The 133,863-nt window shown below is 42.2% G+C and overlaps 1 protein-coding gene and 1 long non-coding RNA gene across 5 annotated transcripts; one reads left to right on the top strand and one right to left on the bottom strand.

The window, feature by feature from the left end:
- Positions 1 to 14,802: 14,802 nt before the first annotated feature.
- On the bottom strand, positions 14,803 to 119,425 carry LIN28B (lin-28 homolog B). 4 transcript variants are annotated; one of them, XM_055811010.1, is made up of 5 exons: positions 118,954 to 119,425; positions 108,520 to 108,568; positions 101,198 to 101,382; positions 60,050 to 60,234; positions 14,803 to 19,933 (listed from the first exon to the last, which is right to left on the bottom strand). In XM_055811010.1, the coding sequence occupies exons 2-5, from the start codon at positions 108,551 to 108,553 to the stop codon at positions 19,564 to 19,566; spliced, it is 774 nt and encodes a 257-aa protein (XP_055666985.1). In that variant the 5' UTR covers positions 108,554 to 108,568; positions 118,954 to 119,425; the 3' UTR covers positions 14,803 to 19,563. The 4 variants fall into 4 exon arrangements, with proteins under 4 accessions (XP_055666985.1, XP_055666986.1, XP_005244101.1 ...); XM_055811011.1 differs by having other exon boundaries at positions 101,198 to 101,379; XM_005244044.3 differs by lacking the exons at positions 108,520 to 108,568; positions 118,954 to 119,425 and adding an exon at positions 102,322 to 102,691.
- On the top strand, positions 104,900 to 109,165 carry LOC129784915 (uncharacterized). Its single transcript, XR_008748165.1, has 3 exons — positions 104,900 to 105,002; positions 105,034 to 106,092; positions 108,421 to 109,165. It is a non-coding gene; the product is annotated as an uncharacterized LOC129784915 (long non-coding RNA).
- Positions 119,426 to 133,863: the final 14,438 nt, after the last annotated feature.

Here is a 133,863-nt window from a genome sequence, read left to right as displayed (position 1 = left end):
GCAGCAAGACAGAAACCCTTCATACTGCTCAGAGGTAAGACTTTAAAAACATCTTTCTAAACGTAAGTTAAATGTTCAACTCACAGCATTGTTGTTCTGTTGCCATTTTCCCATCACAACTGCACCACGATTTCCCTCCCCTGGAGGGCACACAACCATTAGCCTATGCCAAAGCACAGCCAGGACCAAGCTGTGAGTTGGGCTGGAGGAAACTGGGTTTTTATCTCAACACGGGGATTGCACTGGGACCAGCAGCAGTGGGGAAACCCAGGTGGAGGTGGCTGATTCATTTGACTGGGTGTGTGGGGAGAAGCTGACACAGCAGGAGCAAATCAGCACATGGGTGTGGTAGAGGTGATCTCTGTCTTCTCAGAGCTGAGCTAGATCCCTCTGTGCTTGGGACGACCCCCTGAAGATGCACTTGTGGGGTGTGCTCGGACTGCTGCGGCGGCATTGTGTGTCTGTGGTGGCTGTCACCTGCGGGCTGGGGAGCGGTAAGTGATCCTGAGCACAGGGCAAACAGCCTGCATAGTCCCTGCAGCTTATACCTCTGCAGGGGTCTGTTCTCCTGAGAAATCAGGCCAGATATAGTCCTGTGTTCCAGCTGGTATTTCATCTTTGCAAGTGTAAGGAGGAATTGCAATGATACGGTTTTGTCTAAAATCAAAAGATGCTTTGTGGTGAGGATGTGAAATCTGAGTTGCTCTTCTGCAAGCCCTATAGAGGAATGAAGCTCACACAAGCATTGTGGGGCTTGTCTGGCTACCTGCCTCTTTCCTGCTCCCTTCCCTCTTTCCTTCTTTGAACCAAATCTGGCAGTAGGGACAGTTACTGAAGGAAACTTTATGATGCTCTTTTGTAGACTTTTATATACTCACCACTAAACTGTATAATTAGCAACAGCAAAAAAATCTTGCATTGAAAGAAGTTATCGTTATCTTTGGAGCATCAACTGCCCTAACAGATTACTGCTTCTTTTGACTTAGAGTGTATTGAAGAGAAAATGTTTTTTACATGCACAGGGTGTGTAGTAAAATGCATTACAGAATGTGAAAGTTTAAAAACATATCCTTACTTAAATGTCAAAGGCAAAGTATCATTACTTAAACAGAAAAAAGTGGAGTTTGTTAAAAAGTTGGAGGGGTCCCCCCAGAAAGCCTCTCCTGGTATGTCAGACATCCTTTAATTGCATAAACCTAGTACTATGAACCCCTTTTTTTGAGTAGGGCAGGAGAAGTCAAAGACCAGGAAAAAGCATTTTTAGTGCGTGACTCCTGAAGAACTCGGGACTCTTCTCTAAACTCTGCAGTGAATGTCTGTTCCCTCTGCTACCTTGTCCTAGAAATGGGGGGTGGGGGATAAGGTGTCTGAGCCTTTGCAGGTGAAAAGGCAACAGACAAATGAAGACCCCTAAATAACCTTTTAAATCTGTAACAAGATGAGTGGGGTTTATTTTTACGTTATGTTTTAGTGGGCTGAGAACCCTGGTTTTCTTCACAAAACAGATGGCAGTTTGGGTTCAGCATGTTTTAGTTTCTGTCCTAAATGGCACATGAATAGCTAGGTGGTATGTATCCATGGGATATTACCATGGAATTTTTCTGTTAATTCATTTAAATCACTGGTTTGGAGCTAATTACAGTTTGTCTACAAGTTGCTTATATTACGTTCAGCTCAAACCAGTTTATTTTTACATTGGCTGTCTTGTCAGATGGAGACTGCTAAATTTTAAATCTTATATCCACTCATCATAAGCATCTCGGAAGACTGATTGCTTTCTGAATGTTACCTTACCAGTAGAAGCCGTAAAGAGGACTGAACTGGTAACTCTCCTCTGCTGCAGGTGTCTTGTCAGGGTCAGGGCAGGTGGAGCTGGGAGGGCAGTGTTATGGCCAAGCCTGTTCCTAAACTGCTTCTGGACTGTACTCAGCCAGCACAAGTGTTTCGTCCAGTGCAGCCTGACAGCGTGACCACAGCTACGCTCTGATTGACTGTCAGATGCTGTAACAAACAAGGTACGTGCTGTTTTGCTCAGCAGAGGAGAAATGTAAAAATTGCTGTGTTGGAAGACAAGAATGCAAACAGCAGCCTCTACTGGGGAGAAACCTCCCGTGTTTTAGGTAAATACCATTGATAGTGGGGAGGCCAAAACAACTCAGTTAATTGGAAAGATACTGATTTGGCAAAGAATGTGGAGGTGTACGCAACCTTCAGGCTTGGTGATGAGCCAGAGATGAGCTTAGAGTATGTCTTATGGTGTCCAAAGTAAGTGATGGAGGCAACATCTCTATAGTCTGGGGGGAATAAGTATAGTTATGATCATAAACTTTTTGGGGAAACTACTAAAATGAATAGATTTGTTTTGATAATTGGTAGATTTGTAAGCTGCCCCTGCACAACTTCATCAGGTAGCTGTTCTTATTAAAGCAGCACATAGCTACAACAGTGTACCACAGGCAACAGTGCAACTTCAATCTTACATCTCTCGTCCCAATCCCTGTCTTTCTCTTAGAGACGCTTTCTCCACCTCTCTGAGTTAGATGCAGTAGGTTCTACTGAAGAAAGACAAGGGAAAAATCAATTGTGCAGAGTAACTTAATCATGTCATGGAAAGAATGATTGCTAAGCTGTTTGTGTCTTGAAGCAGTTGATCTGAGTTCTGCTCTTGTCCAGCATCATATTTATCATGCTATACAATGCATTTAGAAGTACTAAAAAGTGCTGACTGCTGGAAGTAATGGAAATTCCCAACAGAGGCAATCTGAATAGAGGAGATGATATATGCAAACAGTATGGGAAATATTTTAATGGCTTCTGGAGTGGGGAAAAGATATTTTTTTTTCTTTTCCAGAGGGAAATGTTTCTGGAGAACTTCCACTGTCATCTGGTCCTTTCCAGCACTAAACTAAAGTTCAGCTTGGAAAATCAAACTCTTATGTGCTTTCTTACACTCTTTGTTTTCCTTACCAGCTCTGCTGACTGAATACTATGTATGTTAACTTTAATGCATTACTATCCAAGCCCAGCTCTGGCTTGTACTGTGAAGAGAAAAAGATAACATCTACTGAGCTGTTATTAAAGGAATTTTTGGCATTTGCAGTATGGCTCTTACAGAGTGAGTGTTGCCATCATGGCCAGGTAAATGGGATGTTTCTCATCAAAGCCTGCCTTGTTACGATTTTGGTACGTTGTGCAGCACAGCAGGGGAGCAGCAGATTATTTTTGGCAGCTAATTCTGTGGCAGTCCTAAGGTATTCAGGATCCCAGCTAGTTACTCTGCCTCTTCCCCAGCAGCCCCTATCCCTTCAGAATGGGGCAGGGAGAGGAAAGATGAAGCTGCTTTTTCTGGGCTTGTCTGTCCCAACCTGGGAAATCTCCGCCTCGTGAAGTCAGATAGGTGGGTATTCAGTATTTGCCTGCTGCTCACCTGTTTGAAACTACTGCAAAAGGAAACTGCGCTCAGTGGGGTTTTTTCCCCCTCTCCTTTGGACTTGGAGAACAACTGTATGTTCGTCCCTTTGAGCCAGCCTTTCCTGTAAAAGGAAACTGCTAAAATAGAGATAACATCTGCTTCTTTCAGCCTACCCTCATAGCTGGCTTTTTTTGCATTTATTGCTTGTACCGGAAGCTGTCACCTTATGGTGTAGTACCTTCAGCTAGAAAAGTTGCTCCAGCTGGGTCCTTGACACATGCCAGAACAGAGTGAATTCCCTCGGATATTTGCTTATGTGGTATTTCAATGTGTAACTTCTCAAAAAACCAGACTTCTTTCAGTAACAGTTATATGTTGTTGATACACGTTTGGTAGCTGGCCCATTGCAGTTTTCCTTTTTTTTTTTTTTTTTTTTTTTTTCTTCTGGGGCTACCAAATAATCTGCAGATATGCTGTGTCCTCTGGAAAGGTACTGCACACAGCTTGGCACTATTGAAATCATCCCTGCTAAATGTGTGTGTTCTTCCACTAACCCTATTGTCTAAAGTGCCTGCAGTCATCCCTTTTAGCATCATGCTGTCTGAGGACACTTTCCATCCCCCCCATTACTGCCGAGAGTGCCAAACAGAGCTGGACCCGTGGCTGGGGCTTTAGATTCCCTTTCAGAGGAGGAAGGTCACCAGTGTAACTACTGCAGGTGAGACTCAGTCCTATCAGGGCATTTTCACTGCTGAATGCAAACCCTGAGCTTCAGCTGAAGTGGAGAAGATTATCTAGGCATGGTTCAAGAAAGGAGCTATCTATGATAGTCTTGCAATATCAGTAATTATATGAAAACACGAGGGAAAACCAGCAATTTTCCTCTTTCATCTATTGCTGATTTCCAGCAAAGATAGGGCTGAGAGCACTGCAGAAAGAAGAGAAAAATAATAGTTGGCATGTAGGTAAACTGCGGGAGAAAAAAATTAGACCTTGTCCTGCAGGGCCATGAGCTACAACCCTGCAGTGCCCCAGCAAGCGCAGGGCTGAGAGCAGTGGCCGGGCACTTGCTCTGGCACCAGAGTACCGCAGTGTCAGCAGGGACAGCTGGCATCCTGCAAGGTGGATCAGATGAGTATCCAGAGGCACACCTCTGGAATAAGCACCTTTGCACAGGGCAGCAAACAGCTTTTATATAGAATAAATTCAACAGAGCCTCACAAAATCCTGAGTGAGGTAAGTGTGTGCCAGGGGCTGGATAGTGTGACATTTTCCTCTTGCTTTGAGCTTAAACTATGAATAAAAAATATCTCCCTCAAGCAGATGGCCTCATGTTAGGACTTCAGCCTGTTCCTGTCTGAGCAAGAATCATGTCACTGCTTTCTTTGCCTATTTAATTTTCTATTTTTTTTTAACGGGAAAAAAAACAGGACATGAATACACCCGGGCATTTCTGGTGCTTCAGTCATGTATGGTTCAAAGTAGTGCTTTAGTCATGTGGCCTTGCCCGTGATGTCCAGTAACATCACCTGGAGTTTTCTTTGTTTCAGCGAATTCTGGCTCAAGCCTTACAGCTAAAGGGCAATACATTATACTCGGAAACCCACATTGCTATCTTCTTTTGGTTAAGCAGAGACACACACCCCCCACTCCCCACACCCCCCGTATCTATCTGTGTGTATGCGAGGCAGTTTTTCTGATGATCTGTGTGAGATAACTTCAAGTGGGACCTTCTAATTCCATTACCTGTGAAACGACACCTGTGAGCACAGCAAAGCTGTGTGGTGCCTGTCCTGCAGGCAGTGGTCCCAGGGATGCTCAGCAGCTTTCAGTACTACTCTGAACACCCTGCACCTCTGCAGACAGGTCCTGGGTTTCCAAAACTAAAATCAGCAGGTGTGAAAACTGGTGCTTGGAAATAGCAAGGGTGGTGGCAGTAGAAGCAAGGACACCAAGGGAAAATTAGTTGCTACCAGCAGTTGGACTAGCTCTGTGAAGCCTAGGCTTACGGCTGCCACTTGAGCGCCCTCACTGCTGGCAGAGGGAAAGCAGAGGGAAAGCAGAGCATGTCCTGCCCGCATTGTGGTGTCCCGGGGGACAGCCATTGCCTTGAGGAAGGGACAAGATGGGTATTCAAAGAGCAAAGGTGGCTTAACAGTTTGATAAGTCTGTTCTGCTCTTGGTTTGCAGAAGCACTCCAGGTGACACTGGCCCACCAACTTGTTACCTGGAGGTGGTGATGAGCAGCCCTGATGCTGGCACTTCTCTCTGCCACAGCCCCCATCCCAGGCACCGGGAGAACCTCGCATTTCCCATAGTTTCTCATGTCACTTGAACAGCTGGGTTAACAGCTCTCAAGCTTTTGATTCCTGTGTCACTACTGTTATCTGTAGATCATTTGGTAGTGTGGTTGTGAGCGTGTCCAAACTTGTTGGCTACTGGCAAAATTTTGTTATACTTTCTGTGGCTAGTCTGGTTTTCATGGTTCTTCACAGTGGGTATCCAAACCTGGCGGCGGTGACTCAATGCAGGAATAATAAAACACGTTCTTGTTGGCTGTCTGGGTGTAATCTAGGGATTTGGCTTCTGGTGCAGTTACTACTACATATAAATTCAAGACCAAGTATTTTTATAATTGTTAAAGTTACTTGTTTCAGGAAATCCTTTCTGTGTAAAAGACTTTAAGAAAACCACCGTGTATCGTGAGATGTTAAAGGAACTGTTAGACATGGGTACACACATGTCAAACACTAGCTCTAATATGAAATGTATAGGTAGGATCTTTTCCCAGACCTTAGAGGAAAAGTAAAATTGCCCCATGACCATTAATAACAACAGCAGCAAAATTATGCATTGAATTAAAAGTAGTTAAACACACAGAGGAGGCAGATGAGTAGATCTGAAAATTTGCAAGGCAAGTACCTTGCTAATTACCTGGAGGAATAAGGCAGTGCCCTGTGGGGTACATTGGTACGTTCACTGTCTTCCCGAGGCTCTGAACAAACCAAGCAATGTCCAGAGAGTGAAGCGCAGGAGCAGTGATTTCCAAGCCCCTGGTCTCCTTGCCGTGTCACTGCTGGTGCAGTTCACCAAGCCTGCTTTCTCAGAAGGGATAGGCACTTTCTGGAAGCTGCACTTAAGACATTTCAATCCTTTTCAGGGAAGCAGAGGCTTGTCCTCCATGCTGACCTGTGACCTGGCTGCTGGGGCCTTGCTGGGAGCCAGTGAATAGCAGACAGGGATGAGATGGAGTAATTAAGATGGGTGAATGGGGAAAATAAAGATGGACCTCTTTCTTCCTTTTATCTCAAACAGAGAAGCTAATTTAGGGAACCTTTCTGACAAAAGCTCACAGTGACCCAAATCCTTCCCCCTTTGACTCAGTCGGGACAAAACCAGGCTCAGAAGCCCCTGGAAGAGGTTAGACGGACACTTGAGAGGCACCGGGTGACGAGCGTGGCTGGGTCCCGGCAGTGCCGGCACGGGCCTGGGAAGCTCTGGTGCGGGCTCTGGGTGATGCCAGGAGCCCTGTGGCCCTCGGGACCTGCCAGCGTCTCTCTGCAGCTGAGGGAAACTAATTGAAAGAGACTCTTGACCTTCTTTATTCTCCCAGCAGCCCTTTCTTCTTGTATGCTGTCGCTTTGCTTTCCGTCTTACGCTTTGTGGATGATTTTATTTTGAGTGAGTATAGCATATGCCTGTGTGACTCACAGGGGTGACAAGGTTTCTCTGGTAACTGCTTGTGGCTCTTAGCTGCAAGCTAATAAATACTTGGTGTTACTTAGGGACTCGAGATCTGTGTTGATCAGTGTAGTTTTTTCCATTACCTTCCCTGTTCCTGATGTGTGTCTCTGTCTACCTGTAGCTCCTTGTACCTGTGTATCCATGTAGAAAGAGGCAGGTAGGCTTTTTCCTCTGGAAAATTTCACCTGGAAATCAGTTCTAATCCCTGCTCTGTGGAAAGCACTGTCATGCGGCTGATTTGAGGAACTTCTGTGTTTGTAGAGAAAAATACGTGTCTAAGGCTCAGAAAGAGATCACCCTATTGTTATTTCCAGCCCCAAAAATTTAGCTCTTGCCAAAGTGCTCAGAAAATGTTCATCTTGCAGACAAATTGGGAAGAACCCTAGGCCCAGCTTTGCTACTTTGTCAAGCTGAACAGCAGGAAATGATGAGTGGACAAAATATGGAAAGTTTTATGTCATTACCTGTAGAGATGCTGCTGTCTGGTCTACCAGCTGCAGGTGGGAGCTGAAATTTCAGCTCCTTCCTTGCTGCTTTTTGGGATCTGTAGGAGGGTCTGTGGATCAGTGGAGGTTTCTAGGAATGGGTTTTTACCTTCCTGTTTGCAATGTTGTGGCCTTTATCCAGCTAGAATAGTGGTGAGCTCTGATGCAGAGCGCAGCATCCAGAGGAGGTGTGTTCTGGAGAGGTGGCTGTAGTACTGGCTCAAGGTGAAATATTCTTGGCCTCTCTTGACTGTGGGCAGTGTGGTGGGTTGATCCTGGCTGGATGCCACATGCCCACCAAAGCTGCTCTATCACTCCCCTTCTCAGCTGGTCAAGGGAGAGAAAATAAAACAAAAGGCTCATGGGTCAAGATAAGGACGGGGAGAGATCACTCACTGATGACTCTCATGGGCAACACAGACTTGACTTGGAGAAATAAGTTTATTAGCAATCAAATCAGAGTAGGATAATGAGAAATAAACCCAAATCTTAAAAAAGGAGCTTGCCCCCCACCCCTCCCTTCCTCCTGGGCTTAACATAATTCCTGATTTCTCTACCTCCTCCCCACAAGTGGTGCAGGGGAAGGGGGGCTGTGGTTAGTTCATCACATGTTTCTGCTGCTCCTTCCTCCTCACAGTCTGTCCCTGCTCAGTGTGGGGTCCCTCCCACAGGAGACAGTTCTCCATGAGCTTCTCCAACATGTGTCCTTCCCATGGGCTGCAGTTCTTCATGAACCACTCCAGCGTGGGTCCCTTCCACAGGGCACAGTCCTTCAGGCACACACTGCTCCAGCGTGGGTCCCTTGCGGAGTCACAGCTCCTGCCTGCAAACCTGCTCCAGCCTGGGCTCCTCTCTCCCCACAGCTCCTGCCAGAAGCCTGCTCCAGCACAGGCTTCCTGCAGGGTCACAGCCTCCTTGGGGCATCCACCTGCTCTGGGGTCCTCCACAGGCTGCAGATGGGTATCTGCTCCAGCGTTACCCTCCAGGGGCTGCAGGGGAATCCCTACTCCAGTGCCTGGAGCTCCTCCTCTCCCTCCTTCTTCACTGACCTCTGTGCCTGCAGAGTTGTTTCTCTCACACAGTTGCACTCCTCTCTCTGGCTGCAGTTGCTCTTGCACAGTTTTTTTTTCCCCCATCTTAAATACACCGTCCCAGAGGCGCTACCACTGTCACTGCTGGGCTCGGCCTTGGCCAGTGGCAGGTCCATCTTGGAGCCAACTGGCATTGGCTCTGTCAGACATGGGGGAAGCTTCTAGCAGCTTCTCACAGAAGCCACCCCAGTAGCTCCCCCGCTACCAAAATGTTGCCATGCAAACCCAATACAGGCAAGGATGAGTTATATAAATCATTATCACACACATGATCGCTCATTTGGAAGCCACACACACTGGAGAAACTTTTGAAACAAAACCAGATGGTGCACAGAACCTACTTGCTGCTTTGATGCTAAAAGCTTGTGGGTTTTAAGCTGCTCGTCAGCTGCCTTATAGCCCTAAACAGGAATCTGACACAGCTGCTCTTACCAAAGCTGCATCTTACAGATACTCGTGTCTTTGGTGCTCTTACCAAAGCTGCATCTTACAGATACTCGTGTCTTTGGTGCTCTTACCACAGCCTGGATGAAGTCAGAGATGCTGATGGCTCCACTGGGCGGGGAGGGAGGGAGGCTTTCATGGGTTTAATGTTCTCATGACCATAGCAGAGCTTCACGGAGAAGAAAACACAGTCTGTTCTTTGTGCCAAGGTGGGTTAGTCTGGTCTGAGTTCAGTTACAGGTACTTTTCTCTCCTTGTAGGTAGTAATTGCACAGCTTTTCAGGGGAAAGTCTTGGCAATGTTGTTCCCTGGGTTGGGAGCCACCCTAGTTAATGGTCTGCAAACACAGCACAGAGGGGACACGCAGCAATGCATGTTCTCACGGTACAAGTGCAACGTGAAAGGTGCAAAATGAAACCTAGCCAAGGGAAGAGTTCAATGGAACAGCTATAGCACGTGCTGCATGGCAGCCATGATGCGAAAAGCACTCGAGCACCCAAGGGAACAGTTAAACAGAATATAGGGAAGTGGAGGAAGAAACTGCATGTGGGCAAATGTGTGGTACCTAAATGTCTGCTGACAGGAGTGGTCCTCTTCGAGCTGAGCTGAGCTGGGCTGGGCTGCTAAAAGAAACAGCAGGATGTGTTCTGCTTCGTGTATGCTGTTGCCTGGCATGGGGTTGCCTGAACCACAGACCTGGCCCCAGTGAGGAAAAACATTTTTAGCCCTAAGTGCCTGTGTCTTGTCAGCACTGAGAACAGCGAGGTGACTTGTTCAGTAATAACAGTGAGATTCAACCGGTAATGATGTAAAACTTCTGATGTAGTTTGTAGCTTGCTTTAACATCTGTATGCAATTTTCTTAATTGTGTGTCAAATTCTTCTTCAAATTTGTTACTCACTTCAGGATTTCTTTTCTGTTTCATCCAACAATGCAATGCTAAGAACTGCTAGCAAAAAAAAAAAAAAAAAAAGGGCAACAGCTAAGCTGGTGGAAAGGAGAATAGCAGCCTTCCCCTTCCCACGTGTATTAGCCAAAACACTTGTGTCACTTGGGAAGCTCTGTCTGCCCACAGCAAAGTTCCCATAGTCTAACTGTCCTGTCCAGGGATTTCAGGAGACCAGGTGAAATGCTGCAGGGTGATGGTCTAAATACTCCTCCTAACACATGCTCTCTGTAGCGTATGAGTGTGTATATCGTCACTTCCAAATACGCTGATATGGTTAATGGCCCTGTCTGGTGTTGGCTGAGAATGACTAAGAGCCCAACTAAAATGACTTCAGGGGAACAAGGCTCTAGCTTTTAGTATAGGGGTCGGTTCAGGGCCATCACTTCTTCCCGAGTCATTGGGAAAAGCAGCCCCAAACCCTTCTCTGGAAATGGAGCATTACTGCAATGGGTGGAAAGGGAGCTGAGCCTATTGCTGCTCCTTGAAACCCCCTCATAGGCTCCAGGAGCCGCCACTAATCCTATTTTTTCCCAGTTTCTTAGTTTGGAAAGGGCTAGAAAACTTTAGCTTCTTTTTTTCTTTTTTTTTTTTTTTTAAATCACCTGGTGCTGGAACCGTATGTCTTCTCCTGCAGTTCTTTTGCTTTTGCTAACACAGAAACATATCCTAGGGCTCAGGGAACACTGGGGTGGTACTGGCGCCTGCCCCCTTTACCCTCCCATGCTGCAGCTGCCAAGCAGAGGGTCTCCTCTCTGCGCAGCTTTGTGCGAGACAGCTGCTTTTCAGAAACTTTCAGGCTTGAAACTCCACAGAAGTTACGGTTCAGCAGGCTTGACTGTGACTTTTTGTCACAGCTGTCAGTGTAGGTCAAAGAGAGATGAAAGAAACAGGGGCTGGATGGAAAGGAGCTTGCTGTGCTTGGAGCCCCCGCCCTTGTGCCGCCTTGGGGGAGAAAGAGCATTTCTGCTTTCTTTCATAGGCAGCTTCCAAATTACTTCCAAATTTAACTTAAAGTTACTCCAGTAACTTTCAGCCAGTATTTCCCAAAACATCTAGTTAGTCTGATTGCCTCAAATATTTTGGATGCTCCGACTTGAGTTTGGTGTTTCATTTTATTTGGTTTGGTTTGGTTTTGGTGTGTGTGTGTGGGGTTAGCTAATTGCTTTAAAGAACTGGGGGCATGATAATTCAGCACATTTCTAAAAGGGAAAGAAGACAAAAGAACTAGTTTTCTAGAATATTGAAGACCAGAGTGTGGCAGTGCAACCACCTGCCATGTAAATCTGTGTTAATAACCCAGAATGACTGAGAAACTTGACTTGTGTGTAGTACTGTCAGTTATAGATTGACTCAGCAATGGCCAAGATGGATCCATCAATTCTTTTTCAGCTACAAACCATCTCTAGATGTTTACTCTTGAGGAAGTCAAAGGAAAGAAACTGCAGTCCAACTGGATCTGCCCCATGCCTTAGTGTGGGGGTGTGTGTGTGGTGTTCTGCCAGTTAATTATCATCTCCACTGCTGGAAATGAACACGTACTTCTGGTCCAGGCCCAGTGTTCAACTTCCACCAGTGGCCCTGTAAATGCCATATCACCATGACTAGTAGGACTGTGTTGTTTGGCTAGTGTCTGTTTTGGGTAATGCAGCCCTTGAGCCATAGTCTGCCTGACTAAAGGCAAGAGGCTGGTTTAAGAGCCAGAGCTGGATACACTATTCCAGCGTCAAAGTTGAAGGACTCTGGAGGAGGAGAGTAGCAGGTTTCTCAAAAGGATGATAAAGGAGGAGGCAACTTGTCTATAATTAATAACAACAACAAAAAAGGCTTTTGCATTTTCTTACTGGTGCACAAAGGGACTTTTTACTCTAGTGGACAAAGAGCTGGAAGCCGGGGCCAGAGGAAGTGGAAATGAGGCACTACTTGTTAGCAGCAGGTGATTAAAGCAAGCTGTCACAGAGCGGAGCATCTCTTTTTTCTCAAGAGCATTCAGGCCTGATCTGAAGCCCAAGTGGAAAATATGCTTTAAAGTAGCCAAGCAAACCAGGCTCCAGTTAAAGCTGAGTGCTAAAATTCAATACAACAGTAACTGCCCTCAATGCAACAGCCTGTGTCATGCAGCAGGTCAAACTAGATAAACGACTGATACTTTCTGGCCTTGAATTTTGGATTATTTGTAAAATTATTTGGTTGTGAGCATCTAAAGCTAGATGGATACCTAAGCTCAGTACTCATTACTCTCTCTGCCTAGTCCACCTCCTGGCTGGTAACGTGGGAGTAATGATGGCAGTTCATCTGCACTGGTTTAGGAACTGTTTGGCTGATCCAACCCTGAATATCTAGGCTGTGCTGTACTGCAAGTAGCGCCCAGGGCCAAATATTGAATGGCCAGGAAACAAAGATCGACCAGCTGCATGTTAACTGAGCATCAGCAGCCTGAAAAACGTGCCTGGGGCCCGATGGTAACTCCTCTGCAATCATGCAGTGGACAGCACTTGCAAAAAAAATAGATGGGTGCAGAATCACCCGCTCTTGAGAGGACTGGTTGTCCCGGAGGTCAACAGCATTGCAGGCACCAGATGCCGCTGGGCACAGCAGAGTGCTTTGCTGAAAAAGGTCTTTAAATTAATTAATCAGGCCATCACCTAAATGATACTAATAAACAGGAAGAGGACATCCACAGAACGAACTCCGTCCTCTCCACCACAGTTTCTTCCTGTGCAGTTAGCACAGGAAAGGAGGTTAAGTATGAACTTTCAAGTTCATGAAATCATTTGCATCTGGGATATTTTTATTCACAGGGAAAAGATGACTGGTGTGGAGGGAAGGAGACAGGTATGGAGCCTTTTATGAATTAAGAATAATTTTGCAATTACAGGCTTGTGTAAACAGCTCCTGGTCCCAACAGACTACAGGAAAAATACGATTCTTTCAAAAAAGGCTAAATTTGTTTTGGCAATTAGGGTTACAGAAAGGCTGTAAATAGCTTGGAAGAATGCGTCCCAAGCACTACAGAACAGGGGAGCAAATGAACATGCTGCTTTTATTATAATTTCAAAGGGCTGCTGTGATTTTGATGTTACTCTGTTGACTAATTCGGAAGCTTCAACCCAGTAATTTCTTCTCCTTGGCATGAACGTCACATGGCAGTTACCTCACGCCTGCGAGGTTAGGCAGGGGGGACTCGGCTTGCTGCAGTGGATTTAGCTGCTCCTGCTCCTTGTGATCGGCCCACCCGGTGCGCAGCTTCCTGCCTTTAACACGGAGGTAATTCATAACTGCCTGGGGGAGCTGCTGAAAGGATAAGGACCACTGACTTCCAGAAGCGATGGAAGGGAGGCATGCATGTCTCAGACTAGTTGGGAAGAATTAGGTGTTGCTGCTCTTCCAGGCACTTTCAACCACTATTAAGCACTGCTGGAGGGGAGGTTTCTCCATTTTACTTGTTTCAAGTGGTTCTTAGGTCTATGCATGTCCAGAGCTGCTCACAGCTCCCTGAGGCGGCTTGTGCCTGCCTGTGTCATCTTGTGGGGTGGTGCAGAATGCAGATGGTGGCATGCCCAAGGTGTCCCCTGCCATTCTCCAAAACACCGGGGTCAAGCCGACCAGGAACATGTGTAACAACCTGGTACGAACTGTGTTCTTCAAAGAATATACTCGTAAGAGGTTTTAAAAGAAAGCCTTGCTCCTTGCCGCTGACCCAAGTGGGACATGTGGGAGATCTTAGCCGAGGGGATTTGGTCACCTCCTCCCCTCTCCAGGAAAGTGATGACACCATTTGGCGGTGCGTTGCGAGTGGGGTGGGGACAGGACTGGATGTGATGGGATGTGTCTGGGACACATGTTCATAGCTCACTTTTTTTTTTTTTTTTTAAGGCCATGAATTGGGGCAGGGGGAAGTAAATTAAGTTTTCTGTGACTAGAAGAGTAGATGATAAGAGGAGCAGATGATGGAGTAAGTAGATGGTAATCCTTCACACAGCTGTTTGTACAAATAGAAAAAAACTTTTCTGCCTTGTATTCAGTAGATATTGTCAAATATTGCTATTAATCACCTATATGTAGAGCCCTGTATTGAAACAGAGGCACTGGAGCTAGCATATACAGCCCTCAAATATTTTAATACAGAATGATGAGCTAATGCTACCCAATTCACTAATACACTTAATGTAATTTAGGAATGGAATTTCCAGGTAATGGTAGCTGACAGCACTTTCATTTCTAAAAAAACCCCAACTCTTCAAACGATTTTAAATAAGCCTGTAATTGATACATACAAGATTACAGATTATGGAAGAAGTAATAAAGATGGGATGAGACTTCAATACTCAAAGCTTTTTATCCCAGAGAATAACCCAAATGCTCGGTAACTTTAATAACCAGTGTATTCTCAGAGAGAGCAAGTACCAAAAGCTATAATCTTGTAGTTTAATTTCGATAGCCGAGTAGGGCCTGGGTTGCAATTTCTGCATCATTGCTAGTACGATCCAAGTATGCATTAATAATTTATTTCTCCCTCCCCCCAACAACAGTTTATATACCTAAAATTATCTTTTCTGAATAAAATATCCTAAACCTAAGTGAATATATGTACATATATTCATACATACAGAGAAGTCTGCCCAGTGACTGCATAGTGCTTTTTTATCATGCAATAAAGAAAATCTCAAAGGCTCGCTGTAAATGCCAACGTTATATGTTTTATTTTTAATCAAGTAATTCTTTTAAACCTCACAATATCCATGACTGACAGGAAAAAAAGACATTAGGCATGAAATGAGAATATAAAATACATGATATGTAGAAAGGCAATCAGTGCTTTAGTCCCTCAAGACAGTAAACAGGTGAAATGACCTTCAAAACTTCAATTCACTGTCTTTTTCTTAAAACATAAAATTCAAGTGATTTTTCTTTTATTTCACCTTGTAAACAACATACAAGTCAAAATGGACAATGAGGTAATCTAGACTACAGAAGATAATTTAAAAACACTAGATAAGACACAGTATTAAAGACATATAGAAATCAGTGTTCACTTTGGTCTCTAGTATGGTTATTGTTATTATTACCACAAGCAACGCACACTAGTCTAAGCCAGTCTGGTCAGCCAGTTGTTGCTTAACTTAGTAGTAATCCAAGAGGTAGTCAAAACCATTATCCTTTGTAAAGATGGTTGCTCTTACACTTGATTCAATGACAATGGTAGCAAATACCTTGGTAGTTTTCAACATTCTCACAAAAACACTGCCAAAGCTGCTAATATACAGCTCCGGTTCGTATAAAGAAAGAAACGTGTTCATAGATCAACCTCTTGTTATCAGTCAACAGTTGTAACAGGGGTAACACAACCAACGGATCTTAAAGAAGAGGCTGTTGATATACTAAGCAAAGTAAGGTTGATGCATTTAACAAGGCTCTGCTTGTTTCTAAAACAATACTCAAATCTCGTTAAGACTTCTAGAAAATTAAAATCAGTGCATCTGCACATGTACATATCTTCCCAATTATTTTTATATCTAGCACAGGGGAATACATATATATTTTTTTATGATAAACATTTCTTACAGATAAATTAATTAAATTAAATTTAAGACTCGATGAGATTTCCCATGTTCTTTTATAATTCTTCTTACAAAGAATGTTACAAGATCTATAAACACTTTTTATGGGGCTCTATTCACACAACTAAGTATGACGAAGCAGGAACTCCAGGATAGCACTGGCGTAAAGTAAAACTGGGCTGAAGAAGGTGGCCTGCAAAGGGGAAAGGCAGGATCCGAATGTGGTGTTTAGCACTCCCTGAAAGGTGGCTACAAGCAAAATATTGCAAACGGTATTACAACACCAAATTTACCATCAACTGCAGCCAAAAGTTATTTGGCTCTTCCTCCAAAGAGGAGGAAGACAAGTCTTCCTCATAGCCTAGTTTTTGTAGCATGTACATAAATATCATGACCTCTCCTTGGGGGAGAGTGAAAAATACCTCACCATATCCCTTATGATTAAATGAAATTGAGTATCTGGGGGTGGGGGAATGGGAGAGAGAGATTCTTGCTCTAGGTTCGACATTACCTCTGCTATTGTTAGGAGACAAATACATCTCTCTCAGCAGATAACTGAACTACCTGTACTCAAACAAGTTTTATTGTGAAGCATTCTGGCAAGGACAGGCTATTAATAGGGGAAATCTAGGCTGAGCCAATGCTGCAGAATATTAATTTTGCCCTTAGGCATGAAGGAAGAGACCCAAACTCAGTCTGTGCCTCCTCCTTTAAAGGGTTCTTTTGCTTATCTGGAGCAGCCTGTTGAAGGAGTAGAACTAATTTATTTCTACTGCAGCCCAGTGCAAAGTAGTTACCTGCCGCAGCTTGCACTGCTATGTATTTAGCTTTGGCATGTACGTTTTTGTCTCTTCTGGAGATGTATTTATTTTTGTGAACAGTGCCCGTAATCCTTCAGACAGAAAAAGAAAAACTTTCAAAGAAATGTTTGGAAAAGTCTTCTAATTTCAAATGGATGCTTCATCTTAAACAAGTATTTGCCATAATGTATGCAGTGGTGAACTATCAGTTACATATCTAGTACAGATAAAAAGTATGTACCATAGATCAACAGCCACCTTTAAGGCTAGAGCAGCACAAAGGTGTGTTTATGCAGTAAATATGAGGTAGCCTTTTGCTGTAAACAGAATAATAATTTTATTGTCACCTATGTAAACAAAGTGGGCTTGATGCTTTTGTGTTTTTATTCTTCCCCTCCACCCCCCGTCCCCCATCCCTCCCCTCCTAGAAAAGCTAAGCACCAGTAACTCCGACTGCAAGGCAGTGGGAGCTGTGGTTGCCCAGCATCTCTGAAAACTCAGACCCTGTGAATGTAAAGACACAAATGCTCACATAAGCAACCAGTATAGAATACCACTTTATCATTTCACAGGAACTTATAATACAAAATGCTGCGATCTGATTATCAGAAATTTAGGTCTATGTCAACTCAGAGGTAGTTACTAATATCAGTACATAATACTTATATAGAGATAAAAAGGTCTAAGACTATTTGGTTTGTTCTGAGTAAGCAGGTCTGTAGACTATTCTGTAAAGAAAAAACAACATTACATGGTATATTCCCTGAGCAAAGTTCTTTGTCCTGAGTATGTTATGTAATAGTGATAACATTCTAATATATAAAAATAAAACCTTAAGCTTTCAACAATAAGATAGGGTTTGGTATGTGCTCTTAGCAGTTCAGTCTGATTTTGGTGCGCACAGTGATTTCAAACAGCACCAATAAAAATCTGCATGTTGAAAATATTTCCTGATCTCAGCTCTGAACTTCTTACATATAAACAGGGAATGACCAGTTTTCAAATCCACAATGGCCTATTTCTATAAGGAACTTTGGTTTAAATTTTCAAAGTGACCTAAGTTTTGCATCTTTGCTGTTTAACCTGGTTTTTACACCGGCTAGAAGGTTAAGCAATGCCACTTTGATTTGTCTACATAATTTAAATAAGTTTATTATCCTTACGTAAGGCAAGGAAGTTCTTCTCTATAGATATATCACATTCAATATCGTCAAAGGTAAGCTTTGCATTAGCATACTGAGAACTTCAGTATAAACCATCGAGAATCTCGCAAACACTGGCAAGGAATTCACACAAAATAATTTTCTTGAAATTGTGCCCTTCACAGAGGCGTTTGATTAGTAACTGTTTACTGAAGCAGCAGCAGCAACAGTAAAAGTCTCATCTGGCAGGACAAGTGGGAAGGGGAAGGCCACGTAATGAGCCAGCTGCATACCTGTTGTAACTACCAGCTGCAAAAGAGTTACCACGGGTAGGACTTTGGCTCGCTGTAGCCTTTCATGCAGGCTGTTTCTTTAGTTTGATTATCCGAGCTTAAACCTACCCGACACTTTCAGGCTTTAATAGCCTGTGTTTATTGCCAATGTTAAGGATTATACAGGTTTCTCTAATTAACTTACATCCACAATGGGATTTGTCAAAGTACGTTATCTTACGTATGACTTGGTGATTCAGAAGTTACAAATGGAAAGCGACTTGAAGTTTTGATAGGCTCCAACTCCATTAACCCCGAGCAAGGGCTGCAGCCCAGGGAGTCTCACTCTGAGGCCACCAATCTTTCTGCTCTTTAATGCAGAAGTGTGTGGTCCCAGCGCATTCTGGACCAAGGCTGGTCAGCAACAGTCTCCAGTTCACAAGGAGCAGATGATGCCCAGGGCTTCTGGCAGATTTGCAGGTACCCTCACTTGGGTTTGCCTGCAGCAGACACCTGTCCTTCTTGACTGTACACATGCTGTATCATCAGCAAGGGAGGCTGGCTGAGCACCCCAAGTACCCATCTACCTTTATTCTTAAGAAATTATTTATCCCAGGATCTCATTAGCTTTGCATTTAATTTTCTTTAAAACCACAACAGACAACAACAGCAAAAATCCCTAGGGAGTTCTCTCCATGGTATTTCAACTGAAAACAAGGGGGAAGTCCCTTCAAATTGAGCGGCACTACTTGGGACTGAGAGAAGTTGCTGCTGCTGCTGCTACTACTGCCACCATGGTCCCCTAAATGTTCCCAGAATACAAAGGGTTAAACAGGATGGTATCCTGATACACTCAAAAAGGTCTGTTTGGTAACAACTTATACATTCTCCCCTACACAACAGTCATCTAAATTACAGTTACAACCATATTAATTTAACAAAATGTTTTGAGAAACCAACACAGAAACTACACATTCATTGTCTTTTCTGGAGCTTTAACACTCCTCACCAACAAAGGATGGTGGCAATGAGAGCCATGTTGAGTCATGACACTGCCCTGCACGGGCACGGGGAGGGGAAGGGTTTTGATGCTTTGCAGAGATGAGAATGAAAGAAATTCAAATTGATGGTATTGGGGATGTCTTAGTAAATTTAGTACCATATGGCAGCTTTAAAATATGACAGTATCCTTTGGTTCACAAGAGAAGTAACAGTCTTGATCTCAGTTCTGTGTGTGGTTTATCAGGTTTGGTTTGTTTCTGAGTGAGATTTCTTGGATTTTCTTGTTTGTTTTTTGAACACGTTTAGAAACAGGTTCTAGGAACGAGTCAGGAATGTTTGTGGATACTGTGCCTATTGCTTCACAGTAATGTCTTGTGGGAGCTGGAGAGTGGTCTGATGGAAAAAATATTTTTTTTATAGATATGTACACATACACACACGCACGTGCACACTCATACACACACATACAGAAGTTAAAACGTAATGCACCCTGCTCAAATGTATTTTGCTTGGAGTGATTTGTCTATTAAAGAAAAAAATTCACAGTTCCTCAACAGTAGTTAAAATTCCAGGTCAGCTACTGATAATGAAATTATTTCCCCTGTACTTGCATGAGGTAGACATCCCAAGAGGATAAAGAAAATGGAAAGTTATGACAAATGCTTTAAGTTTTTTTCCTTTTCTGAACAGAAGGCCCCTTTCTGCTTGGTTCTTCGGGTGACGCAGACAACTTACTCGATGAAGCTTCCTGCGGCGACCTGCCTGAGCGGTCCGAGATCTCTGACCGGCCCTCCTGAGAGTACGATGGAGATGGGTAGCCGTGCATTCCTCCCCCTTCTCTCTGGAAGGCAGAAGTGGAAGGCTGCGGTTCAGCTTCATGTCTTCCCTGAGAACTAGTGGGCTGCTGCGAGACAGTTTTATGGGGGCAGTTAGCCACCATGTGCATGATGCTCTGACAGTAATGGCACTTCTTTGGCTGCGGAGGTAGACTACATTCTTTAGCATGGTGGTCAAGGCCGCCACAGTTGTAGCATCTAAAAACAAAGAGAGACTGCGAGTTATAAAACACAAACGGTTATAAAACAGTCAGACGGTAAGACTTGCTACATCAGGTAAAGCTCAGCGTCCGTGTGCACGGGGTCTGGGGGTGAAACAAGTCAGTGCTTCCGCACCGACATCCCCCTGCCGCGGGCCGAGGGACAGTTCGGGTTTGCTTTTGAAGCCACTCGGAAGATGCTGCTTTGTCGCACCGGTGCCAAAAAACGCCCCGTACTTGGGACCGGGCACCTCCTCCCGGCGTCCCTGCCCGGCTCCCCTCACAGGGCCGCCGGCGGGCGCGGCCAGGCCTCCGGCGCAGAGCCCGTGCGGGCGGCCCCGCTAGGGGGCACCATGGTGCCGGGCATCCGCCGCCGCCCGGTACCGCCGCACCGCGCGGGGCCAGCACTCGTGTCTCTGCGCCTGACGGGGCGACCGCGGGGCGAGGAGAGGGGGCGCGGCGGGCAGCGGCGCCGGCCCCTCGCCCTGAGGCGGCTTCGCTCCGCCTGCACCCGTCGCCGGGCCGGGGCGGGGGGAATAGAGAAACGTGCCGAGAGCAGACACCCGGCCTCGGACAGAGCCGTGTCCGAACGGCCGCGCGGCTGCCCGCCCGGGGGACCCTGCGGGGGAGGGGGCGCAGGGGGCACGGGTCTGCGCCCAGCTTCCGCGGTGCTTGTGGTGCAGAGGGTTTGTAATGGCATTCACGGTTTCGATTCAAAATAAACAAAGCCCCGGCAGGCGCCATAAAGCGGGGTTCGTTTGTTTTCTCTTGGAATCGCCGCGCCGCGAGCCGGGGTGCCATCTCCCCTGGGCCACGCTGGCACAGAGTGCCGCCTCCCCCGCGCCACGTCTGCTCCCCAGTCCTCAAAAACGGCTAAAATCCACAAATACCCTTCCATTAAGCTTGTTAGCCAGGGCAGTCCCGAAGAAATGTCCAGCAAATCCTTACTGAATCCTCTCACCTGGTAACACGTGCCGGGAATGCCAGTCCTTGCATTACGTTATTCTAACATGATACGAAGAAATAATTCTCCACCTTTGGCATGGTGATCCTATGCCCATCGTGTTCACCACTGACCTTTCTATTTTGGCTATTTTTCAACGGGTTCTGTTTGTTTCTTTTATAAAAACTTGCACTGAATGCATAGACATTTAATTTATTATAATCTAATGCTCCACTGGAAAGAACTAAACTAATAATTTGTTTTCTTTCCCTTAACCATCAACTAATTCAAAAAACAATTGCACAAATACTTAGGCTTGGTGGAGTCAACTCAAGGATTAAAAAAGACTAACTATAACTAACTAGATGTACAAAACAGTGCAACATGTTCTGGTTTGAGCCCACATCAAAATATTTTAATTTTTCACATTCGTGGAAAGTAACAAGGCACTGTTCCAACTAGTATTTAGTGGTCATTATAAGTCTATACAAAACCAGTAAGTTTAGTTCATGCAAAACTGTATGTATAGCTGGAGTCTCACCTACAGAATTTACCTTCCAAAGAAATATTGTTGATCAAACTCGCATGGTTTTTAAAAAGACTGCAAAATGGCCGTTAACATTTGCAAATCCATTCCAAGAAACAATCCCTCAGCACCTCCTCCTTCATATCTCTTCTTCACTATTAGCAAGATATTAACCATATCTTTATTGTAAGAGACAACTGAAAGAAAAGCTTAAGTTGCTGATGGCATGCTGTCATGCCCTACGAGACTGACCTATAATTTAGAGAAGTGATGAACAGAACTTCATTATCCTTTCAGAAAACATTGTAATTAAATTGTCGCATCTTCCCTAAAGATTAACAAGAAACAAAACCCCAAACCCATTATACTGAACTCTGCACTTCTATGACAACTGCAATAACATATTTTAGGTGAACTGGTTCTATTTTTATGTCACCACTGCACTGAAGTTTTATGCGATTTTTCAATGGAATCTGAAGACTATGCTTACCCTAGTCTGTCTGCATATACTACGGAATAACCCATAAGAGGCACAGAATATAATGCTTCCCTTGAATCAAGAAGAAAACAACACATACAAGCCCCACTGTCATTTAGTACTGATTTCCCTAGCTTAGGTAGGGAAAGGACATACTAAATATGTTGTAAAATAGAAATATCCTGATATAAGACCAAAACACCAAGCTTTTTTTCCGTCATCATAAAAAAAATATTTGCAAGTTATTAAACGACATCCATCTGACTATTTTTTTCCAAATTACTGCAGATATTTTCAAAATAATGACCCCCACTTAACAGCAGCATCCAGTTTTCTTAACTGAAATTCAGCTGTGTTTCCCTGACAAGTTTTCTAAACACCTTCTGGATAAAACAGTAAGTAAAATATGCAGTTAGGGGAAAAAAAAAAAAAAGATCAGCAAGAACAAAAATGCTTCAGTGTTTTACTTTCTACCCCTCCAATAAATACATCCAAGAATTCACAAATGTGGTATTTAGGTTGTATTAAAGTATGATGTTGATTATTATCCTCTCATCGGTTTCTAGCAGTGTACTTGTTCCTGGGCTAAGTATAGTATAATAGAATATAACATGGGAGTGTGCAGACATTCTGGAAATCGTGCATTTTATCGTAATATAGAGTGCAGAATTTTATAGCTGTGAATGCATTTGCACTTGCTTCTTTCCCTTAATATCACATGTATTTAGAATGGTTAGAAAAGAAAAAGTTTGAAAATAGGTTTAAGGGCCTCGGTAGCAGGGTAGGCGGTAGCCATGGACAAATCAATTTAATCAGTCACTATGGTATGCACTGTGTTAGCCAATTCAGTGAAACATTTAACTTCACCAATTGACCAAGAACCTGCTGCCAGGGCCCCTGCTTCCAGTCGAGAGGTGTCCCTCACCTTTTGCATATATATTTATCAATACATCCTATTTGCAAAATATTGTAATTCCCTGCACTTACTCAAATCACTGCTAAAATGTCACCACGAAAGAAAACTCCATCAATGCATTTCTGATTAAACTATGATTTGGCTTTTCAGGAATGCTTTCTGTTACCAACTCAAGCATCTGGCTAAAGTGTCGCATTAGAATACATATGTGCCAGGCAGGGTGTGCCTGGACTTAAACAGGAGGGTGGTATTTATTCAGTTCTTTTAACTATTTATTCATTCCTTGTCAATCACTCTTAGCAGGAGAACAGATCACACCCCGCTCTGAAATGCCTTCCCTCTCAAGGGATTTACACCAAAAAGGAAATGGACAGCCACCTCAGAGCTCACAAATGATACCACATGGCATCATCCACATGCATTAAGATATGGTATTAACCCTTTTGTCCAAAACGCTTCAACTCTTTTCTCCTCTCTTCTGTACATACTTATGTTACAACATAACGATATGATATGCACACACAAACTTCTACATCCACATCCCTATGTACATATATAGAACAAGATGCAAGCCAGCTCATGCTAAGAAACTTAGCAAATTCTCATTCAAGTATGTTCTCAGGAACTCTAGATTAGTACAACCATAACAAGTATTTCTTCACTTCAGAAACACCATGGAAATAACTTATGTTAGCTTAAACAGAACATAAAAGTTTGAATATAAATTACATCATGAGATGAATAAACCACAAAAAGCCCTTAAAGTGCAATTATAGTATAAGTAACCCTTACAAAAAAGCACCAGCAAGAAGGATTTGTTAAAACAGGACTGTCTTTCTTACAGTAGGCTCCCATGATTCACTAGGTAGCTTTAGGCTCAAAAAATAATGCAACACAGTAAATAAAGAGGTGGCAATTATCCTAACAGGGAATCCTTTCTTCACTACAGCACTGACAGGATGGTGAATCACTGTGATTTTCTGATATAAAAAGGATGAACATTGTAATAAAGGAACAACCTTGAGGAACTTGTCTAGCATTGTATTTCAATATTCTCAAGAATTGTGATTACACCGAACTATACATATTAAAGGAAACACACGAACAAGGAGAAAGTGTATAGGTTCCAACACAAACTATATTGTATGAGTTGTAATAAGCTGATGACTGAAATTCATAAGTGCTCAATTTCACAACCAAATGCGAATGCAAAATAAAATGCTCTCTAGTTTTCAGCTTTTTTCCTTGTCCCAGCAGTCAACTCCTACTTAGGAAGCATGCCCTAGCCCTATCCCTTTTAAAACAACAATGCCCCAGCTCAGCAGAGAGAAGCTGTAAGGAGGGCAAGCACAACTGCTTGCTTCTTCATGCTGCTTCATAATATGATTTAGATGATAATCCAATATATAGGACAAGTACAGAATCGTTTGTGTAGCTCCACACTAATCTGTTGAGAGAAAAAGCATTAAAATTACCCCAATGACTGACTTTTCCTTGGTGGTGGTGGTGTTTTTAATATCTAGTAGTGATAGCAGAAGGAAGAAAGAGAGTATAGTCAGAGGAAGACTAAAATAAATCGCTGGGATATTCCCTACACCAACTCATCTTTTGTTTTTCCTTTTTGAATGCTGTAAGACAACAAAAACCTGCATCTTGGCTAACAGTGTTCCATCTAGCAACCTTAATGCTTTGAAAAATGGCAAAACTCTAACAGTATGAGCATGTTAAGATGTTTTTAGGACACAGTGAATGCCAACCAATCAGTTAAAGCCCAAAGGAAACATTTAAAATTGCACCTAAATGTGCTGTCTGTTTTAGTAATTACTTTCACAACACATCTAAAGAAAGGCCAGTTCTTTCAGACAGAACATGCAGCAGATCCCTTGAACTATCCTATTTTCCTGTAAAGGAAGGTTAAACTATCTATGATCTAACAGAAATATGGATCTTAGACAAAACTGAGATGTTTTACTCTTCAAGGGTTTCAGTGAACTGTCTTGAAAATCAGGCCATGGGGCAATGCAAGAGGACACTTCTTGCTGGTGGATGTAAACGCTCAAAATCTCAGGGAAGCATGTGCTTGCTCAGGCACCACCTGGGATGAGTGAGAAACACTTCCAACACCTCTGCAGGACTAAGACGTGGACTGTCAGGCATCTGGTAATTTCAAACTGTCTTTGAGATAAATATATTTTTAATGGATTACTTAAATAATCCAGTAGCAAAATCCTGGATATCAAATCTGTCACAGCTGCTCTCCAAAGACTGACTGGATGAGAGGTGATTGCTGCTGAACGGGCACCTCTTGCATGTTACTGTATTATATACTCTACATCTGTGTGTATGTATATATAAAAATACATATATGTACTATATATTTACTTAATACAGGTATAATACAAAATAATACAAAAATCGTTCTTGCTCAGAAGCCTAGACTTAAAAGTGAAAAACCACTTTGAGTATTTTTTGAAACAGGGCATTAGCCTTATGCCTTAAAACAGCACTTCATCCTTTCAGAGCAAGAAATGTTGGAACTAAATATGGGGGGGCTGTCACTCCAACTTAAAACCAGGCAAAATGGAATCCCTGGAAAATCCTTGGAAAATAAAAAAGTTTGGCTGGCTGCCAGGGCAACAAGCTGCAAGAGCAGGAGGAGCAGGGGAGGAGCCGGAGGTGGTGGGGACCCCGGGGAGCCCCACGCACAATGAGCAGCAGCCAGCACCTACTAGCAGCCCCATGCTGGTCACCAGCTCCTCTGGCATTTCACTCCTTCCTCCACTGCTTTTACTGGGGGATTCCCTTACAGGCACTGTTTTGGGACATTTCTCCCTCCCCCCAGAACCTTTTAAGCAGCATTAAATCCCAGGAGAAATAAAGCCAGCCTGTGTTTTTTAAAAAAACACAGCCTTGTCACAGTGCATGGCTGCACTGCCAAGCCGTGCCCTGCAGCTGCCCTGCTCCCCGCACCCAGTGAGGAATTAAGACAGAGAAATGTGGCTCAGCTTTTTGTTTTTAAAGGATGAAAACTGCGAGCGAGTCAAGGAGACATACACAAGGGGCACTGAACGTACACACTCTGCCATTGCCCTCTGAAATAGCTGGAATGTTTCTGCTCGCATGCACATTGCTGGGTTTCATGCCATTTTGTTTATCAACCTTTAATTCTTAAGCTGTAGCTGAATGCAGGAGAGAATACAGGTAAACTTTGAAAACACTCTAATAAGATATTAGTATTCAAAATACCAAATACTGAAATAATACTGAGAAAGATACTTTAAGATTAAGAGAAATTATCTTGTTAATCTTGTTAAACTAAAGCATTCCGTTGCTGAATGGAGCATTTAGCATCTTCATCAGAACATTTATGGTGCGTCCAGCAAGCTGGGTCACACTAAGGCAGAGAACTTTATTAGCACCCTCATTTAGCAATCCATGAAAAAAAAAAATCAGTTTAATTTTAAAAGTGTAATTATTTTTAGCAAAGTATGTTGGAAAATAGTGTGTTATCAATTTGGAAAGTGGCACATCAGGGCCACATTTAGATTTGTACTTATCCTGTGAGTATTTGCTACCCTGAACCCCTCATTTACACAAAATGCTGTGCAGAAGTGACATGCTGGGAAAGTTAATTGCAGGCTGTTGTTCTTCAGTAAAATTCAGTTTGAAAATTTCCTGTGCTTTACTAGCTTTTTAAGATTAACAGAAATATCATTTTCTAAAATAAAAATAACCTTCTAAAGAAATAAAGATGAAATAAAATAAAAATGCTTATCTATCTGTTTTTCCTACAAATCCAACAACACATAATAACATACCAGAGATCGGAGACTTTCAATTTCGTGAGAAAAACAAGGTTCCTCCATTTTTTTAAGCTTGCCTTCTTTCATCTTAGAGATAGCCCCAGCACACTGACACAAACCCACTGTCTGCAAGGCTTCCAATAACACAGGGTCGAATATTGATGATGTTTACTTTTGTTACAAATAAATAAATAAAAATGCTCCACCATAAACTCATCAGATCAACTAGTTTTCTGTGGTTAGTTCTAAATCAATCTGTTTTCCCCGGTGTATCACAGAAGTAATATCAATAGGTTACGGTCTTTTGTTGCTTGGGTTTCCCCTCCCCCTCCCCCCCCAAAACAAAGAAGCTGACAAACAACGTGGGCATTTGCCTGATAAATCATGCCTGTCGAGATACAATTTAGCTCAAGTGTGTGAGGAAATACATTTGTTTAAAACCTACTAATACGATTTTACTGGAAGGTGGATTTTTTTTTTGTAGAACCAAGAACAACAATGAAACAGAAAGGTGGTTTAAAATGCACAAAACAGCTTTTTCTCCACAAAAATGGAAAGGCCTACATGGGCAGCAGCTCTTAAAAAATAACCTCAACAATGTCGTTTCCATTTTTTCTTCCTTTGCATGAAATCTTATCTCTGCTACCCACTCAGCCCTCTTTACAGACACGTAGGAAAATTATTTTTCACATAATCACATAAAAATCCTTATGAAATGCATCCTCACGGAGGAATGCTTTGGATATACTTTCATTTGTTACAACAAAAGGGTTTTTCTTTATATTGAGAGTTAAGAACTCCTGAAATAACAATTTACAAAGCGAGGTCTTTTTTCTAAATAACATGAAAGATGGTTTTGCTCCAGTAGTATCAATATACCATGCAAAGAATGTATATATTTTAATGGCTTTAACCTTCCAGATAAAGCAGATACAAGATCAGTGATGGTTTAAGTAAGTTATGCTTTAAACAATCGTATATCACGCATTTCAAACATGAAATGTTATACCATGATTTCAAATAAGTCTACCGCTGTTAATCTTTCTGCATTATGAAACCACACACACAAATACTCTCAATCACAAATTTCCCTTGTAAGCCTTAACTTCTGTGGGAACAATAAAAGAAAATGGATTTTAAATTAAAATAGTTCTGTATGCAGCTGTTTTAAAAACAAAAGTATTTTCCATAGTTCATGTTGGCGGACAGGCTGCCATACAGGTTTGTTCAGGGTATCACTGCAGCGTGTACCCACATTTGCAGCCTGTTGCTGAAGTTAGCTGGCATGCAGCGCTGGGCAGGCAGGGGGGTGGCCATAACTAAGCAGACCTTGGGTGCCTGTGTTTGAAAGCACTCCTTGGTGCCCCTGTTTACAGCAGCATAGTTCAGTAACACCAGAAGTCTTCACAGAGGCGGCTTGAGCCTCCTGGCCATGTGGCTAGGGATCCACGCTGCATAAAACCAGCTCAACTCTTTCTGGGTCAGTGAGGTGCCGTTCATGAGCTAAGAGGCATGCCTGACCTTATCGGCTTCACAGCAGAGCCGGTACCAGGGTTTCTACATGCACTGATCAGCTAATTCATAGATGAGATAAAAGGGTAGCAGGTAACTGGGAATCAGTTGTTAAAAACTGCCATTTCTGGTTTGTTCCTTATTTTATCACTAACCTTAGCAATAAATATAAGTAGCATCAACTCCTCCTAACAGCAGGAAACTGCAAACAGCTTCCTGGCAGTAGGCTGGAGCACTGAAGCAAAAAGTGGTAGAGGAAGAAGAGGAGGAAGAAGGCTGCTCTGGAAGTTCATAACCTATTCTTCTTCCCCAAATACCAATTTAGAGTTATATGACTTTCGGTATCCCTTACTTCTGAAACTTTGTGCATTTATGCCTAGCAAGAGGAGCACGGGCTTAGATCCTAGTCTTGACGTGGATTCTCCTGTTACATTCACTGAATTGGATGACTTACATGAATGATGACTTACATAGGCTTCACAAGTGGTTTAAGGATTTCAGGATTTGAGCAGCAACTCACATCTTCATTGCATTCTTCAGAAGTAAAGACAGTTGCTGTCTGACACATTCACTATGAGAAGGCCATGCCAGCTCTATCTCTATATAGGGGTTCCTTCCAGAGCTCTTGGAATCGATAAAGTCCTGTCACATGAAATACAGGCAAGGCTTCCTTTCCCAACTGTGTAACAAAAGGACACTGAACATGGTGGTTGGTTTTCCTTGAAAGAGCACCTATAAGTTCACATGCTCAATACCCACAAGAACAATTAAGCCATCAAGATGCTCTTTAGACACATTTTACGGGTAAGGGAAATCTGTATCACACTGATGCACTGACTGAGAAAGCAAGCAGTCAGTTCCTAATTCACATTTCCAAACTCAAGATGTCTAAAATAAACTAGCTCCATATATTGACATTACTAAATGGCTGTGTTCAGCATTTTCTATGATACGTTTTTAAAAGGCTTTCAACATCCTAAAGGAAAAAAGAATATTTTGAAACTTTTCACATAAAAATGCAGAAGCAATAGGAAAGCATGAAAAGAGGATTCAGGTTCAACAGGATAAAGCCTCATGTTCAAGCTTTTAATTCACACTTGAGGCAGGTATTTCTGTTGCCCCACACTGCCCGATCCATGAGAATCAAAAGAGAAATAATGCCATTTTTTACTATTCTGTCCTTTCTCACCACCAGGTTTATCTTTGTTGTGAATTCTCTCTATAACTATATACATAAAAAGAAAAAACACATCTGCACACATAAACCCAACAGTGTTAATTCAACATTTTGTGTTTCCTTTTTCTTAGTTTGGCCTCAGGATGGCAAATTTCACACACAGGTTTGAGTTTAATACTTCTTTCTCTGAATTCTGCTAATTCTGTGTACAATTCAAAATAATGAAACACAACTGAAATAATTTTACTACATGTGGTAAACTAGATCACTTTATCTCCCTTGGCTGTGATTACTTCGATTAATTGATACCACTCCAGTAAAATGATAACAATGAGGTGAAGAAAACTTTTTTAAAACATTGCATCTGCCTAGAAAAAGAGCATCTTAATGGTCTTAACTCTGCTGTCAGTGACATGGGTGTAAATCCAGAGCAATTCTGATGACTTCACTGAGCTTATTCTCTATTAACTTTAGTAGTGTGAAAGAGACAAGAATTTCCCACTGTGTATGAATACTGAAAAGTCACACTGCAGCAGCCAAGGCTGGTTGCAGAGGTCAGGCTGATACAAGCTGGGAGGCAGCGCAGCAATGCAGGCCGAAGCCCCTCAGTTCCACCTGTAAATCTGTGTTTGCTGGTTGATGTAACACTTGAAAGCATAATGCAGCATAAATCACAAAGTTGAAAAAAGAAAACCAAAGAACTATGGCCAAGGTAGAGGAGTGATATGTTTGATTCTTCTGCCCGTTTATGCTCAACCTTTCAAGTTAAGAAAGAATGAATGAACAGTTTCAAAAGTAAGGATGTTTATAGGCCAAGAATCAATTTTCCTGGCAAGACGGATGAACTTTCCATCAGGAGATTTAGATAAAACAGGAACCCTAGACTTAAAATGTTTGAAAGCAAAGAACAATTCAGATAAGGGCACCCCAGTCATGATCAGTGCAAGGGGACGCAGATTACACGTTGGACACTGAACGCACAGGCCAAAGAAAAATGCAATGGATACGCTCACTGGGCACAGCACAACCAGCTATCTGTAGTTTTGATCAGAAATTCATACCCAGCCACAACTTGGGTTCAATTATGGAAGCCCTGAATTTACAATGCTGAAAGCAGTCACAAACCAGAAGAGTGATTAATGTCCTCACCCTGTCTGTGCCTGAACAATTCATCTATACTCTAAACCAAACAACCTTCCGGTTATACAGTAGCATTCACTGTGCTAGGGCAGGAAAACTACATTAAGACTGGAAGTGCATGAAGGCAGAAAAGGCAATGCATTTTTAATGCAAGCCCTGAGGTTGCTAGTGATGAATCAAACCTCTGGTTGGGGAGGAAGAAGACATGTCTCTGCAGCCACTTATGCAAAGTCTGCACAGACCAGCAAGGTACTGAATTTCTGCATGGGGGATGGTTACGAGTTCTCCTGTTTTGGAGGGCAAATCCCAACTTCTGGGAAAATAAAGGATTACTCAGTTATGCTGGTAGCCTGTCTGTTTTCCCCCACTCCCAGGCTCTGGGAACAGGTTAGAAGACATGGGAAGGTGACTGGGACATACTGCAGTGGCTATGAATGGAACATGTAACGTGTCAAATCCACAGGAATCCATAGGATTTCATTAGCTCTGACCAAAACCCCGTTTCTTCCTGTTTTAGTAATTAATTGGCCGTACTGATACGAGGTTAGAGAGACAACTCTTAATATTCATTGAACAGTTAAGTTATTCCAGTGATAGATCTTCTGCAGGAAACACTGAGAGTATCCTTCTCCTACAAGACTTTACAATATTGCAGCTGAACCAGCTGGGGCAGTGGATTTGAACTCCCAGCTAGATACAGAATTGGATCTATTTATTTTTTCTGTTCTGGATAAATGCCCATTGCTGGGGAGAGGGAGCAGGCAGAGCAAGGGAGCCTGGCTGCTTGGTACCAGGCTGGAGCAGGGCCCCTACCACCCAGTCAGTGTCCTCCATCTGTGTGAACCCTTCCTCACTGCTACTCCTGACGGGTGGCACACATGTCACAACCCTCAGCTGGTGCAGTAACAAATTGTATTGGGCCTCAGCGTTAGGTATCTGTACTACTGCACCACTGTGAAAACCACACAATCATTCTTAAGAGCTGCCCTGTGCTTTGTAGCTGAACTCTCCTCTCTTCACTGCCCAGAGCCTCCACCACTGCCCGCTCCCTCCAGGCACAGTCTCCACCCCACACCTTGTGGTGTTGCTTCCACCATGTCCTGGTTTTGGCTGGGATAGAGTTAGGTTTTTTCTTCTCAGTAGCTGGTACAATGCTGTGTTTTGGATTTAGTATGAGAATAATGTTGATAACACACTGATGTTTTCAGTTTGTTGCTAAGTGATGTTTATACCAAGCCAAGGACTTTTCAGTTTCTCAGGCCCTGCCAGCAAGAGGGCTGGAGGGGCACGGGAAGCTGGGAGGGGACACAGCCAGGACAGCTGACCTGAACTAACCAAAGGGATATTCCACACCATAGAATGTCATGCTGAGTATGTGAAGTGGGGCGAGCTGGCTGGGGCCTGCCGATCACTACTTGGGGACTGGCTGGGCATCAGTCAGCAGGTGGTGAGAAATCGTATTGTGCATCACTTCTTTCTTTCCTTTGGATTTTATTCCTCTCCCCTTCTCTCTCTCCTTTTTCTTCTTCTTATTATTATAATATTCCAGTTATTAAATTGTTCTTATCTCAGCCCTCGAGTTTTACCTTTTCCCCCAATTCTCCTCCCCATCCCGTGGTGTGTGTGTGGGGGGGGGGGGGGGCAGGCAGGAGGAGTGAGTGCGTGATGCTTAGTTGCTGGCTGGGGTTAAACCATGACACAGCACTAGGTCACCTCCTGCAGCTGGTGGTGTCAGCTCCACAGACAGTGAGACGAGAAACCCTTGTCTCTTACCTACAATCTATGAATCCTTCTTCAAAAAGGTGAACAACCACCATCTGGAGGTCACAGCAACCTCCTGACCGAGGGAAGACTTGCATCCAAACATGTCTTTCACAGAGTGAGGTATGTGGTGAACCCTTGGGGACCTTTTATGTAGGTTAACGTGTGCTCACTTGTTTGGGCCATGCAGGTGAAGAGGAGGTCTCAGAAGCCAACGTGGTAATTTTGGGGGGCTTAGCTGTAAGCCACAGCACTGAGTTGCTGGCTGTCCAGTAGAAACCTCAAGTCATACAAGATACAGCAAGTAAATCCAGGTTTCAAGGCTTTTGGCAGCACCCAAATATTAAATCTAGGAACCTGATGCCTTTTGTGTGGTTGAGAATAGTAATACTCGAACAATTTTAGCCACAGAAGACAAGGGACCAGACCTTTATAAGATGATACTTCCTAGACTATTCCAGGATAACAAACCAATTGTTTATTAAACCAGCCTCACTTTTGAAAACCTGTAAGGCCAGAAAGCCTTCTTCCGCAGTCAAGATCCCTTTGGCTCTCCTCCTTACAAACCTTCTAATTCTAAACATCCAAAATACCTGGAAATAATCAATTCCAAATAACCACATAATGGATGGAGACTGTGGCCCTCACTCAGGACTCTGAAACTCAAGCACAGCCCAGAAATGTCCATCAGGAAAGTCTCATTATTCCTAGGCTCAGAAGCTGGTGATAGAGAGTGTGGCATTACCTTCTTTTCCTGACACAGGCAGCCTGTGTGACCCTGTTGTGTATAATGAAACGTTTACAGGGACTTAAATGCCTAAGTCCCACTGACTTCAGAGGCCAGAAAGATCCTCATAGCTTTGAGAATCTAAGTCTGTGCCCCTTGGGACTGTACCTGGTAAAGCAAGCAAAAAAAACAACTTATGGTACAACAGAGTACAACTGTATGGTGATCAGGCCACAAATTAATTGGCATTCACTGAACTACAGCAGGGATCAAGAACATCCTGGATGATGCATAAAATACCCGATTTTGAAACTGCCATCTTTGTTGTGCCTATTTCACTACTGTCCAACTATTGGGATGAAAAGTCATAGACAAGTTGTGAAAAGTCATTTCATTTATGTCTACATTCCAAACATCGCAGAGAAAATGAGGCCTATCAAGAGCTTAACTGGACTTATCACAAATACAGAAAAACCCTCCACAGGTCTTTTTCATCCCCTGTTGGCAGGAAGCACAAAAATGAGAATCAGGTGCAGAAAACACACACTTTCTACATGGTGCAAAAGTCTGAACCAGAATGTCTTCAACAAACTGCTGTGCTTAGCTTTCATCCCAGTTTCCTGCAAAGCTTTGCTCAGCAAGTGCCACCGCTGCCTGCTGTCTTGGCAGCATCAGTGACAGCTCCTGGGGTGCGTGCCCTTCTGCTTTCACACTCCGCACTGTGAAACTAGCTAGCAACAGTATGCTGTGCCAGACAGAATGCAGGGAATTGCCAGGGATCGTGCCTGAATGCTGCAATCCATCCAGAGCCATAAGCAGTGACCAGGGCTCCAGCTCCACTACTTCGCGTTTCATTCATAGCTTTTCTTTGGTAATGTGAAAATAAGTGGAAGATAATCACTCAGTAAACAGCCCCCTTTTCAAGAAGAATAATTCCAAAGACATATGATCTGCTTTCAAAAACTCCTGAGGATGATCCATGCAGTAACTAAACCTGCTAGCCAATTCTCAACAGCAAAAGTTTTCAGTTAATGCATCAACTTTTTTCAGTTTGTAGTGTTTGTTTAGCTTGGTTCACATCACACCTCCAGTTTCAAGGCAGAATCATAAAACATTGCATTGACGTAACCGTGGGTGTGATAAAACACTGGCAGGAGGTAGGAGGGAATAGATTAAGCAGTGAGATTCCCATCATCCTCAAATGCTCTTACCAGAGGAACCGCAATGTGGAACTGCACCCTGTGTCTGGGACTTACTCCTGGTCACAGCACACACACAGCCTTCATACAAATCTATACTGGATTTCTACCTGGGTTCACAAATATGTCAGAGTGTTTAATTTATCTGATCTACACCTGCAGGAGTGTGTACGTGAAGGATGGATGAAAGAATCACAGGAAAAAAAATGCAGATGTTGAACTTGGTTTGGCTAAATTCCCTTTCAGCTAGAGACAATGAGCTGGAAAAGAACTTAATTGACAAAAAAGTAGCTGAGTTGGCTGCAAAATGTGCTTTGAGTTAAATACACACTAAATACAGCACACAGAGACGCATATTTTCCCTCCTCTAAGTAAGTATGTTTTTATACCATTCTTTTACATATTCCCCATAAATCAACCATACCTATTTCAGGTTAACTAATCCCTTTTTTGTGTGAACTCTCTCACTACTCACGCACAGCATAGCTGGGGCATTTCCCGTATTATGCTCATGCAAGTGCTACTTGCAGCTGGACAGTTTCCCTTCTACCTCCTTCACAGGTTCTGCCTAGCTGTGTTATTCTTCATTCTCCTTCCACTGCAATGCTTGGTGCGGAAGCATTGCACCTGCCAGGACTCAGCAAGAATAGCTCTCCAACTATTTTCTTTCTGAGGCTATTGTGAAGACAGGGCTTGACTCAAAAGCTGCTGCTCACAGACAGAGAGCAGTCTGGTAGCTGAAGAGGAAGAAGAGAAGGAACATCAATGGTTTGTGACCAATTAATCATAAGATGACGTCTCAGCTCCATTTGCTTTGCCTATGGTATAGTTACCTCAAATGCAGCAGGCAGGGAGCCTTTCAGACAAGCTTCGCAACTTTGACATGCCTGTCGAATGGCACCTTACAATAATCACGGCTATGATTACAGGACTGCTGCATACAGTCAGAAACTAAAGCGTCTTTGTAAAGAGATATGAAAGGGCAGCATAGAGGGGCTGTGAGGGTAGGTCTGAGAGTTGGACAAGAGAGGAAGGAGAGGGATAAACAAGCATAGAGCCATTCATGCCAGGCCTTCTATTAATGGCACATAATGGAGGCCATCGTCAGTGACATTGGCTCACCTGCTGGCAAAGCCTGGAAGGTGCAACAGAACTCTGGGGCTGTTCAACACCGGTGAGGCCAGAGCCAATCTTTCAGCAGTACGCTTGAGAGGAAGCATGCCCCATCACAGTGGTACTGCACAGCTCACCAAGGAGGAAGCTCAGTGTGGAAGGATGCTTGCTCAGGGCCTTCCTATGAGAAACCTCTAACGTCACTGATAACTGTTAGTTAATAGCATCTGCTGGTTTTATGGTATGCAATTTTATTTGTTGAACTTCAGGAGGAGTATGAAGTTCTGCACCGTTACTGAACTCATGATTTATAGTCCAAGGCAGCCAAGGTGGCTAGGTTTCCTGTAGTATTTGCCATCCAGTGCAACACTTGTCCTGCTCTGCGGAAAGCCCTGAACACCTCTGCAGCAGCAATAGATGTATTCTCTTTCTGGAAATTAGGTTAGGTGTTTACCACAGAGACAGCTGCTCAAATGTTTGTCTTAAAGATCATAAACCAGCTTCACAATTGAATTATCAACTTTGATACTCATTCAATAACAACTGAATTTTTATTCAAGAACAGGACAACGTATAGGACAGTTGGGTTCCCTTGAAGCATCTCAAAGCCGAGACAAAGAGCACTGTTTCTGCAAAATGCTGTGATAATTCCAATACTTTATTACACTCAATGGCATAGAAATTAACAAGCCAACATACCTTTGATGTACCACTGGTTCTCTACAGCTAAAATTTTTTAAAGGTCATTATCTGCCATGGTTAACTATGCTATTAGCTAAGTATTTTGGTGGCTCTGAAAGCAGAAGGCTTTACAACAGAATACATTTCAGTGTATCAGTATCCCTTTTAGCTTAAAAGTGGATTGGAGTTTTCAGGTTACCATACCAGAAGTGCTGGTGGTAACATTTCTTAGCCTCTAATAATTTCTGCTGTTATCTGAATCCAGCCGCTAATTAAAATGTCCCTAGAATATTTTGAGTAAACAGTATTTGACTGTAATTCCAATTTGAAGACAGGAAATATTTTTTTTAAATTATTTAGCCAAAAAATCTGCACTTTCCAAATAGTACTTAGGAATTATCTAAATGCTAATACTCTGTTATCTTTCAAAGAGCATCAATACCAAATACGGTTACCACACATATTAAGAGACCCTCGCCACGTGCGTTTAGAATGGTGCTCCCTCTGGTCCAGCTCCAAAGTTAAAGCATCTGAAGTGTAAATTGTGTGTGACACAGCCAAGGAAACCCACTTTACTTTAACCTTGTTAATGGTGAGCCAGATGGAACCGCTGAGGCCACCCATTGTTCGGGTTTGCATTTTTGTGTAATGCCATGGTGTAGGTCCATAGGGCCTCATGAATTCACCTCCTCTGAATATATACTGTGCTGTTAAAGGCACTGAAAGGATCAAGCTCTGCTCTGAGAGCAGCTGGCTTTGTATTTTTTTAATGGTTGTTAGCAGTAGCAGCAGGTCCATTCTACTCCCCCATTCTCCCTCTGCCCTTCTTAAAATCCTGATCTGTTGGTTCTTGAGTGAAACCAAACCCTGACTCTGTCCTATATAGCACATCATATGTTACCTCAAGTTCATTACCCCAAATATTCATGAAAAAGTCTCTGATTCTCCCTCTCTTGCAGCCTCAGACTTTGCCCCAGCGGTTCATAATCACATGAATTATCATCACCGACTTACCAACAGTCAGGTTGTAATTTCTCTCCTACCAAACCCAGGTAACCCGTGCCTGCATAATTTTTGTTACTGATCATCATCTTCTGAAAGTTTGGTCAAATTTCCCTGTCTTGACCTCTTTTGTGCCTTTAAGATAAAAATGGAAGCAAGAGAGTTTTGAGTAAAGATGGCCCACAGCAGACTCCTCAGTCTGAGAAATAAGGAGAAGCTTGTGAACTGTTACATGCCAAGACCCATCCGTACAGTGCTTGTGATGTACAAGATAACATCTCACACTGCCTACACCATGATGCAGCAACGTCAGAAATCTGCTGATGAAAAGCTGCAACACATGACGTAACAGAGGTAGCGAAAACCCCACAAGACTACAGCTGGCTGCCTAGCAGGTTTCCGGCTGTGGTGCGAGATATCGTAAGGTTGGGAGAGAGGGGTACAGTTCTCCCTGTTTACTCCAGCTGTGGTGCATGTTGTTCTTAACAGGACGAGAGAAGTGCAAAGTCATCCCTCCAGCCCTTCCCCCCCAGTGGGCCTGCCATCAGAAAACCAAACTGCACCTCATGAAAAGGAGACAACTGAACTGCACCACTGAGCACCAAACAATGTGTCTGCCTGTTTGTGAGAGGACTTTTGACACACTGGCTCCTGAAGATCATACAGTTAGCATAACCTGTGAATGATATTACAGGGATGCTGCAAACAATTACCTGTTGTACAAAAACTACACAGAGGCTTCTGCAACACTGGGGATGACCAGGCTATTAAAAGGGATCAGAAACCACAATCAATACTTTAAAGCAAATTCCCTAACCTGTTCAAAGTGACTTGCTTTTGCACTACAGTGGCAGAGTAAGAAAGAAAATCCCACCACCAGATCCCCAGATCAGTACCTAATTTGGTGTAGACACTACTCATTGAAATATATTATATCCCTGCTGTTCCCAGCTGGCCTATGTGCCTTTGGGAAAAGGAACCAGGAAGCACCTGAACCTCAGCAGCACTGAGCCTGCTCTAGTGTGGAGTAGGGAATCAAGGACTTGAGAAGTTTCTCTTGTCTTTCCCCGTTCTGCTGTAAGATGTTATTGGGAAGAACAGCTTCCCCCCTCTTACGTGCTCCCCAAAACCAGAAAAACGCCAGCCAGCCTCCTTCCTGGGGTTCCTATAAACTGACATAAAAGTTCTGGGGCAACCATGGCTGGCTGCCAAAGGGTAAGGTCAATGAACTGGGGAACCACAGGAAAGATACACTGGCAGGAAAGGCAGGACATGATAACCTCCACTTCATCCCCACAGCAAGAAGGTCAGTTTAAATTCTGTTCCTTGGCCCTTAAACAGTTACATAAATAGTAGGGTGCAACTTAGGAAAGTTATTTTTAATTTTAGTATTTCTTTAATATGGTTGTCCTTAAAAACCCCCAAACTTATCCTTCATTATGGTTGCCTAGATGCTACGAGGTGGCTCAGCACAAGGCACAGCAGTTTTATACTATGTTGTCAAAAACATTTCTAATTCCAAGTCATAAATCACAGGGGAGCGTGGGAGGTTCAAAAGCAATTGAAGCTCTTGGGCTCAGTAAACTATTCTTTACCCATTTCAGAGTTCATGTGGTTTTGCCTTGCACACTGTAACAGATCCTTTTTGAAGGCCTGATTACCTTTAGTACATTTCCATGGTCTAAGAAAATAATATAGTTAACAAAACACAAATAACTAGGTAAGGTACAATAATAAAGGTAAGGCACGATTTGCAACTGGTAAGCTAACATTCACTTCACCCACTTTTTCTAATTTTTCCAAGTCTTCTCTAGTAGTAGGATGCAAGGCTGTCATACATATTTTGAGATTGAGCTGGTTTGATTGCCATTGCCTGCAGTTTTTAATGTCCCTCTTTCATGAGCACTCTTTAGCCTTAAGTCCATATCCCAAAGCAAAAGCTGTTAATAACCCTGAACTGATGTGACACTCTGTATTTTAGCACCCTAGGACAGAGATTATACGCCCTCCTTGACTCCAGCATGTTAAGCTTCCTTGAAGCTTTGTTTCTTTTAGAGGCAGCTGCCTGCCTTTCCATGCCTTATCCTGCCTCTTTCCACCAGAGTTAAAATCACGTATGTTTCAGTTAGAAAAAATAGCTGCAAAATTATTTTTCCTATGAAGTCTTGTAGAATGCATTAGTTCAGCTGGTAACTTTCCTCTGATGATGATGATGAGAAAACCTTAAGCTGTCTTATAGAAAGGGGAGTCATCGATAAATCAGGACTTGTTGCCAATATCACACCCTATGTACAGAAGGAACTCCGAATAACATTAATATCGCTGTAGAGCTTTATCATAAATTAAAAAAACTGGTTGTGTTTTGGGTTTTTTGTTGTTGTTGTATGGTTTTGGGTTTGTATGTTTATTTGGGGGTTTTGCTTGTTTGGTTTTTTTTTAAACTCTTTTAACTTTCCTGGTAACTGAGGGTAATTGAAAGATTTGCAATAAAACTAGTTTGCTATTTCAACATCGCAAAATAGCATTTCATAACATACTTTATCATTATCAATGAATGTTTTGAAAACTCATTGATTCCTAGCAAAAACTAGTAAAATATGCCTGTCTCAAAGTATCAGGGAATATATGTTTTCCTTTTTTGGAAGCCTGGAAAACACAACATTGAATGGATTATATACTGAATTTCACAAGGTTACTGACACTTATGTGTACTTTTCAGCATTACAGTACCACTAGCTTTAAGTGCTGATTTTATATAATCCTTTCTTTCCATTCAGTGAGAAAACTTCCTTTGAAGAACTGTCATTAAGAAACCTGAAACATTAACTTCTTGTGTATTATACACAAACACTGTAATTGATGCATGTAGTAAAATCAGATGGAAAGAGTATGATTTCTGCTACTGCGTGTGAAATTTATTTTTTCCTTGTCACTAAGGAAGCAGGTTATAATTTTAGTACATTTAAGTTCCAAAGTAAAACTCCAAAACTGTAACACGCTTAATATAACAGATACAAAATAGCAGAACACTGCCATAAGAAATGCTAGTTTTAGTACGTATCTCTTGCCTTCACATCATTCACAGCAGTTCAAACTAATGGAACAGAAGCAGAAAAAAATTAAACAGATTGCTTAGAGGAAGCTGGTGGGGAAGGAAGAGCTGTGATTACACCACATGCTGCACTCTTCCACGCCTACTGCTTGCATTTTGCAAGTTTTGAGGAGCAGCTGCTGAAAGGCAGGGAGGGAACTGAAAAATGACCACTGCATACATGCTGCCATGCCATACTAAAACATCAAACCAGAAGTTAACAGTGAATTAAGCCTGACCGCTGCAGCTTTTGAAGGTTGCTCTTCAGCCCTACAGGGAAATTGGGCACAGAACTGAAGAATGCTGCCTACCTTCCCCATCACCAACTTCCTGGTACTGTAGAGTTTAACAGACAAGTTAAAGGTGTGGTGGCACCAAAGCATCTAAAAATAGGTAGCATTTGCTTTTCTCATCCTGTTTTCTTTCCCTGGCCAGGAAAAACACAAGCTGCAGCCCTGCTAAAAACACATACCATCATTCTTGTGGGGAACTGGTTTACAGTGGGATGTGCAGTGGGATCTGGTACTTCAGATCTGTGTGGCAGTCTCACAGGCAGAACCTGGAGAGAAAAGGTCTTGCCTGGGACACTCCCCAAGCCCTCCATATGGCCTTCCCAGTGCCTCTTTACACCTCTGGCCTTTTGGAGGCCAAACCCTACTCCCTCCTGGGTTTTGTGCTCCTGAAGCTTTCCTCCAGAGAACCCAGCTAGTCTTAAATCATCACCTGCCACCGATGAGGGCAGACCTCACATCACTCCCGCTACAGGGGCCAAAAGCCACCACCACGTTGTGGGGGGAACATCTCTGCCACACCAAGCAGAGAGCACAACAAATTTCATGCCAAGCTGCCCTGCAGGGTTTTGTACTCCAGATAAACCCACTGAACGTGGAGCTGTTACCAAGAGGCATGCCCTGTTCCACCACCCCACTATCAGTTTGCTCCTCAGTACTTTTTTTTCCCCGGGATTAGTTTCTCTCAGTTACGCTCCCTGAACTGACTCTCTGTGGAATTAGATCAGCACCACCAACCCTGCAGGGAGAGGACCACAACGCTGGCTGGGGGTGCAGGGGGGGCACAGCAGCCAGCTGGCCCCAGCAATGTGAAACTGCATCCTGGCAGAGAGCTGGCTTACAGAGCCAGAGGTGCATCCATGTCTTTTAAAGTTGCAGTTCCCCCACACGAAAAATAAAGGAATGGGGATTCAATCTGTTAATGCTGTCCTGCCTGGGAGATTTCAGTTTCTTCAGCTTATACGGCACAGTGCAGAAAAATCAACAACTAAAAAACCTCATATGCTTTATACTTAAAACTAGAATTGCTTTCTGGAATGTACAGTATTTTCAACTTAATCGTGCCTAACAGGGAAAAACACCCTAAAAGGCATCATAAAAAAAAAAATAAAATCAGTTGGATTGTGAAGCACAGCTGTCCAAGTCTTTGGCTGAAGAGTTTTGTGGTATTTGTTGAGGAGAATTTTGGCAAGCCTGGATCAGATAAAATTGAACACTAGCTATGTGTCCCCAGAGGAATTGTCCCAAGACCCAGTTATGTATTAATGGACATGATGTATTAATGGACATTAATGGCATGAGATACAGAACCAGCCACTGTAAGTTTATGCTTTTGGTATTCTGTATTATGATTTATAAGCACATACAAAATAAAAAAAAAACCCATACCTCAGGATGTTCAATGCCTATATCAACAATAACCTAAATGTACACGTTTACTGCACCATTACTGATGCAAGAAATTTTAAGTTAACCCCAAATCTGAAGGAATCTGGCCTGGGGTTGGGACAAGGCCACCTCTGTACCTTCATCTTTCTTCCAGAGAGGCTCTTTTCCTCTGTAGAAAGAAACTGCAGCACATGCAGAATTCAGTTATTGGCATGCTCTGCCAAACAGGTCTCTAGGGCTGCATCTATTACAGCATCCTCTGGAGAACTCTCCTGGCCACGTTGCTTGACTGACTCAGCAGTCTCAGCCGGTGTGTGCGTTTGGCAGTGTCACAAGTGCCGTCTGTCAGAAATACCAGGAGGGGAATTTTACAAGTGCCTGTCTCTTCGCAGTGAGCACTGTGCAGCCCATCCTGTCCCTGGAGGGGCCACTCTCGAACACCAGAGCAGTAGAACCCCTACCTTCAGGCCACACACTTGGCCTCCTACCTCTAATAGTTCACGCTCAGCCAGGAACACCAGTCCTCCCACGCCCCAGGGCTACACAGCATACCCTCACGCAGCCGGGCACTTGGCACCAAGCCATTCCCCCACCAGACTTCAGCACAACCACAGCTGCAGCACACACATCTTCATTCGCGCCGGCTTCCACAGATAACACGCACCCTGTGCACACACATGCAAGAGTGCCTGGGGCCCCTGGGCATCTACAACAGGATGAGCATCCAGGCAGTCCCTGCAGAGAGCTGTATCCCAGCCAGGCATAGCCCTGGCCAGCCATGTACCCTGGACCACAAGTGCAAAGCACAGCTACAACCTGTGCTGTTCTGTCTTCTGGTCAGGCTTGCAGCTGACATGTTTGGCACTCCACTTCCTCTGAATCATGTGAAATATGCATGTTAAAGAAGCTTCTCTAAATATTTCTCACCTTTTCCAGGGGGATAATAGGGGCAAAAGGAATGTGAGTACTACAGCCTGCCTGATTCGGGGCAGACAGAAGTATGCTGAAGACCTGTCTACAGGCACTGGATCTCATCAGTCCAGCCCTGTCTCCGTCTGCTGTGGAGAGGTGAGCACTGCCCACCCACCACTTCTCTTAAATCCAGTGTTCCAGTGTGCCCCAGTTCCACAAACTACTTACCTAGTTCACATCCAGCAATCCCTTTTACCACACATCCTCCCCATCTCCAGTTCTTCACACACCCACCTTCAGTTCTGTCCCCATTCTACTCCTAATCATCACATTTAGCTTTTACATGCATGCTGCTGATATGCGTGAACCACCTGAGGTCACAGCTGGCTACTTCAAGGAAATACGGATTTTTAAACTGACAAACTTGAACTACTGTTTAATAAAGCAGTGCCTTTTTTTTAAAAATAGATTTGTTTCAAGTCTTTACATATAAAATTGTTCCTGTGGAATCTTTTATTTTTTCTTTAACTAAATGAGAATTTGCTTTAAGAAAACAATTCCAAGTTAAATGAAAAGGGATTTCTATGCCACACACACACTGTAGTCCTCTGCAGTGTAACAAACTATGAAAGCTTAAGCAAATTTACCACCTGCTACTATAGAAAGGGAATATGGTGGTATCCCATTCCCAATGCAGCATCTCATTATAACGGCCAGATGTTTCCGTTACAGTGATTAGCGTGCATACAGTGTCATGATTAATTTCCAGTGCTAATACCACCTTACAATTCATATACTTTTTCCACTTCCTTTTTCTCAACCATAACCTGCAATTCAAGAATTCTGCAGGTTTTTGAACACTCAAATGAGCTTCTTATGTGGGCAAGACCACAGATGCAAAAAGGGCATGTTGCGATATTGTTACTTCTGTTGTTACCTGGCCTAATGAGAGCAAGCTAACACAGCTAAATTGGTACAGCTTCATTTTGGCTAATACCTCACACTGCAAAAGGGGAATAATGTAGAACAATGCACTCCAGGATACAGGAGCAGAGACAACTGGGAGAAAGGAGCACGTGCTTGTGGCCACGCTGTCTACACAGGTATAGACTGGGGACTGTTGGCTGGTTAGAGGAGGATGTCCTACTAATGCAATACATGCAGCATCTTTTAGAAGCATCCAGTCACACAGTGTCTTAGCTACCAGCAACTGTATTAAACTAAACTGGGTTACAAAGCCAAAATTTACCACGTTCCACAGCATCACTGTGTTACATGACCACCTGTATCAACCTCACCTGGTGGAAGTTTGAAATAGAAAGGGAGTATCACTGTCAGCATAAGAAGCACTAATTAATTCCCCTCAGTTCTACCACGCAATTACAAAAACAGCGGGGCTTGTTTTTTGTTTTTTTTTTTTTTAAATGACAAAGTCATCAACATGTACCATCTTGCTCTGAACTGATCTCTTATTAAGTCATCTTCCTTTTGATACTCACCTTCTTCAATGCAGCTAAGGCAACCTTTCATAAATCTATTGTGTATACATTTATGCATATACAACACATGTATACAACAGATTTAATAAATTCTTTTGGCTCTTCACAATTAAAGTCAACCTTCTATAAAATGCATCTTAACACTAGTGTAAAGACTATTATTATTCTGCCAAATTCAAAAGCTTTCAAATTTGACTCATTTATATTTTCTGCAATAATTAAGTAAGACATGAGGATCATTAAGAAAGATGAGCTATAACAGCTTAAATATATGAAGATATACTTCTAAAGATTTTATGGATAGCCATCACCTGAAGCTTCTCTCAGACACTCATTTCACCTGGTGGTTGGGAACAAATATAGCCAACTACTTACAAAGAAAACCAACATGCTTCTTTGCTGGCTTCTCATTCAAATTAGCAGCTAGAAACAGATGAACACAAAACCCAATAGCCCTTTCAACAAGAAAGGCCACCAATAATCCAGATTTCTGAAACCCTCTGAACTCGACTGCATTACTACAAAAGGAGTTTTCTGATGAGTTCTTACTTTGAAAAGGAGGGGGGCAGTGCAGGCTAAACCCTAGAAAGCAAAGCAAAAGAAATCATCTCTTTATGGCAGTTCGTGGCAAGGAAGTGACTCAGCTGAGGCAAATTACAGAGCCTATCTGGAGACGCTGATGCCAAGAGCACAGAGGGCTGCAGTCAGAAATCTGGCACAGCTGCACTGCCAGAAATGTCAACCTTCGCAAGCACGTAAGCCTGAAAATACTACTTGCAGTAATTCTAATCAGTCTTGTCTAGCTCTGCAGAAATTTTCTGTAGTGGAAAGAATATGCTAGGGAACTGAGGATATATCTTCTACCTATTTCTCACATAGATCAAGCAAAAACAAAGGCTTTCATCATAAAAAGTCAAATATAATTTCTAAGTAATTCAGGAATTGTATTATAACTCTGAGTTTTTGATTACCTCTTCTTGCAAACTCAGCAAGCAGTCTACTCTGACCTACAAGCTACTGCACACCAAACTTGGAGGCAATTCTTTGTACATTTAGAACTGATGTAACAGTAACTAAGAGATGAAAAACTGCCAGCACCCTACTCTCCACAACAGCAGGTTTTGATCTGTAGATACACTACTTCTAAAGGGTGGGCAAGAGACAGTTAAAAGCAGGCTTGTGGACAGGATGTTTGAATCATCAAACATCATGAAACAAGAAAATACACATATCCAACAAAAAACCTGGGGAGCAGGTCTTCCAGATTAAAAAAAAAATGGGATTGGGTATCACTGCTCTCTAATAAATCAGATAGCCAAGAATCACAATTACTATTGTAATTAAAAACAGCACTGACTTTAAGTATTTTATGGACTAAGAAGGAAACCAGTTCTGTACTGGAGAGTCTACCATCTAAACAGACAGAACAGAGAAAAGGTATAGAATGGGCTTAGACAAACAAGAAAGTTATCTTAAGTCATGTCAGGCACATTATCTTTGTAGTTGCTTAACTTCTTTCCTTTGTTAATTAACAAGTCCCCTTCCTTTACAATGATTCATGTGTTCTCACAAGTGGGTCACCAAAGCCATTCTGTAAAACAGAATTACCTCTCCATCCATCAATCCTACTAATTTCTTTAACCACAGAGAGGGCTGACAAACACAAATCACAAAATGGCTGATCACAAGTTACCCCATTTTATTCCAAGAATTCCAATGGGGAATAGATCTCCAAGGTACAACAGCCTTCAGGGTTGGTCCTGCCCCTTCAAGACTGCGCCTGTTTCCTCTACGCCTGTGGTACTCCCAGGGATGCAGGGCACACCTGATCATGGCAGTACCACTGGGGATGCAGGGCACAGCCGGCCGCAGCAGCACTTGCCACTTCTCCAGCTACTCCAGTGAAATGCCAGGAAGGAAACAAAACAGTGGCTGGTTCCATGGGAATGGTCCATGGGCTGCTGCCGTCCACAACAGCTCCTCCTGCTTTCCCTTCTTTTCCTTCCATGAAGGAGGAAGAAATGACGGCGATCATTTTGCTCAGTTTCCCCTCAGGTGCAAGTCAGGGCTAAGAGCTGCAAAAAGGTTTTAGCCTTAAGAGGAATAGTTTGGAAAATTGTAAGCTTGCAAAGGGGTTTAAATCTCATATCCTTCAGTACCAAAGGAACAGTAATAATTTGTGGAGGTTAGACTGGGGCACTTGAATTTAGCTGTATTTTATAGTACTTTAATTAGCAGCCATTCCTATAGGGTAAGTACCATAATCCATACAGTTAGTCTGAGTCTGAGCTGTGAGATATCCATAACTTCTTCTTTCCTGCTAGGTGGGTTTGCACCATGAAACACTACTCTGGCTTTTGCATGTGATACTGAAACCACTTTTATTTGCACTTTCAAGAAGCAAGACAAAAATGTGATTCCTTACACAAATCCGTGAACTTGCAAACTTTCACATGTGGAAAGGTGTCTTTTTCTAGATAATATCATCTTTGAAATCGATTGTGCAGATGAAAGATGAAGTCCTTATTCTTCTAAAAACATACACTAATGAATTTCTAACTATGACAGACAAGAACAAACAGATAGTGCTGTGTTTTCTTGTAAACCAATTTATAATCTATGAAAGAATGTTCCTTGGTGACAAGTTTGCATTGGAAAGGAGTTCACATTTGAAAAGCTGTAACAAAAAAAAAAAAAAAAGAGATATGCTTAAAAATGTTTTTAAGCATCACAGTCAGGAAATTTTACTATGGGAATAATTTTTCCCATTTACTGCAAGCACCTGTATTCTCCAGTGACAGCAAGGGGTCTTCAGCTGACCACAAGCAAGATTTGGGTTCCACAACACTTACTATTGCTGTTTGCAAGAAATAAAGCTAATTAAATGCATACAGACTGTATGATCAGATCCTGAATTATCCTAAAAAGTGTTGCATGAAAGCATTCAGTATACAAAATACATAGTGTGTTTATACTGAACAGGCACTACGTTTCTGCAATAAAAAAATTCTTCAGTGTTAATGTCCTCAAATAATATAAATTGCTTGCATCAACAAACACAGTACAATTAGCTTGTTACCCTTAAACTGAGTTTAAAATAAGCAAATTGTTTGATGACTTTGATGTTTTCCACCCAAAATGTGCTGGCTAATTTTTCCATTCCAGTTCCCATTCCAATCTTTTAACTGCCTTAATCTCCTGCCCTCAGATGTTGACCTCCTAAGAACAAAGGTCATAGGTTAGCACAGACAGACCTCAAAAGATCTGGACTATCAATTCATGCCTGAAAGATTTCTCTTCCACAAAAGAACCACTAAAAAAGCAAATTCCAAAATCCAGCTCCACAGGCTGCATAAAATATAAACTTGTTGATATGTTGCATTTATTCTAAAAATTCTAAAAAGATGGGATCCAAACAGTATGAACTCATTTCTGTAGGATACAAAAATAAATAAAACCAATGGCATTGACATGGAATAGTGACTGAAGTTCAGAGATAAAAAAGGAAAGCTCTAGAAAGGAGAGAATTAAGAATCAGCATATCTTTAACCACAGATATGTATGTTTTAAATGTTTCGAATCTCTACATTTGAAAGTAGCATTTTTCCACACCAAGTATTTTTAAATACCATTTGTTTTCTTGTAAGGGTGAAAATATGAGATTAGCTAACTCAGAAAATGAAACAGCATCAGTTTATACAATAACTTTGCTGATTATTAGTAAGACTACTAGCTCATTTTCTTGCCATAATCACCCATACAACAGATTCTTTGCTGCTTGGTCAATGAGCATACAGTTCTCATTAAAAAAAAAAAAAAAAAAAAAAAAAAAAAAAGCCAGATGTTTCTTTTCTACACATAAACGAAATTTATAGATTGTAAAGGAGAAAGATAACTTCATGAGGGTCCAGTGAATTAGAAATACAGAGATAACAAGATCAAGCCATTTGATAAAACTATTTCTGAGCTCCAAGTAAAATTTGTACTTTACACAATGGACGTAAAGACAAAAATGCTAAAAGTGAAGTGAGTACTGATACTCCCACATGTAATAACATAAAACCCCACTGAACTATTTAACAAAAAGTAAATTAAAACACTCTGTGGATTCTTTTTTGAATTAGGAAACTTAAGTGCTTAGCACATTTTAAGTAATCATTAAAAGGAGATGTAGGCACATACTCCTACCAATTATTATGTCAGCAGCTAGCCATGATTCTCCAAAAATATATCAAAGCACAAAAAATATGGAAAAATGAGTCTGATTAACAGGAAATTAAAGCTTTTTCATTTACTTACTAGAAAGAAGTGATTTACAACAATTAACTCAGGAAAAAGAATGTAAATAAAATTAAACCTTTAAAAAGTTAAATAAATAGGCTTACATCTGAGCTATAAACAATTTCTAAGCCTATGGCCAGCCACTGATGATTCCCTCTCATTGATGGAAGAAGTAACTCTGTGTGATTTTATAGAACAACTCGTCTCATTATGCAGACTCACACACACACACACTCTATTGTTTTGTTTTACATTATTAGTTCAGCACAACAAAAAGGCAGAGCTACTAATCTTAAACGCTAGCAAATCTGAAGCTGACTTTGAAACACTGAACTATTTCAGTTTTTTATATTGGTCCAAAGATAACCATTTTGGTTACGAGGAAATTAAAGCATTCTGGTTAATTTTGATGCAAAGGCTGTTGCAACATTAATTGCAGACAATGAAATAAAAGCAGTCTGTAGTTTGCTATTGTTTTCAGAGCTGTCTGAAGTAAATTAAATGCTTAGCATTTAAACTGTCCAACAACTAAAAGAGTAAAACTCCAAGTGACTTCTAGACTAAAGAAAGCCATTCAGCACAAGACCAGAGTAATTTAAATCAATTTTCATACTTTCAGCCATTTGTTGTAAAAGGTCCAGTACCAGGAGACTCAACACCAATAAGATTATAAATGAATGGAGATCAAAGAAAAGAAATTGTTTAGCTCACTCCCATATGTCATAGTGACCCTTCACAACTCTTTCCTCCTTAACCATTCCACGGGTCTGTTACTGAGCAAACCCAGCTCCCTCTGCTTCATCAATAACGCTGGCTTCGGCTCACTATTCCTTCAGCTCGGCCAATGGCCACCTTTGTTCTCTCTTGCACATGTACATGCAGTTTCTTCCATGAAACAGTCTCTTCATCCTCAGCCTACAGTGTCACAGTACAGTTTCAGAGAAAAACCAGTACAAATCCTCAAGCCCAGCTGCTAGTCAGAAGAGCATTCAGGCTAATTTCTACCCATTACATACAAATTCACCATTCAAAAAAGAAGGAAACCATTAACAGCCCGTGGACCAACATGCAAGTTCTCCTACACAGCCTTTTCTCATTTGCTGCACAAAATATAAGACAGGTAGTGTACTACTTCTTTAGCCTGCTCAATTCAATGCTTGGACTCATCATTAAATCCAGCTAAAACTTGAACACAATACAGAAGTACTGACTTCAGGGCTCTCACTAAGATCTCTTCATGCATTACAAATATTACTTTGCAATGGCTCTATGAAATTGTGTGGTTTGATCAGTCTCAACAAAACGCACAGGATTCTGGAACACAAGAAAAAAAGCCAAAATATTTTTCCAGAGGAGCCTTATTCTAGGCGCCCAATTGAAATATCACAGCCCAGAGAGCACTTACTATTTTATAGCACCCAATACATTTAGGGCAAAGCTCAAACCAAACAACTGTTAACAGCTAGGAGTATTTGGTGGTTCTGCAAAACAAAATCCAGATGTGTCATGTTTGTCACCCAGTAAATGAGAAACATGCAATAAGGAGACATTTGCAAAAAGTCCCATTTCAGATCAATCCTCCCAGATCTGATCGAATCACTTCAGCCTTCGCTGGGCTGCAAAGCAGGAGCTTGCATCACACCTACACTTCAACTCCCTTGTTCATTAGCTCTTTACTTGCAACAATTTTTCAAAATAGGGGAGACTTTGATTCAATCTCTGTGCCTGGCTGCCTGCACTCCCTAAAGAGTACCTGAACTACCAGCTTTGAGATGATAATTTGGAAACTGGGAAAATTCTGTGTTTCTCATATTGACACCATTTTCAGTTGTCTGCCCTCTGCTCCCCAAGCCCTTCTCTTCCCTCTCCTTCCTCATCTCCCGTGTTTGTGTTTTCATATTCCTGCTCCATCCTAATCTCTCCCCCTGTCCTTGAAATATCTTCCTGTCACCCTGCCTGAGGGATCATAGACACCACAGGAACATTTCTATTTGAGCTCCACTGTCTTGTCTCTGAACAGCTTCACATTACCAGAAGAATCAACTGCAAAGTCCCACTCAGTTCTGCTACTTCTGGATGGAGGGTGCTGCACCGCTGTGAAAGAGTGACTTAAAACAGGGGGGGGGGGCCAGGGGTGTTTGGTTTTGGGTTGTGTGTATGGGTGTGTGTGTGTTTTGTTTCTTTTCCAAAAGTAAACCTACTTCTCCTGGTGTAAATATAGCCTTAAACCCATGATTTCTTTCAGGACGTAGCCTATGTCCTGAAAGGAGGGTGTAGTGAGGTGGGTATCAGTCTCTTCTCCCAAGTAACAAGTGATGGGAGAAGAGGAAATGGCTTCAAGTTGTTCATAAGGTGGTTTAGATTGGATATTAGGAAAAATTTCTTCCCCAAAAGGGTGGTCAAGCATTGGAACAGGCTGTCTGGGGTGATTGAGTCACCATCCCTGGAAGTATTTAAAAGACATGCAGATGTGGTGCTTAGGGACAGGGTTTAGTGGTGGACTTGGCAATGCAAGGTCAACAGTTGGACTTGATGAACTTAAAGGTCTTTTCCAATCCAAACAATCCTATGATTCAACCTCTTATTACCTGCTTGAGAAGTGCTCTAGCACATTGTAGGTGCACTTGGGGGGTGGGGGAGGTGCACAGTGGAAGTAGCAGTAGTGTGCCTGTAGCATCACTACAGAGATGACTACCTCCATGACACATTCCTCTTACATAATGAGCTGCTGAGCTTCTTGACAAAATAAGTTATTGAAGTAAATTCACATTTTTAAGTGATTCATGTTTAAGTAGGTTTGATATTTAAGTGTCAAGGACAGAAACATGAGGCCACAGCTAATAAAAGAAACAGCTGTAATGATCTGGAATTATATTACTGCACAGACTTCATTAAACTGAAGTTAAAGCGCATCAGAACTTTTATTACTTCTCAAGAGCTTCAGATTCATCAACAGCAGTAAATCAAAGGCAACATTTTGGGAATATCTGATTCAGCGGCCATGCTATAATTCAGTTTTCTCTAACTTTCAAGTTCTTGGTATCTTTTTCAACAGGCCAAGATCTATGGCAAATTTTTCCATCATCTGGAATCACCATTATAATCTGTCCTTAGTGTTATGTATTTACTGTGTGCTTTGACTGAGTTTGCTAGGTGATGCTGGAGTGCAACACATCAAGGAACACAAGGAAATACAACCGTTTTCCTAAAATAAGAGGGACTGAGGTTTAATTATTTACACTGAGTATTTCCATAAAATACAGCACAGACTGTGCATCTTTCAGAAAGACAGTTCATCCTGTGAACAGTTCTGTGAGCAGTTCATTGATAGCTATAGCACGTAACATGAGCAGAAAGCAGCACAGTCTATAGTCAGGGTCAACATCAACTCAAAAATTAATTTCCACCATTGGGGAAGTTTTTCAAATAGTGACCCTTTCCCTCGTACTTTAAAAGCAGAGGCTTAATTATTTACTGAGTTGGGCCCTGAAAATGTATGCATTTTTATGTTTATTCTTGTCTACTTGAAAGTAGTATATTAGTATAGTAGTAAGAAATTAAACAAGTGAGAAATTTGAATTAAGAAAGATGCCAGTTACATTGATTTTTAGAAACAGAAATGACGTTTTGAATTATTACTGAAGTACTTGTAGCATACACTACTGAAGTTATGCATAATCTCTGTTAACTTGAGTGAAGTTCTCAGTTCTTTCTTACTTCTCAATTCCTTCAGATATGAGGAATCATTACTACAGGTAAGACTCCAGTGTGATCATTAGGCATATCAGTACACCGTAGCAAAGGCATCAATGGTACTTTACTGTAAATGAGAGCTCATCCCTTGATGAAAGAGGGTAAAATACTCAGAAAACACAAGGCCTGAGAAGACATCCAATTAAAGAAAAACACTCTGCATTCTGAAAAGAGCATATGTATTTAAGAAATCCATGTGCTGTGCAGGGATAGTTTTACTCTACATAAGGCTGCATAAAACCACCACCTTCCTACTCACTTCATCTGTTCCTTGTACATTTTCAGAATTTTATCTACTTACTTTAGCATCAAATTTGGATTTTTTATTATAAACACTATGGAAAATTTGGGGCCTCTCTCTTCTCAACTGTACATGCACACAAACAGATACCAAAGACAACTTTATTCAGGCTCTACTCTGTTCTTAATACAAGCTTGAATTAAGTAAATTAAGCTTGGATATCACTTAGTGGTACCACTGCCACCAGGTTCCCAGCTCTTGCTTTAGCACAGAAATTTGCCTTCACTTGAAGCATATAAAAAGCCCTATCAGAAGGCACATCTGATGGAAAGAAAGCACATATTTTTGTGTGTTTTGTGGATTTGTACACCTAAGTGCAAAGACCAATTCCCACCCGCAACCGAGTGAGCAGGCTGAATCACCATATGGTCATGCAAGTTCACCAGCATGTGGGACCTGAAAAGAGCCCTTACTTTCAAGTTGCCCTGTGATGAATTTGGTAGTTCAATTGTTTGAAACCAGAAAACAGCCTTTCAGATGAACGAGGAATTGCCTGTATTACCATCCCAAAATAACTCTACCTGACCTTTGTCTCAGAAGCAGTGCAACTAGTAACGGATCAAAGCAAGCTTTGTAGCCTCTATCTAACTATGGCCACTTGGCTTTGTAAATTAAACAATGTTTGTTCTCTACATTTAAAATCTAGTATGGGATTTCCTCCATGTCTTCTGAAAGACAAAACCTTTTTTTCTAATATTATACATATTGTTATGCACAACTGTAACCATTTCTACACCTAGCCCCAATGTTCAAGTACTGATCTTTCAGCTCTGCATCCTGGCTCTTGACTGTTTTGAGCTACGGAAATAGGCAGGAAGAGAGACCCATTATCTTTTGAGGAAGGCAACACCCGATGCTGTGTGCTGGATCTGGGGGTAGAAGCTAGGCTAGCCATGGCTGCTCTCTTCTCAGAGGCAAGGCTTTCCTTCTTGTGTTCTCACTCTGAAGCACTTACTCTACCGTATCTCTACACCTGGCATTTCCAGAAGACTGAAGTTTAGCCACACCCTAGGCTGGAGATGAAATCATGCCAAACAGTCTAAGGTCCATAGCCACTGGGCACTATACGCAGCCAGCAGCAGATTTTTTTGTATTTCCTTGCTTAACCTTCCTTTCATCTTTTGGTGAAGAAAATACTCAGTCTTGGAGATCTGATTCTATTCTCATCAGGCTGGACGGACCAAGTCCTGGAAGCACACTGTGTGTTTGGTACGCAGGAAGACTGTGGCTGCTGAGCTCCCTTAAACACAGATGAGATGATGTAGATTTTAATAAGGGACATCTAATGAATACATGCAGTGACACTTTTCATAGGCTTGTAACAGACTTGGATGGGTCTGCACAAACACGAAGAGAAATTAACGCCCTGCCCTTGAGATCCATCTTCAAGCTAGCTTTCAAGGCTCCGAACCACAGCACCAAGTGGCAGCTATTTTTAAAAGTTGCCTATTCTTTAAACCTATTAATTTTTATCCCACTCTTGGAAAAACCTGAGCTGTTGCTAAGCCTTCCCAGAAATTGTCAGCCTGAAAAAAAAGAGCAAGCATGGAAAACTTTGTCTCTAATGATTGCAGTCCAGCAAAAATGTAACCTCCTTAAAGTACTGGAGTAGTACAAAGCACTCGGGCTTTTTGGGTTTTGCTGCTGCCTTTTTTTTTTTTTTAGTCTGTCAGCATTCTGCCGTTTCTGTTACCAGCAGTTCATACTAGTTTAGTGGCTTATTATGGGACAGTCAGCAAATACCAGTAATAAGATCCTGTAAGGAAGCACATCTCAAACTGGTGTTTAGCCCCCTTTCTAGCCTATTGTCTAAGTGTGCAAATTATTAACTGTATAAAACTCTGCACAAATAATCTCAAATGCTGCTTGAGAATCCAAGAGGAAGTTGTGTCCAGCAACTCAGATACTAGTTGCCTTTTGCAGATTAGGCACTGATACTGAAGAAATGTCTAAACCACTAACTGCCAGAGATGGACAGCTATGCTTCCCTATTTCTTACAGTCTCTCCTTGAATACATGCTCCTGTTGGAAAAGAGGATAGCAGGCCAGAGGGACCTCATTTCACAATGAGCTCCAAAAGCACAAGTGGTCTTTGTGGTCTGTATGCCTAAGAGGGGTCTCAGACATCACTGGAAAGAGGAACTAAACATCCAAAAGAAGCAGGGAAAAAGCAAACAACCAAGAAAATACCCTATGCTTGAAAAATGGGAAAAGCAGGAATGAAAAATGGAAAGAAACTATTCTTATAATCTAAAACCTGGTGAAAGAGAGTAAGGGAGGAGAAGGTGTCCACACTTTTAATTTCTGAAAGACCACCCGTGAGTAAGGTCCTTTTGTAAGGCAGTATTTTTAAGAAATCTGTATAAAAGCCACGCAACTACTGCATTATTTCTGTGTCACCTTACTCTTTAGAAAACAGTAGAACTGTGAAAGCGATCTACCTTGGAGAGCAGCAAGAAAATTCAACCTTTTGACAATGACATGCTGACACCATTTCAGGCCAAAGGCTACAACTCCCTGAACTTTTCTCATCTCTTTCTCTGGTTGGCCACATACTGTTGCATTGTCTGCTCCCTGTTTCGCCCCAGTGCTGTTCAGGATCTGCCCAAAGCGGGTCCCTGGGGCTGGCTGAGGGCAGGGACTGGACATGCCTCCTGCATCATAGCTGTATGCGGTGACCGGCAGCCTGGCCTTGCCTCCCAGCTCTCAGGCAAAGGGACTCTGATGAGCTTTCTCCATCTCTGCCTGAGCCCCATCCATTAAGCACAGCTTTTATGAGCTTCTCCCATTTTGGTACTAGTAGTTCAGGGCTCTCCTGAGTGGCTTGTGCCACTCTCATTATTCATGTCTCCTTCAGAAAAGTCTGCTTGGCTCAAGCTGTAGGAGGCTTTTCTATGAAAATTAAATTTTACGCTTGAGCCCTGATTCAGTCAGTAGAGATGGAATTTATATAACCTCAAGTTTGAAGTGACTCTGTACCATGTAACTTTGCTGTCCTAAACTAGCTTTCCTAGCCCTTTAACTTCAATCCAAATGTCCCTCACAGCACTCCACCATACTGTCATCTTCGCCAAATTGTACCACAGCAGTTTAGTGGCTGTTATGTGCAGATCATGAGCTTTTAAAGATTACTTTTAAGATTTTCTTACTATGGTCCAGCTTCAGATCATCCACAGAATGTCTTCAGGTATTAAATCCAATTTCTGTCTGACTTGGACACAAATTAATTTTAAGTGACAGTTCATCAGGGACGTATTATATAATTTAATTACAGCCCCCCTTCCCTACGTGACTATTTCCACCCAATCAGTGGTTTAGAAATATGTTTTTCTTCATTTGAAAATTATGCTTTTGGTCATGTCCGAGAGTTACTGGCAAACACCATTTATTACATCTTAACACAAAAACACTTCTTCGCCGGTTGTCTCTCCTCTTAGATGTTTAAGTTGGAAAAATGTTTTTGAAGTGTTACATCAGTGCTGCAGTGCATGTCACTATTTAGCCAGCTGAGCTAGAAGTACACAGCTATTTCACTAGCCATATTCCTAGAACACAATTCAGCATCACTGTTTATCCAGTGGAATGCTTCATTAAGCTCCCCCATTTCCAGCAGTTTCCAACTCCCTCCCCTCAGAGTTTACTTGCAGGGCTGCACTATAAATCAAGTCAGTGAAATGTTTCATGTCAAACCCAAAATCTCACAACATACTGCTTATTTATTACATGTTCATATTCAAACCACTTACTGATACAGGTCATCCATGCTAGAAAGCTTCCCTGCCACAAGTGTGATGTTAGTGGAGGGCAGCATAGAACTGAAATGCCAAAATTTAGAACCGGGAGATAGAGCTATACCCTTAATTATTTGTTCCTTGTCCCTTCTTCCTTGCTTTATTTTATTGCTTCCATTTTGGTGTAAATACTTAATAAAAAAAAAAAAAAAAAAAAAAAAAAAAGCTGTCATCCTATCCCCCTCCCCCAGCCAAAAACACTCCATGTGGAGCAAGTGCCAAGCTGAGCAGATGCAGCACTACAGACATTCTGCCGAAAAGGTATCAAACAGTGAGCTCCTACTAGGAATATTTACAGGTACTGGATAATACCTCTAGGTCCCCAAGGTAACTCTAGCTTCTAGTCCTGTGAGCATCATGCATCTTCTTTGTTAACATTGTGCCAAAGGTCTGTGGGTGAAATTTATTTAAATATACACTGCACTAAAGGGTATTTTACCAGCTATATAAATTTATAAAAATAAATAAAAAGTTACAACTGATAAAATGGTCTGTTACCCAGTTTCATTTTAGGTCACATACCAGTGCTGGGAGTGTTTGTTAAAAAAACCAAACAAAACGCCCAAACAAAAACCACCCACCCAATTTTTTTCCTTCCTCCCTTTTCCTCCTCCAGACTTTATTTTGAAGATGGTGGGCTAGGTTTTGATTTCATTTATTCTACTCTAAATCAAGATTTCACAGACTTGTCTGCAAGATACTAAACAGGTGATTAAGATGTGAATTCAGAGTACTTTGTCTTTTCTGGATCTCCCTGTGGTCACTCCTAGAGAGCAGCACAGCATGTTTTTGTGTCAGCTCACTGCCAAAGTTAAGCAAAACACACTGTGTTTGGCATGTGTTAAGAGTTCCTGCAAAGAGATCCACAACCCGCTGCAGTGTAATACATTACCTAAGTCAGAGATGAATTTGTAGAGACCAGCCCCTCCCCACTGTACATCTCTGACATAAAACACCACTTCTGAACCTAGCACTTGTCAGATGCAAATTCCAGCTGAGCCTTGTTTAGAAACCTCCCCCCTAGCCTAGATTACACTAGACCCTGTGAAAAAATTCTGTATGTAAGACACACGGATATTGCAATAGCTTAAAGTAAGGTCCGTGAACCTAAAGCCTGCAGGCTGCTTATAGTGACAGCTTCACTTCACATGGACCACAAAAGACTTTCCTCATACTGGCATGCGGAAGCATGCTTGCTGAGAAAGATGCCGAAGTGGCCAGTATCACTGTCAGCAATTACAAAGCCTTCCCACCTATGCTGTAAAAATAATGTGGCCCACAGTAATGCTGAAGGGGTAATATCATAGTACAGTCCTCACAGCAACAACAGTCTGCAGAGTACAGAGACTCCGGGTCTATTGTGGAAGCCCCACAAAAACTACCAACAAGCATCAATATTAGCAACCTCATTGTCTTGACTTCTTTTCTTCCCTCTCTGCACATGTTGCTGCTTTGTCCTTTCTCCCCCCCTTGCTATCTCTAACTCCTTCTCTCTGTCTTCCCTTCTGCCCTAATACACCATTATTATAGCTATGTGATCCATTCAAAAAGGATCAAAAAGGATCCATATAAAAAGATGCACCGAGGCTGGGCCCTCACACTGTTAAACTGATGAGCACAAGAAGTTGGAATTAGCTTTTTCGTAAATGGAGGCAGTTCTCACAGTACAACACCAATCTTCAAGAACTTTTCCATTACATATCAGAGATGCACCTTCTTTACTGGCCAGATGTTCAATCAAAACTAATTTTCTTTCAAGCAAAGATACTACTCCTCACCGAGTGATGTCAGTGCCACTTCAAACATTTCAAATTTTAGACTTTTTTGGTATCTAATGACTTAAGTGTAAGAATTTTGAAACAGAAGTGGGTAGATGGTTTTGCCCACGTTTTCATATTCAAACCAATTTAATATTTCTTTTCCTTCTTTAAAGGCAAGTGAACATTAAGGAGTACAGTGCTTCATAGATCATCTCTCTGCACTGTTTTTCAGGGTGTATCTGTTTGGTTTTTTATGTGCTTTAGCTATGAAAAAACATTACGGAAAGTAGGATTCATCTCATCTAACTTTAAGGACTTGTAAAAGTAGTATCTACAGCATGGGAGCTAGGCTCCCTTCGTAGTCCCTGAAAAGAAAAAGCCACAAGGCAAGATTCATCCACAGTATTTTAGATGCTTCCCTAGGATGAGATGAATTCAGAACTCTGAAAGCATTGGCTCCACTGTGCAGTACAGATACCTGCATTCGTTCAGACCCCTGTCCCCTTCAATACGTAGTTTTTGCTGTCTACTTACAACCTGTCCACTTAAAAGTCAAGGTTTTTGAAGCAAGGACTGTCTTTTCCTCATATACACATGCAACAAACAGGACAACAGTATCATGACTGCATGACTGTGGCCTTTATATGCTGCCACTGTATGAAACATCAGTAACAGAAGCAATGCTAATACCTTAAACAAATTAGTACTTACAGTCCATGGAAAACCAATGGTTTAAATAAGAACTATACTGGAAGCCTAGCTTGAGCAAAAAAAAAAAATAACAACTTCACAGCCATTGCATGCAGCATAACTTTGAAAGGCCAGATATGGTGAACAATCAAAAAGACAGCTTTGTCCAGCTTACAAAGTCTCTCCTTGTTGTGGTTATGGACTGTGATCTGTTACAGCAGCAATAAATTTTATTCATGGCTTTCAGCTTTTACAAAGAAGGTGAAAGAGACACAACTATCTTCTTGTCTCCAGTCCTTAATTAAGAAAAAAAAAAAAAAAAAAAAAAAGAAAGAAAAAAAAAAAAAAAAGAAGAAAAAAAAAAAAGAAGCCTTTTACAGAGGTGGGGACAAACTGAGTTCATCTGTAGCCTGCAAAGGCTTCTGATCCCCCATTTCTCGAGGCAGGGCCCTACTGCCTTTCCAGGTGACCCCCTCTTTCCCAAGCTACTCTTTGCTTCAGAATTTGCAATGGAAGAGAGCCTTCTCACAGTCATGCCATATATCAAATATTGCAGGCAAAACTTGGCTGTTTGGATGTTCTTACTAGGATCCTTCACAAACTATATATACCCCTTGATCTCGGCCATTACAGCTATGGGCTGGGCAATACCATGAGGAAAAAAGGGAGATTCACCTAAATACAAGCTTTGGGGCAAGAAGGCTTCCTCTGGGAACTAGATGCAGGTGGCTTTATAGTGAAGATGATTACGGAACTTCTTCAAGCCATCAGAGGCGGAAAGTAAAGTAAAACAGTGCAAGTCAGACTGCTGCACTTGTGTATAAAGAAGTGCAGCTCTCAAGACTAACCTGAAATTTGTAACATATTATTACATTTCTTCAGACCACCAGGCATTGAAAGCTTCAAAACCACTTGATACTCTTGCTCACTAAATAAAAGAAATAATTAATCAAATTATGTACACCTCAACCCTGATTGCACCACCTACCCTTTCTTCTGTACAAAACTACCGATGCGCTGCACACAAGTCTCTTCAGCATGCAGAATTCTCACCTAAATATGACATTATTTCACCTGTATTCAGACAGACCTTTCTTATCAATCTAACGGCAATATTTTCAAAATAGTATTACATTCTTTTGCAGGCCTCCTCTAATTCAATAAAACCTTCTCAAGTAAAACCAATCAAATGGGTGATTTATGTAGTTGTATATGTACATCTTACTAAGTTTAATCAGTGACTAGGCTACATGTAAAAGCCAAATTTACACAGAAGGGTTTCCTTTCACAAATGAGTAAATGCTGAAAACATATTTTCCAAGATAAACTTGCAAAGAACAAAAAAGGGGGGAGGGGGAATAGCAAAGTAAGGTAATTACCTATCTCCCTTTGGTTTTCTTTTTTGTACTGTCTTCCCTTTGGGTCGTCTTTCACTCCCTAAACAGGGGCTCCCACCAGGGCCTGTTACCCGTATTGATTCAAGGCCTTTGGAAGATTTCTTAAAAGTAAATTCCACTGGTTCTCCTTCTTTTAGGCTTCTAAATCCTTCCATGTAAAGCTTGCTCTGTAAACAGGAAAAATACTCTTGGTTACCATTGCCTTAAAAACAATATTTACATTCATAATCAACAGAACAAATTATCCTGTCTACTATCCTACAATACACACAAGTTGAACAACAGTTTCCTCTAGGTAGCTACAGCAGACGCTACTACAAATTATATTCCTTGACACACTGAAAACACTAAATAAGTAACAAGAACCTATTTTCAGTATCAGCAAAACTGAAATAATGTTTTCCTTTTCTGTGATGAATGCTATAGACCTAAGCAGCAGAGAAAATGCTGTATTCTTAAAACCACTAACAGGCATTTTTAACAAAATGGAAGAAGAATGAATGTTCACTTCAGCGATAATTCATTTATGATCAAAATTATCATAACTTGTATTCCTTATATCTGGGACATGGCTCTGCTGCTCTGAAAATGGATCAAAGATACCATGAGCACAAAAGGCAGGAGGAAGGCACCCTGAACAGTCCACTGAAACAGGCAATTGAAATATCCCTAGTGAGCTGCTAAAATTTCTGGTCACTACCCCCAAAATCTTATCTAGTTCGCATGATTCAGGTATGGGTTTGTATTTTCATTCACAGAAAAGGAAACTATTACCATCAGGGCAAGTGAAATAAATACTAATAAATCTGTTGATATTACACTGTAACAGCAAATCTTGGACAAGCTGAGCTCAACAGGAGCTCACCATGGATTTTGATGCAATGAAAATTTTCATCTCAATTCCTAATAAATTATATATAATAGTAAAGTCTACATCCCAGGACAAATCTGATGAATCAAACTCTTAAAATGATCAAGTTAGGTGAGACAAGGGTGGGGGGGAATAAAATGATAGGCACTGGTTGCACTAAATGTTTATTTAGAAATTACACATTACATCAATGAGATCAGTTGGACTCAGAGAATATTAAAAAAATCCATCAATTTCCAAACACTTGTAGTTTCTGCAAGACAGTTATGAAACATGTTTTCTTCCTTTGCTCATGAAACTCTTCATAGCAGAGAGAAAAATCTATCCCGACTGACTCTTAGTCAGCTCTGCAGCACTCACTTGGCTGAACCATGGAGTCAAGAAGGGAGTCTTCACTGCAGGGGGCATCCCACTCAGCCACGTCAAAAAGAGCCGACTGACACAACGAAATCACACCTACTACTCAACAAGTATAATTAGGGAATGCATTCAAATCATACAGCAATCCCTGACGTGGGCTGCCTGTAGTCATGTTATAGGAATGGGAGGTCTGCATCACCAAGACACTAGTTTAGCAGAGCACAAAACGGACACCTATAGAATTCATAGTTCACACACCAAGAGGGACCTGGTCTCTTCACAAAGATGCACAGAGAACAGGACAGGAGGCAACAGGGCTGAGCTGCTTTAGGGGAAACTCCATCCAGACATGAGGAGAAGATGCTTACTAAAAGAAGAATTAAACAGAGAAGCCTAGAGAAGTAGTCCAGTTCCCTCTGAAGACTCGGCTTAACTAACAAGGCACTGAATAACACAATCCAAGACCCTACTTTCAGCAAAAGGCTGGAGCAGACGATCTCAAGAGGTCCCTTCCAATCTAGACTTTTCTGTGATTTATGCATCTCAATCCAGAGCTAAATCACACCCAGTGAGACTAGAAAACAGGATTCCGGTGCCTGGTTCTGCAGAAGTTACCTCAGGAGACCTGTGTCACTTAACTTCTCCCTGTCTTTCTAAAGAAGGACACCACTGCAAAGTCCATTTCCCACAGCACTAATAAAATTAGTTAAAAATTACAAGGTAATCAGAAATATTTATTTTAATGAAACCATGTGAAAGTACATGCACCTTTGCTTCCAAAAATCCCCAAGTGTTGGACCCAGCTGAGTTCTCAGAGTCTACCCAGCAGCAACCATTCATAGCAGAAGATACTGCCAATGCCAGTCTGGCTGAGGGACTCAGTTGTTTATAATTTTTCCAGCAGCCAAAAGTAAGCAACACCACAGCTCCACTGGTTGGGACAAAGGCTGTTTTTGCTTATCCAGTTATGCAGCTCTAGTAAACATGGCTTTTCCACCAAATGTAACAGCGTGAAGCATTAAGACAAATAGTTGACTTTCTGGGTGAGAGGTTGAGCACTATTTAAATGAGAGAAGAAATACAAAATATCTGTTCCCTGAACCATAAGCTTGGCTGTATTTTGAAATGAAAATATAAAGTATGGAAAAATAAATACGCAAATCTTCTCATTAATACAACTGGAAGCCAGTAATTCTATATAAACCAATGAAACAGAACACCCAGGAAGGCAATATTATTTAAAGCAAGCCCTCCACCTTGAAAAGTCTGTATAGCAATAAGGGGATTGTTGTCACCATGAAGAAACATCCAAGTTCAGAATATGCCAAAAGAAGACATCACCACTCATCAACTGAAACAACAGATTCTGCCTGTGGAGTGAATCCATCCCTGGGTCCATCCACACCCCTTCAGTCTTCAGCAGCCACCGGGGAGACCCTTGTTAAAAGGAAAGAATGTGTTTTGTCCCAAACTAAAACATACTGTTAAATGTTCCAAAACTAGACAATCATGACAACACAGACGGGTACTGATCACAAGGGGAACCTCAAGCAGGTAAACGTAAGCCTGTATTTCTCAGTAATGCTGAACATGGCATGGATGCTTTTGTCTTTTTGTTTAATTACAACTTAATGAACATATAAGTTAAGTCTCAGCAAGACTTACACATTTTTCCTTTCTGAGTTGCACTGTTATAAAACAAATGCCAAAAGGTTGACATCTGATATGCACATAACATTATGTCTTCTACTTTACTTCAAAAGAAGTACTTCTTTAAACTGCAATCTAAACCAGGGCTTTGTTAGTACTCTAAAATGTTTGTATTCTTCTTATTTCATTTTTGCAACAGAACTTTTATTTCCAAAGAAAGCACTATATTTACAACAGAGATTTAACAATATATTTAAAAGCCAAAGTAATGGAACAATTATACTTTCATAAATCCTATGTTATACAACTGTACATTCTTTTGATGTTTGTTTTTTTCGAAGCACTTTTAACAACAGAAAATGTTGAAAAAAAACCACTCCGACTTACTTGCACAGTACTCTCCTTGAATACACCTCAATAGCTTTTCAATGTTATAGATGGATTTGGTGCTGTCTGACTTACTGTGTAAGTGTTTATTATACTACTATGCTGTCAGCCAGCTCACGGTGAGATTCTCTCAGGGTGTAATAACAATTCAAAGCCATTGTGAAAAAATGTCATTTGGAAACTAGAAAAACAAATCGAAAACCTGAATCCCTCTTAATTTGTCTGAAGGGTTGGACAAAAAATGCCTATAAAGTTGATATTTTAATGTTGAAAGACCTAGCTCACTATTTTCCTCATATTACTTAAACAAATAAAACCCACACAATTAAAAGCAGCCAGAGTTTCAAATCGGTGAACCATTTCTAGAGCTCTGAATGGGGTGTATGGGCACACCGCCAGTGAACAAAGGGAAAAACTTAAAAGCAACATGCTTTTCCTCCTTTCTCTTTCAGCTGTCACAGACTTTGCTGTTATTTTTACCAGCAGTCAATACAGTGATTTCAGACTAGAGCTTTTTTCTTTTTTAGCTTGACAGGGCCATTTCTGTGGGTTTTTTTATAGGTATCCTATTATTTCTTGGTATTTTAGCCTATGATTTAAAGTCTCACACACCTCTGTCACAAGTAACAGCTTGGTCCAAAATGCTGGCAATTTCATAAGAGTTTTAGCAACAATAAAAAATAGTAAGAGTGGAAAAATCCATGATCACAAGTTCTTGGAAAGCATTTCCTTCTACAAAACAAAAATCAAAACATAACAAATATAAATTATTAGCAAGATGTTTCCAAATAAAAATACCATTTCCTGGGCAGTGTCAGGGATTGCTTACAACTCTCACCAGGCTCTACAAAAGAAAGGAAGTTTGGAATTAAGGCTCATTACAGGGGCCTGATCGCCTCTAATACGTGTGCATTACTTTTATTGACAGTGTGGGGAAGGAAGGGAGAACAGGGCCCTCCCCAAGCACCTCCTCACAACAATTCTGCCATTTCTTATCAGGGCTGTGAACAACTGCCGTCGCAGGCATTAATTTATTGGGGGGGGGGGGAGTGGGGGTAGTGGTGTGGATTTACTCTGTGGCATTCTGCTTAGATCATTTATTTTCTGTATCTCTCATTTCTGCCCCTTTTTATCTAGTGATTGATTGACTGCTCGGTACAATGACCAGATGCCAGCAGTATGCCAGGTTTCCCAAAGTAAGAAACAGTTTTCCCTCCAAAATTATCTACAATTAAATCCAGACATGAAGGAAAGCATATCCTGAAGCCCAACTGCACTGAAGATCTTAAGAAAGTCTCTCCACAGCAACCCCATGTAGTTCCGTCAAGAGCCAGCAACCTTGAGTAAAGCTGGAGTACAGAGTAAGAGCACACAGAAGCAAAACAATTTACACTGGATCTATACTAGTGCTCTTATCTGCATTAGGTCAAAACAAGAATTTAACTGTTGTACACTGCAAATGTTAGGGGAAGTGCTGCAAAATACTATCAGTTGCCTGATTCAAGTCCTGCTGCAAGGACTTTTGCTATCCACCAAACGTTCATTTTAGGAGGTTTGTGAAGATCATGTATTTCTTGCAAAGCAGAATGCCAAAACAAACAAAATATCCACCACACTGAACAACAGCCCCTCCAAGAGCAACGCGTAGTTCTGCTGCGCTAACACAGAATTCAAAGGCTGGGCACCCACAAGCCAACTAGTCTGTTCCTCCTGCTGACCTCAAGGGCTTTTTCCTGCTCCCATGGGCTTATCTTGCACCAAATCTGGCACCTCTCTGTCCTCCCCATAAACCAATTTAACTCACTAATCTGACAGGAAATAAACTCAGTTTACGGGGGGTGGGGTGCAGGGCGTGGATAATAGGAAGAGGAAACAGAGATAGATTTTTGTTTTTCTGGTGATCAACATCTGTTCACAGAAAGGTTCAACAAGTTCCTGGGCACACACAGTGGAAATGGTAACTTTTGAGATGAGAATATTTTCCTGAATATTTTATGTGAAAAGAAAAATCTACAGTATTGCAAATATTTTTTAAGCTCACCATAATACAAATCAACTCTACCTTAAAAATAAAGCTATAAATGACTTTATGTCTCAAAGATTTGCACTTCAGCTCTTGGGCAATGATGAGCCACATTGCCTACTGTAAAGTTACTTGCAATAGCTCACCATATCTAATAAAAATATACATGTAGTGTAAGACCCAGTATGTAGGCACTCGTACACTGCAACTTTACATCCTTATTTACTTAGAATTTGTCTTGAATTTCCACCTCAACCATACTCATGTGCATAACGCTGTTTCTATTCATCATCCTGTTGCTGTCCCCATACTGTTGCTCTTCTGAGAAGCGTGCAAAGATATCCATTCAGCTTTTGAACAAAAGGCACTAATTCAAAACCAGCTTCCCTATACAACAAAAGGATGTCTTCTTTCTCAATTTACTTACAGATTTAAAGAAACTTTTACTAACTGCTTTAAGTCTCAAGAACTTTAAATAAATTCTAAGTCAGCTTAATACTTTCTGTTCTTGTTCCACCACAACTTCCAAGAAGTGATTTCCTTTGATCATCTACTCCTCCTTCTTTCCCCATTACCTTTACTCTACCAGTCCCCCTCCCAGGAGAAGGTTCTCTGCTAGAAGGATTAAGTAACTTCCCAAAATTCTTCTTTTCCTTTACTTGGGACTGAAGTTGAACCTTTTCCCCATTTAAGCCTCCAGTACTTCAGCTCACTTATTTTCACTAACTAGTTCTCCTAATTTAACAAATGTTCACTTTTTATCATCCCATTAAACTTAAATCACATGAACCTAGTTCATGCTTTGTCTTCATTTTTTAAACAAACAGGTTTTCTTTAAGGTCAGCAACTCCTTCCAAGTCCAAAATAACACAACTTCTATTCTGAATTACTCTTTTGCTAAGAAAACTATTGACTGTCATGTACAGAAATAATCACATCATTACAATATCATTTGCGCTTTAATATAGATCTGGTCCACTACATAGCCTACAATGTTACTATTCCTATAGTATTACCTTCTCATAACATTGCTATTCCAGTGTCTGTATATAAATCCTAAGCTAGAGGTCTACAACACATCTTTCACAGTTCCTTCCCAAAGTGATTCTGACCAAACAGATTCTACTGTATCCATGCTACTGTTTGTTTCTTTGTATGGTGCCACTTCATGACACTTACTAATTTTCTGCATAACTTTCAGTGTTTGTGCTCAGGCCACGAATGCTATTTGGCCATGTTTCTGCTGCCTCTGTATCTAGTTACACATTCAGCACCAGCTGTTCTAGTTTTGTATACTAATGAAAAGAACCTGGATAATAAACATCTCATTTGGTTTTCTTCCTTGACCTCACCCTCTTTTCTCACTATAGTATGTATTTTTGCTGGTGTAGCACCTACACAACTAGTCTTCTACTAATAGCTTTCACCCTTTCTGTGCTCCTTAGCGTAGACCACTTGTGTTATTGCACGTGCAATTCTCATTTACCCAGTTTTCCTCCTTCTGTGCTTTAATACCAAGCGTGAAAATCAAGCCAGCCACTTCTCCCATTTCTTCATTAAGTATTTTCTCATCTGTCATGCCAGGAACAAGGTAAAAATTTTAGGATTCAGTTCAGTCAATTCAAAGGGACAGTTCCTCCTGCTCCACCTCAGTCTCACATTGCCCCAGAAGAAAACAGTTCACCTCTTCTTGGTAATGTCACGTTTTTCTGCTATGTTTCTGCTTCTTGAAACAGTTCTATGCAGAGCCAAAAAACTCACCAGCACACCACAAAAGACAACACATGAGTGTGCAGCCATGGCAGGTAAGGCTGTCCTGTGCAGCACCTTGACAACTCAGCACTTACACAGCCTCAGTGATCTCCAGAAACCACACTATTAATTCCAGACAGTTTTATAATAGCCTCTGAAATCCACCCATTGAAAAGCACTTTCTCCTCTTTACAGTCTCTCAATAGTCGGACACCTCCAAGCTTCCTTCTGAGAAGTGCTCCCTCGCTGCCAGCTGACCACACTGCCTTTGGGAGCCCCACAGATCCCCCAGGATGGAGGGCCTTCCCTTCCTCCGCTTGCCACTGAGCTGTTCCACCCTCAGGCAAGTGCAGTCACCTCACAAGACTGAAACCACCTCATTTTCTGTTCCAAATACTCATCTGCAGAAACCTGAAGCCTCTCTCTAGAAAAATCAGGAACAAACTAACGCGACCTTTTATGCAACCAATCAACAGGGCAGATTATCCTCTTTCTATTTTCACTGGGACCAGGCACTTTTTTCTCCATTTTTTCTTCTTTCATAAGACAAGGGTCTGATGTCCAGATGAACAGGCTCTTCAAGGCACCCTGATACTCTGTTCATTTTAGCGAAGCATCAAGTCCAAAACTTCCTGGCAGGGGTGAAAACTAACACAACTGTGGGCATCATGGTCCCTCTTCCCCAACAACATGCTGTACACTGAAAAATTCATGACAACAGTGAGCTACGTATTTTTGTAGTGTTCACCTAGGCAGAGTATTTTTCAAGCCTCCTTTCTGTTAAAAAACCCAGACCTTCAAGGCAAATGTCTAACCAGGCCACTCTTGAAGCTCATCTTCAACTACCTGAAGAAAGGAGGTGCCACACAGAGTCCTAGACCTTTTTTTCCCCGCACTTCCCACAAAAAAAGAACAAATAAGAAAAACATGTGGGCTACCAGAAAACCAATGAATGCCAACAAGTCTGGTTTTCTCAGTTTTTCCACAAGGGATATAAATACACTGAAACCTCCATGATGGATGTGACTGAGCTGTCTCCTGCCTGTCATTGCTCCTACAAGTTTAACGGTAAGGATAGAACACAGTATGGCTACAGTTCTAACAGATTTCAATGTAAATCATCCCATAAACACAGGTGAAAGTGCAAAAGCACAGGAAGGCGTAATGTACAACCCACACAGTTTGCTGCGTTTTTCAAATACCGAAAACGTAATCCAGTAGAAAGTACAGGCTCAATGGTAGAGTTATTACACCTAAAAATAAACCACAACTTCCTCCAGATTTACTACACCTTTCTGGAGTCGTTAACCACATAATCAGAAACAACTGCAGCACCTCTATTTTCCATGCCTGCCCTACGATGTCTATAAGCTTAGTTTCTGTGCTTCTCTGCACACCCTCCTGCTGCATGGTAATGACAATCCCCTATGCCAGGTGATGTTTTAGCTACGTAACGGTTTCCTATCCACCTCCCTTATCACCTCTTACCATCTCAAGAGACTGCATATAACCAAAAAGAAATTAGGCCCAGATTGTGCTCTGCTAATTTAAGTGTAGAATCAGAGAATCATAGAATCTTTAGGTTGAAAAAGACCTTTAAGATGTAGCAGAACCTCTCTCTGCACATGCACCTTTCCCTTCCCCTGCATGAAAGTGGCCTGAAAGAGAGTCATCTTTTCTTACTGCAGATGTTTAACATCATCTACAGGAGGCTGTCCATAACCTTTAAATTGGGTACCAGTAGCGAAAAAAAGTACCAGGAAAATATTGAGAAAGTGGTACATCCACCTTTTTGCATCCCAACTTTACATGAGAAAAACTGAGCAGTTCACGTCTCGCCAGTAAACGAAAGAATGGCTAACGCTTTGGGCAACTCAGAAGCCACAGGCTGACACTGAAAAAAGGTGTTTCATACAAATGATTCAGCAAGTCAGCTGTACAGAGGGAGTCCTGAACCTGTTAAGGAAGTTCAGCTCACCCTATTCTCATGGCAAAATACATCCCAGTTATAGTGACCTGTCTCTTTCTTCCTGAAGTGTAGTGTGACAAGTAGCGACTAACAACTCTGCAGCCCAACAGGGAAACAGCGGGCTGGGGAGAGGGTAGGTGGGTTGCATTGGTAGATACAGGCTAATACATACTCAGGACAGAAAGGATCATCTTACTTGTGAGCAGTAAGTTGAGGTAAGACTGTGGGGTGGGAAAAATGGAGGTATGAGGGAGGATGGTGGTTGGACTGTGCTGGAACTCAACAATTTGACTTTCTCAAGGGGCAGGGGACAGGGTGGTGGCAGGGCTGGGCCATGCTGAAAGGCCAGAAGTCCTTCGAAAGCAATGGGCTGGGACAATGGCCTGGCTGACAATCCAAGCTAAAACTGATCTGTGGAAAAGAAGTGGCTGACAGTTACAGTGGCTGTAGGTTCTCAAAGTTGCAGAAGAGCCAACTCCCCTTTCTTCCCAGGCTGCAAAGGCAGAGGAGTGGCTCAAGCCCTGGAATCAGAACAATGGTTTACAGCCCAGTCCTGACTTGGACTGTGCTAGCAGTCCACCACTACCACTACCTCCCTTTCCTTCTCCTTCTCTCCTGGTTGGTCACAGCTACCTGTAGGCTAGAGCCTGAAGAACTGACCTCATACCACCACCACCACAGAAACAGAGGCCACCAGCACAGTGCCACAACTGGAACCTCACAGGTCCCCACCTCAGGTGAGGTGCTTTCCAAAAACTACCATCAGCTGCACTAGTACAAGGCCCCTCCATGCTTCAATGACTTCTAATTCATTGACATCTAATTCAAGCAGAAGGAAGCAGTCTGCTTGAAATCCGCTAAGCTGGGGAGCAAGGGAGTAAGTGATGACGGATGGTATTTCAGTCAACTGGGAATAACTATGCCCTAAACAATCCCAAGACAAAACCCCATTATCTCGTAAACAGGAACCTTTCTTGAACTATTCTCAAGCTTTTGGGCAAATTTTTTACTTTTATGGTACAGGTGTCCTTGATTCCCGCCAAGGACTCATGTTGCACTGTGCAAGGTCCTGCACAAATGACACAAGGCACGGTTTCTCAACAGGCAAGGCACCAATGCTGCTAAATCATTTGGAGCTCAGAACCTACATTTACTATTTATTTTTTAATTCAATTTATTGAAATGCCAACATGCAAGTTAAACACAGAAATAAAATAGAATATTTGTTTACTAAAAACAAAGTCACCACGCACACAAAAATAAGACAAGAACATCTGACAAAACTGGTGGGGTTCAAATGTCATTGCTCATAAAGCAAAGAAGATAAATAGGCCTAAATTTTTATTGGGGCTGGTTTATTTTTAAGTTTTTGTTATTTTTGCATTATATATACTGTAAAACCAAAACACTACTTCTTTACTATAAAAGCAAAAATTAGAAACATTTATACTGTATTAACAATTCCTGAATTATGATTCAAGTTCTCTAGTATTTCTATGCTTCATTAATCTTCCTTAGCTATTCTTGTACAGCAGATTATGCATTTACTAATTTTTCAATTTTTTAAATCTAATGTTAGATAATCTAATATCTCATCAGTTATACCAACTTAAAATTGTAGTCAGCTGTATCTTAATTAGACACAATTTTACCAGAATTACAAATATTGATTAGATACTCCGATATTTGAATGAATTAACACTTCTGTCTTGAAGGAAGAATGAGCACAAAGTTATACTTAAAACATTTGTCACTTTTTTTTTTTGGAGGGAGGGAGTGGCAGATCATTTAAATGACAGTTAAGGTACTAGAGACCAGTGAAACTAGTAATAAATCTTTAACGCGGTCTGGACATAACAGGAAATGAATGGGTGACTTAAAATTAAATTATTTTTTTAGAAATACTCAGCAGTAGAAGACAGCAGTGTTCATGATTCAAAAAGTAACCTGAACTTGGCAGCACCTTTAAATTATTATTTGGGAGAGTATTTAATTTGTAACTTTACTATGAACTAGTTCTCAAAATAGCCGCATTTTAAAAGCTGACAGAAATGGTTGGTCCGGAGCCACTTCTGTTACCAAAGCATAAAGCTATATTCTGTTACAAAGGACACACCCAATCTTTCAGTGAAACACGTCTGAATTTACAGTGATACAAATGAGAGAACAGCATTTAAGGCAAAACCCTTCTAAAGTAAATGGAAGGCAGATTTTTATGGAAGTAACAAAACATTTTAACTATAAAGCAAACTACTCAAATTTATTAGCACAGGTATTGGGGCAGCAGTCAGAAATACCTGGATAACTATAGTAATAAGATACTATTTTAACAGTATAGTTATGATTGCATTTATTGAAGAAGTAATTGTGAAACTGGCGTATCATGCACACAACTGCATTAATCAAACGACACTAACATTGGCTTCTGCTCGGATTACACAATGCAAGGCTACTTAAATATCATTTAAGACTGATATTGAATCTGTCATTTTTATGCCCTAATTTTAGCATGCTCTGCCAAAGAATGTCAATGTTTTCTGAGGCCTCCTGAAAGAGGGTCAGACCAGCAGCAGCAGGAAGACACAAAGGGGTTCCTTAAGGACAAGTCCTTCTTCTTAGAATCTGCTGACACAGCTCCCATCAGCACTCATGGGGGAGAGCAGACCCAAAAATAACAGCCTGTTAACTCTGAATTTGTTTGCTTTTGTGGGTTGGTTACACCTCAGACATGCCAGACACATCTCATTATGAAACGTAAGCAGGTGACTAGTTCTGATGCAGTTATATAAGGCAAACGTTCCAAGGAGAAATCCTTCCCAGTACACATTGATGGTTTAGCTGCATCACCCAGTAATACCCCTTCAACATCACGATTTAAGCTGTAGACTCTCCCCTGTCCTTTCAATACTAAAAGCACACTGTTTCACAGGGCACCAGCAGCACGCATGGCATGCCCAGGTTCTCACTGCCTGTCGCTGACAAAGGGAGCACAAACAATGAGTATCTTCTCTTCCAAATACCTTTCCAGGTCAAGGTAGAGTAATACCAGCAATGCTGGCTTTGCAGTAGTTCCATTTTCTTAACTTCTGAGAAGTTTATTTCTATTGTGCCCACGCGCAGTAAGATAAAACCAGTCCTCTAAAAAATTTTATTCCTCTCAGTTCTGGCCAAAGGCTTTTCCTCCTCACAACATTACACTCCATATGGGAGAAAAACCAGAACTGTATAAAAATGGAAGTCTTTTCACTAAAACATACTTATGTTTCCACTCAGACTTTTTCCTGCATTAATGCAATGGTTTGATCTCACGGACTGCCGAACATCAGTGAAAGCTGCGAACCCTCCCCACACCAACAGCTCTGTACCCCCAAAAACCTGAAAGCCATAATAAACAAAATACAGCCTGAAATCTCTCCTTTAGAGGCCCAATAAAAAGTTGCCTGCTCCCTAAGCTGTTTGCTTTTAATACCAGAAGTAAACAAACTCCAGGCTCTGTTTTTATTGGACTGTTTGAAAGAGAAAGCTCCAAAGGCTAAAACCAGAGGTAAATCGCATACTATGATTCAAGAAACACAGCTGAGCTGTGGGAAACAATACATTCTGTGTATTAGTTCTTTATTTAGACTCCTTTCAGTGACATATCTTATGACCATATCCACACCAACATCTATTTTCTAGCTACTCTGTAAGATGCAGCCATTTGTAGCTGAAAGCTCAACACATTATGTTGTGTGTGTATGTGTGGGTGTTAGTAGGTGATCATAAAATCAAGTAAGTACAAATTGAAGAGAGAGAAATAAAAAGGGGTTAGACTCACAGCTGTATGTGCAACTTCAGCTTCAGTACTTCCCAAGTTGTCTTCCTCCTTGACTACACAAACTCGGTTTTCCCTTATCACAGTTTATATACATGTGTATGTGTACATGCACGCATGTGCAAACGCACATGTAATTTAAAGCCAACTTCATAACCTAGCTTGATCAAATAGATAAACAGAGGCCAAATTAAACACTAGGCCACACAAGGTGCCCATTACAAAATACAATAAAAGGTTAGCTAGAAAGCTCTCACTAGCAGAAAAAAATTACTTGCCAGTAACTGCAAATGCCTCTTGTACATATTGTGCTATGGGGAAACAGCTATGTTACAGTATTTAACCACAACGGCTTTTTTTAATCTGGGCAGTACCTACACTGTATACATGTCTGCAGTTCTTGCACCAGCAGCTCCCACAGAGGTATCCCATCAGGAGAGGAAGCGAGCAGAGGCACAAGAGAAGGCAGGCAACAGCAATTGCTCAAGCTCTGGTGATTACCAGTAGATTCACCTGAGCATGGGTCAACATCCATTTGTGCAGTCTTTGACTCTCAGTTATAGCTGCAAATAGCTGTGGAGATGCAGTGAAGTAAACTTAGAGAAAAAAAACCTGAAAAGCTATGTATGTGTGGGAATGACTCAGCTTTTGGTAAATGTGGTTTTGTAAGATGGTAGATGAGATTGTTACTGAAGTAATTTGAAAACATTAAGTGTAGGAACACTGTGAATCCTCAGGAAAGATTTCTTTCTACTGTCCTCCGAAATCCCTAATACCACACCACTTCCTTAAAATACAGTAGTAGCAAGCAGACTGTCATCAACACAAGCAGCAGTTCCACCTGAAAGGCCATTAATGTTCCACCTTATTTAGAACCCTGACAGTACTGTAACAGACTTAGAGAAGATGTAAGTACCAGTGGTGAGAACACAGAGTATACACTGTGCTTAGACAGCTTGAGACCATGCTCACATTTTAAGCCAAGTCAGATTTTGCTCACTCAAGACAAAAATTATCTCCACCTTCAGATGGAGACTCACTGCTACAAATAAGAAAAGGGCCAAGCAGGATCTACTGGTTGCCAGGAGTCATCCATGCTCCATACAGTGATAGGGAGGAAATACAGATTTGGATTGCACATCCCCCGGCTCCTGCTGAGAGAGAGGAGGTCTGAGAGCCCTGGGGTTGTACAGGGGGTGCACAAACATGAGCTGGGGAGCAAACCTGCCTGCTCAGCCAGATGGGAACATGAACAACGGAGAGCCTCGTTTTTCTCTTATAAAACACATGCAGGATTAAAAGCATAAATAGATGAGTAGATAAGAATTTCATTGACCAAAGGACAATGAAGGTATTGATACCTAAATGAGGCTAAGACCTCCTCCGGAAAAGAAGTTCCAGCAATTTTGGATAATGCAATAAATATGTCTCTAATTAGACAGGCACAGTCTAAGCAAATTTTCAGTGGTAGAGCTCTTGCATTTCTGTTCAATACGCTGACAAATTTAACCTGATAAATACGTCTGCTTGCTTGGTATTCTAAATGTTAAAAAAAAATACACTACTAATGGCTGCATCCACAAAGAAATAATGCACTAATTCCAGAAGCTGATCACCACCTTACACAGCAGGGAGAAGACCACCAAGCTTTTGCACCACCTTTTCAGTATCAGAGAACACAATGATTATCCAAGTGTGGATATGAGGCTGCATAAAGTACTGCATGAAGACTTAGCAGGCTGTGCAGCAACACACCCAGCAGGCACCATGTCATCATCACAGCTGGTCAGGAGACTGGACACCATGAGCTTGAGGTGTACTCAGAGTGTGCTTCCACACCCCAGGGAAAAACTCACACAGGGCAGTTAAGACACACAAACAATCGCCTCTTCCAAGGTAAGTGACACAGTGTACAGGACCATGTAGGCTCAGCAATCATTTGCTCATAAGCAAAATGTGTGCATGGACAAAGACATGGGGGGGGGCATGGGGGGACACGCAACAGAAAACTTAGGACTTTTCTGTATCTGTTCGGGTGAACAGCTGTGAATCATTCTGAGACAATCCTACAAAATCTCACTTTTCTTAAACATATAACCCTTCAATTCAATGGATCTTAAGGACAAATTAGTAAAATAGCTTTCTTCTTTATAGCCACACAGTACTTCTGCACCTCCCAGACCACTCAGACATGACCACTATGTCATGCGAATAGTTATTTTAAGAATGTAAGGAAAGCATAAGATTATGTTCATGATTAGTCACCTGTCAAGTTTCTGAAGTTCATATACCATGAGGGATTTCTTATGGCTGGCTTTGTTCTGTGGACACAGGAGTATTCTTCAGAGTAATCAGGTGCATAAACGTCTGTTATGTAGACAGGCAAGATATTTTTGAGATAAGAAATTCCAAAGAAAATGTTAACAAGAAAATAGAAGTCAGGACTACACAAAAGTAGAATCAGTTTGTTTGGGTTCTTTAAGTTAACACAAATCAGCTTGACTAATCACCCTTGGTGTTTCCAGAGAATTAAGCCCCTGAGGCTAACAAAAAGCATGAAAAACTTAAAAAGAGAGGGAGGGGACAGCTTCTGGCAGAGTCAGGACACTTAATGCATAGAAGAGACACCATAAAAACAGGTAGAGCTGGGAGACACATGATTCTCCACAGACCCAAGACCTCAGGCTTCCCTCCTGTAAGCAACTAAACCCAGGAACAGCTGAAGAACCAAGAAATAGCCTTTTATCAGTAAAATACTCATATTTTCAGTTCACCTGTTGATTTAGAAGAGAATTAAAGACATATAAATCACCAAACGGATATGCCAGCACAGCATAAGGCCCGCTTTTTTCTCAAATTGCATAACCTAAAAGTGAACAATAAGCTTTCTTAGAGAGTAAAAATGGGGACTGACAGCTGCCAATGCAGCTTTTAAAACTAACAGTCCCTCTGCCGTGTCTTCCAAATGGTGGAGAAGGAAAATGGGCATCTAAAACCTTTTCCTTCTCAAAGAAAACATTTACTGTGAATGTACTCATAGACACCTAAGCCACATGTGTCTCTCCTGGGAAATAATACACTTATCCAACCCATTTTTCATTGCCTCGTATTATACAGAATGAAGGCCTGTCACATATATAATCAAAAAGTAATTTGTTGTCTAGTGAAAGGGACACAGAACCAGCTTCATATGATCAGTCAAGTAAGCTCATGGCCAGGGCAGCAACAGACAGCTCTCCAGCAGCGCTCCACGTAAGAACAGCCCAGCTAAGCAGTAAGCAACAACTTGGACAAACGCTAGGATCCAGGGTAAAGTAACATAGATATTCTGCTTGGAAATCAAAAACACACACTGAAGAGTTAGAAAGGCCCTTCTCAATGGAAAGGGCAGGGTCACTGTTCAGGAACTATTAAAATGGACTGGGCCAAAGGGACTCCACCACAGCCATCTAGAGAAACCGGGCATTACTTAGCCCAGAAAATCACATAGCAAGCTTCATTCACATGCTCTCTGGTTTATGGATTTTAAGATCCTTTTCTCTATGTTGTTTTTTGTCCTATAAAAATTATACTTCTGTTTGAAGGTCATTTCTTGTCACTGAATACCACATCACTGCTCTAAAGGGAATAAAATGGCAGCTTATAAACCCAGTTGCACTTGCTGGGATTGACACCGAGCAGGAGTATGGCAGGATCCTTTTTGTAAGACACAGGATGACTCTGGGCCAAGAGGCAGCTCAGTCATGGCTTCAGCCTGGCGAGGCTGGCCAGGGCTAGCAAGGCAGCCTGCCTCAGTGCTTACAACACATGATGCTTCCCTGTTTTGGGAGCAAGATTTTTCTAGGAGGGCAGGGGTTTGAGTACTGTTAAAAGTTTCTGTCTATACAGAGCCCAGAGCCTGCCTGCTGGAGGTCTGGGTTGCTTGCACTGCACTCTAGTTTATTTCAGCACAGTGTCCCCCTCCTTGCACTGATCCGTTTGTTTCTTTTTCTGCCTTCTGGCTTCTCTGCCAATCACCCCCGTCCCCGGAGAATAAGACATAAAGGCAGAAACATTGGTGATGTCTATACAGAGATTCAGACAAGGCTTCATCTCAATTACAGTTGCTGATGTTTGAACAACAGTAGGTGTCCAAGCCCTTGACTCCACAGGGACAGCTAATTTTTTCACTAGTCACAATGCCCTCTGCTTCAAACCAGGGTAAAACTCAGCCAAGGCAACAGGAGCTTCACTTACCAAGTCTTAAGAGTTTAAACTATCACTACTATATAGATGGCCATCAATGGTGTTTTTCTGAAACCTGAAAAACTCTCACCCACCATGATGCATTATTAATGACCCGTTATATATAAGAATATTTGTTACATTTGTTTTGTGTTCCTTTTTCTACATCAGATAGTAACACTGCATCATTTCTGATACAGCCTGCCCCCAAGCCTTTAAAACCTTCTGACTCAATCATACGCTATCTAAACATCAGGAATATTTTTAGCTTCCTTAACATGCTTCAACTTCAGGGCTTAGTTTCTAATAAGGAAATGGCAGTATGCCTAATAATGTGCTTAGATTTGTAACATATACTAACTGTGTTTTATACTGTAACAACCTGTACTCACAACTGCACGTAATATTGTGGGTTTGCCCCTGTTGTTTTCTGCTCCATTCCACTTAATATGAAAAGCTATCCAGGCAAGTTTTTTTGGTCAAATACAACATTTTGGTTCTTAAAACCAAACCAACCAAAAAACCATTACAAGTGAACTGTCTGTACAATAAAAATACTTGTCTCTTTAAACAGCTGCTTGAATCTACAAGATCTTACTATATTCCTAAGAATATGTGTGGACAAAGACAGGGGTATGGGTATCTCTACGTAGATATATACAGAGTATCCCATTTTCAGAAACCAAGTATTTCTGGGATGACAACAAAACTGACCTTGCTGAACTGACTCATGCTGAAGCCTGGTCAAGCACAGAAAGAGAAAAGCAGGTAAGATTGCTCCTTCAAATGCAGCTAACCTGAAAGGACTAAACTGTGATGTCAAATCAGACCCTAAGGGTACCAGTCACCTAAACCTTAAAAAGATAAATGAAGTTCAGTAAATAATAGTAATTTCAAAAATTTTTCTTTAAAGTAGTCACACACTATGGTCAGAACTCTGAGGGACACAGATAAACTCTTGATGGAAAATGTGAAATTTCTGACAAAACCTATCAATAACTACAAAGACCAGTACAGACCTCTACACAAAAAAATAAAAGCTTTCAACGTGAAGAAACCACTTCACTAGGAAGTAAATCCGTTTGTATGAACATAATATACCTAATCTATACAATTTATATCTGATAAACTCCTTAGCTGATGAGCCAATCAAGATACTATTTTTTTCAACCCCTTTCTTATATCACCTTCATACATCCATTGCCTCCAAAATCATGGATTAGTAAATGCTAACATATTGAATTAAGAGATAGCAACTACTGTTGGATTAAGTCTGGCTAAATAGCTGAGCTTCTTAGTAGCTGGGAACTAACATAAAGCAGCAATGAAAAACTCTTCTGAAAAAAGATTAAGCTTGCAGAGAAGTGAACCACAGGGCTTTAAAAATCATTGCCATGACACTCCCCCCAAAAAAACAATTAAGTGACAAGAAAAGATATTTTTACTTCAGTATCAGAACTCGACCTACAGAACAGCTAATCAAATAGAACAGTGCTGGGCGCATATGTTGATCCCTCCCATTCTGCAAAAGGTGTATTATCAATAGCTCACACAGTATTTGGAAAATACATGCAAGGAAATGAAAACTACCATCCTGGGCGGCTAAAGTTAAGCACATTCTTCATTTGCTGTATTATGAAGAAAATTTTCAGCCTCCTGCAAGAATCAGTAACCCTGACAATCAGATATGAACTCACATTTTAGACTTTAACTGTGGGCTCATCTTCACTACTGTTAAATCAATTGTACTTAACTCAATTACAATGAGGTAATTACATTAACATGAGTCAGTGCATCCACACATGGCATTTGCACGTGTGCTTAGTGAATTGCTGTTACCTCCCACATGGCACAAGTACTTCCCTCAATTTAACCAGTAGGCAGCTCAGGACACTTTCACCTGTGGTACAAGCCAACCTGAAACCACACTGCTGCCAAATGCCCCTATCCCACCTGCACAGGGTAGACCTATTGCAAAGCTGTCCTTAACCAGGTACAAACTAACTCCTGTGTGAGTTTACCTACCCACTGTAGGGCCTCTCATCTTTTAAAATGTACTATGTCCTAACCCTTTTGAAAAGGGAACAAAAATACGAGTCTCTGTGATCTGTTATTACTAAACAAAGAGGTGAGGGGAAAAATAAATAGTAATAAAAAAAAGTCAACAAAACTGTGTGAGCAACAGAAAATGTTACTGTGGCCACAGACGCTGTGATGGCTGGCAGCCACATATGCACCCATTTTGAAGTCTCTCCTGCCTCTCCATCCCTCTGTGTCTCAGGCTACATACATGTTGCTAAGTAAACAGCTTGGGCATCAGTCCCTGGCTCTGAAGCAAGGTGGCACAGCATAAATAACATCCATCTGGCCAAATTCTTTCTTTCCCCATCTCTGCCCCATTCCCAAAAGATAGGGTAGCTGGGCTCAGAAGGGTGACCAGACCCTACTGCCAGATGTGCCAGATGCAGAAGCAGTTGCTGTGGGGAGAAAAAAAACGTTTGGAAACAACATGCCACCTCTCACACAGCATGCAAGATCACACTCCACTGCCTCAGCCTGCTCCTGACTCTGGTTTATTTTTCACTAGGTGCAGTCTTAAAGCCCACAGAGTGAGTAATACTGGTTTGGTTAATAAGGGAGAGACTTTTTGCTACTCATCAGGCAGGTGTTTGCAGCAATTATGTTTAGCTGGCCCATGCCATAATTTAAGCAAGAACCCGTACCCTGGTATCTCTAAGTACAGCTCAGCAGCAGTCCTCTCTCATTTCTGGCTCCTAACAAAAATCTCTGGACATCTTTTAAATATAATCAACAAGCAGTTGCCAAGAAACTGAATCTATAGTCAGACATGTAAAAAGCAGACCCACAGGTACAGAAAAAAAGCAAACTAATGCAACACACTTACTTCTCTTACAATACCTGTTTAAAGTCACTGAACACAGTATTCAGGAGATTCTATAATCAGATACTGTACCTATTTCACAAAACTTGTGAATGCCTCCCCTTGTCGTACGTGGAGATTCATGACTGATAAACATGGAAATGTAATACCAGCTACACAATACATTCCCTAGTGTTCAGGTGTATGACATGGTTAACAAATAGTAGTGCTAAAATCCTACCAAAGTAAAGGTGAAAATCAAACTGAAGATGGATATGACTTGGGAGATGTATGGACAAGAAGAATGTAGGTTTCTTACATTTGTCTATAAGAATGCTTTCTATAATGCTTTTAAATAGCTTCATTATCTACTCAATTAACCAGGTATAAACATACTTCATCACAAAAGTACAAGTATTATCTGCTTATATTCTGTAACACTGTTGTACACAACACTGAACCTAGACTACTAATGCAAAGAAATATGTTAAATATGTTAATATAAGGTTTTAAAATACCATTATAACAAAACTTAGTTAAGGTTAACTTCTGAATGAAAATTTTTGTTTATGCACAGATCAGAGACATCATTTCTTAGGAATAAATAAAAGGCATTAATTTGTAAGCACTGATTAATATTTAAATTGTATCACATGGTTTTCAGGGGGTTATCTTAGGGAAGCTTGTTTGAAATGCAGAAAACTGGAAAGGAAATAATCATTCTGTTTGGTGGTTGCTTGCCTTTTTAGACAGAGAGTGCTTTTAATTATTCTTATTTTTTCTGAATTGTAATACCAAATCACAATAGAAAAATAGATCTTAACGAAATCTATTTAGAGATTTTTTACAAATAGCCGTGCTATCTTTCAATATTATATGTTGAACAGTCTGTACAAAACCTCAAGCCCTGGCTTAAGACTAGTGCATTATTTTACACATAAAACAGTAGACCTTCACTTTCCTTTTGCTGCCTTTGAAGTCTTTTTCCTGACTCTTGTTTTAATCCAAACGTAGTATTCTCCAATCATACAAGTGTCCTGTGTGGCTACAAGTTCACACAGTGGGGTCACAGAGACAACAGCCAGCAAACTCGGGAAAAGGAAAACAAAATGGAGGAGGGGCACCCACAGAAGATGAAGGAAAGCCAGCAGAAATGCCTACAGTGTACACTGCATTTTGCTCAGCTCTCCCGAAGTACTGTTTCCGTGTCATTACTTGAGAATTTAAAAAAAGGTGTTAAACTCCTCCTTGGTCAACCTCCCGAAATTTCCAGGGGCAATTCTGAAATTATTTATTTACTATAGCTTATGTCCTATTTGTAAAGAAATCAAGACTTTACAGTGAAATTCAGGCTGACCCACAAATGCTTATCTGATGGGAGAGAAAATAAATTTATGGTTTCCTCTTTGTGAAATTAGAGATTTATATATTTTTGCTTAGAAAAGGTAGATACTGTTTCACTTTGTAAAATAAAGAAAATCCTGTGCTCTGCAAATACCTTTAAATGGAAATTAAATTTGCATTTTATAGTTGTAAATTTTTCAAACATTACTTTCACAGCTATATTTAAAAATATTTTCTCACATTCAGCTTATGCTTTCTTAAATTCTCCATGTTTGTGACATAACCTCCCCCAACCACTGAAAAAACAGGTAAATTGCTTACTATTAATGTCACTGTGATTATAACTACCTGAAATTTGGAAATCAATCATGACCTACAAATAAAGCTAAATGGTATTTTGTTCACTTTGCTCAGCGTTTGCTAGAATAATGTGCCAAATAATTCAATTTGTTACAAAATACCCAATATTGATATCCTCCTTATTCTATCTGTGTGCCAGAAACAGCCATACCTACTTTGGTTGGTCTTTTATTAAGGCAACTGTGCACAGTCACGATCCACATGGACCATGTATGTAATATCAGAGCATAAGGTGCACAAATTATTGTTTGCAAGACAAAGTGCCAAATTAATCAACCATCAATCTATCAACTGAAAAATGTAATGATTTGCTCAGTTACATGTTACAGTTGAACAGAATGTTTTCAGTAGCATTTGGCATTTTTTCTAAAATAAAATACCTAGATGTGTTTACAAGAAAAGCAGCTACAAATATAAACCATATATAATTTTATATATGAAAGACAACTTTATTGTGAGGGTCCTGATCAAATGCTATTAAACACAGAGCTTTGCTACTTGATAGGCTCCATTCATCAGTGGCCAACTATCTGTACAAGAGAAGTATTTCCCAAAGTTTGAGGACACACTTTATTCCTCAACTAAAAACAACCACACACAGCAGTTTCTCCCGAACCACACTGACACTGCCCAGTGTAGACTATCAGCAGTGCCCCGAAGAGCTGCCAGATCTCTTACACTCTTACCCTGCCCATCCTAGCTGTTCAAACCACTCACTCCTGACAGAAATTAGATATAGAATATATGTATATAAATAAAAGCTCCTTCAATTTATGTATATCTGTATTACCTCCTCACCAAACAGCCCTCAGGGAGAGAGGTGGACTCTAATGTACGGTACCAACATACTCTATCTGTAGTACAGTGCACCTTAGCCAGCCACACCACAGCTTGTGTCAATAAACAATTTCAAGATAATCACTCTTGCTTTTTACTAACTACAACATCCTTCTGACTTTATGTTAAATTAGCAGCAACCAGACCTCAACATTTTAATGTACCTACTAAATCTGCCCAGGTTATGCATATGCAGCACACAGCATAATGTCATTGACTGTGCACAGGCAGAATTCAGTCATACTTGCTCTCTGACAAATTGAGAGCCCATCCTGCAACTTGCTGCGCAAGGGGGTCCTGCACAGAGCTCAGTCCACGACCTCAATCATCACCAGCCAAGTCCAATGAAGCCCAGGTGACTTCTTAACTCTGTAGGTATAGCTCAGGTAACCAGTGCTTTGCAACACTTGACCTAATACCATGAATGACAAACATCCATGTGCATAAGAAGTATTTCTTTAAAAAGACGTTTCAGTGGTTTATTTTGGTGAAAGTATTTTTCAAGTGTCCTCAAGAGATAAAAAAACCTACCGCTACAGACTGCTTTGAAGAACAGCTTGGGCACCAGGAGAGAAGCTGTTTATGGCTTATTTGATGTGGCAGTGGTTGGCCCTGACCTTACTTACAGTAACCACTGAGTTCAGCTAATATACCTTACATAGCGTCCACAATGAAAGTTTAAATTATGGTGACTCTTCAAGGGAACTTAACTTGATCCTCCTGTAATATTAAGTAAAAGAAAGATGTGCCTAGCAGACGAGACGGCTCAATTATACCTGCTAGCTACACACCAGCAGGGCAGCCACAAATTAAATGTTGCCAATGGCAATGGGAAACTGGCTCTCAAATATTTTATTTTTTTTTAAGTTACATAGACACACCCACCATTTGCAGGACTGGACTGTTAACATCTCTTTCTAAGGAAATGATATGCCAGATCAAGCACAGCACTAATACAAGGTGCAGTCACAATGAGCAAGCGCCAACAAAGACAGAGGTTCTGTGAGAAGCAGTTGGGCTAAGTCTCGCTCTGCTATTTTGTCCTACCTAGCAAGTTAAATCCAAACAGAAGTTCAGGGAACAAGACCTCTCATTTTCTTTTGGCTCAATTCCTTGAAAATTACAGTCTACCACTGTCCTGACACCAGAGTGGTTATATACTGCATCTCCTCAGGCTGCACACTTCCCACTGCTTTCCTCAAGTTAGCTCCAATTTCACATAGCAAACCCGAAGTTCTGTGAGCTTGCTGATACAAATGAAATTCAAACACACAAAACAAATTACTATTTTTCAGCTCAAAGAGCAAAGGATTGTAATTGCTTCTGCAGCTACAAGGCAGTGGAATTGACGTGGGAGTCCAGGTGGGAACATGAGGCCAGGGTGGATGAAGGGGTGGGTGGAATTACCTCTTCAAGCAAAAATCTACAGTTAGGTGGCTTAAAGCAATAATGAAACTGCAGGGTTATAATAAGTTAGGATTTTATCCAGGAAAAAATCCAAACCAAACCAAAGCCTAGCATGGTATCACATCTTCAGCAAACAATTTTTTCTTTAAGATTAATAGAGATGCTTGCTTCATTTACAAACAACCATGCAGTACAATTCCAGGGCTCACAAAAACAGCAATGAAAAGTTTGATGTGTATAAACCAAAACATCATTAAAGCACTGGCATATGGAATAACAATTACTGGGCTTTCAGAGATTTGTGACTTTTGAAAAGCATTTCTACCCCACTTAGGATTTTAAAAGCAACATTTAACACTAACCTTAAAAACAAATAATTTTACAAAGAAAGGTTAAAATAAGTTGCCAAACCCAAAGCAAACATTATCTAAATATTCCAATTATCTGACATGTACAGTAAAAAATCTGTACATTTTATAGAACAACCCTATTTAATTGAAAATCCGCAGCCAGAGAGCACACATTAATTAAAATTATAGAAAACCTAGGACAAAGTTATCTGTACTTGAAACGTGAAATACTTCTGGCTTGACAAACACTTTCAAAAAGCATGTGTCACCTATCTGAAGCTAACAATGCAAGTAAAGCAGTCTTTAACCCCTGCACTATTTTGAAACAACAAAAACCTTAGGATTCTGTCAGTACACATTCCCTTCTTAACATATGCATCTAAAAAAATAGTTTGCAAATAAAATTTGTATCAGGAAAAAAACATGAGATTCTAGCAAGCTGGATGCTGATGGGTGAGGAAGGAGCAACTGACGCAAACGTATCAGAATCAATGGCACTACAACAAACATCCTATAGGAGTGTCTGTTGCACAGGGGTGCATCGTTACACACCATTCACAGCCTCAAAGTGCATTTTATATTTTCAAATGTAAAAAATACTGGTTTTAATTATACTGTTATAAACTACAGTGAGAGAACTTGTAAAACAGTTTTACACAACTCACCCACATAGATGGAAAAATCAACATACTAAGACCTGAGCTGTGAAAGACTAATTGATTTTACTTCCTTTGCAGCAAGGTTGTTGTTGTGGAAGAAATATCGATATATTTTTCATATATAGGATATAAAGTATATATATGCACGTACTTTTCCTTTTATAGAAAAAACCTAACAGACTATCAATCCTTTCCTCAAAGTATTTTAAGTAGTTAAACTATAGTTCTTACACAAGATTAAAAAAAATATATATAAATCCCATCGAGCCCATACCGAACTTTGTCCAAGGCCGGCTTGAAGCAGAGGACCATTCTAAAGGGGTGAATAGTTACAAAAAAATTTGACATATTTAAGGTCCTAATCTTGAAACCTTTATTTACATGAATATTTCTTACTTTAAAGAACAAGTTTGCACGATCGGGATCCTACAATCGTTAATCTTCTTGAATGACTTTTTAGCATGAAGGACTATGTTCTCCTTCAAAACAAACAAAAGTAGGAAATTCTGCTGAATATTTTACAAAGGCCTTGTGTTGCCACGTTACAACCCTCCAAAGTTAAAGAGAAATTCTAAGCCACAAGGTAAAATGCTGCCGAAAGGCTCTAACAAGTTTAAGAAAAATTACTGGTTGTTGGGGAACATGTATTCACTTTAAAATTTCAAATATTTCTGTAAACAAGACTACTTCAACACAGCATGTTACTCAGTAGCATGTTTTGCTTGAACATTAAGAGGGGAAGTCCGGCTACTAACGGAGAGGTCCAAGACACCACCAAGTGCCTAACCGTCTGTCTGACCACATCTCATCCCCCACCCTGTACTTTTTCCTGAGCATCAGCGAAGCAAACAAACACCACAATTCGCTCAAGTTTCACACGCTGCTGAATGGGAGGCTGCTCCACTGTTCAAAGTCCTTGTGAGTGTGAAGGGGGTGTGGAAGACATCACCACCCCAAGCTGGGCAATCCCCCTGCCACCACGCAGACAGGCCGGGCAGGGGCAGGCCAGGCAGGGGCAGGCCGGGCAGGGGCAGGCCGGGCAGGGGCAGGCCGGGCAGGGGCAGGCCGGGCAGGGGCAGGCCGGGCAGGGGCAGGCCGGGCAGGGGCAGGCCGGGCAGGGGCAGGCCGGGCAGGGGCAGGCCGGGCAGGGGCAGGCCGGGCAGGGGCAGGCCGGGCAGGGGCAGGCCGGGCAGGGGCAGGCCGGGCAGGGGCAGGCCGGGCAGGGGCAGGCCGGGCAGGGGCAGGCCGGGCAGGGGCAGGCCGGGCAGGGGCAGGCCGGGCAGGGGCAGGCCGGGCGCCACCTCTGCCCAGAGCTCCCAAGGTGACCGACCACCCCGCGGGCGAGGCGGCGGTGAGGCGGCGGTGAGGCGGCAGAGCCTCCCCGCAGCTTCACGTCTCCAACCCCGTTAAGCCGCAAGGCGCGGGCCGAGCCCGGTGCGTCGAGCGGCCGCGCAGTGCCTCCCGCCCGGCCCACGTGTGGCAGCCACCGCACCCGCGGCCCGCCCGCGCCGCGCTGCCTCCAGCGGGGCGGAGGAAGGGGCAGGACCCCGCGGGCGCAGAACAAAGGGTGGCACTGGCCGCCCTCCCGGGGTGGGGCCTGCGGGCCGCAGAGCCGCTACTGGCGACGGGAGCCCGTGCCCGCGCCGGGGGGCGGCGGGGCCGCAGTGGGGCGAGCCCGCCGGGTCGGGTCGGGTCGGGCCGCCCGCCCAGCCGCCATCTTGATGGGCAGCCCCGCGCCTGCTGCGGGCCCGGTGCGGCGACGGCGGGCCCGGCCCGGCCTCCTGCGCGGCGTGCCGGGATAGGAACAAAGCGTTGGGTGCGCGCTTTAACCTCGGCTCTGTTTAGAAGTGTTTACGTCTTCCATAGCCCCCCGTATAAACAGATGCCACCATGGCGCCAAGTGCCCGTATAGGTAGCAGCATTTGCCAGTTCTTTAAATCGCGTTTGCTGTACATTCACTTGGTAAATCGGCCCTCCAGCCACCCCCAGGGCAGCACGCCTGCAGACGGCAAGTACATGGCGTTGCGTGGCTGGGAAAACGGGGCGCAGCTCCCCCTGACCTCGGACGCACCGCCCCCCCCCCCCAAGAAGTCAGACCCTCCTGTAGCTATTTTTGATCTATTATTTCGATTCTCCAAGATACTAACCAGCGTTCCCGGTTCTGCGCCGCATGCTAAATTAGCTTTTCTTTTAAAAAAAACCCCACAATTTAAACCGCATTAAGAGAGTAATAAAAAGAAAACGTTTGAATCTTTCACATCAATCACTTCCTTGGGCCACAGTTAACTTACCAGGGGAGGACCGCGTTATAAATGGCCCGAGGAAGCGATAGGCAATGAATAGCCCTGACCCTGGCTTCCCCGGTTTGATCGGAGGGCCTGCAACCTGAGCCGCCAGGGTGCAAATTCCTCCCGGTCGGGACGCGGGGGGAGGCGGCCATTAAGGAGGCCCCGGCCCGGCCGCGGGGCCGGGTGGACGCGGGGCCGGGCCGGGGCCGCAGAAAGAGCCCCCCGAAACGGCAGTACACCTCACTTCCAAACACCTGATGATGGCCCACCTGAATGCTTTAGCAAAGCATTAAAAACAGTGACGGGTTTTGCGCTGCTACGCTGAAAAGAGAAAATCCCACAGCCATCCCGCCTGTTTTGCCACCGGCGCGAAAACGAGCAGAAGTGAATCGTCCATCTTGACATCAGCCACTCAATCTATGTTTTATAAACTTATGAGAACAGGATTTTAGGTGGTTTGTTCACTGTAGGGGGTCATTTTTTGCTGTTATGTTCACAGTGACAATCTTGGATAAAAGCAGGCCTAAGAACAACGGCAACAACAATTTTTTCGCAACGATTCTGTTCACTTAGGTTTTAAATGAAGAGCGGTGCCACCAACAGCGTTACCCTGCAGCGCCTTCCTTACCCAAGCAGTTCCAGACAACTTTTACATGAGAAGCAACCTGCCCAACTTGAATATTACCAACTGAACATACAATAAATACAACATCTAAACAAGAAAATATCATCGCTTGTTCTTTGCAAGACCAGAGCTTTTCCTCCATCCGCACCAACTGTAACACCGCAGTCAATAGCCAGGCAAGCGGAAAAATTAAGACCCAGAATCTTTACTTTTGCCCCTTCTAGATACTAATTATATGGATTTGCAATGCACTGATCCAGAAAGGGACTGACAAATGTAAAAACCGCTGTTACAATCAGCATTGGTCTCTGCCATTCCTTTATACCACAGAATCTGAACTGACCTGCACTGTTAAACATATTTCCTGAAACAGGCATGAACACTGTAGAAGATTAAAGTGAAGCTTGTATGCAAATATTTAAGAGATCTTTCATTAATTCATAGTAAATATTTTATTGTGGTTTTCTGCATACTGTCTAAATCAGTGTTGCTAATTTCATTTGTTAATGTCCGAAGGGTAGGTTTTTAGCAGCAATATTTTAATAGCAACATTGTTGCCAGAAAGCTCCTTATACAATTAGTCAAATTTGTGGAAACCAGACATTTCAAAATCTGAACATCTGCTTTTGACATTAAAATATTTTTCCCAGTAAAGGTGTCAAAATTATTTTATAATAATGCAATCAGTATTTTTCAACAAAGGAATTTTTAAAGGAAGCAAGGATTACTGTCTTTCATATATTTTAGTATGCACCCTTATTGTTTGATAATTTACTTCCATACAGAGTTAATAAAAGGAAATAATTTTGCTTTTTTTGGTCATCATCTTTAAAAATTTAGCAATGAGATGTGTGACCAGAAGAACAATGTGCTAGCAAGACATACAAATTCAGATTAACTTTATTAAACTGCTGGAATTAAACAACAAAGACCCCCATACTAAACTTTCTACATGTTAACTTCAGTGGAGAAAGCCACAGATCAGTACACATTTTTATTCTCTTACATATTATCAGTAAATAATTGTCTGCCAAGTTAGTCCTTTTTTAGACTTGAAATGCCAGGAATTTCAAACTTGTCCACAAAACGGCAAAGCATCATTTAAACTAATGAAGACCCTGGTGAAAATGAACAAAGGAAGCCAATGCAGTACTTTCTGCCCCCGAAAAAGAGGAGTCACATTTCTCTTGATGTACATGGTACAGCTGAATGTGCTGCACGAAATTTAGATGAACATTCATATATGATAAGTTCATACAAATAATACCATGATATAATTAGTTTTGGGGGGCATTTAAAAGTATGGGAAGCACTCGCAAACATAGTAAAAACAAGTACACTGAATGACAGTTTATACACACAAAACCCCCTCATATTTCATTGATCAAACTTTTCTGTTTGAAGTATCTAAGCTCCAAATGAAACTATCAGAAAAAACATGTGCACACCTATTGAAAGAAACTTCTTGCTAACCATTTCACTGACTTCACCTGGCTCAACATTTCATCTCTTAGCAACATTTGGTCCCTGAAGCATAACTAAAATATACACCGTGCTTTCAAGATGCATGTCAAATGGAAGGAGAAAACAAACACTGAGCTACCGTTTACTAGTTTTTTTAACAAATAGATTAATAATCTTAAACTCTGACACACTACAACAAAAATCAACCATTTTATGACAATTACCTCAATACTTCTCAAGAGAATATACTATAGTATATGTGCATTTCATGATACCTATTGTGGTCAGTGCTGGTTTAGCTCCCTTGTAATAAATATTATTATTATTATACTATTAATAAATATAAATTACATATGGATAAAAGGAAGACAAATTATAACTATACAAACATAGTATTACTCTCTATATAATTTTTAAAAATGACTGATTTCCATATGAAAAAACTGTATTACTATGTAGGAGATCACAGAAATACTAAACATCGATTATACTATCAAATAACGAACAGTACAAATAGTTAATCTTTGGGAAAATGACAGTGCTTCAGCTGTAGCCATTTTAACACTACAATTCTAGTCCATTTACAGTTGTCACCAGTTAAATGATCATCCACGGAAGAAGTACTATCTGTGTAAAGATGACTAACTATAAACCCACATAAGCATGGAATTGGCTACCACTTTCCAATAAACTATCAATAATTGTCAGTAAAAGAGAAACTACTATATCATAAAAATAAAATAACTGCCATTTAAAAAAATATGTAATTGCTTCATGAAAATAAATTAATGAAGATTGATGTAAAAATTCTTGGGGGAAACTGAATCTACCAGTTACATTATTAAACATAATGTGATTTAGTTGCTCAAAGCAGACTGCAGACTAATTTTGAAAACTATCTGCTGTCATGCAAAAATGTTAATGTAGTCATTGAAAGCAAAGACATAGCATAGAATGAAAAATGCATTTTTTACAAAAGCCTTTGCTAATTTCTACTGAAGACAATGTAGCCATAGGAACCTTCTCAACTAGAGTGTTTTGAATTTAAATAATTTTAAACATTTTCAAAACAGATAAATCAGATTTTGGAATGCTTAGTAATTTTTTTTTCTTAATTCTTGAGGAAGAGAAAGCATCACTAACAGGAAAATCTGATAGCCTACTTAGCATAGAATAGACTATGGTCCAGTAGAACTAAACACTCCTTAGTTAAAGATGTGTTACTTACTGCTGCATTGAGTGTTTGCAAAAGCATGAATTAACACTAGCAAAATCCTACTCCAATTTAGTCTGAACAAGGATTTGATCTTCAGATATACTATATTTCTGCCTGAAAAACTTGAATATGATTTTCATTTTGACAATGCATCTTTAAAATCTTTTGCTTTCTTATTATCTACAGTTCAATCCCACAGTCCTCTCTTTGTGACTAGTCCTTTAAAGTCAATGGTAACATGCAAAATTATCTGTGAAGAAACTGTTCATTTCTTATGTTGTTTATTCATGCATCTGCTTGACATCCAGATCAATCACCTTACAATTAAAGTCTGTCTTTAACAATTATCACCAATTCCCGAAGCCAATTAAAAACGCTTTTAGAAATCATTTTACTTTTACCTTTGTTTCTAGGTTGCAATAGTTTCTAAACCAGAATCACACACAATGAACAGGATGCCCTGCTGAACGTCCTGTTAGTTAAAGTCAGTGTGCCTGCTACAGCCACACAGACCCCTAACACAAGAAACCACACATTTCTTACAGGGTTAACTTCTACTCTACATTTCCCATCCATTAAACAGATTTTGCAAAATATACTACGTGATAACATTACACAGATGTTATTTTGATTCATATAAAACAGCTATTACAAACCTAACATGCTTTCTTTAATTAACACACACACACACACAAAAAACCCCAAAACCTAACAACAAAGCCGACAAACAAAGCAGGTTTGGCACAGCCAAATGGGAATTTAATCACTGTAGCAGAGAGCAGTTAAGCAATGTGGTGAAATGGAAACTTTTTTACTAACTACATTTACAAATATTTGAGGACTGTATTATGCCTCCAAATCTGTAGACTGTCCACTCCTTCCTGCCTGGAACAGAGGGGTCAGCTGCTTCCCCCTCCCCACCAGTCAGCGCTCTCCCTTGTATCTGGGTAGGATCTCTACATCCCAAATGTAGGGGCCTGGGAAAAAGGCAGATCCGTGAAGGTCTCTGCCAGGAGGATTCCCATCCTTCCCCTTGTGAACACAGAAACACAGTACCGCAGTTACAAAGTTCCAACGCCTACCACATCCATTACCCTGGCCAGAAATCAAAAGCCCTGTACAGGTGGCCCCAACTGTCTGCAGGTTACTCAATAGCTGTTCAAGACCCCAAAGCTTCAAGGCTTTCACTTAGAGGATGAACTTCATTCCCCTTCAACAGAACCTGCCTGCACCCATAGCGAGGGGCTTTTTTCGCATTGGGAGCATTTCGTGTACTACCTCTACCACTCTTTCCTCCTGTGAGGGAATGATTTGGGACTGAGCGATGTTTCAAGAAGATGAAAAAACCCAGATTAGCAGCCCAAGGACTTTGCATCAAAGCAGACTGGCAGATTAGTGGGTCAGGAAAATTTAGGCAAGACATTAAATATCATACATTCATAGTACAAATATGCTACATATTGTTAAAAGTATATACAAGTTACATAAATGTCAAGTTCATGCATACAATTTATTTCAAGTTGTATCATTTTAAATTAACTTTTAATTATGCAGCACTGACCCAAACCCTAGTTTACTACCCTACAATTTTAGGCACTGTACAGGGAACAAATCAGATCACAATATGGCCCTCAAGTTTTTGCACACAAAAAGCATGCTTACAAAACCAAAAGGATGTAAACTGCATAGTTCCAGTAAGAGCACTGATATAAGAGACTTAAAATCCATTCCTAATGCTGTCCAGTTTATTGAACAAGTTTCACAGGTCAATGGGACCACTTCACGTGAGAAGACTGAACAGAATTTAGCTCATCAGGTCTGTAATAGCCACAAGAAAAGAAGGGATGTCATGGTTTCGTTACATTAAGGATGAGGTTTTGTTTACTGTTGAAATGATTCTCAAATTTCCATTCACCTGATGTGCTATTGTTTTTAATATCTGTAGGAGAGCATAGCAAACAGGTTTGTGAATAATTCTTTGATCTTATTCCACTTTACTGTCAACAAGGGCTAAATCTCAAGATGTGCAATCTACGTGTCTTAGGCCAGGTACTTAAACAGGCTAAGATAGCAATATATATCTGTTAATCACAGGGAGTAGCTGGGGTTCTAATCCAAAGCCTACAGAAGTCAGCTTGGGTCTATTGGGTACATTCCATATTAAAGCTTCTATGTATTTCTATTTCTAATAGAACAAGTCTAAGAATATTCAGAAATTTCTACACGTGGTCAGCAGAGGCTTTTTAAAATCCTGTATTTCCAGTAAGATTGTGTTATTACAAATAGCCCATAAAACCAACCAAGATTTTGATTACTAGCTTGCAAAACACAGTTGTAAAGTGAAATACAACATTTTTCACATTACAGCACACATGCACTATGAAGAGATTTTAAAGACACCTGTAATTTGAAAAAATACAAGTTCACGTTTATTCTAGTCTACTTAAAGTACACAAGGGCTATCACTTTTACTCTCAATTTCAGCCCAGGGATTACTGTGGTACATGTATTTATATAACCATAAACAAAGAAAGTTATAACACAAATGTTAAAGTAGCCTCAAGTGGCACTATAATAAAAGCAATCTGAAAAAATCCCAGAACACCTCAGCGCTGCATTCCTATAAATTACCATGACTAATTAGAAGAGGGCCTCTCTGGGAACAGATTATCTTTGATGGGAAAGCCACTACCAGCTATGTTCACGATAAGTACATACTTTGAATGTAATAACAACAGTAGTGTTTTCTAACAAAGCATAGTAAGATCTTGTAGTAGTCATGGAATATTACTTTGATTTTGTACACAGATTCATACACTCCAAATATTGATTATATTCATTGAGCATTTGCTCTGATTTTACCTGTTAAACAATTTTAACAGGTGAAAATACTAACCTATAATGCTAACAAAACCAAAACAAACATTTCAGCCACCATCCTTCCAAAAAATGTAATTCTAGCACTACATTAGAACTTCAGAGTAGAAAGTATCTGTGTGATTTTCTTGGCTCCTGCACTGATAATAAAGTAAGAATATTTCACATACTCTCAGACAAAAAACTTTTAAAATGCATTGATGTATTTAATTTTCAAAGTTATACATATGGAATAATTAAGGAGCTATATACTTTTCACAGTATCAACTACTTTCACTAAACTCTCACCTATCTGCTAAAAAGATACATCCAAATTATTATGAACATGCCCTGTAAATATACTTACTTTTGTTTTGTAGTAGTAAAAAGCACACATTATTGTTATGAATCAAAAATCCCTCCTAATTTTTTTTGGTTTATCAATAGTGAGTTTTAAAACTGCAATTCAATATATTTCAATGCCACAGCTTAACTGTAATCAGTAAAGCAAGAAAGAGAGAAATGTGTAAGATCAAACTGAAGTGTGACCCCAAAAAGATTCCTGAAACATTTCACTCCCAAGGAGAGCTCAGAAGCTTGTACTCATTCCAGTACCCACAAGTGCCCTTTTCCTTGAAAAGTCACCAACGCTTTCGTTGTCTCTCCATCCCCAACTGAAGGTAACACCAGTATTCTGCTATTTTGCACCAGAGGAGACTACAGTTTCATTCACATTTCTGCAACAGCAGCTTCCAGCTCTCTTTCCTCCTATACCTTCACCTCACCCTGGCAGCTTCTCCTTTTGCATCCTTGGCCGCTCTTCCATGGTGCCAACTCTGTCCACCCTTATTTGTGTGGATCACAGGGCTTCTCCAATATGAGAAGTGATAAAAATAAGTTATGAAAACCACAATTTCCACAGCTGGGTTTGCCACGCATCTTCACAAGCACTTGTGCTAGCCCAACAGGGAGAGTGCTATTAAAGCTCTTGAAGCTAACTTAAACAGCAGCACTGCTGCCAAATGTAAAAGTAAAATCATGGCTGTAGAACTCCCACTGAGAAGAGTGGCTGCAGGAGGTTCAACCTCCACCTGTTCACCACACTGCTACTGCAAAGCCAACTCAGCTGCTTGCAGAGCAGCTGCTGACCTGCTGCATGTTACAGCTTTGCATGTTAGGAAAAAAATCAAAATCAGTGCCAGTTTTCCTTAAAACAGCAGACTGTAAAACTTGTGGCAGTTTCCACAGCTGCTCTGCAAGCAGCTGAGCCATCTCTGGAGTGGGGATCTGGAATTCCTTCTGGCCATCTCCCAAGGAATTAACCCCCCCATTTTAATTCAGGACCAGCTGGAATAATCTGAAGAAAAGCCTGGGCACCATTTCTTCAACTAAATATGCTCAAGCAATCAGAAACAGTTCCCCACCTCCCATGCAGAGGTGTTTACTGATACTTTGCTGATGTAAAAGCAATTTAAGGATTCACTGCTTTCACCAGTGATACCCAGCAAGCAAAACTTGTCCAGACCTGACCTAGGTAACTGTCCCTTAGAGCTAAGTATCACATAGTATCTTTCTATCAGTTATGGTAACTTTCAGCTGATTTAACACAAGGGGAGGAAAAAAAGCACCCTTAAATACAAAGAATGAAAAATGTAAACAGTATGTCCTTATTTCTTTGTATTCATTTAAGAAACATCACGAATGGTCTTTACCCTCTGGTTTCTAGGTTCCTAGGATCTTACTTAAATTACACCTTTATGGTAACTTTTATATACCTTTGTAGAAACTGATGACCCTAATTTTACTCCTGTCAATAATTAGTGCAGAAAGATGACAGGCCTGTACTGAGATGGGTTACATAAGGAAGAGGAATTAAAAAATATTTACGTGGCAGTATACTTTGTAAAGAGTCTAAAGCAAAACTCTACAATCTAGATATACTTACTACCCTCAGTAATGTAGTTGCAAACCAGGACAAGCAACCATAACAACATTTTTCCCAATTTAACAATTCATTTCCTTTTAGCTTCTGCTTTGATATCTTATGTTTGTGCCCCAGACAAAATACCCTCTTCCTTCCAGTATCCCAACCCCTGTGCACAACTTCCTCAGTCTTGCAGAAAAGGAGGCTAGTATGCTCTGGAAAGGGTGTACTTACTGCTCTGCCAAAGAGAGGAATCACTCTCAAGACAAAATAGTCCACTGCAGGCCTCTGTCTTTGAGCCACTTATGATTTTTACTTATCAAAATTTAACAGCTGAACAACTTCATCAAATTCTGATCCGATTCAACACCATCTACATTTAATTGGACTTCCCATTCATTTAAATGCTACCTACATCTATCAATAAAAATGCACTGTAACGTTGGGTTTAGATGTAAATAGATGAAATCTATTCCACAGATGGTAACTCCATCATTTAAATACTAAATTACAGGTTTCTTCAGACAACCATCTTAAACCATTAAGCCCTCAGTGAAGTATTTTCCCATCTGCCTATGTGCCCACAAGTAGGACCTGAAATGTAGGACTGGGCCTAATTAGTAGCCAAAATAAATTAAAAATAATTAGAAAAAAAATAATCCCAAACAAGGCTGTACCACTCCATACCACAAATCTGTGGTCCCTATAATTTAAAGACAATTTCCTCTGTATGCTCCAACACAACTGGTAAATGCCAAAGCTTGGCTCTGGATCTCCAACAGTTACGCTTAACAGATTCTACAAGCATTGAGGCTGCTGAGCAGACTTTGACACCCACATCTTTAGTGTAGGTCTGATCTCTGCCAGATCTCCGATACACATGCTCACTGCAAACACACATTTACTCCCCATTCACTTCCTTCCTCAGCTTCCCTCTCTAAATCCTGCTAGCCACTTTTGTTTTGATTCGGACTGGACTTGCCTGGTCCCCAGCAGAAGTCAAAGATGACAAGTTTGTAATAGTGTACTCTGTATGGAGACTTTTGGTACTTCAAATGGGCATTGCTATACCATATTTAACAATGAGGAGCAACGTAATATTGATCCCACTTGCTTGCGCAGAACTTCCAGTTATCCTGAGCAATTAAGTAGCTTTTTACAGGCTCCTAATAATGCAGAATTGGAAAAGATGTGCTAGATGAATGAATGTATCCTTGCAAAAGGACAGGATCACATGTGTCACAATCTAAGAAAGTCAGCATTCAGTGTATCATGCCATGCCCAACTTTATGCTAGAAGTAGTTCAACTGTGGCTAAAATACTAGGAATTTAAAGAATAGGCATCTGATTCATCATCAATAAGGATGCTGGGTCAAATTAAAGGGAAAAGACTTTTCAGATGCTGCTTACGTATACAGTTTTCCATTTATTCTTCTGTTTACAATCATAACTGAACAGTCTCAGTAATTTTCCCTCCTCCTTTCATTATAGGTACTTGCAACAATAAAAGCAAAATTTGTAATATACAAACAATAGTGCAGTACAAAAGGACTCAGTGAAAGAAAAAAGGCTTTCTTCCATTTTTATCAAATCTTGTAATAACAGTAACTTGCAGCAACAGTAAGAAACTTCAGATGAAAGAGAAAAATTTCAAACCAACCATGTTCCTTTTAATGAGAAAACAAAATACACCAACTCCTGTGTGCTGCTCCTCCCTTCCTTCCTCTCCCCATCTCATAAAAGCAGATCCCAAAAAAGGATCATGTTTAAGGTCCCAGTTCAGAAATCCTGTATCAATCCCTTAATGCAGTAAGAATTCTGTACTTCAGAGCCAGGTCCAAACAAATGTCTTCTGAACTGAACAATCCATCTCATCCTGAAACATTCTGAAAATTACTCAGAACATAAAATTGTAACCCTTGATATTCACAAACAAGTATTTAATTGCATCTGTTTACATCCAGCACCCTACTCTTCATTATCGCCTTTAACATCTGTGCTTCACACAAAGGAAAACATACACGTTTCTACCTTAGTCCATAGAAAATGTGTATAAGAAAATCCACAGCATTTTTGCCTTACTCCCCAAAAGCTGTGTGTATCTATGGTGCATGTACAATTTTGAATATGCAGAAACATTTAACATCATCCGTTTCTCTGATTTTGTGAAAGCTTGAGCTCTTCTTGGGTTCTTAGCAATGAAGACCTTTTTCCATGTGCACCACAAGAGGTTTCACTCCTTCACCTCTCCAGTCTGTTTTACCCTTTGATAAATAGATCTTTCTCTATAATTTAACAAGAGCTGTTTACACGTAACTATGTGCAGAATTCACATCATAAATGAGAAACAAGCTATATTATTCATTCCATTCTAACCTATTAAAAGTGCAAATGACAATACTGAACCAAATTCACTAAGGTGCATGTTCCTTGGATTTAACAGTTACAAAGGATTAACATTGCTACTCTTCATATTTTGTAGAAGAAACACAGTGGACTAGGCATTGCTACACTGGGCCTGGCTTGTCTCTGAAAAATTAAATAGTTTTTCGGACTTTTTTTTTTTTACATGACACGGAATGACTCAAACACAGCACTGAAAGATATAAACTGTATCAGAATAAAGCCAAAAAAGGACAAGAGTGTAGATGTTTCTAAGTGTATCCTACTTACATTGTACACACATGCACAGACGCACATATATAATGGCTGACATGTTTCTACCTTAAATAATGCATCTAGTTCTAGGTACCTCATAACCAGAAGGGTAACAACAACCTGGAAGTAGTTCAGAGATCAATCCAAATGATTAGTGCTGAAGGAAGGACTTAAAAGCTAGAGTTAAAAACTCAATACTGCAGTGGTTTCATGATCAGAACTTTGATTGGGTGAGGGGGAACAGAAGTCCAAACAAACTCATCGTCCTCTAAAAATATATCAATATATACAATCAGTGAAGCACTGACTTTAGAAAAACATGTCTATAATTGCACACAACCAAGGGGGAACTCCACAAAGAAAGCAAGATTATTTATTGCAAGCTCAAAAGTCTAACTTATAACGAACGAGCTTAAACTATTACAGGAATTTTGATTTGATATCCAGTAAGTTTTTGCTCGTAGCAAGACCTTCTAAACTGGGCATAGCCTCACCAAGAAAAGGTAAGATAAGGAAGTAAAAATACTGTTGCAGGGTTCAAGCTAGCTTTGGGAGGCCTTGAACTAAATAAGATAGAAGATTCTTTCCTCTGCTGATTCTATAAAATTAGTCACTACAAACACTGCAGAATGAGTGAACGCATGCAACACTGTGCCCACACTTAAATAAATGATGAAGTGTTTCCAAAGCAGTTTTGAACAGCAATATTTTGTTTCAACAGATTAATAAAATAACATCTTTGCCTTGCAAAGGCCTTTTCACATGACTAGATTTTTCAAACTAATGAAACTAATAGGAATAGGGTCCAATCACTGTTCAGGCAACAGACTCTTGTGCAAGCAGCACTGTTAAATAACATTACTGATTTAAAGACATTTTTATGCTCTGGGTGCTACTGTTACTACTGATCAGCTAGCCAGCTAGCACAAAGAAGCCTATATAGCAATATAAATGATCTAAAATGTACTCTGAAATGAAGTAGATACTGCTTTGCCCCATTACATTAAACATAAAAACTCTGCTTTTGACTGATGGAAAGAAAATTCACATCACCATGAAGTTTATGTATAATCCTAGATTTCATCAGAAAGAAAAAGGTAAGAAACATATTTTCTTTGTTGTAAGAGCAATCCATTGCAGAACACTAACAACTTCACTCAGTAAGACATAGATAGCTCTAAATAATACTCAAAATGACTGAGATGCACAGTTTATGTGCAATGAAACAATCTATTTTTCACTGCATTTTACACTGTGATATGCCTTAAAAACCTAAGGATATTGATAAATTGTAGATTATTAAAGTGTAAACAAACCTGCCTAATATTTCCTTTTTGTCCGCTCCTTTAAAGAGACAAAACTGAATAGCAACTTCCAAATTGACCACATACTTTTTTATTTTCTATGACTACTCTCCATTATGCAACAGCACACCTTGTCTAGTATTACTGAAATGTATCACGTTATCATGCAGTTTAACACTTCTCTATTTCCACAGGTCTAAGAATATCCTTGTTTCCAAATGCGTTTCTTTATTAACTACACTGCTCTGCCTCAAACGTTTCTATTTTTCAAGAAGCAAAAACAATGACATATATTAACATACAATTAGATTAATAAAAAGGTTTTTTATCTAGCAAGTAAATGTATAGAACTGTAATGAGCAATTTCACAATTTAGAAAGGTACAAAGAAGGGAAGAAAGGGGGTAAAACAGGAGGAATACTACTTCTTTGGTAAGTATTTAATTCACTCGGTTCTAAAAAGAAAAAGCAGCAAAGGAGAGGGGCACCTCATATGCCAGTACAAAGCAGGAAATGTTAAGAATTTCTTAAGTTCACTGTTGGATTCTACACTTTGTACATAATTCCAAATGCAAGCAGCTGATATTGATGTGCAGGCCTTTGGGCGTAGGGTACATGTAAGACCGCATGATCAGAAATCCACACCCCCCCACCACAGGGAGTAAGGCAACATGCCACAGCAGCAGCATTCTTTCTAAGTTTCAGTCACCTTTTTATTAATCTAATGAAAGGCGTATTCTTTAAAAAAGCCTGATCAAAGTTACCACAAAAGAAGACCGGGCCCTCAAATGGAACATTAAAAGGGAATCACTATAATCATGGAACACCTCCCCTGCCCCGTCATTGCAAACGTCATAGAAAATGGACAACGACATAAAAAGTTAAGATGCCTTTTTCCCTTCCTAACATGGCCTAGCCAAACCCAAAATGGTCTCTTTACCTCTCACTGCTCTTCTGTCCTCTGATCACCGAGTAGATTGGGTGAAATTCAAAATAGTGTTGTTGCAACTGGACACTAGCAGAAGGACCAGGGAAGGTCTACACATGCTGCTGCTTCACAAACCATGCTACAGGCCTTGGGAAAAGTTCCCTTAACTTTATCACTTTGTATGTTATCTGCCATCTGCAACTCCTTTGCATCAAGTCATTCACGCCAGCTTCCACGTTCATTCACGCTGCTGTGCTTAAAAACCAGAATCAAGGGCCCCATGCTACTTCTCTCCCCAACAGCCTTGCAGAGATGCTGCCTTTTTAAGTCTGACTCTTCAATCGTTGCTTTTTTTTTTCCTAGGAAGGGGTATTTAAAAATCAACTAACCAAACCACATGTACGCTTCCGTGTATCACCACAGGGACACTCTCAAGTCTGAATTACTGCAAAATAACACTATAATTATGCCTTAATTTCACTAACTAATCTCAGATGAGCTTTTAAAAAGTAATTCAAGGTTTACAAGAAAAGCATTTAAAACTGTATTCAAGTGTTATCTGAAGGAAAACCAACATTTATTTATCCTTTTCCAAGCCTAATTCTAAATGAGTTTCCAAGGAAAGACATATCTGCTCCTGATCAAATCAAATTTGGTGACAAATCATAAACCTTGTTAAAAAGAAAAGTGTGGCACTTGAAAATAAATAAAAAGCACAGAAGTTTCTAACCAAACAGGAGGATACGAAGAAATAACATTATCCCTTTGCACAAATCTCTGTCCACAGAGACTAAGCACAATCTAACAACCTTATTCAAATTGCATGCTGCCAATAAAACCAGTACCTAAGACAACTTTTTTCATTATAGCTGTACCTAAATACCTAGGAAAAATAGGTTACTTCTCTTCACACGAAACTGGAGTGCCACCGAGCTCAAATAATGTGGCAGGCTGAGATGGAAGACAAAAATGGGTCTTACTTGGTGTACAAAGACATCAACTGGAGACTCCAAGGGGCTTCCCTCTCGGTTGCTCATGGAGATGAACCCGAATCCCATTCTCACATTGAACCATTTGCAATGGCCGGTTCCGTGCAAAACCTGGGATTCCTCTTCTTCCTGCTCCGGCAACTTCCCGGGCTCGTCTCCACCTTTACTCGCCCCTGCTGAGGAAGAGGGAAAGGCGGGGTGGGGGTGGGGGGGTGGGGGGGGGAGTAGAAAAAGAAGGAAGGGGGGACAAGATGCAAAGCAAAGAGTTAAATTCTGGTAACATCCTTTTGCCACTATAAAAGGAGTTACTGCGGAAGAAACAGGGGAAAAAAAGCCGAACAAAACAAAATCAAAAGGCAAACGGCGAAAAGCGGTTATTTTTTCCTAAATGCGAAAATAAACAACCTTCAACCAAAATACGTAAAAAAATAAAATCACCGGAGGTTACAGAGAGGAAAGACTGCGTGCGGAGGCTCTCCCTCTCTCTTTGCCCAGGGCAGCCCACGTTTCTGTACATACGTGTATTTTTCCATTTAACTCCATCTTTCAGCCACATTACAGCACAGAACGCGATACTTTACTTGAGTATTGCTGGTTTAAGACTGATCCCATTTCTCAAGAGAAATTCTCAGCCCAATTAGTCTCTCCTCGCAAGGCGCAGGACCGGGGGGGCGAGGGGGGAGGCCGGCCGAGGAGGGGTGGAGGAGAGAGAACGAGCAAAATTGGGTAGATTGCACAACTGGTTATTGCACATGCAGCGCCGAAACCACTATTTTCCAACGAGTATCCATCCCTCCTTGGAATAAACTTTCGATTAAAGTTGGGACAGGTGTACGGCCGTTTTCTCATCCCACCACTGCAACTGTGCTTAATCAAACAGGAACAATTCAAACAATAGCCCCCTGAAAGCTTTTCAAGTTGTGAATCGGTGTGGGCGGTACGGAACAGTTTCTGAGCCGGGTAACAATGGGTTTGGAGAAAGCCCCCTTGCGCGAGCTGCTAAAAAAGGGTAATGCATAGTCGGGTTAAAAGGGGGAGGGGGGGGAGGGGGGGGGGAAGAGGGAGAGAGCGAGCGAGCGAAAATCATAGTAAAACAATAGAAAAAGAAAATTAACCTTCGGCCATGTTGCCCCACGGGCCCTCTGCTCCAAACTCGTGAGATGAAAACTTTCCCTGTGGATCGAAGTGGTCTTCTGCATTAATCTAACATCCTGATTTTGAACGATCGCAAATTTAGCTCGCATGGTCTAATGTGCTTTCCCTCTTTTGATTTTTCCCCTTCTCTCTCGCTCCGTTTCTGGCCCCCTGCGCACACGTGACTTGGTCAATTACATGCTTTCTTGCTACTAATTTCACATCGGATCCTTAAGGGGTTGGCAGGAGGCAGGAGTAGCCAATCGCCATTTCAACCACGCTGACACACCAAAATAATTTATGAATGAACAAGAAATTTCCAACGCGTCTTTTTTTCGATAGCTAATCTGCACGCGCCTTTACGGGAAGCCGAGATGACGTATTATTCTGGGGTGTCTGCACTCCCGGGCATGCACAGGCGCGCAGGGAGGTCCGTGCGGTCCGGGGTGCAGCCCCGAGAGCCACACACGCATGCGAGGGGGTTCTGAGGGTACCCGTGCACGCGCCGGGTGGGGTACGCGCACGCGAGGCACACGCATGTGTATTGCCATGCACTGTGTTGGGAGGCGTCTGTGTTACCGTCTGCGAAAAACACGGGCGTACGTATCACCGGCTCCCCGCGTCCACCTGAGGAAAAGCCGCGCAGAGCCCCCGCAGCACGGCGGGGTCCCGGGCGGGGGGGGTGGGGGGTGGAATCTGCCTCTCCCTGCGTGTGTGTGCGCGTGTCCTGGGTGCGCGGTGTGCATGCGTGCGCGGTACATGCGTGTGCCGCACGCTACAACCATTTCGCATTCAAATTAAAAGCGCGCCGGAAACGCGGTATCACCTTAATGTGGCCCAGAATGTGCGGGGGTTTAGCGTTTCAAAACATTTCTGGAGGGGGATGGGGCGAGGAATTGTACTTCACAGGTTTCTCCGCCATCTCTTTCCGGGGGAGGGGATGTGATTAATGACTTCCTAAATAAGAGCCCAGTTTTCAAGCCCAGTATTGGAGTGAACCTCAATCAGCAGCGATTGTTCCCCAGGAGGGAGAGGTGGAGGGAGGAGGGCTGACAGAGAAAGGGGATTTGCTAGAGAGGGGGAAGGCGGAAAAAAAAAAAAAAAAAGCCGAAGGAAGAAGACAAAGAGTGAAGGAATAACGCTGACCGGGGACTGCTGTTCTAAGTCTTCGCTGCCAGCGGGGGGGATCCAACTCGGAACAAGCGCCGTGCACTGTGTAACGGGCCCGGTGACGGCCCGAGCGAGCCCTGCACAGCGGCGCTCGCTCCGGCTCCCGCAGGTACACGGCTGCCAGCCGCTCCCGAGCCCTTGCTATCGCCGTACTTACGGCCAAACGCTTATTTAAAAATTATTTTTAGGAAGTTAGGTGAGATTCCGTTTTATTTTCCATCTCTCCTGTCTCCTGCGGTGAAAAGGTACAGACGAAGGTATGAAAACATCACGTTTTGCCTCTTCTGTCCTCACCACCGCCTACTCACACAGAACATCGCTCTACATCCAGTATTGTATAACCTTTAAACGTTGCCTATACCTTGTTAAAACCTGGGCTCAATTACCTTCTTACTAACACCCCCCGCCCTGGCATCCTCTCTGATCCCAAGGACACATACAAAGGTATGAAAACATCACATTTTGCCTCTTCCATCACCACCACCTACTCACATAGAACCTCGCTTTACACCCGGTATTGTATAACCTTTAAACGTTGCCTATACCTTGTTAAAACCTGGGCTCAATTACTTTCTTATTAACCCTCCATCCTCCCCTCCCCCAGCATCCTCTCTTATCCCAAGGACACACACAAACAAAAGCCAAAGCCACAAACCGATCCGTGCAGAACCTGAATACAAGGGGTTTATGCATTTGCAAAGCACTTGCTGTTGCTTGGGAAGTGGCGTCGATCAGTCTGCCCAATTAAGGGGGACGCCTTTGCCCCCATGGGCCTGTTTACTCCTTTTGTTGCCTTTCAGGAAAGCGTAAATTCCCCTGCTAGCGCCTCACTTCTGTGTGAAATACCAAGGTGCTCGGTTTGATCGTTTGCTAGAAAGAAGCGAGGGTGGGCAAAAGTGTACTCATACAAGCAGCCTGGCAAGTGGAGCAGAAGCTTTAAATCCTGAAATTCCTTTGCAGTCTTCAACCGTAAATTTCCTATAGGTTATTTCAACAGTGGAGGTCGACTTCCTACACTGACCTGCCTTACTCGTTCGTGCAACATACCACTTCTTTTTGCTCATAACCTCCCTTCCCCCTTTGCAATACCGATTATTTTACAATATTAAATCAGTAGTAATTTTATATGCTTGGATCTTATGACCGGGACGATATCTAATATATAATAAATGTACGAGATTTTAACACACGTAAACTCTAGTATGAACAAGAAATGAAGGTTACCGGAAGAAAAAAAAAAAAAAAAGCTTAAACCACTTACTTGAAGTGCCCAAGACTACATTTCTTGTAGAAAGGCACGTTTATAAAATACTCTCTCTGCCCCTCCCTTCGAAAAGACAGAAAGTATCTGTTTAACACCGTTTTAAAAGTCTTTATTTTTTCAGCTTGATTTATTTTACCGACGTTTGGTATAAAAATTCCTTAGAAGCTAGAATATTGGTTAAACAGACACAAACGAGTTGACCGAGTTCCTTAATGGACAAAAAGTCTTGTTAGCGAATTGAAATTAAAATTAAATTAAGTTTTTTTAAATGAAGTTAAAAGAAAATTCAGCATAATACGTTCTTCCATGAATAAATGAAAGGCTACAAAACCACCTCAATAAAGTAAAGATATTTGTTGCAAAGTATTTCTTACATTGCAAAATAAATGCAGATTTTGTAAAATGGAGCGGGGGGGATTTGCAAAGGGTCTTTACTGAGATTTTCAGGCCTCCAGTATTAGTGGAATTAAGGTTGGGGTCACTGGACTGGTCACTGGTGTCAGATGTTATCGACTCATTCATTTCCTGCAAGGGACATCAGCCTTTCAAGTTTTGTGGAAGGTAGAGAGCTGCTGCCAGCTGGGAACTCTCCGGGAAAAAAAAAAAAAAAAAAGAAAAAAAAAAAAGAAAGAAAAAAAAAAGAACCCAACCCACTAATACCCTTCCAAAATTCATTCGCAAAGAATCGGGGGGAGGGGAAAAGCCAAGAGGATAAAGGGGGAAAAAGCCCTACAGAACAAGCCAGTTTTGTGGAAAAATTAGTTTTATGGTAATACAGTTCTCATATTAAAAAGTGTATTTCTAGCCTTACATTTCGCTAGATTGATGCTAATTTTGGTAAAGCCATTAGGAAGACGATGCTGCGGCTTCCTAATGCACAGCAAGAGCTCACTTGAAACTGTAACCAAAACCAGTGGTGTTGGATTTCCAATTTGTCAACTTCCTAAAACTTTTACAGTCCTAACTCTAGTTTCTTCTATGCCCCAAAACAAAGAAGGACCCCACCTCCAAAAAACAAAACAAAGAAAAAAAAAAACCCAAAACCCCGACCAACCACCAAACAAACGCCCGACCCGCGTGCATTTGAAACAAAACGCGTTTTACACTTGAAAGCAGAGCTCGGGGTGCTGCCGCGACTTCCCATTTCAAAGCACAGCCAACATTTCTCGCCGACGGGCAGGCAGGAAAAGCAGGAAAGGCGCCGGCGAGCCCCTGCCCCCTCTTCTTCACTTGCCGGGGCCGCTCGCTCTGCGCCGCGGCCGCCGCCCCACGCACGACAGCGCCAGCCCACGCGCGCCGCTCCCGCCGCCGTGCCCGGGTAAGGCGCCCGTCGTGCTTCCTACGCGGTTTCTATCGAAACCGGCTCTTCCCAGCGCGGAGGGAGGGGGCTTCCCGGCCGCTTCCTCAGGCCAAGGGTCTCTGCCGGTGCTAAGCTCTTCCCGCCAAAACCCTCTCACCTAGGGTTTGGGCGCCAAAACCGCCTTCCCTTTCCGCCGCCGCGAAGCGCCTGGCCGAGGGAGGGGGCTGCCACCGGCCCGCGGGCTCTCGCTTTGGGCAGCGGCCGTGTCGCTCTGGGATGGCGGGGGCGGAGGGGGGCGGGGGTGGCGGCGGCGCTTCCAATCGCTCGTCGCCCGCCGGGGCGCCGAGGAGGGCGACACACGGGCGCCCGCCGGGCGTGAGGGCTCGGCCCAGCGGCCGCGTTCCCTGCCTGCCCGCGGGCGCGGCGGTTGGGACGGCGGGTCTGTCCCCGCAGCCCTGCCCCGGCGCCACGCTTTGCCCTCGGGCTTTTGTTTAACACTTCCAGAAAATGCGGTTTCTTTCCACCGGGTGAGGTGGCGACATGCCTTCCCGCGCGTTTCGGAGAGCAGGCCGGCCGTGCCCGGCCACCGCCCAGCTCTCCCCCTTCCCCTGCTCCGGTCTTGCTGCCCGCGGTGTTATTCCCGCAGGACTGTTATTTAAAAACAACTTTTTAACAAAACACAGCTCCGACCTAGCTGCGCGCTTCCCATGGCTGTGGACGATGAAGGACGGAGTTTGCTCGACGTGCGTCCGCGGGGCACGAAGCTACCCAGTTTATAACGGAGCCTTCGCACCGCTCCCGTACGAACGACGGCTCCTTTCGGGAATCGGCGCTCGAGCGCGGCAGGCGCCTCCCCCCGCCCGCCGGCTGCCCCCCGGAGCACGGCTTTGGGAGCCCCCAACGGCTGCCCCGGCGCTCCTCAGCCGCTGCACCTGAGGTGGGCGCCAGCCGCGGACACCCCCGCGGGCGCGCACGCTCCCCGCAGCCTAGCCCGCCTGCGCCTTCCTCAGGGAGCCGGGGCGGCCCTGGCCGAAGGCTCACGCCGCAGCCTGCAGGCACCGCTGTTCTAATTAGCGGCTGGAGCGCAGTTTCAAACACGCGCTTTACTGACATTCTCTGTTGAAATGAAACGCGGCGGCTGTCGGTGCCGCACCGCCGTGCTGCGCGGTGCGCCCTGCCCGCCGCGGATCGCCTGCCGGCAGCACCGGCGGGTTGCGAGGGGGATTCAGAAAGTGCAGGAAATTGCTCCGATCCCACGCGTGATCCGTGGGCAGGACGCGGGAGGCACCCACTCGGAAAGCTCTGCTGCAGGATGTGGTCTCACGTACATTAACAGTCTCTCAGCTGTGGATTTGCAACTGATAGCGACCGCTTCCCCGGCGGATTTAAGGAGGCTCTAGCCGGTCGTCGTGGGAGCCCGTCTGACAGGGCTAAAACCCGTCCGGGAAGACCGGCACTTGCAGAGGGACCGGACGCACGCCGCTGCCCGCCCGGCGTACCCGCGCCGGCGGCCAGCGGCCCGGTCCCGTCGCTTCACCTGCCGCGGTGCCAGCGCAGGACGATGAGCGCGCGCTTCCGCGCCTCGGGCTCCAGCCCGTCTCCTCACCCGGCGCGGCCGCACCCGCCTCGGTGTGCGCGTCCCGGCGGGGCGCCCCTCCTCCCCGCCGGGCAACCGCCCGGGTGCTCTCGCCCGCCGCCTGGCAGCCTGCGCCGGCTCGGCAGCGACACGGGGCGCTCCCGCGGCCCCAGCACGCAGGTAAACCGAGCCCCTGCCAGCGCCAGCCCCGGGCTACCCACCGCCGCAAGGGGCGCACCCCGCTGTGCGGGAGCCGGGCCGGGGTGGCTGCCCGGTGTGCCCGGGGCGAGCGCCCGGCGCGTAGCGCAGCGAGAGCGGCCTCCGCCCCCACCCCGTCGGTCACGCAGCGCCGCGGGGGAGCCCCGCACCCCTGCCCGCCGCCCCGCGCATGCGTCGCCGCGGGCGGGCACCCGGGAGGGGCCGCCGCGGGAGCGGGACGGGCGAGCACCGCCGCCGGCTGCGCTGCGCTAGAGGCACGGCGTGGCGGTGAGCCCGGCCGGCGCTGTAACCTGACAGCGGCATGGAAGTAACTCGAGGAGTTAAATTCTAGTGAGTGGCCAGGGTCTGTGTGCGGTGGCGGTGGCCCGGCCGCCCTCTCACAGACCTGTGGGCTCCTACAACTTAAAACATGTATCTGACCCTAGGCTGCTGTAAAACTTTCCTTACATAATTGTTTATTTGTCTTACAGAAGCACAACACTCAAACAGCATCAAACAAGAACTCTGAAGCTTGTGCACAAAATTAATGATTCTCCTCCCTCCCTCCCCAGGAATTAAGTTCATCCGAGTCAGTGGGACACAAGTGCTGCAGTACCTCAGTTTTAGAGATACAAAGTCAGCCATGTAAGACGCTATTAGAGAAGACTGACCTGAGCCTGAGGAGACCTTCTTGAATGACCTCATCGTCTTCTGAGGAACCTAAAATCAGAGAGCTGGAGTCAGTACTGTGTACACTGTACCTGAGTACCATATTTAATTACCTCTTCTCCAGTTTAATGGCTCATTAGAAGGCCATAAAATGCCAGGGCATTGACTCTGTGAAGTGACCTGTAAACTTATTAACTGTTTGAGACTTACCTAGCTCATCAGAACCGCAATGAGATAAACAAGGCACAAGATAAAATCAGCTGCTGTTTAATTTTTTTCTTTCCCAAGCCTCCATAAAGGAGCTACACAGGTGATGACAACAGAGGGAAAAGACACAGATTTGCAGGATATTGGAAGGTGTTTGTTTCCTTTATCAATATTTAATTGCAATAGGTAACCTAAGAACTAGTCAGTTGTCTTTACTACGCTTAAATTGTACAATTTAAACAGTCAGTCATACTTTGTATATGCTTTAAGAAAACAATAATTCTTTGGGACTCTTTCATCGTCAAAATTGTAACTCGATGCCAATTTATGATCATCAATAGAAAAATGCTTCCAATTATGCCAGTTACATAACCACAGAGCATAATATGTAATAGTATTAAAATCTAGGTCTCTATCTGAATAAAATCAGTCATAAAAATACAGATGTGTAACTTGATTGAAACTACGTGAAAGGTGTACTTTTGATCTAGTTGAGCAAGGCCTGGCTAATTTTCCATAATGCCAATAAAAATATCATGCAGAAAATTAGTACCACAAATGGCAGGAAGCATGAAGGAAAAGACCTTGCTTTGGGAGTAAGCTTGTTACTTAGGCTGTCTAGTTTGTTTATTAAAGATGAACAGATAGGAGCATGCATGAACTCACCTTCTACAAGCCTGTCCACTGTCTTTTGAATAATCTACTTTAACAAAAACCCATCCAAAACAAACAAGGAATTTCAGTATCGTCCTGTTTAGACATAAGCCCCATTCTTTTCTCCTTTAGAGAAATCTGAGATTTGTCTTTTTCCAGTTTAAAAGCACATCCTCAGTTATCCTGATCTTACTCAAAAATGGGATATTCCACTAGGAGTGAGCAAAGCCAGAAGAATGACCCAAGACAAATGAAAATCAAATTTCTCTAACTTCTTTTCCCTTACAGTCAGTTATCCTGAGCCATTTCCAACACCAGGGATTGGAAAAGGGGATGATGGTACAATCTTTTCCAGTGCAACAGCACTGGCAAGCTGATTCAGTTCCTCTTCTTTTGTAGTAACTAAGTTTTCCACTGGAACTGTGTAGACTTCACCCTTGTATTAAACTTAGCTCTGCTTTTACACCTTCAGGCACTGAAGCCCAATCTCTAGTGTCTGCTGCTTTGTTCTGCCAACCTGTGGCTATGTGGCTTTTGTGTCTTAAGGATTTACTTGCATTATTTATGCAACATAATGAAATATGCAAGCATAGAGTAAAGGATCTGTTTTCTTCGCTTTGGCACGTAGTCTGCTTCAGTTTATGAAGGGATTAAAAATAAATATTTGGGGGAGTGGTGTTGAGACTCAAAGGGGAAAAGTAAAGCTCTTAAAAATTGTAGCAGGAAACAGCACAAGTTCAAGTTACTCTTGTTTCCAGTACTGCCATTTCATAACATTTGTAAGCATCATGTATTTTAGTGTGTCACATAAATGTATCAGGTTATTACGCAGAAAAAAGGAGATGTGATTTTTTTATAAAGCAGTTCCGATAAAAATTCCCAATACAATACACAAAACTTGGCACAAGGGATGTTAACTGTACAAAAGCCTGGGCATTCCAATTCCGTGAAATTAACTGGCATGTATTTTACTGCATCCTACTGAAAGCCATTAAGAAATCGGTCCCTGACTTAAATGGAACCAAGTTTGGGCTCCGAAATAGCTCATGGTGAACTCTCCTATGCCTCCTTATGCTATACAGAACAGAAAAATATTTTGGCATTTTAGTTCTGACACTATCTTGGCATTTAAGTGACCTTTTTAACTGCAAATAACCAAATAAATGCTGTTGAGGAATTATGTACTAGACAGCAAGATGTTTTTAGAGAGAAAGTTACTTGCTTTGAAAGCAATCCTTGTTTTAACTATGCATTCACAGCACGTGGAAGGATACTGTAACAGTAGACAAAAAATAATGCAACAGAACACCATATGGAATTATTGCAGGATAGGAAATACAATGAAAAGAGTAGGATCAGTTAAAAACACACCAACAGACATCCAACAAAGGTAAACCCACCTTTCCTTACAGGTAGCACATTCTACAATTTAACTTAACAGCTTATTTAGTTTGTTTTTTGACAACTTACTGGTCGGTGGAAAATACTAGTAAGTTTATACCTATTTAAAAATAAACGTATTATCTTTGATAAGCATTGTTTTGAATTCGTTAGCTTAAGCAAGTTTGCTGCCAAAAGATTCAAAAACATTTGCTTGGATGAAAGTAAAGCATACATACATAGTTACCCAATTTCAATGTTATATGCTTTCCTCCAAAAATAAGTTGAAAAGAAAAACTCTGATGTTAAACCTGTTTCTTACACAATCAGTGGTAGTCAAATGACTGATTTCTTCCACAGAATAAAGCCAGCAGTATTTTTTTAAATGCTCGACACTGTAAGTACAACCAGAGTGCAGAAGAACTAGAAAACAAAACCCACCAATAGTTTATTTTTTAACAAACAAATATGACAGTGATGCAAAGGAATAGGGGAAAACCTTTCCAACATTAAAGGAGCTCCTTTAGTAAACTCATCAAGAGTAAAGACTAAAATGGATGAATACTGCAAAGTATATACGAAGTGTTAAGACTTTATATATAGAACCCAAGCATAGAAAGAGCACTAAACATCAGCTTTTAAAATATATATATACACACACACACACACACACTCATCAGATATATTAACTTAGGAAACACATTTAGTAACTAACGAACTTTGCTATCTTTTGAACCAGTCAGTAAAAATTAACTAACACTTTATTCTTGTTCACAGTTCTTGACTGCTGGTAGAAGCACTATGCACACAGTATTTTGATTTCAAACATCACAAAAAAGTGTTGTCTTATACTCTGAATTAACTTGTTTTAACAAGTATGTACATGGATTCCTTAATGTACAATTCTAAATAATGAATTTCCTCCTGAGCCGTTTTCGTTGTTTTAACTCTTTTCCTTTCTGTTTTATTCAGTAAAATATAGTTACTTTGCAATGAACAAATAACAGTATTTCCTGAAAATGTACACTCAGATGTCAATGTCCTTATTAAATTACTGGGGAGGGGGGGAATATTTGAAAGCTCTCACAATTTTATTCTTAGTCTAGCCATAATCTTTTTTGCTTTTCTTCCATACTTTTCTTCTTACACTATTACAGTATTTTTCTAGCAAGTGAAGATAAAAGCAAGCATGTGTGAGATGCCAAAACATTAAAAAAATGCTGATTCACAAAAATTAATTAAACAACTAGCAGATTAAAATTTAGTCTTTCTTTACAAATGTCACCCAGTCTTGTCATTGGTCTGAAGGAGGGTAATTACATTTGGAAGTAAATAAAGTAGCTTTGCCACAGTCCAGGTATGCTTTTCTCAGATATAAAAAGAGGCTAAGCATACCTTAGTTTTTAAGAAATGAAGTAAACATTTTTGAAGATCAAGCATCCAGTTATGCACCTTTTAACTACTCGTAAGAATGTCATTTGACTACAGTGAGAACAGGAACAGAGAAAGGTAAAATGTGCTTCCACTATTGTCACAAATCTGATTCTTTTGGGCTATGAAAAGGAGTAATAAAACCCACTGTATCGTAATTGGAGCCAACGAAAGCCGAGCCAACGAAAGCCTCCCAAGTAATAGGATCAAAGTTTCTCAAAATTAAATTATATTATTATATTAGTATTGACAATTATTTTAGGATTAAAAACTATTCAGTATTCAGGTTAAAATTTTAATAATATATACTAAAATTTTAATATGTACTAAAGGAACACGCTGAACAAGATTATTTTTGCTTTACAGATTCAAAAGAGGTATACACAATTCTCACATTTGGTGTATTTGGTATAATCTGCGATTTCATACAGTCTGCATTTGAATGTAGATATATCAAGCAACTATGATAACTAATAAAAAGCAATGTAAAGTATGTTTCAAACAATATTTTGTAAGATTCAAACGTAAGGTTTTTTTAAATACACCATTTAAAAATAAAACACACCACCCTCTACTACTACTGGTTTTCTACTTCCTTCATTTTTAAAGAATTTTGTTCCCAGTTTACTGTCAGCGTGGGTATATTTAAATTGACATATATTGATTTACTTTACAGCAAATGAAACCATGAGAAAATTACCTTGCGACCTTATTACATCTGTTTACAATCAGATTTTTCTTTGTATTTTTAAAATTGATCAGTATCAGCACTTTGTAAGGCAAAAACCTTTAAAAGCCACAATTCTCAGATCAACATTTTTTTCAGAGCTTGATGACTGCTTTATTTTGTACTTACTTAGTTCTATGAGAAACTGGAGGGTGGGGGGAGAAACACTTTATTTCCCCACTTGAAAACTATTTGCAAACAAAACACCACCAAATTAAGCCCCAAAAAGAAACATGTTAAAACTCAAATTAAAGAAAAAAACATTATGGCAACAAGGTGAGTTCAATGTTTAAGTTTTTAGTTTAAAGAAAAATGCATTTTTTTCATTCTCCCTGATTACACTAAATTGAACATGTATTGTTCACATTCAATGGAGAGATGTTACATTTTCAATCCAGAACTGTACATGCTTTTTCCTCTTGCAAAACTATTATCAAACCAAAATTAAATCTGTTCTATAAACAAATGGTATAACTTATAACTTTTAAGTTATAAAAATACTCTAACCAATTAAGACTTTAACATCACCCCCTCAAAAGTGATAGCACTATAAGAAGTTTGGTTTTTTTAAAATATATTCTATAGATTTTTATTTGTTTTTATAACAAATTTAGTATGGTTTGTTCAGACCTTTCTGAGATGTTTTACTTTAATACTTGTTTTCATGGAATTTATATATCTTTCACATATCCCTTCCTTTGCACAGAATTTTTGTTTTATTTGTACATGCCGCTTACCTACATAACACAGAATCTTCTTTCTTGGTTTTTGTTGTTGGGTTTTTTTTAATCACTGAATTATTACTTGAGAGTGTTGATAAAGATGGAATTGTTAAAAATCACGTGTATTTCATAACATGCTCACCAAATACTGCTACGGATATAGTGGATTAAAACAACTTAACCAAAGGTTATAAAAATAAAACAACACATGACTGTCTGCATTTTAAACACCAACATTCACTTTCTTAGATGTATGGATAGTGCAGGGTGTGTGACATTTTTCTCATTTTAACTGGAGTGGACAGCAGTCCTGTATGTCATACCTTCTAACAGTGTGAGTCACTGTTTAACACAACTGAACAAATAAAGTAATGCAATGGTCATTTTTAATGAACTTTTGTGCAGACACATCATGAATTCAAATCAGAAAAAAGCCCACAGGAACATCAGTGATATACAACTAAAATTCCACAGTCTCTAAAATCAAAGATGAAAATCTTGAAAATCAGTGCACACATCAATATTTGAAGTAGGTACAGGGGACACAGCATCTGAAAGAAAAGCAAAATCCTACTATGCATTAGAAAAGTACTAGTGACTACAAATTTTAACAGTGTAATTTGTGGGTATTATCCTTAGGTGTTGCAATACTGCATGTGATCCAAATATACACCAAATGTTACGTATAGTAAGTATATTTATTACATACCTTTAGAATATTTATGAAAACATGTTTAGTGCAAATGTGATATTAACATAAAAATTGAAACAATCCCTTCAAATTGTTAAGAACCCTGAATCTTAATTACCGAGACAATAACTACAATGCATATAATAAAATCATAATTGCATACATGTACTAATTACACAGTCCGTTTTTAGGTTACTGCAGAGCGACACAGAGAATGCTGCAGACTGGAAGCAGGATTTTTGGGAAGGGAAGGGCTTTGCTACAAATAACAAGTATGCGCACGAATGCCAAAATGCACGGACCTGCAATTTAACTTTATAAAGTCACAGTATGTATCATCAGGAGAAAAAAAAGGTCTATTCTAAGACCACTGAAAAAGCAGAAAAATGGCTATACACTCTGCCCTTATTTCTCAATTACAAATACTGAATTTGATTGTAGATTGTAATTATTAAATGTTAAATTAAGAAATGTATTTAAATGTTTAAATTTAGATTTATTTTTATCAGTAGTACAAATAATTCCATATTACAGCCACATTCAAGAAAGTAACTGTGTAAAACTACCTCTATTTCTCTGTTAAAATTGACTAGTTAAATATTACACTCCTCGCTTTTCTGTATAATTAAGCTTTTGTTCAACCATGAAAAAACTAGAAACTGATTGCTTGAAAATGAGCTGCATGACCTTTGTCCCTGTTTCTCACCTCTGACCTTTAATTTGAAGACACTGCATATCAATTCATTCTATTTTTAGAAGCAGAATATGAAAATGCCTGTATATTTTTAAAATTATTATTCTCCTGTATAAACCACATCAGGTTGTTTTTGTCTTTTTTTAGCCTCTACACATCAAACCAGAGTAGCGTATTTGCTTTTCATTGTGCAACTGCATTTGAAACGCCCAGTGTGCAATTACAGAAAATGAACACTTGTCTCTGTGGTGGAAAGAAGGCTTTTTCTTTTTTTAAACATACTAGAGATGCTGAAGCACGTTAAAGTGAACTTAGGGAAAAAAACCTTCTAGATTGCATGCCTTCCGAGATTTAACTGTCTTTTATTAAAGAGAGGAAGACAGAAAAAAGCTCACGTCTGTGTTTGTATTGCTGCTAATAGATACTTGTTTTTCCTTGAACCTTCCCCATACCAAGAGTGGTTTATTTTGTTCTCCCCAATGACATGCTGTTTTGATACTAGCTTTCAGCACGCCCTTTCATAAACTGAACCTGTGGTTAAAAATAGCAAATAGCAAGTTCCTGCCCACTTGCTGGTTTCAGCTGCACTTCCATTTTACATAGGTAACACTATGCTTCGCAAGTTGTTTACAAAAAACCTTTATTGCTGGAAGGGCTCTTTCTCTGAAGAAGAAAGCGCTGTAGTATTTCTGTCACTGATTTTGCGACCAGCATTCAGTACCAGAGGGATACGGTGCGTTACATAAAAGCTTTTGGCGAGAGCATTTCCCTACCGTGACCCCTTGCGAACGGTGCAAAAACACGCGAGACGAACAAAGGCGCAAGCACCACCCGCAGCCGTGCCCGCGACACCCGACCCGTCCCGGGGCCGGGGCCGCGGCCGCCCCGACACGGCTGGCGGGATTCAGCACCCCGGCCAGCGGCGGGGAGGAGGGGCTGCCGCCCGCCCCCAGCGCCCCCGGCCGCGCAGCGCAGCGCAGCGCCGCCCCGCCCCGGCGGCCCTCGCCCCGCCTGGCCCGGCGGGCCACCGGCCTGCCCGACAGCGCAGCGCGCCCGGGCTCCTTCCTGAGGGCAGGACGGTTCCTTTGGAAACTGCCTCCCGCCACGGCGCCCGGCTCCGAGCGGCGCTGGGCGCCTCGCCTGTCCGCGCAGCGGCCGCGCCGTCTTAGCAGCGGTGTCAGCTGTCGCTCAAAGAAAACGCTGCCACGGAGTTACAAAAAGGAAAAAGAGGAGGGACAAGTACTTTAACCACTCGGGCTTTAAAAATGACCTCTGTGCTTGGGGGTGCAAGCTGGAACACTGCTCGTGACTGCATCCTAGCACTGGCTCAGGCAGCAGCCGTTCAGGCCTAGGAGGGAGAGGGTTTGGGGCTTCCTACTTCATTTATTACCATCTTTCTTCTCCTGAAATTTGTAATACATGCCAGCTAATACACTTCAAGATTTAAACAAAAAAACCAAAAAAAGTTTTATCGAAACCGAGATGGCAGCATGCACCCTTTACAGAATGTGTTTTTAAAACGGAGCAGACAACAGCTGGTTTTGTCATACCCCCATGGGCTGCTTTTACTGCAGCTGCATTTTTGTAAGTACTACACGGGACAAACATCAGCCACCATCACAACTTTTATCACTACATTCGTTTCACTACAGCAAAGGAAACTTGGCATCCTGGTGTATTAATAATTAAGATCATAATTTAATTCAATATTGACTCTTGCTACTCTACACCAAGGGGAAAAAAGCCCATCATTGTTCTTTAAAGAACTACAGCTCAGTTGCACAACTTATAAATGGTTTGTCAAACAAACCTGTCAGTGCTGCCTCCTCTAAAGCTTTAACGCTTTTCAGTGTTTTAAGAATAAATGACTTGTAGTTTTGTAAAGCAAAGCATACAGGTATCAGCCTAAGCGTAAACATACCCTACTGCATTTTAGTACAATACTATATCCGGATACCACTAAAACTACACAACTGTATTTAAATGAACTACAACCAAATTTAACTACAATTGTTTTTTTAGTATCTGATGACTTGTTCATGACAGGAAATTTCTCCACACTTGCAATTACAAGTAGTGTTTCCAGGCAAGATGTGAAATTCCAACACAGGCTATTAGATGGGGCGGGGGGCACGGGGGACACGGCACTAGAGCAGCCCTGTGTATGGCCTATTTAAGAAGAACAGAAGGATCAGTTATGTAAGGAAAAAGCATGAAGCCTGTAAACAAACGGGTAGAGCGTGCTACTATTTCGTCCCATCACTGTAAGGACATCATACATAATTTACTCACAACCATTAACAAGGTAACAATTGGCAAGAGAGAAACAAGTAAATTAATCAAATCTCTTCAGGTAGTATGTTTATCAGATGAAAACGGGCAACTCCCTCACGTTAAAGCGAAAAGATTTAAAATCAACCTAGAGTTTTCAGGTTTATTTAGGAATTTTGCATTTTATAATAGCCTGGGCAAAACATTTACGTGCACTGCTGCCGCGTGGTTATTTTTAGGTTAATGTACTCATCTGCTGGCCGTTTGGCTGACCCTCACTGTGCGACTGCCCCAGCCCAACGGCCGCAGCCCGGTACCGGGGTTGCGTGGTCCAGCCCCGGCCCGCCCGCCGGCAGCCCGCCCCGCCCCCGCCCCAACCGACTGCGCCGCCTCTCCCCCGGGCGTGAAACCAGACAAGGAGAAACAAGGCGTTGTGGAGGCACTTCTTGCAGTTTTATTTCTTCTCCTTCGCGCTGCGTCCCGTCGGCACCGGCAACTCCGCCTCAGAGCCGGCCGTGAGGCTACATGTGACCGTTACCTGAGAAGCCCGCCCGCGGCACCGCCGGCGGGGACGCGGCCCCGCCGCCTCCACACCGCCCCGGCTCGGCCCTCTCCCCGCAGCCCCGTGGGGCGGCCGCCGCAGAGGGAGGGCAGCGGCCGGCTGCGACCCCTCGCTCCCTGCGGCGCGGCAGGGAACCATTCAAAATGGCGGCCCCGCCACCACTCACGTTTAAACCCCCCGCACCGCGCACACGGCGCTACGTGTGACACCCGGCAGCGGCGCCCGCCCCGGCCCCTCGCCCCCGCCCGCCCCGGCGGTAGTTACCACAGGGCGGCCAAACCCCGCGCCCTCCGGGGCGCGCCGCCGCGGCCCCATCCGCCGCTCCCCGGCCGCCTCACGGCGGACGCGCCGCCCGGCGGGTCCCGCGCCGCCGTCCGTCCACTCTTCTCCCCGGCCTCCCCTTCCGCCCCGGCCGCCGGGCTCCGGCCGCCCCGCGCCGCTCCCTGCCCGCCCCCCCCTCCACCGGCCGCGGCGGCTCGCCGGGCGGTCACCGCCATCCGGCGGCGGGGCGCGGGCCGCCCCCTGGCGTCGGGCTGCCGCACCATCCCCGCGGCCGCTGCCCGGCCGTTAACTCGGCCCCGGCCGCCGCCGCGGCGGCGCTGGCGTCTCTCGGCGGGGCGCTGCGCCCCGCGCCCCGCTCGGCGGCGGGGGCAGGCTCGGTCCCCCCACCCTTCCCCTACTGCGACCGCTGTCGTCGTTCGCGTTTGACGTGCGGAGCGGCCCGGCACCCCCTTCCCCCCGGCCTGGAGGGGGAGCCGCGGCTCGGCTACCGGCAGCCAGCCGGCAGTGGCGGCTCCGCTCGAGGGCAGCGGCAGGCGGCGGCGAAGGGAAAAAAGGTGCGAACCCGGAAGTACACCCGCCACGCCGCCCGCAGGGAAGCACCAGCGCCCCAGCACAACAATGCGGGGCCACTTCGCCTCCGCCCGGCGCAACTTTTCCTCCGGGATCGGGAAAACCCGCCGGCCGCCCCCTCCCTGCAGCCGCCCGCGGCCGGCGGGAGGCGGACCCGCGCACGCCCCGGCAGGTGCGGCGCCGGCGGGAGGGCGAGACCCGGCGGCGGCCGCGCCGCGAAGGAGAGGTGAAGGGAGCTCGCTTACCTCCCGCACGCCATGGTGGCCGGGCTAAGCGGGGCTGCGCCTGCGGCTGCCGCGGTGGGGAGGCGAGCGCGGGGGCTGGGGGCACGCACCCACCGACGGGCACCCCTGGGGGCTTTGCCTTCTCCCGAGCCGCGCGGAGGAGGAGGAGAGAGCGAGGCGCTGCGGCAGGAGGGAACCGGTGCTCACGCCGGGAAGGCGGCGGTAGCCGGCGAGGAGGGGCGGCGGTGGCGGGCAGACGCGGCCCCAACGCTGGCTCACGCCGCAGCCGCCGCGCACCTGCCCGCCGCCCTCCCCGCGGGCGGGCGGGCGGGCCGGCGGGCGCCCGGCGGCTGCGCGCGGGGGCGCTCGAGGGCAGCGCGAGCCGGCGGGCGGGGCGGGGCGAGGCGGGGCCGCCCGCGCCCAACGGGAGCCGCCCGCCGCGCCCCGGCGCCCGCGCGCAGCCCTGCCCGCGCCGCCCTCCCGCGCCGTCCACCTCCTCCCGCCCCGCCCCCCCCGCCCCCTTCGCGCGTGGCAGCACCGCGTGGGCCCGGGTCAGCTCACCGCCCCTCGGCCTGCGCTCGCAGGGGTCGAGGGTTCCCCGCCCCCGGGAGCCCGCCCGGGGGCCCAGCCCGCCGCCGGCCGCCTCCTTCCCCCGCGCGGGGAGGCACCTCCCCGTCCCACGGTTGCGCGTGGCGGCGGGCGCTCGGCTTCCGTGATTGCACCGGCTCCGCTGCCCCGGCACCGGACGCCCCCGGGGCAGCGCGTGCAGGCCGCTCGCGCTGCCGCCCACCCCCAGGTCTGCCCCCGCGTGGAGGGCCGTGCACGGCTCGGCACCGCCCTGACCCGCTGCGGCCGTGACCGCTGGGCCCCCCGGTGTGCCGTCCCCGGCCCAGAGCGGGCGGGCGCTCTGCACAGCTGGCTTGTCCAGAGCTCGTCGGTTCCCAGTTGTCCTGCGCCACGACTGGGTTCCTTTCCCGGCATGTGGGCCGTTACTGATCCCAAAGTTTCATTTTCCCAGCTCGTTGTGACTTACCCACAGAGTACCCCGATGGTAGCTCACCTACTGTCGTGAACGCTCTTCACCCAAGGGTATATAGTACATTGTTCTAGAAGGAGCAGGGTTAACGGAGCTTGGCTACCTGTGGGTCAGTGTTTCACACCCCTTCTCTGCCCAGGCCCTGGACGTGGGCTCCAGCAGTCCCCACTCCCACATGCGCTAGCAACACGGAGGTGGTTCCCGGCGGTGTGTAGGCGGGCAGGCTCACCAGGCGCTTGTGCTGAGGATTAGCCGACTGGTGAAGTTACCTTTCCTCTGCTGGGGACACTGATAAGTGTCTTCTATCTGCTGATTTCATGACACTTACTATTTTCAGGTCTTTTATGTTGAATTTGGCTGAAATTGTAAAAAGGGTTCAAAAGTTATTTGGGAGCAAAGAGGTGAATAATGAATGCAATTGCATTTTGGTAAGAGACCAAGCAAGATCACGATGCGAGGTGTGGAGAGGATGCCTTTTTGAAGTGCTCATTTCCTGCTCTGCAGAGAGCCCAGCTCACATAGGTTTGTATCATTAGGCAGTAGTATGTCTGCCATGATCGCGCCTTCCCATTCTTGGATTTCCTTTGTGGGCTCAATTTTTGAGGCTCCAGTAAGACTTTCAAGAACTTCTCAGCACTTTGAGTACAATTAAGGGCCCAGTCAGTGCTAAAATACTTGCGTAGCTATTTATCTTCTTTTTCACAAAGAAAACTTTACACAGTTTTGCTATGTGATCTTAGCCTGTGATTAAAGAAGCTATGGTGCTTCTTGAGCCTTCAAATACTGCACCTTACTTAGCCAAGAAAGGTTTTGTGTTGGACAGACAAATATTTTTTAAGGCTCAGGAGCAAATCTTGTGCAGGGAGTCACTAAATGATGCCATTCCACTTGAGACTTATTTAGGCGCAGTCCTAGCAAGTTCATTCATTTTTTCCAGATGACATTTAAGTAGCCACGTTTTGCTAGTACTCCTAATATTTGACTCTATTACCTAAAGTTCTAATGTGCAGTCTCTTTATAATATATATATAAATATAAAAAAATAGCCCAATATATAGCTATATAACACAGCTGTAGCTATATTTTGCTAATAGTTTGAGAATGCATGATCTCTGCAAAACAAACAAAACCAAACTATGGTCAGAACTTGATTTCTCACTTAGTTTTTTTATTTATAGATCTGGAAGAGTTCCTTCCTGGTCCCTGATATTTGTGTTGAGATATTTTTGCAGAAAAAGTAGCTTACCTATCTTTTGATTTGTACCCTCGGCATTTGACATAATCTAATTCTATAGCGAGTTTGTATAAAACAAGTTATATACAGAACATAAACAAAATTTAACTCTTTCAATAAATAAATGAACTGCAAACACCTTGAAAGGCTTTGAAAATGCTGCACAATCTTTTCTATTACTTTCCATTTCTCAGCTGTTTTTTCACTGGGCTTGTTCATACAGTTTCCCCTGAGAACTCTATGAAAAATCCTATGCAGATTAAACAGTTCTAGGCATTTTCATGAGGTACGAGATATTTTCCTAAGGTGACCTGTTAAAGTGACCCACCATCCCTGGTGAAAAAGAAAAAGCATTGAAGATATTTTGCAAAAAAAACCCCACCAGTGTTTGAAAAAGCACTTTTATTTTCTTATGCTATATGTTCCACCCAAACCAAAACATTTAGTCTATTTGTGTTGTGCTGCTATCAAAAATAATTTCTGTAATAGTTCATGAAAATATGCCATAAAATAATTAAATATAATATTTTTCTAGTGAGTTCTACTAAAGCATTTTCACTATAGTAAAGAAAAAAAAAGAAAAACATTCAGTAAGTAGCGCTGGTTTCCATTCTGTAATGGTGTCTCCAACTGTGGGAAATATTCACTGAATGTTTGAAAAGAAAGTGCTGAGACGTTGATCGTGGAGGAGTTTCTGAGGTTCCAGGTAACATCCTCTCCAGCACATTCCTGGGTTTCAAACCAGCCCAAAGCCAGAGCTTTTAGACCAAGAGCGGTTGCTTCTATTCCACCCCCGCTGCAGAGTACATTTACTCATTTCATCCTGCAGAGAGAGTCTTCCGCTCCCACAGCTTTGTGCTGCTTCAGGTTTCCCATCCTTCCACATTTATCGTCTGGGTGTTCTATTTCAATCATGCTGTTTTCTTTCCTGACGGTATCATCTCCCAGTTGCCAGCCCCTTTATTAGTCTTGCCGTATGCCAGCCTAATCAGGGTCTGAGTAGGCACTTCTGGAGATTGTGTATAGGTTTATCTGCAATATTTCTACAAACTTATTTTTTGTAAGTGTGTTTGTGTCAGCTATTATTAAACTTGTATTAAAATCTCCAATTATAAGATAGTTTTCCAGTTGCTTGTATCTTCAGCAAGCTAGCTCTTTAGTATGAAATTTTGCATGCCTCCTGTTATAGGCTGTTTACATATTTTCCCAGTCATTTCCAGGAAAAAGAATGAAGAATACGTATTTGGTGCATGTTAAGGTATTATTTTCTTCAAATAGATCTACCAGTCCCAATATTTAGAGCAGGCACTTCAAATCTGGTTTTAAGGCAAGAAAATGCCTTTTGTTGTTTGTGTGGGTACTCTGTTCAGATCTGGCTGGGCTATAACTCCATGCCAAACGGCAGTTTGCACACACTGAGAGACTTTCTTAACAGGTAAAATTTACAAAGCCTTGGGTCCAACGAGAATCCAAGTTACTTCCAACGCTGAACGCCAAGCAGCCTATGTGCATCGGGTCTTCTGCAGCAAATGGATAGTTCATATACACACTCCCCTGCCTTGTCCGGGCTACAGAATCTCAGGGAAAACTTTCCATGGATGGTTTCAGCTGCTCCTTTTCCCGATCAGGTTCTTTTTTGGGAACTAAGAACGAGCAATTTCCCTCTCTTGTCCTTTTAGTGACCCTACTGCTAACATGCTGGAAGCATGAAGGAAGAAGCTATCCGAGTCAAGTGGAAAATAAGACAAATGCAAGACCAGGATGACAAAAAAAAATAATTAGATTAAGATTCTCCTGAGATCAGGACTGTTCAAGGGCAAAAGGCCGTGTCTAGAAACTGGGGAGCCGAGGCAGAGATTCACTGCCCAAGAGCATTTCACCTCATATCAGGGTGTTTATTTGCCAGCATAGCGAAATCCACAAAATGTGAAGTATGAGTTAATGAAGACCAGGGTTACTGTTGGCTGGAAGAGCTGTCATGTGTATCTGTGGGAAGTAGCAGCATCTCTCCTGTTAGTTGTGAGGGGCAGGGGCCGGGGGTATGCGTGGGGGAGACTGAGACAAAACCATGAGGGAAGCATGGGAAGTTCGTGGGCGAATAGGATGCACTAAAAGAAGGAAGAGAAAAAGGGTCTCAGAATGGAGAAGGGAAAAAACCAATTTAGGTGCTTGTCTGCAAAATGGAGATTACAAGAGTATTGAAATAGATTTGATAAGGAACTGTGGTAGACAAAGGCAGAACAGAAACGGGAAAAATTTGAGTGGAAACAGTATCCACGGCTGCTATGTGGGGGTCCTGCGTGCATCCCTGCTTCCAGGCGTGTGGCTGCCTGGGCTCAGGGACAGCTTTAGAGATACTATGGCTGGTAGCCTTGAAAGAAAATGCTACAAGAAACCTCAGTGAGGGTCTGCTGCTCCTTTGACCTGGAGCACTTCTTAAGCTTAAGCTCCATTGCAGCTGTGCTGCAGGCGCGGCCATGTCTGTTGATCTGGACCCTGATGGATGACAGGTTTGACCTTGGACCTGCCTCGTCTGGCCGCCTGGACTCTTGTCCTTGGTTGCCACCAACAGACCTGCTCTGTGCCCTTGTCAGTGAGGCCCCTGCCCCACAGGCCCTGTGTCACATGTGTCTCCCGGATCCCCTTCCCCAGCAGGGCAGCCTCCCCTCGCTGCCCCCAGCACTGTGCACTCACTGTGGACCTTTTCCTACAGCTGCAGGTTCCACCAGTGGTCTGAGGAGCAGTAACGCAGTAGGATTGCAGTAAGATTTCTCCTTCAGCTTTGCAAGGTGTGTACCAGGTATATACCCTAACGGTCTCAAGCCTAGTGATAAATCATATGGCTACCATACTCCATTTGACCTCCTTGTCATTTATTTTTTAAAAACACATCAACTCTACTGTAAAACTCAAACAAAGGAAAAATACTGCAGTTGCAAAGCTAAGTGTTCCTTGCATGCTGGCAGCCAAACTGATATAAAATGTGCTATAGAAGGACCCTGGTGAGGCTCTTGTTTTCTGTTTCCTGTTTTCTTTCCCCCAGAACTGCTCATGCCTGATGAAGGCCCAAGCCGTGCTCTGTTTCTTAGCTGGCAATGGCTGTATACAGTTACAGAGCTTTCTCTTTTCTCCTTTTAGGCATTAGTCTGCTTCTTTGCCATTTGGGATTGTTCTAATTTTTTAATGACCCAATGAAAATGTTAGTAACAGAGAAGTTTCCCGTTTTTCTCCTGTCTTCCTCCTGTTTTATTTGCTTTTGCCAGTGGGGCCAAAGAAAGGAAGTGATTTTTAAAAGTTAGTTTGGAAAAGCTGTGCCAAAATATGCTGTTCTGCTTTATTTTGTGGCCTTGTGAAAAACATACCACATTTTATGAAGCTTTAAATTTTAATATAAGATTCTCAAGAACATTCCATTTGCCAGCTTAGACAAATATCTCAGCACATGAACATTCAATATGGTAATCAGAGAGAAGTATTTTATCACAAATGCCTTTTTAGATATTTAGTTGCAGCCAAGTCAATTGTATTTCAGTCAAACCTTTATTACAGGCACACTAAGAGCACTCTGCCAAGCCTCAATTGTTGACTTCTCCACACCTTTGCTAAACCAATATTTACCACCTTTACAAGACTACATTTAATTCCAAACCAGTAGCTATTTTGCCTTCTTCAAATGCTTGATAATTTCTGTCCTTGTTTAGTGGCTCAGATACACTAATTTGAAAGGTGAGGTTATGCTTGTTGTTTAAGCTGGTGCAGAAACTGAGTTGTGTGCATCAGAAACTTGCCACGGCATCAGCTGGTGATGGGTTGATCAGGAAGGCCAAACTGAAGAGGAAGCTGTGAACCCCCTCAGTCAGTGCAAGTCCTGCTTTCTGCTTTCTAGGCTGAGGCCACACATGCAATTCCAGAAAAAGTGTCGTTGGCTTGGGTTTTCCTATTTAACGTGAATGAGCATGCCACGTGTGAGTCACACAGGTATTGGTTTTACATCAAGGAAAAAGATGACTACTTTGCTCCTGCCATAACAGAGTTATATTGGACTAAATCCATCTGTTACCCCCATCATGTTTTGTTTCATGGATGGAGGATCCTGTGCCAGGATCCTCGCTGCTGATTTGCCCTTTCAGGGATATGAAGACTCCTTGGCCACATCTGAATTAACAAAATGAACAGGGCCAGGGCAAATGCCAAAGCACTGGTTGTGCATGGTCCATAAAGTGGGTTTGTGTCAATCAGGCCTTGTCAAAACAATTGGTGCCAGGCTGTGGCTGGGGAACTGGCATGGGCCAAAGCCAAGCCCTAATATGCAGATTGCTTTTGGTCTGTTTGAAGACATAACTGGTTTAAACCCTTGGCTGTAAGATGTGCCAGGATAATTAGCCACAGAGTCAGAAAATGAGCACTGTACTGTTTTATTTACTGATATAGACATGGCCTTTAGGTCTTGACCCCATCATGAGGTAGGTTGGTGGGAGGAAAGGAAGGGAGGTCTTTACTATGAGGACCCCTTTTGTAAAAGCCAGCTCCAAAAAGAACCTAATAATTGAGTGGTTGCTGGTCTCCATTGCTTCTATATTTTACATTACACTGTCACTGAAGAAAAAGAAGATAGTAGGGAAGGAGTAAGAGCTCAGGTCTCCTTGTGTGCAGCTGACTACCCAAAGCAGTAGTTTGCAGCCAGGTTTTTAAATGTTTATTCTACTTCTGATCCCAGGATTCTGACTTCTGTTCAGTCCAGTTCAAACAGAAAGATTTGAGCATGCCTCTCTACAGAATAATTATCAGAGTGGTGCTTATGGCACTTTTTAAAAAGGAAAAATAATATGTAGCTTTTCATCTAATGCTCATCGAAAGCAACAGCAACACCAGAGTCTGGTGCAGGATGAAGGGTTTATGGTAAACCTGAGTTAGTGCACAAGATCTTTAGACTTAATTATTTCAAAAGGACCACAGTCATGTTCAAATACTTTTTTAGGAATTCAGTGACATATACTTGGTTAACCATTAACATTTTAATGCTTTTTAAATCTGTATGTATAGTCTTTAGGAATAAAAACCATAAGAACATTTTAGCTTAACGTTAGGAATAAATTTTATTTTGTTATGACCAAGACAGGCCTGTGGGTTTTATTGATTTACACTGTATGCAGGTTTCATCAGCTGAAACTGTCTAGCTCCTTATAGCAGCTTGATTTAAGGAGTTTGAACTATTTTCCTCAGGGAACTGCAGGCTCAAAAGATTGAATTGTTAGCTGGTAGGAAAAAAATACAGAACATTTTTCAAAGTATACAGTGGTGAAGAAAGGAAATGATTACTTGGAGTTGGGGCGTAGAGTGAGAAAGTGCCTGCTTCGTGCATCTGTGGGTGGTAAGCCACAGTTGGTTTATACATTTACTTTGTTTCTTCATGTACCATTACTCCATTCACAAGAACTAATTACAATCACTTAGGTCAGTGTTTCTCTATTGAATATTCAAAGAACAGGTAGAGAAGTTAACAGGATTTAGATTTAGAAGGAGCTTCTCTGCATCTCCACCAGACTAGAATAATAAGCAACTAGAATAATAATTTCTAAGTTTTAATTTTCAGCATCACTTTTATTGTTAATCATGATTTTAAAGAGTGAAACCTTAATTGATAAGCAAGGTTTAAAGTGCTCAAAAATATTGTCTCAAAAGATTTTGCTTTACTCCTGGTTTACTTCTGCCCCTTCAGTTTGAGTCAATTAGAATTCACTTGTAGATTAATTGCAGAAGTAAACCACATTGCTGAAGGGTGATCTGATTGAAAGATACGCTGATTCAAATGGAGACTGCTTTCATGCAGGAGAGTGTCCCTTCAGATTTCCCATACTCTTTTAAATAAAAAAATAAAAAAAGGCAGTGGAAATAAAGCATGGTGTTTTAACAGATTTTGAGTTATTTTCTGACTTTCTTTAAAAGCCAGTATAGTTTAAGTCCCATTGAACTTGCAATCAGAACAAATTTGGAAAACAGGCAGAGACCAAGTTAAAATGTGAATGGGGAAGGAAGCATGGAATGGAGATCGTAGCAAATCCTACTGACTTAATGTTTTAGATATGCAAAGAAAGTGACAGAGAGAAAAAACACAGAATGAAAAGAGAAAAAGAGGTGTCCTTGGCCAAAGTAAAAGCTGAGCTAGGAAGTGGAGGATCAGCTTGCTGTAGGAACAGAAAGATCTCGGGACTTTTTCCAGCACATTCTGGAGTATAAGTAAAAAAGGCATGTCTGAGGCTCAAAATAAAGCAAACAAATCATTTAGCTACAGAAATGTGATGGAGGCAAAGATTCTCCATACAGTCAGGGAAAAACTACTGATGATGAAAAGGAGGGCAGGGAAACTGGAGCGTCAAATATCTGACGATCACTGAAGGACCAAGCAGAGTGAGTACTGGCAGTATTCGGCTGGTTAATGAAGCCACTGAAGAGAAGGCTCCATGCCAGAGCTGGGTGGACATGGGGGAGGAAGGGAGACAGGGCTGACACTCAGCAGCTGGAAAGCTGGGTAATGAACTGTGAATGTATAAGAAACATCCAGGTGTCTGGCATTTTTCTCTCTCAGGAACAGAGCACTGGCATCATCTGATCGATAGTCTGAAGTTATTAGGCTTAGCAATATAGGCTACTGAAGTGCAGAGCTAAATCCATTGCTAGAAAAAACTCCACTGCAGGCGATGGAAGTATCAAAGAAATTATTCTGGACCACCAGTACTGCAATTTATATAGACTGGTGAGTGTTAAGTAGCCAAGCGTGTAACTTCTAGTTTTAAACCTTGTCCTTTTCCCCAAGCAGTTTATCTGTACTTCAGCAACACATCCTTCATCTAAGGAGTTGAAAGCTGCTCTTTTTGTGTGTTTCTTTAAGTACCATGCCTCAGTTTTCATGTGATAAAGTATCCCTTCCTATACATAGCTCTATTTTAATTTATCAAAACACATATTCCTGAGTGTCCTGTTCCTGTCTTATTACCAAGAGATGAAAATGGAAATGACACAAATCAGTGGAGAGACTTTTCCGCCCTTACACATATGATTGATTATTCATGCTGGGAAATTTTACCCAATAAGTAAGTGTGGAAGAATCTAATTGTGAATTATTTTGATGAAAGCACATTCATATATAATTTTCAGGTTATTTATTAGCAGTGGCTGCTTGTGATCCTAATTAAAGTAATAGTTGCAGGTGACCCAAAAGTAACGGAAGAATGACCATTTCCTGTGGCCCAGTTTCATGAATGCATTATCTTCCTTCAAACCTAGATTTCTGCATTGGGAACAATAACATACTGACACTGTCTAATGAAATCAGCCTCAATTGCCCTGACCTTTGGTTTACTCAACCTTTTGCTTCCATCGTTAATTATATGTGCTTCAGAGTTAGTGTAGAGGAGATGATTTGATCATTATTAAAAACCTGTCAAGCTTGCTTTCTTCTGAAGAAAGCGGGAAAGCTAACAAAAAAGCCTGGAAAGAAGTAAAGAGATAAAGCATTTGTGAGCAAGATGAAAACTGAACTCTCTTCACCATGGAACAGTGAAGAGATACAAAGCAAGGGATGGATAAGACATTCTTGGAAAAAGCAGAAGATATTTACTGATATACATAGGTTTTGTACTTGCTTTGGTTTTTTTTCCTTGCATAATCAAGTATAACACCAATAAAGTATTATGACAATCATCTGGAAGATAATGACACTCCTCTGAAACATAATCAGGTGTACAGTAGTTGCAGCATAGGAAGTAGCTGGATTGCTGCAAGACATCGACATATTTTGGTCCTGACCTAGAGGATCCGTTTTTGCAAATACGAGTACAGTTTGGAAAAGGTATAGTCTCGATGACAAGATACCTGTCTCAGAGGCAGGTTTTTGTTCTTTTCCCAGGTCTGGTCTCTTTTCATAGGGGCAGCTTCTCCTGCATAAAAATTTGAGCCATTCACTAAACTGGAAGGGCCATGTAAAAAGAGTATTCTGCCTCAAGGTGATTCTGGCATAAATGGTGCCTTCCCTCACTGGGAACTGGCCTGGGGAATAGGCATGGCTGGTGTACATGTTTTTTTCAGCTAGATAATTTTTACAGAGAGGTGAGTTTTTCAGTTAGGTAAGTCCCATGGTTATGGTTCACTGTGCAAGTGAATGAGAGTAAGTTGGGTAGGAAGAGGGGAAAAACAGCCCCACCTGTCATGTCTGATTTAGTCCCTGACTTGCTGTGTTCATGCGGCAGGAACAGAGCTATTGAAGGCTGCTGTGGACATAGCAGGCTCTGAGCTGTGATAATGGCATGATGAGACAAAGACTTGGGTGAGAGAGTGTCGCAGATGTTCATTCTGTCATGATGCAGCTGCTACTCAGTTTCCCTTTCAGGTAAAACAGTGTAGCTCAGTAGCTTAAATGGAAGAGGTCTTTAGGATACCTTAAAACTGTTCTTCATTGCTCAATCAACAAAACAGTTCCCAAACAGGATCACAGAATGGCTGAGTTTGGAAGGGACCTCTGGAGATCACCTAATTCCGCTCCTCCACTCAGAGTCACCTACAGCAGGGTGCTCAGAGCCATGGCCAGTCAGGTTATAATATCTCCAAGAACAGAAACTCTGCAACCTCACCAGGCAACCTGTGCCAGCATTCAACCACCCCCCCAGTAAAAACGTTTTTATGCTTAAATGTAATTTGCTATATTTCAGTCTGTGCTCATTGCTTCTTGTCCTGTCACTAGATACCACTGAGAAGAGCCTTCTCCAAGCTACACAACCCCAGCTCTCAGCCTCTCCCTGTATGATAGACGCTGCAATCCCTTAATCATCTTAGTGACCCTTCGCTGGACCTCGTCAACTTATTATATAGATATACAGGACTATAACATCACAGTGAACAGTCACAGTTGACAAGTACTTTTTAGAAGCATATGCCTTTCCCAGATGACAATCACCTGGTCTAACTGCATACTTCAAGTATGTGACATTGTTCAGCAACTTTCAGTGCCCTTCTTACCCTTTCAAACATACTGATAACCTTCACTGCTTCAGAACCTGCCATATAGAGAAGTTAACTGGGGTATAGCCTTTTCCAGCTTGTCTTGAAACACTAATTGTTTCTAGGAAAACCTAAAAAACACTGCAAATACCCCTTCCAAGATCTTGGTCTCTACCAAATTCCTTTGAACCTTCAGGATTTTATCAAAGATTAATTTTTATTTTTGAAAGGAGAATTACTAAGAGAAAAGCCTTTATTTCCTGGCATCAGTTAGCTCCCCTATGCAATGAAAGACCTTTTAAGGCAGATTTATAGCTTGCAACAATCATGTTTGAAGAACAGGTCATTCTCGAAGTGTATTCCAGGATTGATGGGAATTTTAAACTTGAGATGCATTCTACATAAGGGGACAGACTTAAATTAAAACCAACAAAAATGTCCACCCCTTTTCTCCTTAAAAGTTATGCTAGCTTTGATAGGGGTTTTCACACGGAGAGACCTGGGTTGCTCTATTTTTCTATGAGACAAACACCAGAAAGAGCCTGCACAAAGACTAAAAAGCATTTTAGAGAAATGAGAAGCTTCATAAAGATGAATTTCATATATGAAAGTGTTACAAGAGCTTTTTCTTTGCTCTTAGTGCAAAACTGGGAGGAATGGTTGATTGATAGATCAGATAGTTACATTGCCGTTCAGAGAGACCTGAAATGGGCTGAAGGCACATCCTCTAGGTTCCACAAAGAGATGCAACCTGTCCTGCACCTGGGAAGGAGCAACTCCATGCACCAGCACATGCTGGGGCCTGACTAGCTAGAAAGCAGCTTGGCAGTAAATGAGATGGTGATCCTGGTGGACATGAAGTTGAACTTGAGTCAATGTGTGGCAAAGAGGGCAACAATATCCTGGGCTATATTACAAAGAGCATCTGGAGTGATGGATCCAGTTCTGGGCTTCGCAGTACGAAAGAGACATGCTGGAGTGAGTCCAGAAATGGACTGCATAGACAATTAAGGGATTGGAGCATCTGTCAGATGAAGAGAGGCTGAGAGAGCTGAGGCTGTTCAGCCTGGAGAAAAGAAGGCTCAAGGAGACCTGATCAATGAGCGTAAATACCTGATGGGGAGAAGAAGACAGAGCCAGGCTCTTCTCAGTGGTGCTCGGTGCAAGGACAAGAGGTACAAGCAGAAATACTGGAAATTACATTTAAATATACTTTGAAGATGATCCAATGCTGGCACAGGTTGCCCAGAGAGGTTGTGGAGTCTCCATCCTTAGAGATTATAAAACTTTGACTGGACCCAGCCCTGAACACCCTGCTGCAAGTGACCTTGTTTTGAGCAGAGGAGTTGAAATAGGTGATCTCCAGAAGTGCCTTCCCACCTCGGCGACTCTGTGATTCTGTGATCTATGAAATGAGGCAAGCCATGTACAAGATATCACAGTAGTTATGGTAAAAAATGATAAGCTAAGTGAAATACAGGATATTGAAAGAATTTTTTTAACTCTGAAAAGATTCACAGATTAACAACATTAAAGAGAAAGGAAAGGAAAATCTTAGCAAATGGAGGGAAAGAAGGAAATGTATCAAGGTGGAAACACCTATACAGGCAACGTAGTTAGAAACGAGACTGTTCTGTAATAAACATGGGGTGCAATAAACACTAAATAAAGGGGTCCTGCAGAGGATGGACAACAGAAGAATGTATGTTACAAAACCAAAAATATATAATCATCAACGCAAGGTAAGGTTTTAATAATAACAAAACAGTAATGAAAGTATTTAACTCAAATGGTGCCTATCTTCCATAGGTTTGCATGAAATTTCACAGAAACAAAATCCAAGCACGAAAACATACCTGGGAGGGAAAAGGCTTGATGCAGAAACAGAGCATTTTGCTAAAGGACTCTCTATTACAGACTGGTTTTAGTCATGATAATAATATATAAGCAAAAAGTTAATTGCAACCTAGAAAATGGAACTAAGCACAAACATAACCAGAACTAGCATAAACTGTATAAATCATTCAACACTGATAATGAAACATAAACCCAAACTCTGCCTTGAAGACAGATACCTGCAGCTCAGCTGGAGCTATGTCTAGCTGCATGGGGTCATCCGGGTGGAACAGCTTGCAAGGTCAGTGCTCAGGTAGGGCTGTGTCAAAATTAAGAAAACTGAGAAAAACTTAAGTTCTTCTTGACTTAGGTGAAGAACACATCTGGCCAAGTCACTTGGGTAACTCCATGCTGTCCAAGTAGAGTTTGTGATGATGGAATATAATACAGAGTTAGTGCAATTAAAGTGCATTATACAAATTGGAGCTGGCCACTTAAGTAAGAAATTGTCTGCTGAATTCAAACCGTGGCTTTAAACTGGTCTCCCAAACGTTTTTGAGAGCAGAGGCAAACAGCTTGGCTATCTAGTTCTCGTCTTTCAATTAAAAAAGCAAAGGAAATTTGGAAAGTTCTCTGTTTTCTGCACCGTGCAGCCCATAGAGCTTTTAAAAAATTGTCATGGAATGGGAAACTGTCTCCTTCCTCAAATCTACTCACATAAAACAGTGATATACCATATATTGTGGCATGTAGATCTAATTTTGTCACCAGGAAATATATTAATCAGTTAAGTTCTACTGGAGCAGAGAAAACTGCACCTCAGGACTAACAGACTCCCTATCTTTCTCTGCCTCTTGGGCAGTTGGCTTGTGGTTGCCAAGCCAAGGTTTGTATTGCAACCTCATAACTGGAAATTGTGTCCCCCCCATCCTAACTTCTGAGCTGTGCCCTAAAATTGCCAAGAAAAGATCTAATTGTTTCAGTGTTAGTGCAAATGAGTCAGTTCCTGTGTTCAGACCCATCTTCTGGCACTGTTTTGTTTACTACTGTATGTGTGTACCCATGTTTCTCATCCTAGTATCTGAATAGCTCATAGCCGTTAATGAATTTTATTTCTTATGACAGCTATGAAAGAAAAAGAAGCATTCTTCTAATTTTACAGATAGGAGAAATAGACTAAAAACCTGTATGTTGTTATTGCTGATGGCTATATGCCTGAGTTGGAAAGTGAAATACTATCACTTTATTTTTAGCTTAGTGGCTGCCTATTTATTAGATTATTTTTTCTTATAAAGTAAAACCTTAAAAAGTTAAGCAAATTAAATTTGATTATACAAATTTAGAGATTGATTAGGTTGTTAGCAAAGCTGAAAGAACTGAACATTTAAAGATTTACCATAGATCACTGAGATCAGAATAAATAAAATATCAGAGAGAACATCTGAGCACATCATGTGTAGAATTTTATGTTTAAGGAAGTGTTCAGTTTTGCATTAAGCCAAAGGGAATCACAGATCTGACCTGATAACATAAGCACAAGTTTCTGCAGCTTTCATCACTTTCCATTAAAAAAAACGTGTACATATATGTTTACACATTTTGTTATAACTTCTACACCACTGATTTACTAACTCATCATATACTAGTTCTTTGGGTTCTCTATGGGGATATTGTAACATCAGATTATGATCTGATTTGAGGTAAAGCCCCCAAAAGTATGATATAAATTTTAAAAGACTGTAAGATTTCCTGTGCACTAAACACATATCAAACGCAAGATGTCTTAAGTGAACAGGAGTGAACACCACTGTAATTATACAAATATCCTACA

This window comes from Falco peregrinus, chromosome 7, assembly GCF_023634155.1.
Source record: "Falco peregrinus isolate bFalPer1 chromosome 7, bFalPer1.pri, whole genome shotgun sequence".
NCBI classification, from domain to species: Eukaryota; Metazoa; Chordata; class Aves; order Falconiformes; family Falconidae; genus Falco; species Falco peregrinus.
This window is presented reverse-complemented; position numbering and strand designations above follow the sequence as displayed.

Coding starts and splice junctions, on each gene's coding strand:
- LIN28B (XM_055811010.1), bottom strand. CDS start 108,553: ATGAGGTCATTCAAGAAGGTCTCCTCAGGCTCAG. Junction 60,235..101,197: donor TTGATGTCTTTGTACACCAA/GTAAGACCCATT, acceptor TCCTGTTTACAG/AGCAAGCTTTACATGGAAGG. Junction 19,934..60,049: donor AGAAAACCAAAGGGAGATAG/GTAATTACCTTA, acceptor CTTTGTTTTTAG/ATGCTACAACTGTGGCGGCC.